Source organism: Bombina bombina, chromosome 4 (assembly GCF_027579735.1).
Source record: "Bombina bombina isolate aBomBom1 chromosome 4, aBomBom1.pri, whole genome shotgun sequence".
Taxonomy (NCBI): Eukaryota; Metazoa; Chordata; class Amphibia; order Anura; family Bombinatoridae; genus Bombina; species Bombina bombina.
The window spans coordinates 807,129,104-807,273,282 of record NC_069502.1 but is presented as its reverse complement, the minus strand read 5'-3'; the positions used below and the strand labels follow the sequence as shown (position 1 = coordinate 807,273,282).

Below are 144,179 nucleotides of genomic sequence, written 5' to 3'. Positions count from 1 at the left end.
TCAAGGAATATATGGGTGCTGTCAGAGTCAATAGAATATCATACCGCAAAAAGCGAGAGTTTAAATTCTGAGTTTCAACCGTCATCCCTTTGATATCATCAGCGTTTCTAATGGATGCCACCAGTGGTTCGATGCCTAAGGCAAATAGGAGTGGCGATAGGGGGCATCCCTGTCTAGTTCCGTTTTTTATGTCTAGGTCCTGGATAAATATCCCGCTGCGCTAACAGTGGCTTTTGGGGTCGAATATATCCCTTTAGTGCTTTTATGAATGGGCCACTGAATCCTATTGTAGAGAGTGGTCTGAAACATGTAGTTCCAATCTATACGGTCGAACGCCTTCTCCGCATCCAGAGAGAGGAGCAGAGAAGGCGTCCCATGTCTTTTCAGGTATTCTGTTAAGTCTATTGTTCTGCAGACATTATCCTGGGGCTTCCCTACCCCTGATGTAACCCACCTGATCAGATGGATCAGTCAGGGAAGTATTGTCTGGAGTCTGTTTGCCAATATTTTTGTTAGAATCTTGAGATCCTGGTTTATCAATGAGATAGGTCTATAACTCTGACACTGGCAAGATCCTTTCCTAGGCTTGGGATAACTATGATTTTGGCTCTAAGTATATCGGTGGGGGATATCAATTCGCTAGCATTATATCATTGCAGAATTTCTGCAGGTGAGGCACCAAGGGTATTTTAAATAATTTGTAATATTCGCTAGGTATAGCCGGTCGGGGCCTGCCGCTTTTGCCCTGATCTTAAATCTTTAATTACTGTGAGAATTTCTTGCACAGTGACCTCTGCATTCAGGATGTCATTTTCCTCAGTGGTAATTGTGGGAAGGTTAGCGTGTTGTATGAATGGGCACAAAAGTATCTGTGTTTGGTCGGTGTAGTGAACTTTTAGTCCCTCATATAACGTCTCATAATAGGCAGCAAAGGTGTTAGCTATTTCTTGGGATTTGACGTCTGGGTTCCCGATCTGCGTGAATAGTTTGGTTATTGAATATAATTTTGTTCTGTTTTGTAATTTGTTGGCAAGATATCTATCTGGCTGTGGTGGAGTATAGAAAATAACTAGCTTTTAGTTTTTAAAGAGCTCTCATCGCTGAATCATTTAGGATTTTCGACAGTAGTTTTCTCTTAGTTTGAAGGCTCTGAATGTTATATTGGAGTGTGGTACATTTGTGTTGAGCCTCCAGGGCCGTGATGTCTAAGTGGGTTGATTATGTTCTATTCGCTATTTTGATGATCCTAGCTTTTTCTTTTATCATTATCGCTCGAATAAAAGGTTTGTGCCGTCCAAGAGTTAAGTGGATTGATTGTGGTGTTTGTATTTGAGGACCAGTATTCCTTCATCAGTCTGCCTATCTCAATGTGGAATTGTGTATTATGAAGAAAAGAGGGGTCAAATGTCCAGGATTTTTGTTGTTGGAAGTTAATTTGTCCTGTCATAGTTAGTTGCACTATAGAGTGGTCTGACCAAACACATGGCTGGATATTGGAAGTGATGATATTGGGTATCAGAATCTGGCTAGTCCAGTTTTTGTATAAGTGTTATGGGCATGTGAATAAAATGTATGGTCTGTTGTGTTGCCATATAATGCTTCCCATGTATCCAGTAAATTATGATCAGACATTGATTCTCTTATGGATTTCACTATTGATAACTGCCTGAGGTGTTTGTTTGATAGTTTGGTATCCTTGGCACCGTGGGTGGTGACATTAATATTAAAGTCTCCTCCAAGTATTATTCTGGAGTGAGACCACTGTGTCAACATATGGGAGATGTGCTAAAAGAAAGAGTGTTGGCTGTCGTTCGTGGCAATAAACGTTACAAAGGGTAACTTTCATAACTTGTATACGCCCCTAACAATAAGGAACCTCCCCTCAGGGTCCTTTTATAATCTCATCTGTCTCAAATTGTAAGGAAGATTGTATGAGAATTGAGACTCCTCTTTTTTTCTGATCTATTGCGGAGTGAAAGTGAGTAGGAAATAGTCTATGCCAAAATTTAGGGATCAAGGTCTGCGTGAAATGTGTCTCCTGAAGGAACACAATTTTAGCTTTTAACTTTGTGTATTGGGTAAGTGCAATCTTTCGTTTAACATCAGTATTAAGACAGTATTAAGACCTCTCACATTATGTGAGAGTATGATTAAGTCACGGGACATGGGATCTTCAAGTGTTGTTACTTCTCATGTCGTCAGTTCTAGGGGAAAGCAATAGGGGCCACAGTATTTGGTAGCTGTACTCTGTCTGGATAGTATTTGGAGGCCACACAAACATCAGAACATAAACAGAAAGGAAAATTATAAACATTTCAATCTTAAAACAGTAAAAATATAGGCTTAAATCCCAAAAATTAGACGTGTCTAAGAAATAAAGAAAAAAAAGTGTACCATAACTAGTTGTGCAGTAAAACAGCATAAAGTAGTTAATATGGGAACAAAGGCGAACCAGCATAAACATCATAACATATATTAGAAACATTTCAAGTAACCAAGAACATTAGGGATTTATTTTTCTATCTTCAACCTTTGCGTCTCTCAATCCCCCTTGGCCGTGTCTCCCACCCAGATCTAAAGGAACAATTTATATCTAAGGGATCCAGGACCTTTAGAACGATAAAGGTAGTCTCTTTATAGTGAGAGTCAGTCATAAACACAGAAATGCAGGTTACAATAAATATACCAAATATCACAAAGAAAAAAAAAATGTGAAATACATGTGATAACAAAAATCATAAAAGGAAAACCAAATAAAGTTCTGAAAAAAGGATATGTCTGTGTCCTCTGGATGAGTTTTCAGCTTGTTAGCATTCCTCAGTGAGATCCCATAAAAAAAGGAAACAGAAAATTGCAACATAGTGTGAATCTGTAATGGCACTTTGAGGAAGTAGTTGTTTTGTAACAAATGACTACTCACATTTGTTGGAGCTTTCCACTAAGCTCAAGGATATGCGCACTCCCACTTTATACTGATGGGAAAACAGTACACTAGGCAAAACTTGGATACAAATTTATTTTAAAATATATAAAAGCGTCACATAAGCCTTGATAACACCACAATGTAAGGGTACAAAAGCAGATATGCTGTAATAAATGCTTCAAATCGCCAAACTTGCAAAGAGGTAATGGATCAGCAGGAGTGTGACCGCCGAAACCAAAAACCTCTTTAGTAGCAAGACAGTAGCGCTAAGCCCCCAGGTGTCCTGGCTAGTGTAGAGACGTGATAAAACTCAATATAGAACAGTTCAGTTCCGACGTACGTTTCGCAGAGTATGCTTTGTCAAGGAATGTCATTGACATTCCTTGACAAAGCATACCTGCGAAACGTACGTCGGAACTGAACTGTTCTATATTGAGTTTTATCACGTCTCTACACTAGCCAGGACACCTGGGGGCTTAGCGCTACTGTCTTGCTACTAAAGAGGTTTTGGTTTCGGCAGTCACACTCCTGCTGATCCATTTACCTCTTGCAAGTTTGGCGATTTGAAGCATTTATTACAGCATATCTGCTTTTGTACCCTTACATTGTGGTGTTATCAAGGCTTATGTGACGCTTTTATATATTTTAAAATAAATTTGTATCCAAGTTTTGCCTAGTGTACTGTTTTCCCATCAGTATAAAGTGGGAGGTGCGCATATCCTTGAGCTTAGTGGAAAGCTCCAACAAATGTGAGTAGTCATTTGTTACAAAACAACTACTTCCTCAAAGTGCCATTACAGATTCACACTATGTTGCAATTTTCTGTTTCCTCTTTTTATGGGATCTCACTGAGGAATGCTAACAAGCTGAAAAACTCATCCAGAGGACACAGACATATCCTTTATTCAGAACTTTATTTGGTTTCCTTTTATGATTTTTGTTATCACATTTATTTCACAGAAATGCAGTGTCTGATTGTATTAAGGGTATCCCCACACCTTTGGGGTAGCGTCCCATCCCTAGGGTCCTGGCAAATGTCTGAACTTGTCATCTTCTGTGACTGGTGTATCTCACTTGAAAAACATAACTTTAGGGGGAAAAGAAGGGGAGAGAAGAAGAGATTAAGTTCACACAGTTATACTCATCGATCAGCGGGTAATTTACAATTTGGATCATGTATCATCTGCATCCTCATAATATGAAGCCGTTGATTACTTTGGTCTCTTCCTCTGTACCATTTGGTTCTCTTGTAATTTTTTTTCTCTTTGTGAGTTGGTGTCTTCTTCTGCGTCCCGGTCAAGAGATGGTAGGTCTGGGGGGTTCTAAGATCAGGTAAGAACATATCTCAGGATATCTTGATGGTATCTGATTGACAGAGTTTTCCCTTCATGTTGTATAAGTAAGGCGAATGGGAAAACCCCATCTAAAAGATATTTGATTTTTCCGAAGTAGCAAAGTTAAAGGTCTCATGGAGTATCGCCTCTGGAGTGTTCACACACATAAGTCCTGATTGAATTGAATTATTGTGCCCTGGAACTTGAATGTTTGATTCTGCCATTGCCTCTTTGTCTGGGAAACGTAATAATTTAACTATAACGTCTCTCGGTGGGTAATCTCCCTTGGGTCTGGCTTTAAGGGCTCAATATGCTCTTTCAATTTGGAAGTGATCCTCCTCCTCGTGTCCTGTGATGGCCTTAAACAATTGTTTCAGGTAGTTCTGTAGATCAGTAGGCGCTATGGATTCCGGCACCCCCTTGAGTCTAATATTGCATCTTCTTATGCGGTTTTCTAAATTTTCCATTTTGTCTTAGAGGTTTTCTAGCTCTTGTTTGTGGTACTAGGACTTGCTGTGATATTTTATCAGTGGTTTCCTCTCTAAGGTTGTTATTATCTTCAGCGTAGCAACTCTCGTGCCCTAATTCTTGCATATCCTGTTTTAGTTCCGTCAGGCTATTAGTCACCGTTGTTTGTATGGAATCTAATTTTTGCACACATTTTTTCAAAAGTTCATATTGATATCTTGCTTGGATACCAGATCTTTCAGATCCGCCTTTGTAACTGTAACTGGTGTTAGGTCGGTTGCATTGGTTCCGTCATGAAACGATTGATCTGGAGTTCCTGCCATCTCTGATTCTGGAAGTTCTAAAGTCTTGTCTCCTTTAGATGGTTTAAAAAATAGGTTATTTGCTGCTTGTTTTCTTAACCTGTCTTGAAGACATCTTGAATGTTTGGGCCTGCGGCCTTATTCTGTCAGCTTCAAAAGTGTAGTGGGGGTTAAATTCCACCCTGCAGGAAGCGGTGTTTAATTCTTTGAATGTGGATATGCTAATGTAACATATTGGCTTCTACGATCAAATATATATTCAATAGCCAAGGTGTTGTTCACCTGATTTATGATAGTAACAAGCACTAAGTTTTATTGGGTTTCTGAGAACCTGTATATGGCGATATGTATCTTAGGTTATGCAAACCCCCAGGACAAATTTGCTCTAACTAAAATGTCTCTTTATCGTTACATCACCTATTAATATGAATAGGCTGGGTGCTGCTGTACTTTCTGATGGAGATAATCCCTCTCCTTCCTCAAGCCTTATTTTGTATAATTTATGTTGATAATAGAGCCGTATTGTAGCTCTTAATACATGTGCGCTATAATGTCAGCATTATTCCCTTCTATGTTGAGAGTAAAAGGATATCAGTGAAGCATGTTACAACTACTGTAAGCCTTATCTGTCGAGCCTTACTGCGGCTGGTTGTTAAGTATTCATTTTTTTATTGTTGCAGAGTCGCTTCATCTGATGGCATTTAGCCATAGGGCTGCAAAATAATAAGTAGCTCGGCAATGTAGCGGTCTTTGTCACTCGTGCCTTACCCCTTAATATGTACAGTATATGGCTCAAGCAAGTTTCCGAGTAGCTCAGCGTGAGGATCCATCGCCATGTGGGAGGTAAGATGGCGTCGGCACTGCTTCCGTAAAGAAAAACTCTCCATCAAAGTTTCTCAGTGTTCCGACCTCTTAGAGCATTTCCGCTGCAGTTTGAGGAACCACTTTTAACCTAAGAGTTTCCCTTAGTGGAATAGTGTTGTTTCTGAGGGTTTATAATATGCTGGCTAGCCTCCGCTCACTTATCTGCACGGAGCTCTGGAATTAAGCGTCCATCTCCGTCTCCTGCTAGGCTCCGCCTCATATTTATAATTTTAAAGGGACATTGTACTCTGCCAGCAAGCCACAGCACCAAAGACAGAACCAACTAATTATTATAAGTGATAAATACCCAGTTGAGAAGTGGCAGCAGCAATGACTATGAAAATGTGCAATAGTGTACGCATTTGAATTGCATATTCTAATGAGCTGTGAAGACGCACGTGCAAATGCAGGAATGCAGCCCGTGGGTGGCACCTTTATTTTATATCCATTTAGGGCCAGATAACGATTGACATGTTAACAGTCAAACGCGAGCCATAAGGGGTTTTATTGCAGCTATTTGCAGGCTCGTATTACAAGTTGAAAGTACGCTAGAATGATTACCACATCCTCAGAGCCCTGGTTAACTGTTTTGGGAAACAAAAAAGTGCCACAAAACAAATAAAAAAAGAATTACATATATATGTTTGTGTGTGTGTGTATATGTATGTATATGTATTTATATATATTATATATATATATATATATATATATATATATTATATATATATATATATATATATATATATATATATATATATATATATATATATATATATATATAATTTGTGCATTGGAGCCCTTTGCAGTTAATTTAATGAAAACATGTAAAAACATATGTCAGGAATACCAGGCGACCAGGATAACCCCTTCCCCTCTTTGGATTGTGATGTTTTCCACCAGTCCCCCTTTGTCTGTTACAGTGATTGAACTTTTACCTGAAAGAGTTGATCGCTACCCCCGATTTGCGCTTTCTGCCTTGCCGAGTCCCAGCCAGAATGTGGAACTATTTGCCGGCTGGGATTGCTAGAGATTCTCGCTGAACTTTAACCTAGGTCTCTCCAGAAGCCCTTTGCTCCAGAGCTCTTCTCTTCAAGGGACTTGTCATACCTTTGATTGGCATGGGTTGGGGTGATTACTAAGAGGGAGCTCAATCGGGATCCTGGGGTTTTGACACCCCCCACCTCGGGCTTTTCCTAAGTACCCTGTGCCAGGCTGCCACTCTGGTCCCCAGCGACGGATCATGTCGCTTTTTGGACTGGGACATTTAGGGGCCCCGTAGCTCTCCACAGGTACCCTGGAATAGCCGCTGCTCCCTCGGGATTACCCCAAAACTATGATCTAGCTATTGTGCTCGCACAAGCCTCCCAGCTCATCCTCCTGGAGCACTTTTATGACCACTACCCGCCGGAGGTACGAGAATTGGTCCGGGATCAGTAACCTGCCACTGCAGATCAAGCAGCAGTTCTGGCGGACCAGTTCCTAGATGCCCAACTTCCGGTTCATCCCTTACCTTGACCAGTGGTCCGTCCTCCTGCGGCACCTCATAGTCTTCCAGCCATCACCCGGTACCCTTCAGCCCCATGGTTAAACCCCGCTTTTCTGGCCCCATTCCACCATGGAAGACTGGAATCCGTTGCTACGGGTGTGGTCAGATAGGCTATGTACTATCCAATTGCCCACAGAATCCTTCCCCTATCAACTGGGCCAGAGCACCAGCTGGAGTTTCAAGAGCAGCAGCCCACTGTTTGGAGTCGGGGAGCCCCGCTAACCCCGCCACTTGGACTGAAGAGAAATTTGGGGTCTTGTATGAGGTAGACCCAATGCAAGCGGCAGCTGGCGACAATTGTTTGAATCATTGCCAACCCTCAGGCCCAAGGGTTACGAGACAGTGGAGCCACCATTACTTTTGTCCCGCCACACCTGGTCACAAATTCGGACCAAATTGGGAAATCCATTACAGTTTGTGTTGCTGGGGTAAGGTGCTCCAAATCCCCACAGCACAGGTCCACTTGGATTGGGGTGTCGGTTCCCTGTGCTGTAGAAGTGGGTGTCATGGGCCACTTGCCGGTGGAAGTTCTAATAGGGAATCACTTGGGTCATCTCGCATCCTCCTTCCTTATGGATGACCCTACGGATGCTTGTGCTGTTACCACCCGCCAACAAGCCAGGCTCCACGCTTAAGCACTCGAGGATGGGAGCCAGGTAAGCCAACCCTACCCGACTACTACCCTGACCAATTACCCCATCTCCTGGGCTTCCCCTTCCGACTTTATCTCAGACCAAGGGACTCGGTTTTCTGCTGAGCTCACCCAGCAGCTATGGAAGCTGTGCGGGATAAAACCCCTGCCGAGCTCCCCATACAACCCCCAAACTAATGGATTATGCAAGAGGTTCAATGGGACACTGAAGCAGCTGCTTTAGAGATTCTCTCCTTCTCACAAGGACTGGGAGATATGATAATAATATTATTATTATTATTATTATTCTTTATTTATAAAGCGCCGATAGATTCCGCAGCACTGATATACCTGCCGCACCTCTTGTTCGCTTACCGGGAGGTGCCACAAGAATCTACCTGATTTTCACCCTTTGAATTAGTATATGGCCAGAGGGTTAGGATACCGCTCGCAACCACACTCTGTAAGTAGGGCAGAAGGTTCTTGCCCTAAAACCTACAAAGACGTAAAAGCTGCAGGCCGCTTGGCAGGGACCCTATAGAGTAGTACAACAGCCTTGTGATACTATCTACCTGGTAGCCAAATGCTCAGATGAACGAGTCCTCCGGATCTTTCATGTGAACATACTTAAGGCGTACCAGGAGAGGCCAGAGGAGGTAGCCGCCATATGTGCTCTGGCCATGGAGGACTCGGAGAGTCTCCCGATGCCGGAGCTGCACGGGGCGGAGTAGGGCAGCTGGCGTACCAGAACCCCGGGTCAGTTAGGGAAGGCATGCACAGTGAAATTGGGGAGATGCTTGATATGGGAGTTATCGAGCCAAACAGTCCCTGGGCATCCCCGGTGGTGCTCGTGCCCAAGTGGGGTGGCACGACTCCTTTCAGCATAGACTACCGTAGACTTAACCGCCAGACCACGACTGATGCCTATCCTATGCCCCGCATCACCCAGGTTAACTTTCTGACAACGTTAGATCTATGCAAGGGTTATTGGCAGATTCCTCTGGACCTGGAATCTAATACGAAGTCGGCATTCATCACCCCATTCAGCCTGTACCAGTTGAAGCTCATGCCGTTTGGGATGAAGAATGCTCCGGCGATGTTTCATAGGATAGTAGATTGCCTCCTCAATGGCCTCCAGGATTATGCCTGTGCATACCTGGATGACCTTGTGTTCTACAGCAATACCTGGGAGGAACACTTGATACACCTATGTTTTCTAAAAAAATAGGGGGCGCCCTAAAACGTGATCAAATATCAAACCTAGTATAGTGTTGTGTATATATCACGAATCAATTAAGCAGATATTATAAATCAATTATTAAAGTATGTATCACACACAAAATATAGACAGTTGGTAGTATTCCAATAGTTTGAATTATACAATTAAAAGAGCCTCTAAGGAGTGACTTAATATAGGCAGCAATCTGTGAAGAACCCGGCCAGGATCCCATGGAGATGATCTACAAAACAAGAAAGAGACAGATGCGCCACATGGCCCAATATTGTTTGTTCAACACAATAAATATGATCTAGTCGTGCCAATGCAAACTCACAATTCAGGGAGCACTTCAATCAGTGCAATAGATGCAGCCTGGGATCAATCACAGTCACCCAGCAGACCGACCTCTAGGATAAAGTGGAGTAATCTGTAGTGGATATATAAAGAGACACAGAGGTGCCTATATGGCCTAGTGCAGTTTGGGCCCAGGATATATTGCTGTGTTTAGGTAATATACTCACATTAGGTAAAGCATCTACGGTGATGCTATTCAAGCAGGATGGGATCAATGTAGTCACCCAACAGACTTTAGACAGGGTTTCCACAGGAAGCAGTCAGCAGGTGTCCAAAAGTTGGGCCAAAAAATTGGTCCACAAAATGCACAAGAGCAAGTGTGTTTTAATAAAGTATTAGATTTACTAGTAAAAACAAGTAAAAACTATAATTAAATAAATTACCTAAATTACAATTAAATTAATTACAATTAAATAAAATAAAATAAAGTACAAAAAACCCCCACTAAATTACAGAAAATAATAAAATAATTACAAGTTTTTTAAACTAATTACACCTAATCTAATCCCCCTAATAAAATAAAAAAGCCCCCCAAAATAAAAAAAGCCCTACCCTATACTAAATTACAAATAGCCCTTAAAAGGGCTTTTTGTGGGGCACTGCCCCAAAGTAATCAGCTCTTTTACCTGTAAAAAAAAGTACAATACCCCCCAACATTAAAACCCACCACCCACACACCCAACCCTACTCTAAAACCCACCCAATACCCCCTTAATAAAACCTAACACTAACCCTTTGAAGATCACCCTACCTTGAGAAGTCTTCACCCAACCGGGCCGAAGTCCTCAACGAAGCCAGGCAAAGTGGTCCTCCAGACGGGCAGAAGTCTTCATCGAAGGTTCCTTTTAAATGACGTCATCCAAGATCGCGCCCCTTGAATTCCGATTGGCTGATAGAATTCAGCCAATCGGAATTCAAGGGACACCATCTTGAATGACGTCATTTAAAGGAACATTCATTCGTTGTTAGTCGTCGGCCAGGAAGGATGCTCCGCGTCGGATGGCTTTAAGATGGACCCGCGCCGGATGGATGAAGATAGAAGATGCCGTCTGGATGAAGACTTCTGCCCGTCTGGAGGACCTCATCTTCCCGGCTTCGATGAAGACTTCTGCCCGTCTGGAGGGTCACTTTCGCCTGGCTTCGTTGAGGACTTTGGCCCGGTTGGGTGAAGACTTCTCAAGGTAGGGTGATCTTCAAGGGGCTAGTGTTAGGTTTTATTAAGGGAGGATTGGGTGGGTTTTAGAGTAGGGTTGGGTGTGTGGGTGGTGGGTTTTTAATGTTGGGGGGTATTGTACTTACTTACAGGTAAAAGAGCTGATTACTTTGGGGCAATGCCCCGCAAAAAGCCCTTTTAAGGGCTATTTGTAACTTAGTATAGGGTAGGGTTTTTTCATTTTGGGGGGCTTTTATTTTATTAGGGGGATTAGATTAGGTGTAATTAGTTTAAAAAATTGTAATTATTTTATTATTTTCTGTAATTTAGTGTTTTGGTTTTTTTTGTACTTTTAGTTTATTTTACTTAATTGTAATTAATTTAATTTAGGTAATTAATTTAATTATAGTGTAGTGTTAGGTGTTAGTGTAACTTAGGTTAGGTTTTATTTTACAGGTAATTTTGTCTTTATTTTAACTAGGTAGCTATTAAATAGTTAATAACTATTTAATAACTATTGTACCTAGTTAAAATAAATACAAAGTTGGCTGTAAAATAAAAATAAATCCTGAGATAGCTACAATGTAACTATTCGTTATATTGTAACTATCTTAGGGTTTATTTTAAGGTAAGTATTTAGTTTTAAATAGGAATAATTTAGTTAATTATAGTAATTTTATTTATATTTATTTAAATTATATTTAAGTTAGAGGGTGTTAGGGTTAGGGTTAGACTTAGGTTTAGGGGTTAATAACTTTATTATAGTGGCAGATTAGGGGTTAATAATATAAGTAGGTGTCGGCGATGTCAGGGGCGGCAGATTAGGGGTTAATAAGTGTAAGATTAGGGTGTTTAGACTCTGGGTTCATGTTAGGGTGTTCGGTGTAGACATAAATGTATTTTCCCCATAGGAATCAATGGGGCTGTGTTAGGAGCTGAACGCTGCTTTTTTGCAGGTGTTAGGGTTTTTTTCAGCCAGCTCTCCCCCATTGATTCCTATGGGGAAATCGTGCACGAGCACGTTTAGCCAGCTCACCGCTACCGTAAGCAGCGCTGGTATTACAGTGAGATGTGGAGCTAAATTCTGCTCTCCGCTCACTTTTCTGCCGCCAACTCCGGGTTTGTAAAAACTCGTAATACCAGCGTTGTTTGTAGGTGAGCATTGAGCAGAAACTGATACTTAGCACAGCACAGCTTTACCGACAAAACTCGTAATCTAGCCGTAAGTGTTTAACTTTTTAACTATTGTAGGCTGAATTATCAAAAGGCTTTACTTTGCAAAGGGATGATGCCCTGCATTATAATTATGTGTCTTTAACAGATCACAAAGCCTATAATTCTCTGCAGTCAGATCCACTGCTATAAGCAGGATATAAATCACATAAAAACTGGCGCTTTTGCATGTTTTTTTTCCCATTTCTTTGTCTAGATTACTAATGTTATAGATTTATTTTGTTTAATCACATTGTATCATAACTTTAAATATTGATTAATTTAACAAAAACGTCTTACTGTTTATGCACGATATTGTTAGTTTTGTTTATTAGATCACCATGGTGACAGCAAGGTCACATCACATGGGAGAGTAATCCGGAAGGGGTTTGGGATTCAAACCGTTAGTTTTCTAACGCTCAGAGGGTATGTTTTAATTTTCAATTGTTTATTTGTTGAAATATTTGCATATTTGATTGTACATGTTATTTATAGCATGGCTTTGGTTTCACTTTGCACTGTCTGAGGAAGGGGCTTGGGGACCCCAAAACGTCACAGTAGTGTTGTTGTAAAAATTTAAAGTTGTTTGCTTTAATGCAAAATCCAGTGAGTGCCACTTCCCTATCACAACGTTTATGGGTTTCTTTGGATGTACTTTATTAAGCTGGACACCCTGGTTGCTGACTGATACGTGAGAGTGCCTGCCTGTTTTTAATTTTGTATGTGTATGTATATATAAATATATATATATATTATATTATATATTATTATATATATATATATATATATATCTGCACAATTAATTGCATATGCGATTTAAAGGCCACGATTAATTGCTGCAATTTAAAAACCATGAGAGTATGCGATTTTTAACAAAAAAAATCTCTGTTCATCATGAAAACAGAGGCAGAGAGGGAGGATGAGAGTCATTGACACATCCCCCATGTTTTCCTGGACAGTCACTCAGCTAAATGACTAACACATGAAGCAGTGTGCATTGTACTACCTTTACTGCACTTAAAAACACAAATCATGCTGCTGGACAGTCAGCACTTTTCAGGTTTCTCCATGCACTCTGCTTCATATGTTACTACTTCCACAGCTAGACTGACTGTCCAGGAAAACATGGACAATGTGGTAAGAACTGGCCAGCTAATTTCAATTCAATTTAGCTTTGTACGTGTTGAGATCACTTGTTTGTATTATGTTCTTAGTGTTCTGTTATATACTACAGAATAGCTGTGTGATGTAATATGACAGGCTGCAGGATGTCAAGATTGACCTTGTCAATGCCACATCCCTCATGTTTGCCTGGACAGTCACTCATCTAAATGAATAACAAATGCAGCAGTGTGTGCATTGTACTGCCTTTACTGCACTTATACACAAATCATACTGCTGTAAAGTCAGCACTTTTCAGGTTTCTCCATGCTTACACTGCTTCATATGTTAATCGTACCACAGCTAGACTGACTGCCCAATAAAACATGACAATGTTGTGTCAGAAGACCTAAGAACTGGCTAGTGTCTACTATGTAACCACAGCACAGGCAGCTAATTATATTTTAACTATTTTGTGGTTTGTATTTTTATGCTCCCAGAGTGTATTGGATATTGAGAAACATGTACATTAAGATTCTGTAGTGTTAAATAAAATTTGTATTGAAAAATTAAGGGGTTATAGTCCATTTATAAGAAAACCGTGATTAAAATCGCAATTGCAATTGTTTTGGGTCCAAAATTGCGATTTTTCATTTTTGCCCATATCGCCCAGCCCTAATAAATATACAGTATCTCACAAAAGTGAGTACACCCCTCATATGTTTGTAAATATTTTATTATATCTTTTCAGGTGACAACACTAAAAAATTAACACTTGGCTACAATGTAAAGTAGTGAGTGTACAGTATAACAGTGTACATTTGCTGTCCCCTCAAAATAACTCAACACACAGCCATTAATGTCTAAACCGTTGGTGACAAAAGTGAGTACACCCCTAAGTGGAAATGTCCAAATTGGGCCCAATTAGCCATTTTCGCTCCCTGGTGTCATGTGACTCATTAGTGTTACAAGGTCTCGGGTGTGAATGGGAAGCAGGTATGTTAAATTTGCTGTTATCGCTCTCACACTCTCTCATACTGGTCACTGGAAGTTCAACATGGCACATCATTCCAAAGAACTCTCTGAGGATCTGAAAAAAACATTGTTGATCTACATAAAGATGGCCTAGGCTATAAGAAGATTGCCAAGAAACTGAGCTGCAGCACGGTGGGCAAGACCATACAGCGGTTTCACAGGACAGGTTCCCCTCAGAACAGGCCTTACCATGGTCGACCAAAGAAGTTGAGTGCATGTGTTAAGCGTCATATTCAGAGGTTGTCTTTGGGAAATAGACGTATGAGTGCTGCCAGCATTGCTGCAGAGGTTGAAGGGGTGGGGGGGGTCAGCCTGTCAGTGCTCAGACCATACGCCGCACACTGCATCAAATTGGTCTGCATGGCTGTCGTCCTAGAAGGAAGCCTCTTCTAAAGATGATGCACAAGAAAGCCCGCAAACAGTTTGCTGAAGACAAGCAGACTAATTACTGGAACCATGTCTTGTGGTCTGATGAGACCAAGATAAACGTATTTAGTTCAGATGGTGTCAAGTGTGTTTGGCGGCAACCAGGTGAGGAGTACAAAGACAAGTGTGTCTTGCCTACAGTAAAGCATGGTGGTGGAAGTGTCATGGTCTGGACCTGCATGAGTGCTGCCGGCACTGGGGAGCTACAGTAAATTGAGGGAACCATGAATGCCAACATGTACTGTGACATACTGAAGCAGAGCATTATCCCCTCCTTTCGGAGACTGGTCCACAGGGCAGTATTCCAACATAACGACCCCAAACACACCTCCAATATGACCACTGCCTTGCTAAAGAAGCTGAGGGTAAAGGTGATGGACTGGCCAAGCATGTCTCCAGACCTAAACCCTATTGAGCATCTGTGGGGCATCCTCAAACGGAAGGTGGGGAAGCGCAAGATCTCTAACATCCACCAGCTCTGTGATGGAGGAGTGGAAGAGACCTTCAGTGGCAACCTGTGAAGCTCTGGTGAACTCCATGCCCAAGTTAAGGCAATGCTGGAAAGTAATGGTGGCCACTCAAAATATTGACACTTTGGGCCCTGTTTGGACATTTCCACTTAGGGGTGAAAAAAAAGGTAATCCAGAGCTAGTCCAGAAGAAGGGAAAAAGATACACGGCAGTTCCAAATGTAAAATGTAGAAAAAAGCCTTTATTTCGTAGACATAAGTTAAAACAGGTCACAAAATTATCTCAGCATAGAGAACTAGTACAAAAGGTCTGACCGGTTTCGGCACAGTGTGGCCGTAGTCATAGACTGATAACAGGTGTTCAACAAAGAGCACCTGATATACCTGTTAGCCACTCCCCTAATGGGAGTGGTAAGAGATAAAACCAAGTTAAAAACATACTAGTATCACTAAGCAATACAGAAATGGGATTTAACATATATATATAATACATGTATATGGGGATAGATAGAACAAATATATAAGAAATTGACTTAAACAAATAAGTAACAACAGCAGTGTGCTAAAATGTTACTAAAGATATCAGCAGAATTATGAAAAATAGTTAATTATATACAAATGTGAATGCACATACATAATTAGATAATGAAAATTCCAATAGTATAAAGTACAAAAGAAGTAAAAATAAAAATAGATATAAAAATACATATTTTAAGTATTTTGAATCACATAAGTACTATATGGAGTTATTGTATATTCATTAGTCAGGTAGAAAACAAAACCTGAAAAAATATAACCTGAAAAAATATTTCCACATAATATAAAGCTGTCCATAGCATCCACATTAACCAGATATGACTTAAATGATTTAAACAAATAAGTAACAACAGCAGTGTGCTAAAATGTTACTAAAGATATCAACAGTGTTATGGAAAACAGCTAATTATATGCAAATGTGAATGCACATACATGAAAATTCCATAAGTATTAAGTGCAAAAGTAGTAAAAATACATATTTTAAATCACATAAGTACTATATGGAGTTATTGTATATTCATTGGTCAGGTAGATAATAAAACCTGAAAGAATGTTTCCACATAATATAATGCTGTCCATAGCATCCAAATTAACCAGATCAGTGATGTGCAGTCACTAGAGGCAGGTGAGGCAGTGCTTCACCTCTCATATGGGCAAAAATATATATTTTTTTATGGGCTTTAAAAAAAATAAAATAAAAAAATTGCAATTTTTTTTCCCCAGCATTTTTTTTTTCACAGATACATGTTGTGCAATGGTGAGGCACAAGCAGGTCTGCCCACCATTACACAACATGCTTCGCCATCTACTGGATGAAAGTGGTTAAGCTCATTGCATGTCCCATAATTGCTTATTTGAGGCAGTCCTATTTGGGCTAAACCAATCTAGTGAGAGGCATTAGTAAGTGGAACTTAGGGTTGGGGCTGGATGTTAAATCATATAAAACAAAACAAAAATGGAAAAAACTACTTTCATTTATTTTGTTGCTGTGCTGTGAACCTGCTAGCTTTTGCTAAAGTGAAAAAGAGAGTTCTGTACTTCCCCTCTAAGTGCAGTGGAATGTGCCACTGTCACTTCCTTAATACAGACAGAGGCAGAGCAGGAAGAGAGATGCAGTCAATGAGCAGTGTGTTAGCCACATCTTAGTAAGTTCTGCAACCTTTTTCACTGAAAGGGATTCTGTTAGTGAAAATTATAATTTAATGAATGTGATTTAGTGTTTTTTGTGTTTTTACTCTTTAACAGCAGTTGAAGGATCGTTTTTGTATTTTGTTTCCTCAACCTTTACACCCACTAACTTAACAGCTTGCCTTCACTTTCTGAACTCTCTGTAGCTCTGCTGTTTTATTACTTAACAATGCAGTGGTCTCTCTCTCCCTCCCCCTTGTGTGTGTGTGTGTCTCTCTCTCTCTCTCTCTCTCTCTCTCTCTATCTATCTATCCATCTCTCTCCTTATGTGTTGTTCTCCCCCATGGTCTCTCTGTCTCGCTTCCTCCCCCTCTGACTCTCTCATCCCTTATGTGTCTCTCTAACCCTCTGTGTTTGATTGTGTCTCTCTCTCTTTCTCTCTCTCTCTAACCCTCTGTGTGTGTGTCTCTCTCTCTCTCTCTCTCTAACCCTCTGTGTGTGTCTCTCTCTTTCTCTCTCTAACCCTCTGTGTGTGTGTGTGTGTCTCTCTCTCTCTTTTTCTCTCTCTCTCTCTAACCCTCTGTGTGTGTGTGTCTCTCTCTCTCTCTTTCTCTCTCTCTCTAACCCTCTGTGTGTCTCTCTCTCTCTAACCCACTGTGTGTGTGTATCTCTCTCTCTTTCTCTCTCTCTCTAACCCTCTGTGTGTGTCTTTCTCTTTCTCTCTCTTTCCCTCTCTTTCTCTCTGTAACCCTCTGTATGTGTCTCTCTCTCTCTCTAACCCTCTGTATGTCTCTCTTTCTCTCTCTCTCCCTCTGTGTGTGTCTTTCTCTTTCTCTCTCTTTCTCTCTCTAACCCTCTGTGTATGTGTTTCTGTCTACCTTTTATTTATTTAATTAATGAATTGGTAGTGCCATCTGATGGTGTGGCTTTATTTAAAGGGGTGGGGTCAAGCGCCCCACCATCTTTAAATTTCACCAGCCGCCACTGGATCAAGACATTTTTATATTTACTGAATAATGAAAGAATCTATAAGCCTAATTTGCAGCATTAAAGTAAAAAGTATGTTTTAAACATATTTTAATGGGCATGGATTTCTAGATCTCATAATCAGAGCAAGCATTTTGTTATCTGGCAAGTGTTTCTGTTACATCCTTTAGACTAAAATCAGATGTTTACTAAGTTGACCAGTTTTCCAAGACACCATTTAAAGGGACATGAAACCCATATGTTTTCTTTCATGATTTAGAAAGAACATGCAATTTAAATAACTTTCCAATTTACATCTAATATCTAATTGTCTTCATTCTTTTGATATCCTTTGTTGAAAATCATATCTAAATATGCTCAGTAGCTGCTGATTGGTGGCTGCACATAGATACCTCATGTGATTGGCTCACCCATGTGCATTGCTATTTCTTCAACAAAGGATATCTAAAGAATGAAGGCATATCCAAGCCACTGCCTCACCAGCCTCTGACGTCACTGCACGTCACTGAACCAGATGTGTGCAACTCTATGCTAGTTGGATATTTACATAAGATAGTCATGCTAAAAATACAAAACCACTATCTATGCCAAAAATTGATGATGTCAAATTCGGAGTTGAAACCCCCAGGCAGCAGGCTACCAAGTCTATGTATCCAATAGATCTCCTGTCTGGAGAGAATATGGAATACATTGCCCCCTCTTGGTGGTCTGGACACTTGTTCTATAGCCTGCCACCTGAGGGTTGCAACATCTCCCGATTGGACTTCCAAAAAATGCTTAGATAAAGCAGAGACAGCCCTATCCTGTGAGACATAAGAGAGATGCTCCCTAATTTGCTTGCCCACAGGTCTAGTGGTTCTGCCCACGTATTGTTTGTTACACTGAGTGCACTCAATAAGATATATGACATATTTGCTGCCACACTTAATGCAACCTCTAGTGTCAAATACTTCTGACGTACGGGCTGAGGTAAATGTTTTGGAAACATACATGTGGTCACATGACTTACATGTTCTTTTACCACACTTGTAAGTTCCCTTTACCTTCAGCCAGGAGCTACCACTATCCTTTTGTGGCAGCATACTAGGGGACAAGATGTTACCCAGGGTTAAATTCCGTTTGTAAATAAAATTACAGCCATCATCCATAATTTTCCTTAGAACCGTGTCACCACGGAGAATAGGCAAATTCTTCTCAATTACCTTGCAAACTTTATTGAACTGATTAGAAAAGGCCGTAACCAGGGTAGGTTTAAACCTAGAAGAAGGATAATGCATCAATTTGTTTTCTTTTTGCCGTCCATGGAAACTTTTTCTGTCCATAGCCGATACCTCAGAGAAGGCCCTGTTTATCAAATTCTTGGGATACCCCCTGTCCTTCAATCTAGATTTTAGTTCCTCGCTCTCTTTAAGGAAATCCTCTTCCCGTGAGCAATTTCTTTTAATCCGCATGAATTGGCCCTTAGCAATGCCTTTAAAGACATGCCAGGGTGACTACTTCTGGCGTGCAACAGCGTGTTCCCAGAAATAGGTTTCCTATAAAGAGATGAGGACACCCCCCTAGTTAAAGCATCAAAGCTAAGGGTCACATCCAAGTAGTTGACACTAGTCTGATTCCACTCAAAGGTGAAACTCAGACCCACACTGTTAGTGTTGAACATGTCAACCTACCCTGGAACAGCAGCTGCCAGGTTGTTCTGATATACCTATCTACCTGTTAGTGATCTACGGTAGCGGTCTACTTGGGGATTTAACTGCATTCGAGCCCATAATTCACTGACCTCTTTGCTGCCGATTGCAGAAGTGGGAAGCAGGCAGTGTGTGAAAAAGTAACTGGCACAGTGATCTCTGTCTTGGAACTTGCAGTTATTACCTAATTTACACAATTACCACTGCTCTAACAGCTACCAGACAATGTTTCTTTGCCTATAAGCTCTAAGTCTGTGCACAATTTACAGAAAGTATCCCTTGCCTTGGTCTATCAGGGGACTGTTTTGGATGTGTCTATACATTGAGGATCCTATAACACTGCACGCCGTGAATGTGGCAGCCTCCCTTAGCACACTATACACACCTGAACTCAGCTTTTGTGAGCACAGTTTGTTTCTCATTCCTTTCTTTGTTACATTACACCCTGAACTAGAGTTCAGTTTACTTCCTCTATGAGTGCCAGAGGGTCTTAATCTATATAAGCTATTTTCGTGTGGGATTACACTCAGTTCCTTAAATATCTACATTATCAAAGCAAAAACCAGTTAAAGTAGCTGTTTGCACTTTTTTCTGAATTATGGACAACATGTCACAATCAGATTTATTTTTCTATCTAAATGAGACAGATGAAGAGAATTGGGATTCATTGGAATTAAAGGATGTGTTTGAAAGTGATACACCTAACACTGTTTTGGGAGATTTCTTTTTTGATCTAGAGAATCTAAAGAAAAAAGAACAAAAGCTCAAGTGGGACAAATGGATTCTATCTAAATATATTAGCATGAAAATGATTCCAAGAGGTCTAAGGATTAATACATTTCCTACCTACGATGTAAAGGACCCTGTATTCATAGAAAGATGGAACCAAGCTTTAACAGACTGCTCACTTAAACTTATATCCTTATTGATTGAATATAAGGATTCATTATTGGCAGAGGTTAAGAATAAGATAACTGCTTTGCAGGGTGATATGAATAAATATAAATTGTGTAATGTCTATCCTGAATATGTTGCTATACTAAAGAATGTTATGGAAGAATCCAAGAGATTAATTATCCACATTAAGCACTCTAAATACATACGTGACCAAAAAGATTATAGCAATGGTACGGTTTACATTTGGCGTAAAAGACAGAGGGGTAGAGCTTGGTCACAAACTACTAATAAGTCTATGGCTCAGAGTTTTGGACAGGCTACTCCATCCTTTAAACCTAATAAGATGAATAAGAAATCCAATAGAGTGATTGGATCCAAACAGGTTGTATTCTCTGACTCAGAGCCTGAGCATACCGACGAAGATAGATTTGCATCCAGTTTTGATGATGAGGCAGGCTCAGCCTCTGAGGGAGAGACTGAATTATTGGAGAATACTGTACAAAACTCTCTGCCTAAAAGTATTTTGAATGAACCTAAGGGGGCTGAAGTGGGAACCATCCCTAAGAGGCGTGGGAGAGGCAGACAGAGAAGGGGTCGGTCTCATTATTCCCAATCTAGTATCACCAGGGAGTACATGACTAGTGAGATGGGACCCAATACGCAGGTTTTTCAGTGGGCACAGAAACAACCCAGAGGGGGAGGGAGAGGCTATTCACAGAGGAAAGAGGAAACAGATGCCCAGTCTCAGAGGTATCCAGTGAGAGAGAACAGGAGTACCAGGGGGCACAGATATCAGTGAATGATTTTTCGGTAATTAATTTATCCTCCTACCAGATAACAGATGTTGAGAGAAAAGTCCTGGGGTATGGTCTTAACTTTGTCCCATCCAGGGACTTTGATCTATTCCAGACTATACTGGATGTAAATAAAATGGTAAGGGATCTTACCCTGAGGAAGTTTTTCTCAACATCTACTGACACTGTACCTGATGCTTCAAATACACATGATCAAGAGAGGAGTCAAGCTGATCTATCGTTCAATGATGTTTGTGCTTTAACAGACCTTGAAGATTTGGGTGGTACACAGGAAGCGAGATTAACTATCTCACAAACCAATTACCATCAATACAATTTGAAATCTAGGTCAAACTTTTATCCGTTGCAAACTAGGGGCAAAGGCCTGGAAGTTTTTCATAAAAGAGTAATTGAAGATCTCACCGCACTGGAGAAATCCAGTAAATTGGACCGTCCCTCTAATTTGTAGAGAATAGAAAGAGAAGCATTAGCGACCCTTCAGAACAATAAGGAGGTGGTTATACGTCAGTCAGACAAAGGTGGCAGTGTGGTTCTGCTGGATAAAGACATGTACATCAAGGAGGCCTTAAGACAACTTGAAGATCCTGAGGCCTATATGGAACTAGCAAGGGATCCCACAATGCAGTACAGGGCTACTCTTAGGGACCTTTTGGATGATGGGGTGGAGATGGGCATCTTTTATGAACAGACATATGATTGTCTAATGGTTGATAGTCCTGTGGTGCCCATCTTCCACCACCTTCCAAAGGTCCATAAGAGCCTTGAAGATGTACAAGGTAGGCCGATAGTGGCACGGATTGGCTCCTTACTGGAACCTTTGTCCAAATGGGTGGACCAATTCCTTCAACCCCTGGTTCAAAAGTTGCCAAGTTTTGTTAAAGACACGACTCATGTGCTCTCTAGACTTCAAGACGTGACCTGGGAGTCAGGATACAGCTGGATTACCATCGACGCTGTGTGCCTGTACTCCTCTATACCTCACGAGTGTGGCCTAAAAGCAGTATCATACTTTTTGAGAATGGAGACTGACCTCTCCCTTGAGCTGTGCTGAGAGTGGTTCATTTTCTACTCCAGCATAATTTTTTTATGTTCGAGGGAAAGTTTTACCTCCAGAGGCGTGGAACCGCTATGGGGGCCAAATTTGCCCCCTCCTATGCCAACCTATTTATGGGTTGGTGGGAGCGGTTCCATGACTTTGGAGGTAATAGAGACAATACCAGGCATATTGTTAAATATCTACGCTATATAGATGACTTGTTGGTCATTTGGTCAGGCAATCAAGATCAAGCAAAATCACTGGTTGACATGTTCAACACTAACAGTGTGGGTCTGAGTTTCACCTTTGAGTGGAATCAGACTAGTGTCAACTACTTGTATGTGACCCTTAGCTTTGATGCTTTAACTAGGGGGGTGTCCTCATCTCTTTATAGGAAACCTATTTCTGGGAACACGCTGTTGCACGCCAGAAGTAGTCACCCCCGGCATGTCTTTAAAGGCATTGCTAAGGGCCAATTCATGCGGATTAAAAGAAATAGTTCACGGGAAGAGGATTTCCTTAAAGAGAGTGAGGAACTAAAATCTAGATTGAAGGACAGGGGGTATCCCAAGAATTTGATAAACAGGGCCTTCTCTGAGGTATCGGCTATGGACAGAAAAAGTTTCCATGGACGGCAAAAAGAAAACAAATTGATGCATTATCCTTCTTCTAGGTTTAAACCTACCCTGGTTACGGCCTTTTCTAATCAGTTCAATAAAGTTTGCAAGGTAATTGAGAAGAATTTGCCTATTCTCCGTGGTGACACGGTTCTAAGGAAAATTATGGATGATGGCTGTAATTTTATTTACAAACGGAATTTAACCCTGGGTAACATCTTGTCCCCTAGTATGCTGCCACAAAAGGATAGTGGTAGCTCCTGGCTGAAGGTAAAGGGAACTTACAAGTGTGGTAAAAGAACATGTAAGTCATGTGACCACATGTATGTTTCCAAAACATTTACCTCAGCCCGTACGTCAGAAGTATTTGACACTAGAGGTTGCATTAAGTGTGGCAGCAAATATGTCATATATCTTATTGAGTGCACTCAGTGTAACAAACAATACGTGGGCAGAACCACTAGACCTGTGGGCAAGCAAATTAGGGAGCATCTCTCTTATGTCTCACAGAATAGGGCTGTCTCTGCTTTATCTAAGCATTTTTTGGAAGTCCATTCGGGAGATGTTGCAACCCTCAGGTGGCAGGCTATAGAACAAGTGTCCAGACCACCAAGAGGGGGCAATGTATTCCATATTCTCTCCAGACAGGAGATCTATTGGATACATAGACTTGGTAGCCTGCTGCCTGGGGGTTTCAACTCCGAATTTGACATCATCAATTTTTGGCATAGATAGTGGTTTTGTATTTTTAGCATGACTATCTTATGTAAATATCCAACTAGCATAGAGTTGCGCACATCTGGTTAATTTGGATGCTATGGACAGCATTATATTATGTGGAAACATTCTTTCAGGTTTTATTATCTACCTGACCAATGAATATACAATAACTCCATATAGTACTTATGTGATTTAAAATATGTATTTTTACTACTTTTGCACTTAATACTTATGGAATTTTCATGTATGTGCATTCACATTTGCATATAATTAGCTATTTTCCATAACACTGTTGATATCTTTAGTAACATTTTAGCACACTGCTGTTGTTACTTATTTGTTTAAGTCAATTTCTTATATATTTGTTCTATCTATCCCCATATACATGTATTATATTTATATATATATATATATATATATATATATATATATATATATATATATATATATATATATATATATATATATATGTGTGTTAAATACCATTTCTGTATTGCTTAGTGATACTAGTATGTTTTTAATTTGGTTTTATCTCTTACCACTCCCATTAGGGGAGTGGCTAACAGGTATATCAGGTGCTCTTTGTTGAACACCTGTTATCAGTCTATGACTACGGCCACACTGTGCCGAAACCGGTCAGACCTTTTGTACTAGTTCTCTATGCTGAGATAATTTTGTTACCTGTTTTAACTTATGTCTACGAAATAAAGGCTTTTTTCTACATTTTACATTTGGAACTGCCGTGTATTTTTTTCCCTTCTCCTGGACTAGCTCTGGATTACCTTTTTTTTTTCATTTGTCTCTGTGGAGTACTGGGACTCCACTTCCGTTTGGCTTGTCCGGGCCGATTTGGGCTCCAGCTGACCCTGCTGACTCTGACTGACTGGAGGAGGAGTGTGCTACTGTGAGTGGCTGAGCAGTGTTCTTCCGGCATCAAGCTGTATGTGATGTACCCGGCGTTGTGGATTACAACTCGAAACTACCTTGCCACAGATCCCCGGTATCGTGAGTACACATTTGCACCATTGGCATTGTTGTTTTTTGCCCTATGACTGTCTGATTTATAAGGCTTATTGGTGTTTGGAATCGTGCAGTCTCCTATCCGTTTACCGCTAATAGCATCACAGCACGCACAGCAGCTGCCAGGTTGTTCTGATATACCTATCTACCTGTTAGTGATCTACGGTAGCGGTCTACTTGGGGATTTAACTGCATTCGAGCCCATAATTCACTGACCTCTTTGCTGCCGATTGCAGAAGTGGGAAGCAGGCAGTGTGTGAAAAAGTAACTGGCACAGTGATCTCTGTCTTGGAACTTGCAGTTATTACCTAATTTACACAATTACCACTGCTCTAACAGCTACCAGACAATGTTTCTTTGCCTATAAGCTCTAAGTCTGTGCACAATTTACAGAAAGTATCCCTTGCCTTGGTCTATCAGGGGACTGTTTTGGATGTGTCTATACATTGAGGATCCTATAACACTGCACGTTGCGAATGTGGCAGCCTCCCTTAGCACACTATACACACCTGAACTCAGCTTTTGTGAGCACAGTTTGTTGCTCATTCCTTTCTTTGTTACATTACACCCTGAACTAGAGTTCAGTTTACTTCCTCTATGAGTGCCAGAGGGTCTTAATCTATATAAGCTATTTTCGTGTGGGATTACACTCAGTTCCTTAAATATCTACATTATCAAAGCAAAAACCAGTTAAAGTAGCTGTTTGCACTTTTTTCTGAATTATGGACAACATGTCACAATCAGATTTATTTTTCTATCTAAATAAGACAGATGAAGAGAATTGGGATTCATTGGAATTAAAGGATGTGTTTGAAAGTGATACACCTAACACTTAGGGGTGTACTCACTTTTGTTGCCAACGGTTTAGACATTAATGGCTGTGTGTTGAGTTATTTTGAGCGGACAGCAAATTTACACTGTTATACAGGCTGTACACTCACTACTTTACATTTTAGCAAAGTGTCATTTCTTTAGTGTTGTCACATGAAAAGATATAATAAAATATTTACAAAAATGTGAGGGGGTATACTCACTTTTGTGAGATACTGTATGTATATATTAATATACATATATATATATATTATTTACAATTTGCTGCCCATCGCTGCATGACTTATCCCCTTTGCTGCGCTAGATTCTCTGCCGTGGCTCATGGCATGAGAACGAGGCTCCCATTGGAGCCTAAGGAATCGCACTCTATTGAGAGCAAAGCTTCCATGCAATAGTTTGCATTGTGCTCCACTTCAAATACTAGCGCACAATTGCGTATATTATGTATTGATGAATAAATAGAATATGTTCTTCTATGTGAAGAACATAGGAATGTGAAATATCCACTTCATGTTTCTTCCAGTGACAATATAAGTACAGGTAGGTGTACTAGTGTGACATGTGTCTGAGAAACACAGGGCACAGGTGAGTGTTTGTGTCTAAGGGATGCAGGGCACTGGTGAGTGTTTGGGTCTAAGGGATGCAGGGCACTGGTGAGTGTTTGGGTCTAAGGGATGCAGGGCACAGGTGAGTGTACATGTGTGATGTGTCTAAGAGATACAGGCCACAGGTGAGTGTACATGTGTGATGTGTCTGAGAGATACAGGCCACAGGTGAGTGTACGTGTGTGATGTGTCTGAGAGATACAGGCCACAGGTGAGTGTACGTGTGTGATGTGTCTGAGAGATACAGGCCACAGGTGAGTGTACGTGTGTGATGTGTCTGAGGGATACAGGGCACAGGTGAGTGTACATGTGTGATGTGTCTGAGAGATACAGGCCACAGGTGAGTGTACGTGTGTGATGTGCCTGAAGGTTAAAGGTGAGTGTACGTGTGTGATGTGCCTGATGGATACAGGGCTCAGGTGAGTGTACGTGTGTGATGTGCCTGAGGGATACAGGGCACAGGTGAGTGTACGTGTGTGATGTGTTGGAGGATACAGGGCACAGGTGAGTGTACGTGTGATGTGTCTGAGGGATACAGGGCACAGGTAAGTGTACATGTATGATGTGTCTGAGAGATACAGGGCACAGGGGAGTGTACATGTATGATGTGTCTGAGAGATACAGGGCACAGGCGAGTGTACATGTATGATGTGTCTGAGAGATACAGGGCACAGGTGAGTGTACATGTGTGATGTGACTGGGGGATACAGGGCACAGGTGAGTGTACGTGTGTGATGTGTCTGAGGGATACAGGGTACAGGTGAGTGTACGTGTGTGATGTGCCTGAGAAATACAGGGCACAGGTGAGTGTACGTATGTGATGTGTCTGAGGGATACAGGGCACAGGCCGAGGTGAGTGTACGTGTGTGATGTGTCTGAGGGATACAGGGCACAGGTGAGTGTACGTGTGTGATGTGTCTGAGGGATACAGGGCACAGGTGGTGAGTGTACATGTGTGATGTGATGTGTCTGAGGGACACAGGGCACAGGTGAGTGTACGTGTGTGATGTGTGAGAGATGCAGGGCACAGGCGAATAGATTTTATTTCTCCAACATAGGTGTGTCCGGTCCACGGCGTCATCCTTACTTGTGGGATATTCTCTTCCCCAACAGGAAATGGCAAAGAGCCCAGCAAAGCTGGTCACATGATCCCTCCTAGGCTCCGCCTTCCCCAGTCATTCTCTTTGCCGTTGTACAGGCAACATCTCCACGGAGATGGCTTAGAGTTTTTTGGTGTTTAAATGTAGTTTTTATTCTTCAATCAAGAGTTTGTTATTTTAAAATAGTGCTGGTATGTACTATTTACTCTGAAACAGGAAAGAGATGAAGATTTCTGTTTGTAAGAGGAAAATGATTTTAGCAACCGTTACTAAAATCGATGGCTGTTTCCACACAGGACTGTTGAGAGGAATTAACTTCAGTTGGGGGAAACAGTGAGCAGACTTTTGCTGCTTGAGGTATGACACATTTCTAACAAGACTCGGTAATGCTGGAAGCTGTCATTTTCCCTATGGGAACCGGTAAGCCATTTTCTTAGTTTAAGTAAAAGAATAAAGGGCTTCATTAGGGCTTAAAAAACTGGTAGATATTTTTCTGGGCTAAAACGATTACTTTACTAAGTATATTTGGCAGATTATTACTTTTAATAGTTGTTAAATCTTGGGGATTGCTTTAATAAAAACGGCAGGCACTGTATTGGACACCTTTTTCACTGGGGGCCTTTTCTAGTCATAGACAGAGCCTCATTTTCGCGCCTCTAATGCGCAGTTGTTTTTGGAAAGCATGGCATGCAGATGCATGTGTGAAGGAGCTAAGAACCACTGAAAAAGCTTATAGAAGGCATCATTTGGTATCGTATTCCCCTCTGGGCTTGGTTGGGTCTCAGCAAAGCAGATACCTGGGACTGTATAGGGGTTAAATGTAAAAACGGCTCCGGTTCCGTTATTTTAAGGGTTAAAGCTTTCAAATTTGGTGTGCAATACTTTTAAGGCTTTAAGTTACTGTGGTGAAATTTTGGTGAAATTTGAACAATTCCTTCATACTTTTTCACATATTCAGTAATAAAGTGTGTTCAGTTTGAAATTTAAAGGGACAGTAACGGTTTTATTGTAAAACGTTTTTTGTGCTTTGTTGACAAGTTTAAGCCTGTTTAACATGTCTGAACCATCAGATAACGATGTTCTATATGTATGAAAGCCAATGTGTCTCTCCATTTAAATATATGTGATATATTTGTGTCATAATGTCCAAACAAAGTAGGGATAATAATGCCATAGATATGATATTGCCCAAGATGATTCCTCTAATGAGGGGAGTAAGCATGGTACTGCATCATCCCCTTCTGTGTCTACACCAGTTTTGCCCACACAAGAGGCCCCTAGTACATCTAGTGCGCCAATACTTATTACCATACAACAATTAATGGCTGTAATGGATAATTCTATTGCATGCATTTTTTCCAAAATGCCTACTTATCAGAGAAAGCGTGATTGCTCTGTTTTAAACACTGAAAAGCAAGAGGACGCTGATGATATCTGTTCTGACATACCCTCACACCTATCTGAAGGGGCCAGGAGGGAGGTTTTGTCTGAGGGAGAAATTTCAGATTTTTTCCTATACCCAAGCGGTGGCGGACATAGTAAATAAGGAGTGGGAAAGGCCCGGCATACCTTTTGTCCTCTCCCTATATTTAAGAAATTAGTTCCTATAGTCGACCCCAGAAAGGACTTATAGCATACAGTCCCCAAGGTCGAGGGGGCGGTTTCTACTCTAAACAAACGCACTTCTATTCCTATAGAAGATAGTTGTGCTTTCAAGATCCTATGGATTAAAGGTTAGAGGGTTTGCTTAAAAAGATGTTTGTTCAGCAAGGTTACCTTCTACAACCAATTTCATGCATTGTTCCTGTCACTACAGCTGCGTGTTTCTGGTTCGAAGAACTAGAAAAGTCGCTCAATAAAGAATCTTCGTACGAGGAGGTTTTGGACAGAGTTCAAGCTCTTAAATTGGCTAACTCTTTTTTATTTTAGACGCCGCTTTGCAATTAGCTAGATTAGCGGCGAATAATTCAGGGTTTGCTATCGTGGCGCGCAGAGCGCTTTTGCTTAACATCCCTTTCAAGGGTAAAACACTGTTTGGCCCTGACTTGAAAGAGATTATTTCAGACATCACTGGGGGAAAGGGCCACGCCCTTCCTCTGGATAGGTCTTTTAAGGCTAAAAAGAAGCCAAATTTTCGTCCCTTTCGCAGAAACGGACCAGCCTCAAATTCTACACCCTCTAAGCAAGAGGGTAATACTTCTCAAACCAAGCCAGCCTGGAGGCCGATGCAAGGCTGGAACAAGGGTAAGCAGGCCAAGTCACCTGCCACTGCTACCAAAACAGCATGAAGTGTTGGCCCCCGATCTGGGAAGGATCTGGTGGGGGGCAGACTTTCTCTCTTTGCTCAGGCTGGGGCAAGAGATGTTCAGGATCCTTGGGCGCTAGAAATAGTTTCTCAAGGTTATCTCCTGGAATTCAGGGAACTACCCCCAAGGGGAAGGTTCCACGGGTCTAAATTATCTTCGAACAGGCATTCTTACACTGTGTAGAAGACCTGTTAAGCATGGGAGTGATTCATCCTGTTCCATTAGGAGAACAAGGGATGGGTTTTTACTCCAACCTGTTCATAATTCCCAAAAAAGAGGGAACATTCAGACCTAGTTTAGATCTCAAGATTCTAAACAAGTTTCTAAGGGTTTCATCATTCAAAATGGAAACCATTCGAACGATCCTTCCTACCATCCAGGAAGGTCAATTCATGACCACGGTGGACTTAAAGGATGCGTACCTACGTATTCCTATCCACAAGGAACATTTTCGGTTCCTAAGGTTCGCCTTTCTGGACAAGCATTACCTGTGGCACTTCCATTCGGATTAGCCACTGCTCCAAGGATTTTCACAAGGGTACTAGGGTCCCTTCTAGCGGTGCTAAGACCAAGGGGCATTGCAGTAGTACCTTACTTGGACGACATCCTAATTCAAGTGTCGTCTCTGTCAAAAGCAAGGGCTCATACGGACATTGTCCTAGCCTTTCTCAGATCTCACAGATGGAAAGTGAACATAGAAAAAAGTTCTCTGTCCCCGTCAACAAGAGTTCCCTTCTTGGGAACAATAATAGTTTCCTTAGAAATGAAGGTTTTTCTGACAGAGGCCAGAAAATCAAAACTTCTAAGCTCTTGTCAGGTACTTCATTCTGTTCTTCTTCCTTCCATAGCGCAGTCCATGGAAGTAATAGGTTTGATGGTTGCGGCAATGGACATAGTTCCTTTTGCACGAATTCATCTAAGACCATTGCACCTGTGCATGCTCAGACAGTGGAATGGGGATTATACAGACTTGTCTCCGACGATACAAGTAGATCAAATAACCAGAGATTCACTCCGTTGGTGGCTGACCCTGGACAACCTGTCACATGGAATGAGCTTCCGCAGACCAGAATAGGTCATTGTCACGACCGACGCCAGTCTGGTGGGCTGGGGCGCGGTCTGGGAACCCCTGAAAACTCAGGGTCTATGGTTTCGGGAAGACTCTCTTCTCCCGATAAACATAATGGAACTGAGAGCGATATTCAATGCTCTCAAGGCTTGGCCTCGACTAGCAAAGGCCAAATTCATAAGGTTTCAATCAGACATCATGACGGCTGTTACATATATCAACCATCAGGGGGTAACAAGGAGTTCCCTGGCGATGGAGGAGCATCCGGGGGAGTGGGAACTCCATCTGGAAATCTTTGCCCAAATAACTCAATTATGGGGCATTCCAGACATGGTTCTGATGGCCTCTCGTCAGAACTTCATGGTCCCTTGTTACGGGTCCAAATCCAGGGATCCCAAGGCGACTCTATTGGATACAATAGTAGCACCTTGGGTCTTCAACCTAGCTTATGTATTCCCACCGTTTCCTCTCATTCCCAGGCTGGTAGCCAGGATCAATCTGGAGAGGGCTTCGGTGACCTTGATAGTTCCTGTGTGGCCACGCAGGACTTGGTATGCAGACCTGGTGAATGTGTCATCGGCTCCACCATGGAAGCTACCTTTGAGACAGGACCTTCTTATTCAGGGTCCATTCGAACATCCGAATCTGGTTTTCCTCCAACTGACTGCTTGGAGTTTGAACGCTTGATTTTATCAAAGCGTGGGTTTTCAGATTCTGTAATAGATACTCTTATTCAGGCTAGAAAGCCTGTAACTAGAAAAATTTACCATAATATATGGAAAAAATATATCTGTTGGTGTCAATCTAAAGGATTCCCATGGAACAAGATAAAAATTCCTAAGATTCTTTCCTTTCTACAAGAAGGTTTGTAGAAAGGATTTTCTGCGAGTTCTCTGAAGGGACAGATCTCTGCTTTATCTGTTTTACTTCACAAAAGGCTGGCAGCTGTGCCAGACGTTTAAGCGTTTGTTCAGGCTCTGGTTAGAATCAAGCCTGTTTACAGACCTTTGACTCTTCCCTGGAGTCTTAATCTAGTTCTTTCAGTTCTTCAAGGGGTTCCGTTTGAACCCTTACATTCCGTAGATATTAAGTTATTATCTTGGAAAGTTTTGTTTTAGGTTGCAATTTCTTCCGCTAGAAGAGTTTCTGAGTTATCTGCTCTGCAGTGTTCTCCGCCCTATCTGGTCCATGCAGATAAGGTGGTTTTACGTACTGAGCCTGGTTTTCTTCCGAAGGTTGTTTCCAACAAAAATATTAACCAGGAGATAGTTGTACCTTCTTTGTGTCCGAATCCAGTTTCATAGAAGGAACGTTTGTTACACAATTTGGACGTTGTCCGTGCTCTAAAATTCTATTTAGATGCTACAAAGGATTTCAGACAAACATCTTCCTTGTTTGTTGTTTATTCTGGTAAAAGGAGAGGTCAAAAAGCAACTTCTACCTCTCTATCTTTTTGGCTTAAAAGCATCATCAGATTGGCTTATGAGACTGCCGGACGGCAGCCTCCTGAAAGAATCACAGCTCATTCCACTAGGGCCGTGGCTTCCACATGGGCCTTTAAGAACGAGGCTTCTGTTGATCAGATATGTAAGGCAGCGACTTGGTCTTCACTGCACACTTTTACCAAATTTTACAAATTTGATACTTTTGCTTCTTCTGAGGCTATTTTTGGGAGAAAGGTTTTGCAAACCGTGGTGCCTTCCATCTAGGTGACCTGATTTGCTCCCTCCCATCATCCGTGTCCTAAAGCTTTGGTATTGGTTCCCACAAGTAAGGATGACGCCGTGGACCGGACACACCTATGTTGGAGAAAACAGAATTTATGTTTACCTGATAAATTACTTTCTCCAACGGTGTGTCCGGTCCATGGCCCGCCCTGGTTTTTTAATCAGGTCTGATGATTTATTTTCTTTAACTACAGTCACCACGGTATCATATGATTTCTCCTATGCAAATATTCCTCCTTTACGTCGGTCGAATGACTGGGGAAGGCGGAGCCTAGGAGGGATCATGTGACCAGCTTTGCTGGGCTCTTTGCCATTTCCTGTTGGGGAAGAGAATATCCCACAAGTAAGGATGACGCCGTGGACCGGACACACCGTTGGAGAAAGTAATTTATCAGGTAAACATAAATTCTGTTTTTCATAATTCTCACGAAACCCTGAAATACGTCTCATATGGGAATTCTGATTGGTTACAATGAGACTGTATTTATAGCAAGTAAAGTTACTGATTCCCAGCTAACTTTCTTTACTGTATGACACAGGTTGTTTTTACTGTTGCGCTAATGTTATTATATGTGTTGTTTCATCCAGATGTGAGAGCTAGTGATGTAGGCTCATTTGTATTTAACTTAAATTACACAATATATCACACTAAACTAATTTTTGAATAGAGACCATGTAAATAGTGATTTATTTATTCATTTTTTATTTTTTTTTAGGTGAAAAAGATGCTAAGATTTCATGTAACACGGAACAAACAGAGGATCAGTGGCTAAGAAATATAACAGAAGCTGCAGAGCAGGAAATATGTGATACTATAAATGCAGGTGAGTGCACGTGTGTGACTTGTCTGTGGGATGCAGAGCAAAGGTGAGTCTACATGTCTGATGTGTCTGAGGGACGCTGGGTACAGGTGAGTGCACGTGTCTGAGGGATACAGAGCAAAGGTGAGTGCACGTGATTGTCTGACCACGGAACTTCCAGTAAAGTAACCTACAAATTTCTCATAAAATTGTGCAAACATAAATAGCATTATAAACACATTTCTTTCATGTAATTAGCAAGAGTCCATGAGCTAGTGACGTATGGGATATACATTCCTACCAGGAGGGGCAAAGTTTCCCAAACCTTAAAATGCCTATAAATACACCCCTCACCACACCCACAATTCAGTTTTACAAACTTTGCCTCCGATGGAGGTGGTGAAGTAAGTTTGTGCTAGATTCTACGTTGATATGCGCTCCGCAGCAAGTTGGAGCCCGGTTTTCCTCTCAGCGTGCAGTGAATGTCAGAGGGATGTGAGGAGAGTATTGCCTATTTGAATGCAGTGATCTCCTTCTACGGGGTCTATTTCATAGGTTCTCTGTTATCGGTCGTAGAGATTCATCTCTTACCTCCCTTTTCAGATCGACGATATACTCTTATATATACCATTACCTCTGCTGATTCTCGTTTCAGTACTGGTTTGGCTTTCTACAAACATGTAGATGAGTGTCCTGGGGTAAGTAAATCTTATTTTCTGTGACACTCTAAGCTATGGTTGGGCACTTTGTTTATAAAGTTATAAAAATATATGTATTCAAACATTTATTTGCCTTGACTCAGAATGTTCAACATTCCTTATTTTTCAGACAGTCAGTTTCATATTTGGGATAAATGCATTTGTTTCAATCATTTTTTCTCACCTTAAAAAATTTGACTTTTTCCCTGTGGGCTGTTAGGCTCGCGGGGGCAGAAAATGCTTCATTTTATTGCGTCATTCTTGGCGCGGACTTTTTTGGCGCAAATTTTTTTTTTCTGTTTCCGGCGTCATACGTGTCGCCGGAAGTTGCGTCATTTTTTGACGTTTTTTTGCGTCAAAAATGTCGGCGTTCCGGATGTGGCGTCATTTTTGGCGCCAAAAGCATTTAGGCGACAAATAATGTGGGCGTCTTTTTTGGCGCTAAAAAATATGGGCGTCACTTTTGTCTCCACATTATTTAAGTCACATTATTTATTGCTTCTGGTTGCTAGAAGCTTGTTCACTGGCATTTTTTTCCCATTCCTGAAACTGTCATTTAAGGAATTTGATCAATTTTGCTTTATATGTTGTTTTTTTTTCTTTTACATATTGCAAGATGTTCCACGTTGCAACTGAGTCAGAAGATACTTCAGGAAAATCACTGCCCAGTGCTGGAGCTACCAAGCTAAGTGTATCTGCTATAAACTTTTGGTATCTGTTTCTCCAGCTGTTGTTTGTATTGCATGTCATGTCAAACTTATTAATGCAGATAAAATTTCCTTTAGTACTGTTACATTACCTGTTGCTGTTCCGTCAACATCTAATTTTCAGAGTGTTCCTGATAACATAAGAGATTTTATTTTTTAAATCCATTAAGAAGGCTATGTCTGTTATTTCTCCTTCTAGTATACATAAAAGTCTTTTAAAACTTCTCTTTTTTCAGATGAATTTTTAAATGAACATCATCATTCTGATACTGATAATGGTTATTCTGGTTCAGAGGTTTCTGTCTCAGAGGTTGATGCTGATAAATCTTTGAATTTGTTCAAGATGGAATTTATTCGTTCTTTACTTAAAGAAGTATTATTTGCATTAGAAATAGAGGATTCTGGTCCTCTTGATACTAAATGTAAACGTTTAAATAAGGTTTTTAAATCTCCTGTAGTTATTCCAGAAGTGTTTTATCTCCCTGATGCTATTTCTGAAGTAATTTCCAGGGAATGGAATAATTTGGGTAATTTATTTACTCCTTCTAGACGTTTAAGCAATTATATCCTGTGCCATCTGACAGATTAGAGTTTTTTGGGACAAAAATCCCTAAGGTTATGGGGCTGTCTCTACTCCTGCTAATGTACTACTATTCCTACGGCAGATAGTACTTCATTTAAGGATCCTTTAGATAGGAAAATTGAATCCTTTCTAAGAAAAGCTTACTTATGTTCAGGTAATCTTCTTAGACCTGCTATATTTTTAGCGGATGTTGCTGCAGCTTCAACTTTTTGGTTAGAAGCTTTAGCGCAACAAGTAACAGATCATAATTTTATAGCATTATTATTATTCTATAACATGCTAATAATTTTATTGGTGATACCATCTTTTGATATCATTAGAGTTGATGTCAGGTATATGTCTCTAGCTATTTTAGCTAGAAAAGCTTTATGGATTAAACTTGGAATGCTGATATGTCTTCTAAGTCAACTTTGCTTTCCCTTTCTTTCCAGGGTAAATAATCATTTTCGTTCCTTTCCTCACAACAAGGAACAAAAGCCTGATCCTTCATCCTCAGGAGCGGTATCAGTTTGGAAACTATTTCCAGTTTGGAATATATCCAAGCCTTATAGAAACCTATAGCCAGCTCCTAAGTACCTATGAAGGTGCGGCCCTTATTCCAGCTCAGCTGGTATGGGGCAGATTACGTTTTCTTCAAAGAAATTTGGATCAATTCCATTCTCAATCTCTGGTTTCAGAACATTGTTTCAGAAAGGTACAGAATTGGCTTCAAGTTAAGGCCTCCTGCTAAGAGTTTTTTTTCTTTCCCGTGTCCCAGTTAACACAGCAAAGGCTCAGCATTTCTGAAATGTGTTTCAGATCTAGAGTTGGCTGGAGTATTTATGCCAGTTCCAGTTCTGGAACAGGGGCTGGGGTTTTATTTTATCTCTTCATTGTACCAAAGAAGGTCAATTCCTTCAGACCAGTTCCGGATCTATCATTATTGAATCGTTATGTTAGGATACCAACATTCAAGATGGTTACTGTAGGACTATCCTGCCTTTTGTTTAGCAAGGGCATTATATGTCTACAATAGATTTACAGGATGTGTATCTGCATATTCCGATTCATCCAGATCACTTTTAGTGTCTGAGATTCTCTTTTTAGACAAGCATTACCAGTTTTTTGGCTCTACCGTTTGGCCTAGCCTCAGTTCCAAGAATTTTTTTCAAAGGTTCTCGGTGCCCTTCTTTCTGTAATCAGAGAACAGGGTTTTGGTATTTCCTTATTTGGACGATATCTTGGTACTTGCTCAGTCTTCTCATTTTCGAAGAATCTCATACGAATCGACTTGTGTTGTTTCTTCAAGTTCATGGTTGGAGGATCAATTTACCAATCAATTCATTGATTCCTCAGACAAGGGTAACCTTTTTAGGTTTCTAGATAGATTCAGTGTCTATGACTCTGTCCTTGTCAGACAAGAGAAGTTTAACATTGATATCAGCTTGTCAAAACCTTCAGTCACAATCATTCCCTTTGGTAGCCTTATGCATGGAAATGTTGGGTCTTAGGACTGCCGCATCAGATGCGATCTCCTTTGCTCGTTTTCACATGCGACCTCTTCAGCTCTGTATGCTGAACCAATGGTGCAGGGATTACTCAAAGATATCTCAATTAATATCTTTAAACCGATTTTACGACACTCTCTGACATGGTGGACAGATCACCATCGTTTAGTTCAGGGGGCTTCTTGTTCTTCCGACCTGGACTATAATCTCAACAGATGCAAGTCTTACAGGTTGGGAAGCTGTGTGGGGGTATCTGACGGCACAAGGGGTTTGGGAATCTCAGGAGGTGAGATTTCCGATCAATATTTTGGAACTCCGTGCAATTTTCAGAGCTCTTCAGTCTTGGCCTCTTCTGAAGAGAGAGTTGTTCATTTGTTTTCAGACAGACAATGTCACAACTGTGGCATACATCAATCATCAAGGAGGGACTCACAGTCCTCTGGCTATGAAAGAAGTATCTCGAATTTTGGTTTGGGCGGAATCCAGCTCCTGTCTAATCTCTGCGGTTCATATCCCAGGTATGGACAATTGGAAAGCGGATTATCTCAGTCGCCAAACGTTGCATCCGGGCGAATGGTCTCTTCACCCAGAGGTATTTCTTCAGATTATTCAAATGTGGGAACTTCCAGAAATAGATCTGATGGCTTCTCATCTAAACAAGAAACTTCCCAGGTATCTGTCCAGATCCCGGGATCCTCAGGCGGAGGCAGTGGATGCATTATCACTTCCTTGGAAGTATCATCCTGCTTATATCTTTCCGCCTCTAGTTCTTCTTCCAAGAGTAATCTCCAAGATTCTGAAGGAATGCTCGTTTGTTCTGCTGGTAGCTCCGGCATGGCCTCACAGGTTTTGGTATGCGGATCTTGTCCGGATGGCCTCTTGCCAACCGTGGACTCTTCCGTTAAGACCAGACCTTCTGTCTCAAGGTCCTTTTTTCCATCAGGATCTGAAATCCTTAAATTTAAAGGTATGGAGATTGAACGCTTGATTCTTGGTCAAAGAGGTTTCTCTGACTCTGTGATTAATACTATGTTTCAGGCTCGTAAATCTGTATCCAGAGAGATATATTATAGAGTCTGGAAGACTTATATTTCTTGGTGTCTTTCTCATCATTTTTCTTGGCATTCTTTTAGAATACCGAGAATATTACAGTTTCTTCAGGATGGTTTAGATAAGGGTTTGTCCGCAAGTTCCTTGAAAGGACAAATCTCTGCTCTTTCTGTTCTTTTTCACAGAAAGATTGCTATTCTTCCTGATATTCATTGTTTTGTACAAGCTTTGGTTCGTATAAAGCCTGTCATTAAGTCAATTTCTCCTCCTTGGAGTTTGAATTTGGTTCTGGGGGCTCTTCAAGCTCCTCCATTTGAACCTATGCATTCATTGGACATTAAATTACTTTCTTGGAAAGTTTTGTTCCTTTTGGCCATCTCTTCTGCCAGAAGAGTTTCTGAATTATCTGCTCTTTCTTGTGAGTCTCCTTTTCTGATTTTTCATCAGGATAAGGCGGTGTTGCGAACTTTTTTTGAATTTTTACCTAAGTTGTGAATTCCAACAACATTAGTAGAGACATTGTGGTTCCTTCATTATGTCCTAATCCTAAGAATTCTAAGGAGAAATCGTTGCATTCTTTGGATATTGTTAGAGCTTTGAAATATTATGTTGAAGCTACTAAGTCTTTCCGAAAGACTTCTAGTTTATTTGTTATCTTTTCCGGTTCTAGAAAGGCCAGAAAACTTCTGCCATTTCTTTGGCATCTTGGTTGAAATCTTTAATTCATCTTGCCTATGTTGAGTCGGGTAAAACTCCGCCTCAGAGGATTACAGCTCATTCTACTAGGTCAGTTTCTACTTCCTGGGCGTTTAGGAATGAAGCTTCGGTTGATCAGATTTGCAAAGCGGCAACTTGGTCCTCTTTGCATACTTTTACCAAATTCTACCATTTTGATGTATTTTCTTCTTCTGAAGCAGTTTTTGGTAGAAAAGTACTTCAGGCAGCGGTTTCAGTTTGAATCTTCTGCTTATGTTTTTCATTAAACTTTATTTTGGGTGTGGATTATTTTCAGCAGGAATTGGCTGTCTTTATTTTATCCCTCCCTCTCTAGTGACTCTTGTGTGGAAAGATCCACATCTTGGGTAGTCATTATCCCATACGTCACTAGCTCATGGACTCTTGCTAATTACATGAAAGAAAACATAATTTATGTAAGAACTTACCTGATAAATTCATTTCTTTCATATTAGCAAGAGTCCATGAGGCCCGCCCTTTTTTGTGGTGGTTATGATTTTTTTGTATAAAGCACAATTATTCAAATTCCTTATTTTATATGCTTTCGCACTTTTTTCTTATCACCCCACTTCTTGGCTATTCGTTAAACTGAATTGTGGGTGTGGTGAGGGGTGTATTTATAGGCATTTTAAGGTTTGGGAAACTTTGCCCCTCCTGGTAGGAATGTATATCCCATACGTCACTAGCTCATGGACTCTTGCTAATATGAAAGAAATGAATTTATCAGGTAAGTTCTTACATAAATTATGTTTTTTCAAAGAACTAACTTGTTATTTGACTGCTGCGCTAGCTTAGTCCTAAACATGTAAATAAGTCTCCTTTTTACTGGTTGCTAGGCGCCTCTATGGAAGAGTTTACACCGTGCACCAGCAGTGATTCTGTGACATTTGTTTGCCGTGTGCTATAGATCATTAGCAAGACCTAAGTTATCATATGGCACCGCACTGCAGAGGGTACGTGTGCCTTGGCAGTAAATTTCAAAATGCTTAGATTTCTAATATAGTATTGTTTTATCTTTTTTATATTTATATGCCATGTTCTCATTTTAATTTACCTGTTAAATAATACATGATTTCCTGAGACTGGTGTAGAGTCCTTTGGGAAATCAATGGATTTTTGGGCTGCTTTGTTGTTTTGTACAAATTTCTCAGCCTTACCATTCCCATATAGAAAAATGCAATCATAGATAGACCGATATTTAACATTTACATACATTTTATTTTAAAATTAGATTCTTAAAAAGATTATAAGTAATAACTGTCTGAAACCTTATACCTTGCTTCATTTCGTGCACACAAGCAATAGTTATAAAATCTAGTTTTCTGACTGAAGTAATTTTATTACGTTATAATACTTTTGATAACATTTGATAACTTTCACCTAGATTACAATTTTTGTGCTATAGAGGGTGCGAAATGAATGCAACAAAAGTTGCATTATTTCACCCTCCATAGCGCTGCCATTACAAGTTTTTGAAAAGCCGTCTTGTGCGTACGATATGGTGGCGATGAGCTCCATACCGCACAAAATCCAAGTGCTGCTTTGACGTGCTCGTGCACGCTTTCCCCATAGACATCATTGGGGAGAGAGTGTTAGAAAAAAAAATAACACCTGCGATCGTGAAAGGAAAAGCTCCATAACGCAACCCCGTTGATGTCTATGGGGAAAAAAAGTTAAGTTTAAACCTAACACCCTAACATAAACCCCAAGTCTAAACGCTCCTAATCTGCCACCCCCGACATCGCCACCACTAATAAAAGTTATTAACCCCTATTCCGCCACTCCCCGACATCGCCGCAACTATAATAAAGATATTAACCCCTATTCTGCCGCTCCCCGACATCGCCGCCACTAAATAAAGTTATTAACCCCTAAACCTCTGGCCTCCCACATCACTGCCACTAAATAAACCTATTAACCTCTAAACCGACAGCCTTCCACATTGCAAAAAAACTAATTAACCCCTAAACCTAACAACCCCCTAACTTTAAATTAAAATTACAAGATCCCTATTTTAAAATAAATACAAACTTACCTGGGAAATTAAAAAAAAACTAAGTTTAAACTAACATTACTATTATACTTAAATTAAAATAACTATCAATTAAAAATATTAAATTGCACATTACAAAAACCTAGCTACTAAAAAATTAAATCTACAATTACAAAAAATACAAAATTACAAAAAATAACAAATGAAATTATCCAAAATAAAAACAATTACACCTAATCTAATAGCCCTATACAAATAATAAAGCCACCCCCAAAATAAAAATAAAAAAACCTAGCCTACAATAAACTACTAATAGCCCTTAAAAGAGCCTTTTGTAGGGCATTGCCCTAAAGAAATCAGCTCTTTTACCTGAAAAAAAAATAAAAAGACCCCCCCAACAGAAAAAACCCACCACCCAACCAAACACCCAAAATAAAAAACCTAACTCTAACAAAAACCTAAGCTACCCATTGCCCTGAAAAGGGCATTGCCCTTAAAAGGGCATTACGCTCTATTTCTTGCCCTGAAAAAGGCATTCAGCTCTTTTACATAAAGCCCAAACCCTAATCTAAGAAAAAAACCCTGCCAAAAAAAGTTAAAAAACCCAACAGTAACCACCGACAATCCACTTACAGTTTCTGAAGTCCGGACATCCAGGCGGCGAAGTCCGGACATCCAGGTGGCAAGGTCTTAATCCAGGTGGCAAGGTATTCATCCATCCAGGAGGCGTCTTCTATCTTCATCCTGGTGGCGCGGAGCGGGTCCATCCTGAAGACATCCGGTGCGGAGCATCCTCTTCATACGGTTGCCGCCGTATACTGAATTTTCAATGCAAGGGAGCCTTTTCAAAATGGCGTCCATTGCATTCCTATTGGCTGATTTGATATTTGAAACTCAAATCAGCCAATGATTTGAATAGCCAATAGAGTTTCAGTAGCTCTCATCCTATTGGCTGATTTGAATTTCAAATATCAAATCAGCCAATAGGAATGCAATGGACGCCATTTTGAAAAGGCTCCCTTGCATTGAAAATTCAGTATACGGCGGCAACCGTATGAAGAGGATGCTCCGCACCGGATGTCTTCAGGATGATTCAGAATTTCAAAAATCAAATCAGCCAATAGGAATGCAACCATTTTGAAAAGCATCCCTTGCATTGAAGATTCAGTATACGGCAGTGACCGTATGAAGAGAATGCTCCGCGCTGAATGTCTTCAGGATGGACACGCTCCGCCGGGATGAAGACAGAAGACGCCGCCTGGATGGATGAAGACCTCGCCGCCGGATGAAGACTTCGCCCCCTGGATGTCCGGACTTCAGAATCTGTAAGTGGATCGTCGGGGGTTAGTGTTAGGTTTTTTAAAACTTTTTTTGGGGTGGGTTTTTTTTTTTAGATTAGGGTTTGGTCGTTCTTAAAGAGCTAAATGCCCTTTTCAGGCCAAGAAAAAAAGCTGAATGCCAATACAAATGCCCATTTCAAGGCAATGGGTAGCTTAGGTTTTTTTTAGAGTTAGGTTTTTTATTTTGGGGGGTTGATTGGGTGGTGGGTTTTACTGTTGGGGGGGTCTTTGTATTTTTTTTTCAAAGTAAAAGAGCTGAATTCTTTAGGGTAATGCCCTACAAAACGTCCTTTTAAGGGCTATTGGTAGTTTATTGTAGGCTGGGGGGGATTTGCGGGGGGGGTATTTTTATAGGGCTATTAGATTAGGTATAATTTTTTTTATTTTGGATAATTTCGTTTGTTATTTTTCGTAATTTAGTGTTTGTTATTTTTTGTAATTTTGTGTTTGTTTGTTTGTTTTTAATTTTAGTATTTTTTATTCTTTGTAATTGTAGATTTTTATTTTTTTTCCTTTTTATTGAATTTTTGCAAGTATAACAAAGTTGCAATAAATACAATACAACAACATACAGAAAAACAGTTGGTCTCTCAAAATTCAACCAGTCCTGAACAGTTTTTCTTCTTGTATTACTCCACCAGTATAAGTTATATAAATTCTTTACATCACAGCTTATTTCTTGACAATTTACTAGTTTAGCAAGGGTCAGTAATGGATTAAGAATGTTAACCATTGCCATCTTGTATCTGAAAAGGACTGGAGTATAGTATTCCAGAAATTGTCTCTTTCTTACAACTAGTTGAGCCTATATATTGTACTCTTGTGAACTTTAATAAACATCCTTTCATGAAGATATCCATACATATCTGTAGTCATAATTATACCAACTAACAATAGTCTATTTAAAAGAAAAAGAAGAAGAAAAGGAAAGGAACAGAAAAAGAAAGGAAAATAAACAAAAACTTCCTGTGTACTCGGTTTACCTCATCATTGTCTGGCTTCGCTGATGTATTCTAGCTTGAAAGTAAAATTCTTTTCTTGCATCATTTTACACAAATATCAGTAAGAGTATTCACAATTAGTTATTGCTATACACGTAGGACTCCCACAGGAATTGAATATCATGATAGGCTAGCTTACCCAGTTTAAGATAGTAGAATCTTTCTAGCAGTAAACTTTTATTAAGCTGCTCTCTCCATTCTGATACTGAGGGAATCTCTGGGGACTTCCAGTGTCTAGGTATTAATTGTTTGCTGAGTTGAGTACAATTTGGAACAGGTGTTTCCTCAACCTGCAACCTATCTGGAGGGGTTGATTTAATAAAATAGTTTCAGGGGGGGCGGAGCCGATAGTTGGAGCGGCTGGACGTGTTGTCTCTGAGCTCCTGCCTTTAAGCTTTAATAATAGGGGTTTTATAGTATATATCTGAATACTTTTTATTGTGAAACATTCACATCCTGAACTATAGTGCCCACAACTACTGAAGATCTGATCTATGCTCTGGGACCGGGCGACCAGCCTTTGTTTTTCAGCGGAGCAGCATGGAGAGCGACCACGCGGTACCTAAAATCACACAATTTGTTTACAGACCTGACTGATGCAGCAGTTATAGCTTGAGGTGGACCTACGCATCTTATATAAGAACCCTCTCTATGGAACCTAAACCCTGCAGGATTTTGAAGAGTGGTCCGCAATCTATGGTGATAAGGCTGCCGCACAATACCCCCCCCCCCCCGGGAAACCGGGTTACTAAGCAGAAAAGTGTGGCCATTAAGAGTTTCTATCCTAAACGCTACCTAAACTGAAACATGAACTTCTGTTGGAGAACTGTTATTTTACCCCTATTGGAGCACCCCGACTACCATCCGGCATCTCAGTTTGGTTTCCCAGCGGTTCATTTATAATGGCGGAGGTTGAACTTTTGCTACAAGAGGTTGGAGCGCTGCTGGAAGCCCACTTTTCAAAGCTGCATGCAGTGATAACGGAGGAATGGGACAGCTTTAAAGAAGTATGTAGACCCTTCGTTTGGAGGTCCAAGCCACTGACTGAGCCTCTAATTGCGCCATGCTTCGCTGATACGTGGGGCATTGAGGAAGAAGCTCCGTTTCATTTGTAAGCTAAGGTCCCCACAGATCTTATGTTAGACATACATCCTGAAAAGTTCACATTCATTGCGGAGTCTTGGGCGGAGTGCAACGCAATGTGTCTGCCCATGCTACCTAAACCCACTGCTACCTGGAATACAGTCACAACTTGCTCTATGTCGAGGAGCAGAACGGATCGATGTCCCGAAATACCACTAGCCATCTTGCCTCTGAGCCCTGTCGGAGGGCACCGCTATAATTTAACAGCCGGCAACAGGACACAGGGACATAGCACATATACAGCTGCTGTGCTACCTCCCCTAAAGGCTTCTACCGATAACTCCACAATGATCCAAGCACTCTGTGGCAAGGTCCCCAGACCCACATTGTTTTTGAAGGCGGCGGTCCCATTCTCATGGATGTCCTGCGACATAGGTGATCATGCAGGGGAGATCAACCATGGGACAGAGACACTCTCCCCACTTTACACCCCACAACAGCATGAGAACCCATTCCACAAGAGAGGAGTGGGGTAAACTGAATTGAGGAACTAACCTGATAGGAGGGTGCTACAAAAAGCAGACTTTTTTTCTTTTTTTTTTTTTTTTGTTAAGTGTCGGTGAAGCTAAATTTTTATTTTTGTGTAGAAATCGCAACTATTTAAAAACATTTCATATAGATTGCTGCCACCACACTGTTGGTGTTCAGCTCGCACCATATTGTACCATGCTCAAAGGTGGGAAACATACTGTCTTCATTTCTCCCAATTTTGAGCAAATAATGCTGTGGTGTTCCTTGACTGAGTAACTAGTGATGAACATGTGTGTAGGATGTTACCTATCATTATTGTCAGGGATAATATTATCAAACGTGTACACTACCTGATACACTAAAACACCCTATAATTATCAGAGAGGATAGCAAAACTAATATATATCTAAACTAGTTTATAAGAGTGTGCAATGGTTTCATGGGTGTTTAACCCTCTGTAGCCTGTTTATAAGAATGTGCAACAGTTTCATGGGTGTTTAACCCTCTGTAGCCTGTTTCCTATTACTATTAGGTCCCTCTGCATGAACTTTATTCCCTGTTTGAAGAGACCATTGTTTAAATTGTTAGTATATCTGTGCTGCTTTAATATCACTTTGCAGCTACTCTAACTGAGGGCGTAGATTTAATATCTATGGTTAGAGTCCATAGACAGGAAGAGTTCAAATTCTTATGTCCTTAAGCTATGGCCCTTGTCATGTATATTAATCTGCCCAACAATGCCTACAATGATAGCGATATAATTGTAAATTCTGGCTCTATATGGCAATTTTCTTTCATGTAATTAGCAAGAGTCCATGAGCTAGTGACGTATGGGATATACATTCCTACCAGGAGGGGCAAAGTTTCCCAAACCTCAAAATGCCTATAAATACACCCCTCACCACACCCACAATTCAGTTTTACAAACTTTGCCTCCGATGGAGGTGGTGAAGTAAGTTTGTGCTAGATTCTACGTTGATATGCGCTCCGCAGCAAGTTGGAGCCCGGTTTTCCTCTCAGCGTGCAGTGAATGTCAGAGGGATGTGAGGAGAGTATTGCCTATTTGAATGCAGTGATCTCCTTCTACGGGGTCTATTTCATAGGTTCTCTGTTATCGGTCGTAGAGATTCATCTCTTACCTCCCTTTTCAGATCGACGATATACTCTTATATATACCATTACCTCTGCTGATTCTCGTTTCAGTACTGGTTTGGCTTTCTACAAACATGTAGATGAGTGTCCTGGGGTAAGTAAATCTTATTTTCTGTGACACTCTAAGCTATGGTTGGGCACTTTGTTTATAAAGTTCTAAATATATGTATTCAAACATTTATTTGCCTTGACTCAGAATGTTCAACTTTCCTTATTTTTCAGACAGTCCGTTTCATATTTGGGATAATGCATTTGATTTAATCATTTTTTCTTACCTTCAAAAATTTGACTCTTTTTCCCTGTGGGCTGTTAGGCTCGCGGGGGCTGAAAATGCTTCATTTTATTGCGTCATTCTTGGCGCGGACTTTTTTGGCGCAAAAATTATTTTCCGTTTCCGGCGTCATACGTGTCGCCGGAAGTTGCGTCATTTTTTGACGTTATTTTGCGCCAAAAGTGTCGGCGTTCCGGATGTGGCGTCATTTTTGGCGCCAAAAGCATTTAGGCGCCAAATAATGTGGGCGTCTTATTTGGCGCTAAAAAATATGGGCGTCACTTTTGTCTCCACATTATTTTAGTCTCATTTTTCATTGCTTCTGGTTGCTAGAAGCTTGTTCTTTGGCATTTTTTCCCATTCCTGAAACTGTCATTTAAGGAATTTGATCAATTTTGCCTTATATGTTGTCTTTTCTCTTACATATTGCAAGATGTCTCACGTTGCATCTGAGTCAGAAGATACTACAGGAAAATCGCTGTCTAGTGCTGGATCTACCAAAGCTAAGTGTATCTGCTGTAAACTTTTGGTAGCTATTCCTCCAGCTGTTGTTTGTATTGATTGTCATGACAAACTTGTTAATGCAGATAATATTTCCTTTAGTAAAGTACCATTGCCTGTTGCAGTTCCTTCAACATCTAAGGTGCAGAATGTTCCTGATAACATAAGATATTTTGTTTCTGAATCCATAAAGAAGGCTATGTCTGTTATTTCTCCTTCTAGTAAACGTAAAAAATCTTTTAAAACTTCTCTCCCTACAGATGAATTTTTAAATGAACATCATCATTCTGATTCTGATGACTCTTCTGGTTCAGAGGATTCTGTCTCAGAGATTGATGCTGATAAATCTTCATATTTATTTAAAATGGAATTTATTCGTTCTTTACTTAAAGAAGTTCTAATTGCTTTAGAAATAGAGGATTCTGGTCCTCTTGATACTAATTCTAAACGTTTGGATAAGGTATTTAAATCTCCTGTGGTTATTCCAGAAGTTTTTCCTGTTCCTAATGCTATTTCTGCAGTAATTTCCAAAGAATGGGATAAATTGGGTAATTCATTTACTCCTTCTAAACGTTTTAAGCAATTATATCCTGTGCCGTCTGACAGATTAGAATTTTGGGGCAAAATCCCTAAAGTTGATGGGGCTATTTCTACCCTTGCTAAACGTACTACTATTCCTACGTCAGATGGTACTTCGTTTAAGGATCCTTTAGATAGGAAAATTGATTCCTTTCTAAGAAAAGCTTATCTGTGTTCAGGTAATCTTCTTAGACCTGCTATATCTTTGGCTGATGTTGCTGCAGCTTCAACTTTTTGGTTGGAAACTTTAGCGCAACAAGTAACACATCATGATTCTCATGATATTATTAGTCTTCTTCAGCATGCTAATAATTTTATCTGTGATGCCATCTTTGATATTATCAGAGTTGATGTCAGGTTTATGTCTCTAGCTATTTTAGCTAGAAGAGCTTTATGGCTTAAGACTTGGAATGCTGATATGGCTTCTAAATCAACTCTACTTTCCATTTCTTTCCAGGGTAACAAATTATTTGGTTCTCAGTTGGATTCTATTATTTCAACTGTTACTGGTGGGAAAGGAACTTTTTTACCACAGGATAAAAAATCTAAGGGTAAAAACAGAGCTAATAATCGTTTTCGTTCCTTTCGTTTCAACAAAGAACAAAAGTCTGATCCTTCATCCTCAGGAGCAGTTTCAGTTTGGAAACCATCTCCAATCTGGAATAAATCCAAGCCAGCCAGAAAGGCAAAGCCTGCTTCTAAGTCCACATGAAGGTGCGGCCCTCATTCCAGCTCAGCTGGTAGGGGGCAGGTTACGTTTTTTCAAAGAAATTTGGATCAATTCTGTTCACAATCTTTGGATTCAGAACATTGTTTCAGAAGGGTACAGAATTGGTTTCAAGATGAGACCTCCTGCAAAGAGATTTTTTCTTTCCCGTGTCCCAGTAAATCCAGTGAAAGCTCAAGCATTTCTGAATTGTGTTTCAGATCTAGAGTTGACTGGAGTAATTATGCCAGTTCCAGTTCAGGAACAGGGGATGGGGTTTTATTCAAATCTCTTCATTGTACCAAAGAAGGAGAATTCCTTCAGACCAGTTCTGGATCTAAAAATATTGAATCGTTATGTAAGGATACCAACGTTCAAGATGGTAACTGTAAGGACTATCTTGCCTTTTGTTCAGCAAGGGAATTATATGTCCACAATAGATTTACAGGATGCATATCTGCATATTCCGATTCATCCAGATCATTATCGGTTCCTGAGATTCTCTTTTCTGGACAAGCATTACCAGTTTGTGGCTCTGCCGTTTGGCCTAGCTACAGCTCCAAGAATTTTTACAAAGGTTCTCGGTGCCCTTCTGTCTGTAATCAGAGAACAGGGTATTGTGGTATTTCCTTATTTGGACGATATCTTGGTACTTGCTCAGTCTTTACATTTAGCAGAATTTCATACGAATCGACTTGTGTTGTTTCTTCAAGATCATGGTTGGAGGATCAATTTACCAAAAAGTTCATTGATTCCTCAGACAATGACTCTGTCTTTAACAGACAAGAGACGTCTAAAACTGATTGCAGCTTGTCGAAACCTTCAGTCACAATCATTCCCTTCGGTAGCCTTATGCATGGAAATTCTAGGTCTTATGACTGCTGCATCGGACGCGATCCCCTTTGCTCGTTTTCACATGCGACCTCTTCAGCTTTGTATGCTGAATCAATGGTGCAAGGATTACACAAAGATATCTCAATTAATATCTTTAAAACCGATTGTTCGACACTCTCTAACGTGGTGGACAGATCACCATCGTTTAATTCAGGGGGCTTCTTTTGTGCTTCCGACCTGGACTGTAATTTCAACAGATGCAAGTCTCACAGGTTGGGCAGCTGTGTGGGGATCTCTGACGGCACAAGGAGTTTGGGAATCTCAGGAGGTGAGATTACCGATCAATATTTTGGAACTCCGTGCAATTTTCAGAGCTCTTCAGTTTTGGCCTCTTCTGAAGAGAGAATCGTTCATTTGTTTTCAGACAGACAATGTCACAACTGTGGCATACATCAATCATCAAGGAGGAACTCACAGTCCTCTGGCTATGAAAGAAGTATCTCGAATTTTGGTTTGGGCGGAATCCAGCTCCTGTCTAATCTCTGCGGTTCATATCCCAGGTGTAGACAATTGGGAAGCGGATTATCTCAGTCGCCAAACGTTGCATCCGGGCGAATGGTCTCTTCACCCAGAGGTATTTCTTCAGATCGTTCAAATGTGGGAACTTCCAGAAATAGATTTGATGGCGTCCCATCTAAACAAGAAACTTCCCAGGTATCTGTCCAGATCCCGGGATCCTCAGGCGGAGGCAGTGGATGCATTATCACTTCCTTGGAAGTATCATCCTGCCTATATCTTTCTCCAACATAGGTGTGTCCGGTCCACGGCGTCATCCTTACTTGTGGGATATTCTCTTCCCCAACAGGAAATGGCAAAGAGCCCAGCAAAGCTGGTCACATGATCCCTCCTAGGCTCCGCCTTCCCCAGTCATTCTCTTTGCCGTTGTACAGGCAACATCTCCACGGAGATGGCTTAGAGTTTTTTGGTGTTTAAATGTAGTTTTATTCTTCAATCAAGAGTTTGTTATTTTAAAATAGTACTGGTATGTACTATTTACTCTGAAACAGAAAAGAGATGAAGATTTCTGTTTGTAAGAGGAAAATGATTTTAGCAACCGTTACTAAAATCGATGGCTGTTTCCACACAGGACTGTTGAGAGGAATTAACTTCAGTTGTGGGAAACAGTGAGCAGACTTTTGCTGCTTGAGGTATGACACATTTCTAACAAGACTAGGTAATGCTGGAAGCTGTCATTTTCCCTATGGGATCCGGTAAGCCATTTTTATTACATAAGAATAAAGGGCTTCACAAGGGCTTTTAAGACTGGTAGACATTTTCTGGGCTAAAACGATTGATATATAAGCATTTTTAATACTTCATAGCTTTGAGGAGTTATTTTATTCTTGGGAATTATGTAAAATAACCGGCAGGCACTGTATTGGACACCTTTTTCTCTAGGGGCTTTCCCTAATCATAGGCAGAGCCTCATTTTCGCGCCTCTATTGCGCAGTTGTTTTTGGGAAGCAAGACATGCAGATGCATGTGTGAGGAGCTCAGATACATAGAAAAAGCTTTCTGAAGGCGTCATTTGGTATCGTATTCCCCTTTGGGCTTGGTTGGGTCTCAGCAAAGCAGATACCAGGGACTGTATAGGGGTTAAATATAAAAACGGCTCCGGTTCCGTTATTTTAAGGGTTAAAGCTTTCAAATTTGGTGTGCAATACTTTTAAGGCTTTAAGACACTGTGGTGAAATTTTGGTGAAATTTGAACGTTTCCTTCATACTTTTTCACATTTGCAGTAATAAAGTGTGTTCAGTTTAAAATTTAAAGTGACAGTAACGGTTTTATTTTAAAACGTTTTTTGTACTTTGTTATCAAGTTTATGCCTGTTTAACATGTCTGAACTATCAGATAGACTGTGTTCCGTATGTGGGGAAGCCAAGGTTCCTTCTCATTTAAATAGATGTGATTTATGTGACACAAAATTTAGAGAAAATGATGCCCAAGATGATTCCTCAAGTGAGGGGAGTAAGCATGGTACTGCATCATCCCCTCCTTCGTCTACGCCAGTCTTGCCCACACAGGAGGCCCCTAGTACATCTAGTGCGCCAATACTCCTTACTATGCAACAATTAACGGCTGTAATGGATAATTCTATCAAAAACATTTTAGCCAAAATGCCCACTTATCAGCGAAAGCGCGACTGCTCTGTTTTAGAAAATACTGAAGAGCATGAGGACGCTGATGATATTGGTTCTGAAGTGCCCCTACACCAGTCTGAGGGGGCCAGGGAGGTTTTGTCTGAGGGAGAAATTTCAGATTCAGGGAAAATTTCTCAACAAGCTGAACCTGATGTGATTACATTCAAATTTAAATTGGAACATCTCCGCGCTCTGCTTAAGGAGGTGTTATCTACTCTGGATGATTGTGAGAATTTGGTCATTCCAGAGAAATTATGTAAGATGGACAAGTTCCTAGAGGTCCCGGGGCCCCCCGAAGCTTTTCCTATACCCAAGCGGGTGGCGAACATTGTAAACAAAGAATGGGAAAGGCCCGGCATACCTTTTGTCCCTCCCCCTATATTTAAGAAATTGTTTCCTATGGTCGACCCCAGAAAGGACTTATGGCAGACAGTCCCCAAGGTCGAGGGGGCGGTTTCTACTCTAAACAAACGCACCACTATCCCCATAGAAGATAGTTGTGCTTTCAAAGATCCTATGGATAAAAAATTAGAGGGTTTGCTTAAAAAGATGTTTGTTCAGCAAGGTTACCTTCTACAACCAATTTCATGCATTGTTCCTGTCACTACAGCAGCGTGTTTCTGGTTCGATGAACTAGAAAAGGCGCTCAATAAAGATTCTTCTTATGAGGAGATTTTGGACAGAATTCATGCTCTCAAATTGGCTAACTCTTTTACTTTAGACGCCACTTTGCAATTGGCTAGATTAGCGGCGAAAAATTCTGGGTTTGCTATTGTGGCGCGCAGAGCGCTTTGGCTAAAATCTTGGTCAGCGGATGCGTCTTCCAAGAACAAATTGCTTAACATTCCTTTCAAGGGGAAAACGCTGTTTGGCCCTGACTTGAAAGAGATTATTTCTGATATCACTGGGGGCAAGGGCCACGCCCTTCCTCAGGATAGGTCTTTCAAGGCTAAGAATAAACCAAATTTTCGTCCCTTTCGCAGAAACGGACCAGCCCCAAGTGCTACATCCTCTAAGCAAGAGGGTAATACTTCTCAAGCCAAGCCAGCCTGGAGGCCAATGCAAGGCTGGAACAAAGGTAAGCAGGCCAAGAAACCTGCCACTGCTACCAAGACAGCATGAGATGTTGGCCCCCGATCCAGGACCGGATCTGGTGGGGGGCAGACTCTCTCTCTTCGCTCAGGCTTGGGCAAGAGATGTTCTGGATCCTTGGGCGCTGGAAATAGTCTCCCAAGGTTATCTTCTGGAATTCAAGGGGCTTCCCCCAAGGGGGAGGTTCCACAGGTCTCAATTGCCTTCAGACCACATAAAAAGACAGGCATTCTTACATTGTGTAGAAGACCTGTTAAAAATGGGAGTGATTCATCCTGTTCCATTAGGAGAACAAGGGGTGGGGTTCTACTCCAATCTGTTCATAGTTCCCAAAAAAGAGGGAACATTCAGACCAATCTTAGATCTCAAGATCCTAAACAAGTTTCTCAAGGTTCCATCGTTCAAAATGGAAACCATTCGAACAATTCTTCCTTCCATCCAGGAAGGTCAATTCATGACCACGGTGGATTTAAAGGATGCGTATCTACATATTCCTATCCACAAGGAACATCATCGGTTCCTAAGGTTCGCCTTTCTGGACAAGCATTACCAGTTTGTGGCACTTCCATTCGGATTAGCCACTGCTCCAAGAATTTTCACAAAGGTACTGGGGTCCCTTCTAGCGGTGCTACGACCAAGGGGCATTGCAGTAGTACCTTACTTGGACGACATTCTGATTCAAGCGTCGTCCCTTCCACAAGCAAAGGCTCATACGGACATTGTCCTGGCCTTTCTCATATCTCACGGGTGGAAAGTGAACGTAGAAAAAAGTTCTCTATCTCCGTCAACAAGAGTTCCCTTCTTGGGAACAATAATAGACTCCTTAGAAATGAGGATTTTTCTGACAGAGGCCAGAAAATCAAAACTTCTAAACTCTTGTCAAGTACTTCATTCTGTTCCTCTCCCTTCCATAGCGCAGTGCATGGAAGTAATAGGTTTGATGGTCGCGGCAATGGACATAGTTCCTTTTGCGCGAATTCATCTGAGACCATTACAACTGTGCATGCTCAGTCAGTGGAATGGGGATTATACAGACTTGTCTCCGACGATACAAGTAGATCAGAGGACCAGAGATTCACTCCGTTGGTGGCTGTCCCTGGACAACCTGTCTCAGGGGATGAGCTTCCGCAGACCAGAGTGGGTCATTGTCACGACCGACGCCAGTCTGGTGGGCTGGGGCGCGGTCTGGGAACTCCTGAAAGCTCAGGGTCTTTGGTCTCGGGAAGAATCTCTTCTCCCGATAAATATTCTGGAACTGAGAGCGATATTCAATGCTCTCAAGGCTTGGCCTCAGCTAGCAAAGGCCAAGTTCATACGGTTTCAATCGGACAACATGACGACTGTTGCGTATATCAACCATCAAGGGGGAACAAGGAGTTCCCTGGCGATGGAAGAAGTGACCAAAATCATTCAATGGGCGGAGACTCACTCCTGCCACTTGTCTGCAATCCACATCCCAGGAGTGGAAAATTGGGAAGCGGATTTTCTGAGTCGTCAGACATTTCATCCGGGGGAGTGGGAACTCCATCCGGAAATCTTTGCCCAAATTACTCAGTTGTGGGGCATTCCAGACATGGATCTGATGGCCTCTCGTCAGAACTTCAAGGTTCCGTGCTACGGGTCCAGATCCAGGGATCTCAAGGCGACTCTAGTAGATGCACTAGTAGCACCTTGGACCTTCAACCTAGCTTATGTATTCCCACCGTTTCCTCTCATCCCCAGGCTGGTAGCCAGGATCAATCAGGAGGGGGCATCGGTGATCTTGATAGCTCCTGCGTGGCCACGCAGGACTTGGTATGCAGACCTGGTGAATATGTCATCGGCTCCACCATGGAAGCTACCTTTGAGACGAGACCTTCTTGTTCAAGGTCCGTTCGAACATCCGAATCTGGTCTCACTCCAACTGACTGCTTGGAGATTGAACGCTTGATTTTATCAAAGCGAGGGTTCTCAGATTCTGTCATTGATACTCTTGTTCAGGCCAGAAAGCCTGTAACTAGAAAAATCTACCATAAAATATGGAAAAAATATATCTGTTGGTGTGAATCTAAAGGATTCCCTTGGGACAAGATAAAAATTCCTAAGATTCTATCCTTTCTTCAAGAAGGTTTGGAGAAAGGATTATCTGCAAGTTCTTTGAAGGGACAGATTTCTGCTTTGTCTGTGTTACTTCACAAAAAGCTGGCGGCTGTGCCAGATGTTCAAGCTTTTGTTCAGGCTCTGGTTAGAATCAAGCCTGTTTACAAACCTTTGAGTCCTCCTTGGAGTCTCAATTTCGTTCTTTCAGTTCTTCAGGGGGTTCCGTTTGAACCCTTACATTCCGTTGATATTAAGTTATTATCTTGGAAAGTTTTGTTTTTGGTTGCAATTTCTTCTGCTAGAAGAGTTTCAGAGTTATCTGCTCTGCAGTGTTCTCCTCCTTATCTGGTGTTCCATGCAGATAAGGTGGTTTTGCGTACTAAACCTGGTTTTCTTCCGAAAGTTGTTTCTAACAAAAACATTAACCAGGAGATAGTCGTGCCTTCTTTGTGTCCGAATCCAGTTTCAAAGAAGGAACGTTTGTTGCACAATTTGGATGTAGTTCGTGCTCTAAAATTCTATTTAGATGCTACAAAGGATTTTAGACAAACATCTTCCTTGTTTGTTGTTTATTCTGGTAAAAGGAGAGGTCAAAAAGCAACTTCTACCTCTCTCTCTTTTTGGCTTAAAAGCATCATCAGATTGGCTTACGAGACTGCCGGACGGCAGCCTCCTGAAAGAATCACAGCTCATTCCACTAGGGCCGTGGCTTCCACATGGGCCTTCAAGAACGAGGCTTCTGTTGATCAGATATGTAAGGCAGCGACTTGGTCTTCACTGCACACTTTTACTAAATTTTACAAATTTGATACTTTTGCTTCTTCTGAGGCTATTTTTGGGAGAAAGGTTTTGCAAGCCGTGGTGCCTTCCATCTAGGTGACCTGATTTGCTCCCTCCCTTCATCCGTGTCCTAAAGCTTTGGTATTGGTTCCCACAAGTAAGGATGACGCCGTGGACCGGACACACCTATGTTGGAGAAAACAGAATTTATGTTTACCTGATAAATTACTTTCTCCAACGGTGTGTCCGGTCCACGGCCCGCCCTGGTTTTTTAATCAGGTCTGATAATTTATTTTCTTTAACTACAGTCACCACGGTATCATATGATTTCTCCTATGCAAATATTCCTCCTTTACGTCGGTCGAATGACTGGGGAAGGCGGAGCCTAGGAGGGATCATGTGACCAGCTTTGCTGGGCTCTTTGCCATTTCCTGTTGGGGAAGAGAATATCCCACAAGTAAGGATGACGCCGTGGACCGGACACACCGTTGGAGAAAGTAATTTATCAGGTAAACATAAATTCTGTTTTCCGCCTCTAGTTCTTCTTCCAAGAGTAATCTCCAAGATTCTGAAGGAATGCTTGTTTGTTCTGCTGGTAGCTCCGGCATGGCCTCACAGGTTTTGGTATGCGGATCTTGTCCGGATGGCCTCTTGCCAACCGTGGACTCTTCCGTTAAGACCAGACCTTCTGTCACAAGGTCCTTTTTTCCATCAGGATCTGAAATCCTTAAATTTAAAGGTATGGAGATTGAACGCTTGATTCTTCGTCAAAGAGGTTTCTCTGACTCTGTGATTAATACTATGTTACAGGCTCGTAAATCTGTATCTAGAGAGATATATTATAGAGTCTGGAAGACTTATATTTCTTGGTGTATTTCTCATCATTTTTCTTGGCATTCTTTTAGAATTCCGAGAATTTTACAGTTTCTTCAGGATGGTTTAGATAAAGGTTTGTCCGCAAGTTCCTTGAAAGGACAAATCTCTGCTCTTTCTGTTCTTTTTCACAGAAAGATTGCTATTCTTCCTGATATTCATTGTTTTGTACAAGCTTTGGTTCGTATAAAACCTGTCATTAAGTCAATTTCTCCTCCTTGGAGTTTGAATTTGGTTCTGGGGGCTCTTCAAGCTCCTCCGTTTGAACCTATGCATTCATTGGACATTAAATTACTTTCTTGGAAAGTTTTGTTCCTTTTGGCCATCTCTTCTGCCAGAAGAGTTTCTGAATTATCTGCTCTTTCTTGTGAGTCTCCTTTTCTGATTTTTCATCAGGATAAGGCGGTGTTGCGAACTTCTTTTGAATTTTTACCTAAAGTTGTGAATTCCAACAACATTAGTAGAGAAATTGTGGTTCCTTCATTATGTCCTAATCCTAAGAATTCTAAGGAGAAATCGTTGCATTCTTTGGATGTTGTTAGAGCTTTGAAATATTATGTTGAAGCTACTAAATCTTTCCGAAAGACTTCTAGTCTATTTGTTATCTTTTCCGGTTCTAGAAAAGGCCAGAAAGCTTCTGCCATTTCTTTGGCATCTTGGTTGAAATCTTTAATTCATCTTGCCTATGTTGAGTCGGGTAAAACTCTGCCTCAGAGAATTACAGCTCATTCTACTAGGTCAGTTTCTACTTCCTGGGCGTTTAGGAATGAAGCTTCGGTTGATCAGATTTGCAAAGCAGCATCTTGGTCCTCTTTGCATACTTTTACTAAATTCTACCATTTTGATGTATTTTCTTCTTCTGAAGCAGTTTTTGGTAGAAAAGTACTTCAGGCAGCGATTTCAGTTTGAATCTTCTGCTTATGTTTTTCGTTAAACTTTATTTTGGGTGTGGATTATTTTCAGCAGGAATTGGCTGTCTTTATTTTATCCCTCCCTCTCTAGTGACTCTTGTGTGGAAAGATCCACATCTTGGGTAATCATTATCCCATACGTCACTAGCTCATGGACTCTTGCTAATTACATGAAAGAAAACATAATTTATGTAAGAACTTACCTGATAAATTCATTTCTTTCATATTAGCAAGAGTCCATGAGGCCCGCCCTTTTTTTGTGGTGGTTATGATTTTGTATAAAGCACAATTATTCCAATTCCTTATTTTATATGCTTTCGCACTTTTTTATCACCCCACTTCTTGGCTATTCGTTAAACTGAATTGTGGGTGTGGTGAGGGGTGTATTTATAGGCATTTTGAGGTTTGGGAAACTTTGCCCCTGCTGGTAGGAATGTATATCCCATACGTCACTAGCTCATGGACTCTTGCTAATATGAAAGAAATGAATTTATCAGGTAAGTTCTTACATAAATTATGTTATCTTGACTATGAGCTATAATACCTCAGATTGAGATAAGTTAGTACATAATCTTCTAGCTATGGAGCGGCCCCTTATGGATGAGTATTGACAACTGAGCTCTCTAGAGACCAGGCTCCACAGGGGGAGCTGACCTTTCACTGTGATGTTGGGGTGGTTCTGCTACCTACGGCCGGGGTGGCGGGGCTGGCCCGACTAGCATAAGATGACATGAGAGTAAGGGTTTAAGGCTAGCAAAGTGCCATATGCATATTCTCCTCATTTAAGGTAATACCCTGATAGTTCCTAGCTTAGCTAAACTTTAAAATTGGTTCTGTTCTAGTTACCATGAATGTCTACTACACGTATTCCAATATCAAGATGGAGAAATGGACCACTCCAGTCCCACCTATAATGTTGATTAGCAATGTATGAACAGGTATTGAAATACTATTTTCACCAGACAATATAGAGGTTGAAGAGTTTTATTACACGTATCATAGAAATTCCCAAAGTTTATATTTGTGCTATAATGGTATTCTTGTTTGTTTTAATTTTGGGGACAGTTTTTCTCTTCACCCCTTATATACTTATATACTAAAGAATTGTAGGTTAGCTATTTCAGTTTCACTTTCTGCGTTAAATAATTGAAAAATATGAGATTCTCCATTGGAGGTCCAAGAGTGGCCTCCTTTTGTCCATTGATACCCTCTGTAACATCATAATGCTGTCCTGGGGGCCCAAGAGTGGCCTCATAAAACATTTAGAGGGCATATAGCCCATATGGCATAGTGATTATCTAAGTATATGTATATACAGTCTCACTGAAGCTTGTTTTGTTTACTTTGCGTAATACTTTTCTCTGTTCCAATTTGAGTATGTATTTATGGAAAGTATCTTGCTGCACAGATTTCATTATCATAACTTGTTTATGTGCCTAAAATTGAATCTCAATAAAAAAATATAAAAAAAAAATAAAATAGTTTCAGGGGTAGGTGTCAGCTGTGTTTGTAAGATAAGGTTGATGTTCTGGAACACCTGCATCCAGTATGTCCGAATAGGTGCACAGCCCCACCATATGTGTTCCGTGTGGCCCTCTTGAACACACCCTCTTTAGCATTTACCAGATGACTTTTTATAAATATGTTTTATTTTGGCTGGGGTCATGTACCACCTCATCATTATCTTGATATTTGTCTCTTTGGCATGTGCCGAGTGGGCTGATTGTGATACATTTTTGAATCTCTAAGTGACCATTCTTTATGAGGTGTGTGCTTATTCAATTCCCTATATGTAGGCAAATGTTGAAAAGTGTTTTCCAGTACTAGTTTATATAAGGTGGAAATCAGTTTTTTTTGGAATATCTGTAGACATGCAAATCTGCTCAAAAAAAGTCAAAGGACGCAAAAAAATCCTTTTTTGATTTGTGCGAGAGGATATAATGCCTCATTTGGTGGAACTGCAACCAGGATGCCAAGAAGGGCAGGCCTAATTTATCTAGTTGGTGCTTGCTCCTGACTGTGATATTATCTGTTAATATTTTAATAGGTATGAAATCCATCAGTTTTGGAAAGGAGGCCTGTACCAATTTTTTTCCCGGCGGGAATTCGTCGTTATGTAGTTGGGTAGTGAGTGGTGAATATCTAGTAGATATTTTGCTAAATGACTTGAGAATGAACCTCCAGTCATTCCAGGTTTCATTGGAGACGTAAGATGGAGAGATTATTGGGGTGTGCAAAGCTGAAGGGTTCCAGCATATTGTACCCAGGTGCGCAGTCTTTGCTAGTGAGACTTCCGTCTATATCCAACCCTTACAATTAGAATCATTATACCTACACCATTCAGAAACCCTTTGCAGAGATATTGCTAGTTTGTACGAACGGAGGTGTGGGACTCCAAGACCTCCATTTATGGGAAGCTTATACATTGTAGTTTTACTTATTCGTAAACGGCGCCATATATACTTGTTTATTATTCTCTGTAGTGTGTCTAACTCTTTTAATGTCTTTGGGATGGTGACAGTCTGTAATATATATATATAGAACTTTGAGTAGTAGTATCATTTTATCTGCTTGAATCCTTCCTGACCAGGATATATTTTCTGCGAGCCAAGAGGCTGTAAGAGACTGAAATTCTGTAATCAACTGGCTATAGTTAAGTTTACGTAATTCTGTCCTGACTGAGGTAATGTGTATTCCTAGATATTTTAAAAACTTCGTCTGGAGTTTAAGGTACTCTGACTTGTTCATATTAACCGAGAAATTTGAGACTTTCCCAAATTGGGAGAGTTCCTGAAGGACCTGCCATAGAAAAGTGGAGGGATTTGTCAATGTCATTAAAATATCATCAGCATAAATAGCTAATCTGTGTTGTCTGTCTCCCAGTTCTATCCCCCTAATTAGCTTGTTTGCCCTTATTTTAATTGCCAGAGGTTCCAATGTAAGAATAAAAAGCAAGGGAGAAAGGGGGCACCCCTGACTTGAACCATTTTTTATTTCAAATGACTCGGAAAGTGTACGATTCACCTTTACTTGAACCATCGGATTGGTGTACACAGCAAGTATTTTCTGGACAAAACAGAGTGGGAAATTGAAATGTATCAGTGTTGAGTATAGGTAAGTCCAGTCAAGTCGGTCAAAAGCTTTTTATGCGTCAGTCGATAGAAAGATAGCTGGGGTCTCATTATAGGGACAGTGGATTTTGTCCCAGGCATAGAAAATAAAGTATTTAAGAGGTGGAAAGAGAATGGACTAATACACATTGCACAACTGAAACAAACAGGGACGAGAATAATATATACGTTTCAAGAATTGTCACAAATATTTAAGCTTCCAGCAAAAGATTTATTCGCGTATTTACAACTTCGACATTACCTTCTTCAAATAATATCTTCATACGGTGATGATTGGAAGAAACCCGAAATAGACTCAGGGATTAAGTTATATAAAGTATGTATCCGAGCCATATCATACTGGTATAACTCTTTATTAATACGAGTGGGAGTAAAACATATTAATAAATTACAAGATAACCTAATTAAATATTTTCCAACCATTCAAGTTAAAGATTTACAAGGTAGCATAGTGGCAGCAGAAAATACGACCCCATCAATTAGTTGGAGAGATACTCAAGTCAAAGTAATTAATAATTTTTATTTAACGCCATACAGAATGAGCAAGTGGGCAAAAGGGAAACAACCCGGTTATTGTTCTAAATGTAACAAAGAAGGAGCCGATCTATACCATTGCCTATGGTCATGTCCTAAGATCAGGCAATACTGGTTTAAGATAAATTTTTGGGTTAATAAATTTCTTCAAGACAATTTCCAGATGTCTGCACAACATAGCTTTTTCTTATTAAATGATAGATTAGACAAAGGAGAACAATGCCTAATAAATACGGTGATTTTGGCAGCACGTGTTTTAATATTTAAAAGATGGAAATCACCCGAGGCCCTTAAGGTCACGGAATTCTCCAACATAATTAAACAACAAATGTTTACTGAAATCCATGATTTAAAACCAGATTCAGAAAAACAATTTAGGTCTTTCTTCTCTAAATGGAAAGCGGTAATCTTATCTTGGCCCGTTCAACACAACTACTTTTTATCGCCCCTCTAATAAGTACACTACCCTTCATTACGTTGATAGTAGAAGAGTTTCTTCCACGATATTGGTTAGACATGTAGATATGAGAAAGGAAAATAAAGTTCAAGAAAGGAAAGTGGGTAAGTGAGAGAATAAGTGGAAAGGAGGTAGAAAGTAGAGAAGAAAAAAGATAGATCATTGCTGCAGAGAACACGAAATTACATAATTATTAAGTTTGGACTGAGAGAGAAGGGGGAACATGGGTCTTTTCAAAGCATACTAGGTAGAGAGAGGGGAACGGATCCCCCAGATAGGCCAGTCTTTCTTATATATTAGAACAAAAGGCAGTATGATACAAAATACTGATATATTGGTCTCAATTGTTTTTTTGTTTTTTGTTTGTTTTTTTCTCTTTGTTTTTTTTTCTTTGTGATCTGGCCAATTTTTGCTTTCTAATATATTTAATTTGAGTTAAGAGGAGGAGAAAAAAGGGAAGGGAAAGATGAAAGGAAAGGTAAAGTAGAAAGGAGAAGGAAGGACAGAGAAGAAAAAAAAAATATCAAGTGGTAAACATATGTCAGAAGGAAGCAAATGATAAATGCTTAAGATAATAGTGAAACATGTACGGTAATCCTAAAGGTAAATCTGTAAACACTGTTATGAAATGAAAGCTGTTTATGTTTATTGATTCTCACTTTTGTCATTGTTGAATACTCAAATAAAAAGAATACTTAAAAAAAAAAAAAAAAAAAAGAAAGATAGCTGGGGTCTGAAGTTTGCTGGGGTGTGAGTGTATTTGCCTGGTTTAGCTAGAACAGAGATATTTGCTTGAAGCATAGAATCTGGGAAAGGGAAAGTCTCCGAGACCGTATTAAACAGGGAGTTTAGATATAGGTATAGGTATTTTTGGAAGGTTTTATAGTATAGTCCTGAAAATCCGTCTGGTCCAGGGGCTTTAAGTTTTAGACTTTTAATTGCTTCTAACACTTCCTCAGCGCTAATGGGTCGGTCAAGTTCTTCTTGTTGTTCTGACTGAATCTGGGGAACCTTGATGTCTTGTAAATATTGCTGGCAATTCTGAAGATGCGATTTATCAAGTCTACCTGGAAATAAGTTATATAGCTTATTATGATAAGAGTTTAAATTCCTCTGCGATTTTACGGGATTCTTCAAGCTGTTTAACCTGAGCAGTTTTTTATGGAGTGAACAAGTTTTCTGTTGTTTCTTTAGTGCCCTGGATAACAACTTCCCTGATTTGTTACCTTCCCTATAGAAAGTCTGTTGAAGGTGTAGCATCTGTTTTTGTGATTTTATCTGTAAGATTTTATTCATTTGTTCTCTTTTTTTGTTTTTTAGATTCTCAAGGAGATCTGTATCGTTTGGTGATATTTTGTGCAATCGATCTAAGTTAGACAGCTCCTTGGCTAGTGTAATATATTCTTCCCTCTTGTTTTTTGTGTGTTGGGCTTTGGCCTTGATAAATTCTCCTGTAATAGTACTTTTGTGGGCTTCCCATAGGGTAGTTGCACTGATGTCTGGAGTATCGTTGGACGCAAAATAGCATTTAATGTGTTTAGCAAAATCTTTAACCCGATTTTTATCTAGGAGCATGGACTCGTCTAATCTCCATTGAAATGCAATAAGTGGGGCAGATGGCCAGGTGATCTTGCACAGGACCAATGAATGATCAGACCATGAAGTGTGTTTTATTCCTGATTGTTTAAATGTGACAGAACTATGTGGTCTACTAGAATATAGTCTAATCTTGAGTAACTTCGATTTGGGTGGGAGAAGAAGGTGAAATCTTTTTTTCTGTGGGTTATTAAATCTCCATGCAAACCTAATAAATTGAGATTGTCCCAAATTCTCTGAAGATTGGGGGTCTGAAGCCTTGTGTTTGGGTTAGTACAATCTATAGTGGGGTCTTTTGTTAGGGGTGTATATATTTACCAGAGTAACCGGTTTTCCAAAAAGGAGGCCCGTTACACATAAGTACCTGCCTTCCCTATCAGAATCCACTGGTATATTATTAAATTAGATGGATTTGTGTATCAAAATGCTTACCCCATTAACTTTCTTGGATGGGTTTGTGCCATGAAAGTGGAGGGGATATTGCGAAGAGAAAAATTTGGGAGTGTGATTAGTTTTGAAGTGAGTCTCTTGCAGCATAAGGTTGTGCCTCCCCCTCTTTTGTAGGTCTGTGATTGCTAACCTTCGCTTGTTTTGACAATTCAACCCCTTTGAGTTTTGTGTGAGAATGACTATTTCTTGTTGGTTATTATTACTCATAGATTACCTGCATGTGTGCACTTACATCTGAAAGCGTCTACCAGCCAGTATACCTTATTTCTACAGTGTACCGAGTACTTGAAAAAGAAGAAAATTTAAAAAATAAACATTACATACAAAACATATTTACCAAAACCTAAATGGAAAAAGGTTAACATTTCACAATAAAGGAGAAATATTCTCCCAACTGGCTTAGAACAATTACTAACACAAAATTATTGTAGAGGATTTAGTGATATAAACCTGTGAAAACATTGTTCCCACTGTTTGGGCCTAATCTTATTTCATAGAACCCAAAATCATCCGTTGTCGGGTATCTGGGCTTGCACGGCTGGCAGCTGTTTGCGCATTCTCCTCTGCTGCACCTGCTGCCACTCTCTTTGTTGTGGAAGCGGCAGCTGGTTGCTTTCCTTTGATTCGTGATGCAGGCTTGTTGTTCTTTAGTCTCTGGAGTGGAAATGTTGAGCTCCCTGCAGATATCAAGCATTTCTCTGGGAGAAGTGCACGTCAAACGCCACCCTTTCCAGACAATGATTAGATGAAAAAGGAAGCCCCATCTGTAGGGTATATTTTTTTTCTTTCGTAGAAGTGTGGTAAGAGGCTTACGTTTGGCAAGTGTTCTTTGTAACAGGTCCGCAAATATCTGTAGATCTGTGCCTTCATACTTAATGGGCTGTTGTTCTCTAGCCAGTCTCATGATCTGTTCCTTAGCTTGGTAATTTGTGATCCGGACTATAACATCTCTGGGTGGCTGGTTGTCTTGTGGCTTAGGGCGTAAAGCTCTGAGCTCTGTCTATGTCCACCTTTGATGGGGTCTCTTCCTTCTTAAGTGCACCAAAGAGATCCTGTAGATACTGTCCCAGATCTGCTGGGGGGATAATCTCAGGAATACCCCGCACCCTGACATTATGATGCCTGCTCCTATTCTCCACGTCATCTATTTTATCTTCAAGCTCTTGTATTGTACTGTTTGCTTATGAATAACAGTATGTAGCTCTGAGATGGCTGCAGTCTGTGTCTCTTGTGTGCCCTCGATCACCTCCACCCTGTGTCCCATTTCTGAAATTTCCTTTTTCAGGTCGCTGATTTCCTCCTTGATGCACTGTTTGACCTGTGCTATCAGTGTGCTAAAGTCCTTCTTCGAAAGGAATGTTTCAAACAAGGCTTTTGGGACTGTGATGGTGTCTGTATTAGATTCTGCTTCTGAATCAGATGAGGAGTAAGCAAGTGTGTGTTCTGCATCCTCTGTGGCAGTATTCAGCAAGGCCTTAGTTTCTAGGGACTTAAAATGGTTATTCACTGAAGGCGTGAGAGGTTGTTTCTGCTTGGCGCCTTTTGCCTGCTTGTTTTGCCTTTTAGGAGACATTTTGACCAGATCCTCTAGGGCCTTGACAAATGTAAGTTTGTACGTTTCTATGTGGGATTGGTCTTTTTATATTATTATTCAGACCCAGGTTTATTGCCAAAAGATGTTCAGCTTCTGAAAGGGGTTGTTTATGTCATTTCCTATTTACTGTTAAAGCATTGTGCGCTTTTTTTCAAACGTGATATAAGTATTGGCCTTCCTATATCTCACTTTGTAGTAGAAAGTAAAGCTGTCTGATTTATGTGGCCAGGCATCCGTGAGGATTTATTTTCCCCCTATATATCGTATTGTACACTAAGATTACATCGTCCCCTGTTTGATAAATTTTGACAATGTGCTGCTGCGTATTTACTTTAGTACAATTAATGTCCACTGCACTGATCCGCAAGACCTCTCATCTAGGTCTGTTATGTGCCCGGACTTGCTCCCAAGTTGTGTGGGTGATCTCAGGTCTCTATAATGCCTGCTTATAGTCACTTATTCCCCACGCTGCACATCTTAACGGCTTCTCACCTGCCGTTCCGAATTTATTTATTTTAAGATAGGGATCTTATAAGTTTAATTTAAAGTGAAGGTAAATTTTGACAAATTTCGCGGGTCCAAAATGACGAATCCGGCTTCATCCAATCACGGCTTTCCCTCAGGCCATGATCCCCCCCCTGGGGGAAAGCCGTGATTGGAGGAAGCCGGATTCGTCATTTCTGACGTAAGAATAGGCTTCCGACGGCCAGGGGAATTGATGGAGCAGCTTTCAGAAGTAAAAGGTACGTTTTTGAAGAAAATGCTTGGAATGTCAATTTTGATGAATCAAAGTGCCCTTGTTTTTAATAGGATTATTAAAAACCAGGCACTAATTTGTCAAAATTGACCTTCACTTTAAAGTTAGGGGGTTGTTAGGTTTAGGGATTAATAGTTTTAGTTTTTTTGCGATGTGGGGGGCTGTCGGTTTAGGGGTTAATAATTTTATTTAGTGGCGGCGATGTCGGGGAGTGACAAAATAGGGTTTAATATCTTTATTATAGTGTGGGCGATTTTGGGGTGCGGGGGAATAGGGGTTAATAACTTTATTATAGTGGCGGCGATATCAAGGAGCGGTGGAATAGGGGTTAATAAATTTTATTAGTGGCAGATTAGTGTGGTGCGCAGCGGCATTTAGCGGCCTTCTAATTACGAAAAAAGCAATGCCAAAGCCATATATGTCTGCTATTTCTGAACAAAGGGGATCCCAGAGAAGCATTTACAACCATTTGTGCCATAATTGCACAAGCTGTTTTGTAAATAATTTCAGTGAGAACCTAAAGTTTGTGAAAAAGTGAACAATTGTTTTTTTTATTTGATCGCATTTGGCGGTGAAATGGTGGCATGAAATATACCAAAATGGGCCTAGATCAATACTTTAAGTTGTCTACTAAAAAAAATATATACATGTGAAGGGTTATTCAGGGATTCCTGACAGATATCAGTGTTACAATGCAACTATCACTAATTTTTAAATAAAAATGGTTTGGAAATAGCAAAGTGCTATTTGTACTTATTGCCCTATAACTTGCAAGAGAAACAAAGAACATGTGAACATTGGGTATTTCTAAACTGAGGACAACATTTAGAAAGTGTTTTTTGGTGGTTGTAAATGTGTAACAGATTTTGGGGTCAAAGTTAGAAAAAGTGTCTTTTTTCAAAAAATTTCATCATATTTTATAATTTTTTTAACAGTAAATTATGATATGATGAAAATAATGGTATCTTTAGAAAGTCCATTTAATGGAGAGAAAAACTGTATATAATATGGGTACAGTGTGTACAGTAAATGAATAAGAGGAAAATTCCAGCTAAACATAAACAATTAAAATGTATGAATAAACATAACCATTGTAATATGAAAATAATTTTTTTTAACTTGTTTCATTCTTTGCGAGCCATCAAGCTTGATGATCCTGAAATGCCCTGATAAAAGCACCGGGCAGTGCTATATTAGCCGGCCCCATGACCAATGCGCAATGTTATAGTATGCAATATATAGTAATTTTGCAGTGCTAACTTGTCTAGTTATTTTAGAGGCTGCTACAAGGTCACTGCATGTGTCCATAAACAACAAATTTCAACTGTGTGGCAAATCTCCCCCTTTATTAGGTTGTACATTAAGGTTGTACATTAAAGTGCCCTTATAAGGATCTGGTCTGTGTATAACACTGTGAATGAGTAAAGTATATGGAAGCACCTTCAGTATTTGTTGCGTTGAGCTAAACGCTCCTGTTTCTTCATATCTCCTGCACTGTTGATGTTCACCCAGTGTCTGGTTCCACATCACATGACCATAACTTACTATTCCATAAACGCAGTCAAGCAAGCTGTGAGAACTTAAAATGCAGTGATTTCTCTCCTAGTCTAGCGATATTATTACACAGCCTGTCCCAGTCTCATGAATGTGTGCAGTCAATGTTCTTATGTTTATTACGCATAGGAATTTTTCAAGGTTGTAAAGGTGATTTATGATCACTGTTACACAGCATACTTTGCAGGATATACAATGCAGCCACCATTTTCAGCAGGTTCAACAGCAGTACAAAGTTGTCATCCATTCCCCTGCTATTGCCCCCCCCCCCCCCTTCTCAGAGCATTGCAGATTGATAAATATAACGTGCGCACAGGTCATCAGGCACAGCTCATCGAATCAACACTGCTCCAAACTTTGATTACCATAAATCATGCTTCATCTGTCAGCACTAATGTAAGTAAGCTTGTTACAATAGCTCTGACATAAGAGGGAATAACAAGCTTGAGGGCGGCGCATGCGCAATGCGCTAAAGGGAGTAATAACAGACTGGCCGCATGTCCAGAAAATATTCTAAGGGGCTTAGGTAGTGTACTCTATAAACAGACATTTAAAAAAAATGGTAAATTCAGACAATGATTTTACACAGAATATTCAGCACTACCATACTTAAAGGGACAGTATACACTCATTTTCATATAACTGCATGTAATAGACACTACTATAAAGAATAAGATGCACAGATACTGATATAAAAATCCAGTATAAAACAGTTTAAAAACTTACTTAGAAGCTGTCAGTTTGGGTCTGTTGAAAAGGTAGCTGAAAAGCCCACTGCAAGTGGCAAATAAGACACTCCCCCCCTCCCCCCCTTCTTTTGCATATGAAAAGACCCTTTACACAAACAGGAGCCAGTTGGAGAAGGTAGCTGACAGTATTCACATACAACTTTAGGGCTTGGTTAGGAGTCTGAAAATCAGAGCAATGTTATTTAAAAATAAGCAAAACTATACATTTATTTAAAAAAAAAAAACTTTATGGGCTATATAAATAGATCATCTACAAAACATTTATGCAAAGAAAAAATGAGTGTATAATGTCCCTTTAACCTCCTGCTATTCTGTTTAAAAATTGATTACTTTTCTCCTACATTGGTGTATCCGGTCCACGGCTTCATCCTTACTTGTGGGATATTCTCAATCCCTACAGGAAGTGGCAAAGAGAGCACACAGCAGAGCTGTCCATATAGCTCCCCTCAGGCTCCGCCCCCCCAGTCATTCTCTTTGCCGCTCTAACAAGTAGCATCTCCACGGGGGTGGTAAAGAGTATGTGGTGTTATATTTGTAGTTTTATTTCTTCAATCAAGAGTTTGTTATTTTAAAATAGTGCCGGTTTGTACTATTTACTCTGAGGCAGAACAGTGATGAAGATTTTTGCTGAGAGGAATATGATTTTAGCACCCATAACTAAAATCCATTGCTGTTCACACGCAGGACTGTTGAATACCAGAGAACTTCAGTTGGGGGGAACAGTTTGCAGGCTTAACTGCTTCAGGTATGATCAGTCATTTTTCTAACAAGACCAAGTAATGCTAGAAGACTGTCAGAAATCCCCTTAGGGATAGGTAAGCCATTTTTCTCAAACTCAGTATAAAATAATGGCTTAAATTAAGGGCTCACTGCTGGTTGACACTATTGTGGGCTTAATCGATTATTTACTAGCATGTTTCAGTATGCATAAGGTGTTTTTTGGAGACTTTATAACACTTATGGGGTTTAATATTGTGCCTGGCACTTATTTAGCCACCTAATCTAGTCTAGAAGGCCCCTCCACTCTGGAAGAAAGAGAGAGGAGGCCTCATTTTCGCGCCTCAATTGCGCAGTTGTTTTGACTAGACAGTTCATGCAGCTTCACGTGGGGAGTCCAGATACATCAGAAAGGACTTCAGAGAGGCTTATTTCTTACTCAAATAATCCCTAAGGAAGGTAAAAGCCACCGTAGAGGCTGTGGCATTGTGCTGTAGTGTTTTTTTTTTTTGTTTGTTTTTTTTTAATTTTCAAAAGAGCTTTATTAAAAGAATTGATATTTTACAGCACGTATAAGATTAACATATCATATAACACATAGACAAGTAAAAGTTTGTTGCATATTTACTGATTGTATAATAAAACCACATGCTTTTGCTGTGAGTCCATTTATCCAACAGGTCATGACTTTTATCAATCTATAAGATACGCTTAAGAAAAGATAGATGAGGACCTAATGAGATGTTGGTTGAACAGGACAAGTGGACTAAGCTTAAGGATCGCTCTATCTATACCCCAGCTGTGGGGACCTCTCTTGGATCCCATAACTAAAAAGAACTTCAGATATGCTGGTGTTGGGGTTAACCTAATTAACATTAAACCTTATTTACTAAATAAACCATTAAACATTGTAAGGGATTTGCTTGTATACCTGGCTGGGAAGGCATATGTGTTGTTGTGTGGTAGTAGTTTGCCTATAAAGTGAGGGGGCAATTAGTGGCTATAGGGTATTTATCCTAGATTCATAGTTGATTTTGTTTGAGTGTGATGTATGTTACTAAGCTTTGGCGGTATCTTGATGGTGGTACAGTGACAGCTTCTTTGTAAGGATAAATAAAGGGTAAATAAAACACAATGTGTTTACTATGTGCCTGTTATGGATTCGTGATGTCATCTATATTGGGTGTCCTGAGCTGCATCCAAGTTATAAAAGATTAAACTTGTGGTTTGTCTCCTTGTCCGCAGCTCCGGCCGAAAGCCGCGTCAGTGTTTAATTTTGTTTGCAGCCCTAGATGCTCTACGCATGGTATCTTTTCTGTGTGTAACTAATATTTTCAAAAGGCAACACATGTTGTAATAACCTTTGAAAAAGGAGCTCCTCCCAGATGTTATCTGTAGCCTATGCAAAACATACTCAAAAAACACAAGATTCATCACATACTGTGCTGCCATTATACAGTTTTGCCCCCAGTCTTATCTATGTGGTACAAAGCAATATAATACTGAACATTATCAGAAAAACATTACATCTAAATCTACTCAAAACAGTCCTGTTGATAATTGCCTACAACAAAACATTTAGATTGCAGGGCAGTTTGTTCACTGTCTAATGAGGGTGTCTATAGGTTATCCTTTGTCTCTGTGGGGAAAGGGTATTATCTCATGAGAACAGAGCCTGAACCCTTTGGGAGTTATGTAAAAAGACTGCCAGGGGGTCTTAGTTGCAAATGTAAGTTTAATGCAGGAGGAACGTTCAGCATAGTCATATTTTCTATCCAATGGTAACCGCAATGGTCGTCTCTCCGCACTTTGCATAGGCAGACCTAATATATCCCCCTCCAGTGCCGACCATGTTGTATTTTGTGCTTTGCTCCATGCCGTGCCACATGGACTAAATCTCACCGGAGGAGGCCTATGAGGGGCAATGAGATATGCAAAAGTACCTTGAGGGGCAGCAGAGCATGCCGCTGGTTGAAGCTGCAATGTCTCCGTTTTCCATACAACTGCCGGTGGTACAGCCCTTCCGCGGCCCCTACTGGGGCAATTTATATGGGAGCCCCTACCTTTCTCCTCTAGCTGCTCGACATATCTCCGGTATGGAACTGCTTGCTGAGTCCTGGTTTGCGGTCCCGCCGGTGCCGGTATGTGAAGATCAGTTGGTGCCAGGTATCGGTCTCCAGCGTCAGGGCTCCCGGTTACTGTTCCTTTCGCTTTGGTAAATGTGATGTCAGAGGTGGATACAAAAACCGGCAATTTCTCTGAATCTCCATAATCGCATGCCTCTGCTCTTGATGCCGGGTGTGTCATAGGTTTAACGCCTTCTTGGCTGGCAGGTTCAGGAAGACTGTCTCAAGGGATGCTCGGTATATTCTTTGGGCATATCCTGCTTAATAAAAAATCGTAAGGAGCCTTTTGGATTAGTTTGTCAAAGAGTCTCTCTATTTTCTCAGAGTATGAAGCAAAGTAGCAGTGGAACTCTGATTCCTTGATGCAGGTCATTTTTAGGGATATTACAAATAGCGCTGTACACAACCTTTCTGTTTGTAGGTTTCCCGATGTGTAGAGAATGATCTCCCTTGTTATCCAGTTAGAAAAAGATAGTGAAGAGATTCAGTAAGTCGAGTTTTCGACCGCACTGATGACCCGGCTCTTCCCGGGGGGGAGGTGTATACCTAAAAGTAGGCCGCCGCCTTAGGCTTTGCTCCGATCTGAGTCCCCAATATCATGAAAACAGCCAGAATAAACGATTTAGGATCCCAGCTGCCAGAACTGTGGAATATTCTGTAAAAGTGATCTTATCTTTGCTGTTCAATATTAATAATCAGCGGATTATTAAGAATCCGTTGGAGCCCACAGAAAATGCGTCCTATTCAGAACGCTGCACGGACACGCCCCCTGTGCTGTAGTGTTTTTAACCGGTTCACTGCTGTTCTTAGCTCCGGTTTGGGCATTAAGGGGTTAATTGGTCTGAAAAATTGTATGCAATCTTTTCAAAGCATTAAGACAATGTGGTGAAAATTTCATTAAAATCGGATGATATTTTGATGTTTTTTTGATGTTTTAGTAATAAAGTGTGCACTTTTATTATTTAAAGACACAGTAACGTTTTTGTCAAATTTATTTTTTATTGCATTGAAGTCCTGTCTAACTCTGTCAAACATGTCTGAACCTTCAGATAGCAATTGTTCTGTATGTTTAAAGGCCAGGGCGGTGCCCCCATTAAACTTATGTGTGAAGTGTGCTATAGCGTCCAAACAGCATAAGGACCGCACAGTCACGCTTATAGATGTAGCCCAAAATGATGAAGGTAGTGAGGATAATTCACTATCCTCTCCTTCTGTGTCAACACCAGCTATGCCCACGCCAGAGATGCCCAGTACATCTAGCGCACCGATTCCTATTACTTTGCAACAGTTAGCGGCAGTAATGGATAATTCTCTAGCAGCATTTTTATCCAAACTGCCAGCTTTTCCAAGGAAGCGTGATAGCTCAGTTTTAAATACAGAAGATGAGCAAGCAGACGCAGCGGATAATTTATCTGTAGTGCCCTCACATCAATCTGATTTGGCGGTGAGGGAGGGCCTGTCTGAGGGAGAAATTTCTGACACAGGAAAAGTTTCTCAGCAGGCAGAGCCAGATACCATAGCTTTTAAATTTAAGTTAGAACACCTCCGCGCCCTGCTTAAGGAGGTCCTAGCTACACTTGATGATTGTGACCCTTTGGTGGTCCCAGAAAAATTGTGTAAAATGGACAAATTCTTAGAGGTCCCAGTACACACTGATGCATTTCCGATTCCTAAGAGGGTGGCGGATATAGTGACTAGGGAGTGGGAGAAACCAGGTGTACCTTTTGTTCCCCCCCTATATTTAAGAAAATGTTCCCCATTGTTGACCCCAGAAAGGACGCGTGGCAGACGGTCCCTAAGGTAGAGGGGGCAGTTTCAACACTAGCTAAACGCACGACTATACCAATAGAAGATAGTTGCGCTTTCAAAGATCCTATGGATAAAAAAATTAGAAGGTTTGCTTAAGAAAATTTTTGTTCAACAAGGTTTTCTTCTTCAACCAATTTCTTGCATTATTCCTATAACCACTGCAGCGTCTTTTTGGTTTGAGGAATTAGAAAACTCGCTCCAGAAGGAGACTTCTTATGATGAAGTCATGGACAGAGTTCATGCCTTGAAGTTGGCTAATGCTTTCATTACAGATGGCGCTTTTCAGTTAGCGAAATTAGCGGCGAAAAATTCAAGTTTTGCAATCGTGGCGCGCAGAGCGCTTTGGCTAAAATCTTGGTCGGCGGATGTGTCGTCCAAAACGAAATTGTTTAATATTCCTTTCAAGGGTAAGACCCTATTCGGGCCAGAGTTGAAAGAGAAATTATTTCGGATATCACTGGGGGAAAGGGCCATGCCCTCCCACAAGATAGACCTTTCAAAGCTAAAAATAAGTCTAATTTTCGTTCCTTTCGCAATTTCAGGAACGGACCTGCTTCTACCTCTACCTCTACAGCCGCTAGGCAAGAGGGTAACGTATCCCAGCCCAAACCAGCATGGAAACCATTGCAAGGCTGGAACAAGGGTAAACAGGCCAAGAAGCCTGCTGCTGCTACCAAGACAGCATGAAAGAGTAGCCCCCGATCCGGGACCGGATCTAGTAGGGGGCAGACTTTCTCTCTTTGTTCAGGCTTGGGCAAGAGATGTTCCAGACCCCTGGGCACTAGAAATAGTCTCTCAGGGGTATCTTCTGGAATTCAAGGACCTTCCTCCAAAGGGAAGGTTCCACATGTATCACTTATCTTTAGACCAGATAAAGAGACGGGCATTCTTACGTTGCGTAGAAGACCTTCTAAAGATGGGAGTGATACACCCAGTTCCAACAGCAGAACAAGGACTGGGTTTTTACTCAAACCTGTTTGTAGTTCCCAAAAAGGAAGGAAATTTCAGGCCTATCCTGGATTTAAAAATCCTAAACAAATTCCTCAGAGTTCCATCATTCAAAATGGAAACCATTCGGACAATTTTACCAATGATCCAGGAGGGTCAATATATGACTACCCTGGACTTAAAGGATGCGTACCTGCATATTCCTATCCACAAAGATCACCATCAGTTCCTGAGGTTCGCTTTTTTGGACAAGCATTACCAATTCGTGGCCCTTCCCTTTGGATTGGCCACTGCTCCCAGAATTTTCACAAAGGTGCTAGGGTCCCTTCTAGAGGTGCTAAGACCAAGGGGCATTGCAGTAGCACCTTACCTAGACGACATCTTAATACAGGCGTCGTCCTTTCACAAAACAAAGGCTCATACGGACATTGTTCTAGCCTTTCTAAGGTCTCACGGGTGGAAGGTGATCATAGAAAAGAGTTCTCTGTCCCCGTTCACAAGGGTTCCCTTCCTGGGAAAAATAATAGACTCAATAGAAATGAAGATCTTTCTGACGGAGGTCAGGAAGTTAAAGATTTTGAACACTTGTCGAGTTCTTCATGCCATTCCTCAACCCTCCGTAGCTCAGTGCATGGAGGTAATAGGACTCATGGTTGCAACAATGGACGTGGTTCCTTTTGCTCGAATTCATTTAAGACCACTGCAACTATGCATGCTAAGACAGTGGAATAGGGATTATGCAGATTTGTCGCCCCAGATACAAGTGGACCAGAAAACCAGAGACTCACTCCTCTGGTGGTTATCTCAGGATCACCTGTCTCAGGGAATGAGTTTCCGCAGACCGGAGTGGATCATTGTCACGACCGACGCCAGCCTCTTGGGCTGGGGTGCGGTCTGAGAGTCCCTGAAAGCTCAGGGTCTATGGTCTCGGGAAGAATCTCTTCTCCCGATAAACATTTTGGAATTAAGAGCCATATTCAATGCGCTCCAGGCATGGCCTCAACTAGCGGAGGCCAAATTCATCAGATTTCAGTCGGACAACATGACGACTGTAGCGTACATCAATCATCAGGAAGGAACAAAGAGTTCCCTGGCGATGAGGGAGGTATCCAAGATCATCAAATGGGCAGAGGATCACTCCTGCCATCTATCAGCAATTCACATCCCAGGAGTGGACAACTGGGAAGTGGATTATCTGAGTCGTCAGACTTTCCATCCGGGGGAGTGGGAACTTCACCCGGAGGTTTTTGCCCAGTTAACTCAACTATGGGGCCTTCCAGATCTGGATCTGATGGCGTCACGTCAGAACTCCAAATTTATACGTTACGGGTCCAGGTCCAGGGATCCCAAGGCGACATTGGTAGATGCCTTAGTGGCGCCTTGGTCGTTCAATCTAGCTTATGTCTTTCCACCGTTTCCTCTTCTCCCCTGGCTGGTAGCCAGGATCAAACAGGAGAAGGCTTCGGTAATTCTGATAGCTCCTGCGTGGCCACGCAGGACTTGGTATGCAGACCTGGTGAATATGTCATTGGTTCCACCATGGAAGCTACCTTTGAGGCAGGACCTTCTAATACAAGGTCCATTCACACATCCAAACCTAGTTTCTCTGCAACTGACTGCTTGGAGATTGAACGCTTGATTCTCGCTAAGCGTCGGTTTTCGGAATCAGTTATAGATACTCTGATCCAGGCTAGGAAGCCTGTCACCAGGAAAATTTACCATAAGATATGGCGGAAATATCTTTGCTGGTGCGAATCCAAGGGTTACTCATGGAGTAAGATTAGGATTCCAAGGTTACTATCTTTTCTCCAAGAAGGATTGGAGAAAGGTCTGTCAGCTAGTTCCTTAAAAGGACAGATATCTGCTCTGTCGGTTTTGTTACACAAGCGTCTGGCAGCTGTGCCAGATGTTCAGGCGTTTGTACAGGCTTTAGTCAGAATCAAGCCTATCTACACACCTGTGGCTCCTCCATGGAGTCTAAATTTAGTTCATTCAGTTCTTCAAGGGGTTCCGTTTGAACCTCTACTTTCCATAGATATTTAGTTACTGTCTTGGAAAGTTTTGTTTTTGGTAGCTATTTCTTCTGCTAGAAGAGTTTCTGAATTGTCTGCTTTGCAGTGTAATTCACCCTATCTGGTGTTTCATACAGATAAGGTCGTTTTACGTACCAAACCTGGTTTTCTTCCAAAAGTGGTTTCCAATAAGAATATTAACCAGGAAATAGTTGTTCCTTCTCTGTGTCCTAATCCAGTTTCTAACAAGGAACGTCTGTTACACAATCTTGATGTGGTTCGTGCCTTGAAGTTTTATTTAAAAGCAACTAAAGACTTCAGACAAACATCGTCCTTGTTTGTCGTCTATTCTGGAAATAGGAGAGGTCAAAAAGCGACTGCAACCTCTCTGTCTTTCTGGCTGAAAAGTATAATCCGATTGACTTATGAGACTGCTGGAAGGCAGCCTCCTGAACGAATTACAGCTCACTCTACTAGAGCTGTGGCTTCCACATGGGCTTTCAAGAATGAGGCTTCTGTTGAACAGATCTGTAAGGCAGCGACTTGGTCTTCACTGCATACATTTACCAAATTTTACAAATTCAATACTTTTTTTTTGCAAGCAGTGGTGCCTTCCGTTTAGGTTACCTGACTTGTTCCCTCCCTTCATCCGTGTCCTAAAGCTTTGGTATTGGTTCCCACAAGTAAGGATGAAGCCGTGGACCGGATACACCAATGTAGGAGAAAACAGAATTTATGTTTACCTGATAAATTTCTTTCTCCTACGGTGTATCCGGTCCACGGCCCACCCTGGCATTTTGGTCAGGTTTAAAATTATTTTTGTAATCTACAGTCACCACTGCACCCTATGGTTCTCCTTTTTCTCCTAACCGTCGGTCGAATGACTGGGGGGGCGGAGCCTGAGGTGAGCTATATGGACAGCTCTGCTGTGTGCTCTCTTTGCCACTTCCTGTAGGGATTGAGAATATCCCACAAGTAAGGATGAAGCCGTGGACCGGATACACCGTAGGAGAAAGAAATTTATCAGGTAAACATAAATTCTGTTTTTGGGTGAACTGTCTCTTTAAATTAACTGTGGGATTTTGATGTTATTTTGGAAATTTGGCAAGAGTTAATATCCTTTTTGGTTTTACCAGTATTGGGGCCTCTTTGAAGAAACAATGTACTGTAAAATTGGTTTCACATTAAAGTGATGGTAAACTCAATCATTTAACTAAGTGCCATCTAAAAGTAACTGCATAAAAATCACTATTGCCATTTTCTTTCATGTAATTGGCAAGAGTCCATGAGCCTAGTGACATATGGGATATACAATCCTACCAGGAGGGGCAAAGTTTCCCAAACCTCAAAATGCCTATAAATACACCCCTCACCACACCCACAATTCAGTTTTACAAACTTTGCCTCCTATGGAGGTGGTGAAGTAAGTTTGTGCTAAGATTTCTACGTTGATATGCGCTTCTCAGCATTGTTGAAGCCCGATTCCTCTCAGAGTACAGCGAATGTCAGAGGGACGTCAAGGGAGTATCACTTTTTGAATTCGATGATTTCCCTAACGGGGGTCTATTTCATAGGTTCTCTGTTATCGGTCGTAGAGATTCATCTCCTACCTCCCTTTTCAGATCGACGATATACTCTCAATTTACCATTACCTCTACTAATAACTGTTTTAGTACTGGTTTGGCTATCTGCTATATGTGGATGGGTGTTTTTTGGTAAGTATGTTTTCATTACTTAAGACACTCTCAGCTATGGTTTGGCACTTTATGCATTTATATAAAGTTCTAAATATATGTATTGTACTTATATTTGCCATGAGTCAGGTTCATGTATTTCCTTCTGCAGACTGTCAGTTTCATATTTGGGGAATGTAAACATTTTTAAGAAATGTATTTCTTACCTGGGGTTTAGTCTTTTTTCAATTGACTACTTCTTACAATTGCGGGTATTAGGCCCGCGGGTGCATCAAATGCTAAACTTTATTGCGTCATTCTTGGCGCGAGAAATTTTTGGCGCGAAAAAATACGTTTATGACGCAACTTCGTCATTTCCGGTGTCATACTTGAGACCGAGACCTTTTACACGGCGGCGTCATTAGTGACGCAAGTGTGTCATTTCCGGTTATTTTTGGCACCAAAAAAGAGTTTACGTTACTTTGTGCGTCATACTTGGCGCCAAATTTTTTCATTATTTCAATACCCCTTGTATGTTTGCCTCTTGCTTTTTGCTATCAGAGGCCTATGCTATTGCATTTTTTCCCATTCCTGAAACTGTCATATAAGGAAATAGATAATTTTGCTTTATATGTTGTTTTTTCTCTTACATTGTGCAAGATGTCCCAATCTGATCCTGCCTCAGAAGTTTCTGCTGGAACATTGCTGCCCGACATCGGTACCAAAGTTAAGTGCATTTGTTGTAAAATTGTAGAAATTATTTCACCGAATGTCATTTGTAATAGTTAGATAGTGTTTCCATCAGTAATAGTACATTGCCAGTTGCAGTTCCTTCAACTTCTAATGTGCATGATATACCTGTAAATTTTAAGGAATTTGTTTCTGATTCTATTATGAAGGCTTTGTCTGCATTTCCACCTTCTAATAAACGTAAAAGGTCTTTTAAAACTTCTCATTTAGCTGATGAAATTTCAAATGACCAACAACATAATAATTCATCCTTTTCTGATGAGGATCTATCTGAAACAGAAGATCCTTCCTCAGATATTGACACTGACAAATCTACTTATTTATTTAAAATAGAGTATATGCGTTCTTTATTAAAAGAAGTGTTAATTACTTTGTACATTGAGGTAACCAGTCCTATTGACGTTCAGTCTAATAAACGTTTAAATGCTGTTTTTAAACCTCCTGTGGTTTCTCCAGGGGTTTTTCCCATTCCTGAGGCTATTTCTGATATGATTTCTAGGGAATGGAATAAGCCAGGTACTTCCTTTATTCCTTCTTCAAGGTTTAAAAAATTGTATCCTTTACCAGCAAAACCTCTAGAGTTTTGGGAAAAAATCCCCAAAGTTGATGGGGCTATTTCTACCATTGCAAAACGTACCACTATTCCTATGGAAGATGGCGCTTCCTTTAAGGATCCTTTAGATAGGAAGCTTGAATCTTATCTAAGGAAGGCCTATTTATATTCGGGTCATCTTCTTAGACCTGCTATTTCTTTGGCTGATGTTGCGGCTGCATCAACTTTCTGGTTGGAAAATTTAGCACAACATTAATTGGATTCTGACATATCTAGTGTTGTTCGCTTACTGCAACATGCTAATCGTTTTATTTGTGATGCCATTTTTGATATTATCAAAATTGATGTTAGATGCATGTCTTTAGCTGTATTAGCTAGAAGAGCTTTGTGGCTTAAGTCTTGGAATGCTGATATGACATCTAAATCTAGATTACTATCTCTTTCTTTCCAAGGTAATAATTTATTTGGTTCTCAGTTGGATTCTATTATTTCAACTATAACTGGGGGAAAAGGAGATTTCTCCAACATAGGTGTGTCCGGTCCACGGCGTCATCCTTACTTGTGGGATATTCTCTTCCCCAGCAGGAAATGGCAAAGAGCCCAGCAAAGCTGGTCACATGATCCCTCCTAGGCTCCGCCTTCCCCAGTCATTCTCTTTGCCGTTGTACAGGCAACATCTCCACGGAGATGGTTTAGAGTTTTTTGGTGTTTAACTGTAGTTTTTATTATTCAATCAAGAGTTTGTTATGTTAAAATAGTGCTGGTATGTACTATTTACTCTGAAACAGAAAAGAGATGAAGATTTCTGTTTGTAAGAGGAAAATGATTTTAGCAACCGTTACTAAAATCGATGGCTGTTTCCACACAGGACTGTTGAGAGGAATTAACTTCAGTTGGGGGAAACAGTGAGCAGACTTTTGCTGCTTGAGGTATGACACATTTCTAACAAGACGATGTAATGCTGGAAGCTGTCATTTTCCCTATGGGATCCGGTAAGCCATTTTTATTACATAAGAAAAAAAGGGCTTCACAAGGGCTTTTAAGACTGTAGACATTTTCTGGGCTAAAACGATTGATATATAAGCATATTTTATACTTCATAGCTTTGAGGAATTATTTTATTCTTGGGAATTATGTAAAATAACCGGCAGGCACTGTATTGGACACCTTACTCTCTAGGGGCTTTCCCTAATCATAGGCAGAGCCTCATTTTCGCGCCTCTATTGCGCACTTGTTTTTGGGAAGCATGACATGCAGATGCATGTGTGAGGAGCTCTGATACATAGAAAAGACTTTCTGAAGGCGTCATTTGGTATCGTATTCCCCTTGGGGCTTGGTTGGGTCTCAGCAAAGCAGATACCAGGGACTGTAAAGGGGTTAATTATAAAAACGGCTCCGGTTCCGTTATTTTAAGAGTTAAAGCTTTCAAATTTGGTGTGCAATACTTTTAAGGCTTTAAGACACTGTGGTGAAATTTTGGTGAATTTTGAACAATTCCTTCATACTTTTTCACATTTGCAGTAATAAAGTGTGTTCAGTTTAAAATTTAAAGTGACAGTAACGGTTTTATTTTAAAACGTTTTTTGTACTTTGTTATCAAGTTTATGCCTGTTTAACATGTCTGAACTACCAGATAGACTGTGTTCTGTATGTGGGGAAGCCAAGGTTCCTTCTCATTTAAATAGATGTGATTTATGTGACACAAAATTTAGAGAAAATGATGCCCAAGATGATTCCTCAAGTGAGGGGAGTAAGCATGGTACTGCATCATCCCCTCCTTCGTCTACACCAGTCTTGCCCACACAGGAGGCCCCTAGTACATCTAGTGCGCCAATACTCCTTACTATGCAACAATTAACGGCTGTAATGGATAATTCTATCAAAAACATTTTAGCCAAAATGCCCACTTATCAGCGAAAGCGCGACTGCTCTGTTTTAGAAAATACTGAAGAGCATGAGGACGCTGATGATACTGGTTCTGAAGTGCCCCTACACCAGTCTGAGGGGGCCAGGGAGGTTTTGTCTGAGGGAGAAATTTCAGATTCAGGGAAAATTTCTCAACAAGCTGAACCTGATGTGATTACATTTAAATTTAAATTGGAACATCTCCGCGCCCTGCTTAAGGAGGTGTTATCTACTCTGGATGATTGTGAGAATTTGGTCATTCCAGAGAAATTATGTAAAATGGACAAGTTCCTAGAGGTCCCGGGGCCCCCCGAAGCTTTTCCTATACCCAAGCGGGTGGCGGACATTGTAAATAAAGAATGGGAAAGGCCCGGCATACCTTTCGTCCCTCCCCCTATATTTAAGAAATTGTTTCCTATGGTCGACCCCAGAAAGGACTTATGGCAGACAGTCCCCAAGGTCGAGGGGGCGGTTTCTACTCTAAACAAACGCACCACTATACCCATAGAAGATAGTTGTGCTTTCAAAGATCCTATGGATAAAAAATTAGAGGGTTTGCTTAAAAAGATGTTTGTTCAGCAAGGTTACCTTCTACAACCAATTTCATGCATTGTTCCTGTCACTACAGCAGCGTGTTTCTGGTTCGATGAACTAGAAAAGGCGCTCAATAAAGATTCTTCTTATGAGGAGATTTTGGACAGAATTCATGCTCTCAAATTGGCTAACTCTTTCACCCTAGACGCCACTTTGCAATTGGCTAGATTAGCGGCGAAAAATTCTGGGTTTGCTATTGTGGCGCGCAGAGCGCTTTGGCTAAAATCTTGGTCAGCGGATGCGTCTTCCAAGAACAAATTGCTTAACATTCCTTTCAAGGGGAAAACGCTGTTTGGCCCTGACTTGAAAGAGATTATTTCTGATATCACTGGGGGCAAGGGCCACGCCCTTCCTCAGGATAGGTCTTTCAAGGCCAAAAATAAACCTAATTTTCGTCCCTTTCGCAGAAACGGACCAGCCCCAAGTGCTACGTCCTCTAAGCAAGAGGGTAATACTTCTCAAGCCAAGCCAGCCTGGAGGCCAATGCAAGGCTGGAACAAAGGTAAGCAGGCCAAGAAACCTGCCACTGCTACCAAGACAGCATGAGATGTTGGCCCCCGATCCGGGACCGGATCTGGTGGGGGGCAGACTCTCTCTCTTTGCTCAGGCTTGGGCAAGAGATGTTCTGGATCCTTGGGCGCTAGAAATAGTCTCCCAAGGTTATCTTCTGGAATTCAAGGGGCTTCCCCCAAGGGGGAGGTTCCACAGGTCTCAATTGTCTTCAGACCACATAAAAAACAGGCATTCTTACATTGTGTAGAAGACCTGTTAAAAATGGGAGTGATTCATCCTGTTCCATTAGGAGAACAAGGGATGGGGTTCTACTCCAATCTGTTCGTAGTTCCCAAAAAAGAGGGAACATTCAGACCAATCTTAGATCTCAAGATCCTAAACAAGTTTCTCAAGGTTCCATCGTTCAAAATGGAAACCATTCGAACAATTCTTCCTTCCATCCAGGAAGGTCAATTCATGACCACGGTGGATTTAAAGGATGCGTATCTACATATTCCTATCCACAAGGAACATCATCGGTTCCTAAGGTTCGCATTTCTGGACAAGCATTACCAGTTTGTGGCACTTCCGTTCAGAATTAGCCACTGCTCCAAGAATTTTCACAAAGGTACTAGGGTCCCTTCTAGCGGTGCTAAGACCAAGGGGCATTGCAGTAGTACCTTACTTGGACGACATACTGATTCAAGCGTCGTCCCTTCCACAAGCAAAGGCTCACACGGACATTGTCCTGGCCTTTCTCAGGTCTCACGGGTGGAAAGTGAACGTAGAAAAAAGTTCTCTATCTCCGTCAACAAGGGTTCCCTTCTTGGGAACAATAATAGACTCCTTAGAAATGAGGATTTTTCTGACAGAGGCCAGAAAATCAAAACTTCTAAACTCTTGTCAAATACTTCATTCTGTTCCTCTTCCTTCCATAGCGCAGTGCATGGAAGTAATAGGTTTGATGGTAGCGGCAATGGACATAGTTCCTTTTGCGCGAATTCATCTAAGACCATTACAACTGTGCATGCTCAGTCAGTGGAATGGGGATTATACAGACTTGTCTCCGACGATACAAGTAGATCAGAGGACCAGAGATTCACTCCGTTGGTGGCTGTCCCTGGACAACCTGTCACAGGGGATGAGCTTCCGCAGACCAGAGTGGGTCATTGTCACGACCGACGCCAGTCTGGTGGGCTGGGGCGCGGTCTGGGGACCCCTGAAAGCTCAGGGTCTTTGGTCTCGGGAAGAATCTCTTCTCCCGATAAATATTCTGGAACTGAGAGCGATATTCAATGCTCTCAAGGCTTGGCCTCAGCTAGCAAAGGCCAAATTCATACGGTTTCAATCAGACAACATGACGACTGTTGCGTACATCAACCATCAGGGGGGAACAAGGAGTTCCCTGGCGATGGAAGAAGTGACCAAAATCATTCAATGGGCGGAGACTCACTCCTGCCACTTGTCTGCAATCCACATCCCAGGAGTGGAAAATTGGGAAGCGGATTTTCTGAGTCATCAGACATTTCATCCGGGGGAGTGGGAACTCCATCCGGAAATCTTTGCCCAAATTACTCAATTGTGGGGCATTCCGGACATGGATCTGATGGCCTCTCGTCAGAACTTCAAGGTTCCTTGCTACGGGTCCAGATCCAGGGATCCCAAGGCGACTCTAGTAGATGCACTAGTAGCACCTTGGACCTTCAAACTAGCTTATGTATTCCCGCCGTTTCCTCTCATCCCCAGGCTGGTAGCCAGGATCAATCAGGAGAGGGCATCGGTGATCTTGATAGCTCCTGCGTGGCCACGCAGGACTTGGTATGCAGACCTGGTGAATATGTCATCGGCTCCACCATGGAAGCTACCTTTGAGACGAGACCTTCTTGTTCAAGGTCCGTTCGAACACCCGAATCTGGTCTCACTCCAACTGACTGCTTGGAGATTGAACGCTTGATCTTATCAAAGCGAGGGTTCTCAGATTCTGTCATTGATACTCTTGTTCAGGCCAGAAAGCCTGTAACTAGAAAAATCTACCACAAAATATGGAAAAAATATATCTGTTGGTGTGAATCTAAAGGATTCCCTTGGGACAAGATAAAAATTCCTAAGATTCTATCCTTTCTTCAAGAAGGTTTGGAGAAAGGATTATCTGCAAGTTCTTTGAAGGGACAGATTTCTGCCTTGTCTGTGTTACTTCACAAAAAGCTGGCAGCTTTGCCAGATGTTCAAGCCTTTGTTCAGGCTCTGGTTAGAATCAAGCCTGTTTACAAACCTTTGACTCCTCCTTGGAGTCTCAATTTAGTTCTTTCAGTTCTTCAGGGGGTTCCGTTTGAACCCTTACATTCCGTTGATATTAAGTTATTATCTTGGAAAGTTTTGTTTTTGGTTGCAATTTCTTCTGCTAGAAGAGTTTCAGAGTTATCTGCTCTGCAGTGTTCTCCTCCTTATCTGGTGTTCCATGCAGATAAGGTGGTTTTGCGTACTAAACCTGGGTTTCTTCCGAAAGTTGTTTCTAACAAAAACATTAACCAGGAGATAGTCGTGCCTTCTTTGTGTCCGAATCCAGTTTCAAAGAAGGAACGTTTGTTGCACAATTTGGATGTAGTTCGTGCTCTAAAATTCTATTTAGATGCTACAAAGGATTTTAGACAAACATCTTCCTTGTTTGTTGTTTATTCTGGTAAAAGGAGAGGTCAAAAAGCAACTTCTACCTCTCTCTCTTTTTGTAAAAGCATCATCAGATTGGCTTACGAGACTGCCGGACGGCAGCCTCCTGAAAGAATCACAGCTCATTCCACTAGGGCTGTGGCTTCCACATGGGCCTTCAAGAACGAGGCTTCTGTTGATCAGATATGTAAGGCAGCGACTTGGTCTTCACTGCACACTTTTACTAAATTTTACAAATTTGATACTTTTGCTTCTTCTGAGGCTATTTTTGGGAGAAAGGTTTTGCAAGCCGTGGTGCCTTCCATCTAGGTGACCTGATTTGCTCCCTCCCTTCATCCGTGTCCTAAAGCTTTGGTATTGGTTCCCACAAGTAAGGATGACGCCGTGGACCGGACACACCTATGTTGGAGAAAACAGAATTTATGTTTACCTGATAAATTACTTTCTCCAACGGTGTGTCCGGTCCACGGCCCGCCCTGGTTTTTTAATCAGGTCTGATAATTTATTTTCTTTAACTACAGTCACCACGGTATCATATGATTTCTCCTATGCAAATATTCCTCCTTTACGTCGGTCGAATGACTGGGGAAGGCGGAGCCTAGGAGGGATCATGTGACCAGCTTTGCTGGGCTCTTTGCCATTTCCTGTTGGGGAAGAGAATATCCCACAAGTAAGGATGACGCCGTGGACCGGACACACCGTTGGAGAAAGTAATTTATCAGGTAAACATAAATTCTGTTTTTTTGCCTCAGGATACGAAACCTAGGGGTAAATCTAAGGCTTCTAACCGTTTTCATTCCTTTCGTCAGAATAAGGAACAAAAACTCAATCCTCCCCCCAAGGAATCTGCTTCCAATTGGAAGCCTTCCTCAAATTGGAATAAATCCAAGCCATTTAGGAAACCAAAGTCAGCCCCTAAGTCCACATAAAGGTGCGGCCCTCATTCCAGCTCAGCTGGTAGGGGGCAGATTAAGGTTTTTCAAGGATTTTTGGATAAAATCTGTCCAAAATCATTGGATTCAGAGCATTGTCTCTCAAGGGTATCGAATAGGATTCAGAGTAAGACCTCCTGTGAGAAGATTTTTTCTCTCACGCATCCCTGTAAATCCAGTAAAAGCTCAGGCTTTTCTGAAGTGTGTTTCAGACCTGGAGTCTTCAGGGGTAATCATGCCAGTTCCTCCTCAGGAACAAGGTTTGGGGTTTTATTCAAACCTATTCATTGTACCAAAGAAAGAAAATTTATTTAGACCAGTTCTGGATCTAAAAATTTTGAATCGTTATGTAAGAGTACCAACATTCAAGATGGTGACTATAAGGACTATTCTGCCTTTTGTTCAGCGAGGACATTATATGTCCACAATAAACTTGCAGGATGCATACCTTCATATTCCAATTCATCCAGAACACTATCAGTTTCTGTTATTCTCTTTTCTAGACAAGCATTACCAATTTGTTGCTCTTCCATTTGGCCTAGCAACAGCTCCAAGAATCTTTTCAAAGGTTCTGGATGCCCTACTATCTGTAATCAGAGAACAGGGTATTGCAGTGTTTCCTTATTTAGACGATATCTTGGTACTTGCTCAGTCTTTACGTACTGCAGAATCTCACACGAATCAACTAGTGTTGTTTCTTCGGAAACATAGTTGGAGGATCAATTTACCAAAAAGTTTCTTGACTCCTCAGACAAGGGTCACCATTTTAGGCTTCCAGATAGATTCAGTGTCCATGACTCTGTCTCTAACAGACAAGAGACGTTTAAAATTGGTCGCAGCATGCCGGCACCTTCAGTCTCAGTCATTCCCTTTAGTGGCTATGTGCATGGAAGTTTTAGGTCTCATGACTGCAGCATCGGACGCGATCCCCTTTGCTCGTTTTCACATGAGACCTCTACAGCTTTGTATGCTGAATCAATGGTGCAGGGATTTTACAAACATATCACAATTAATATCCTTGAATCCCAATGTACGACACTCTCTGACATGGTGGATAGATCACCATTGTTTGGTTCAAGGGGCTTTTTTTGTTCAGCCAACCTGGACTGTGATCTCAACAGATGCGAGTCTTTCAGGTTGGGGAGCTGTTTGCGGATCTCTGACAGCACAAGGGGTTTGGAAATCTCAAGAGGCGAGATTACCAATAAATATTTTAGAACTGTGCAATTCTCAGGGCTCTTCAGTTCTGGCCTCTGCTAAAGAGAGAACCGTTCATTTGTTTTCAGACAGACAATATCACAACTGTGGCTTATGTCAATCATCAGGGTGGGACTCACAGTCCCCAAGCTATGAAAGAAGTATCTCGGATACTTGCTTGTTCGGAATCCAGCTCCTGTCTAATCTCTGCGGTGCATATCCCAGGTGTAGACAATTGGGAGGCGGATTATCTCAGCCGCCAGACTTTACATCCAGGGGAGTGGTCTCTCCATACAGATGTGTTTTCTCAGATTGTTCAGATGTGGGGTCTTCCAGAGATAGATCTCATGGCCTCTCATCTAAACAAGAAACTTCCCAGATACCTGTCCAGGTCCAGGGATGTTCAGGTGGAAGCAGTGGATGCACTGACACTTTCTTCGTGTTATCATCCTGCTTACATCTTCCCGCCTCTAGTTCTCCTTCCAAGAGTGATCTCCAAGATCATCATGGAACAGTCTTTTGTGTTGCTGGTGGCTCCAGCATGGCCACACAGGTTTTGGTATGCGGATCTGGTTCGGATGTCCAGTTGCCCGCCTTGGCCACTTCCGTTACGGCCGGATCTACTATCTCAAGGTCCGTTTTTCCATCAGGATCTCAAATCATTAAATTTTGAAGGTATGGAAATTGAACGCTTAGTTCTAAGTCATAGAGGTTTCTCTGACTCGGTTATTAATTCTATGTTACAAGCTCGTAAATCTGTCTCTAGGAAGATTTATTATAGAGTTTGGAAAACTTACATTTCATGGTGTTCTTCTCATAAATTCTCCTGGCATTCTTTTATAATTCCTAGAATTTTACAGTTTCTTCAGGATGGTTTGGATAAGGGTTTGTCTGCAAGTTCCTTGAAAGCACAAATCTCCGCTCTTTGTTTTATTTCACAGAAAGATTGCTATACTTCCGGATATACACTGCTTTGTACAGGCTTTAATTCGTATTAAGCCTGTCATTAAGTCAATTTCTCCTCCTTGGAGTCTTAATTTGGTTCTGAAGGCTTTACAGGATCCTCCATTTGAACCTATGCATTCTTTAGACATTAAACTACTTTCTTGGAAAGTGTTGTTTCTTTTGGCCATCTCTTCTGCTAGAAGAGTTTCTGAGTTATCTGCTCTTTCTTGTGAGTCTCCTTTTCTGATTTTTCTTCAGGATAAGGCAGTTTTGCGGACTTCTTTTCAATTTTTACCTAAGGTTGTGAATTCTAATAACATTAGTAGAGAAATTGTTGTCCCTTCCTTATGTCCTAATCCTAAGAATTCTTTGGAGAGATCCTTACATTCTTTGGATGTGGTAAGAGCTTTGAAATATTATGTGGAAGCTACTAAAGATTTCAGGAAGACTTCCAGCCTATTTGTTTTATTTTCTGGTCCTAGGAAAGGTCAGAAGGCTTCTGCTGTTTCCTTGGCTTTTTGGTTGAAACTTTTGATTCATCAAGCTTATTTGGAGTCGGGTCAGGCCCCTTCTCAGAGAATTACAGCTCATTCTACTAGATCGGTCTCCACTTCGTGCGCTTTTAAGAATGAAGCTTCAGTTGATCAGATTTACAAAGCGGCAACTTGGTCCTCTGCATACATTTACTAAATTCTACCGTTTTGGTGTATTTGCTTCTTCGGAAGCAGTTTTTGGTAGAAAAGTTCTTCAGGCAGCTGTTTCAGTTTGATTCTTCTGCTTTTGATTTGTTTTTATCTTTCAAATATGAAAATAAACTTATTTTTTTGGGTTGTGGATTAATTTTTTCAGCGGAATATGGCTGTTTTTATTCCCTCCCTCTCTAGTGACTCTTGAGTGGAAGATCCACATCTTGGGTATTGATATCCCATATGTCACTAGCTCATGGACTCTTGCCAATTACATGAAAGAAAACATAATTTATGTAAGAACTTACCTGATAAATTCATTTCTTTCATATCGGCAAGAGTCTATGAGGCCCACCCTTTTTATGGTGGTTATGATTTTTTGTATAAATCACAATTATTTCCAAATTTCCTTTGTTGATGCTTTCTACTCCTTTCTTATCACCCCACTGCTTGGCTATTCGTTAAACAGAAATGTTTGTGTGGTGAGGGGTGTATTTATAGGCATTTTGAGGTTTGGGAAACTTTGCCCCTCCTGGTAGGATTGTATATCCCATATGTCACTAGCTCATGGACTCTTGCCAATATGAAAGAAATGAATTTATCAGGTAAGTTCTTACATAAATTATGTTTTTTTTAAATACCTTCAATTTCTAACTATAAGTCTCCAAATATAGTATTCCCTGCCGTTTAAACGTTGTCCCCGCTCCATACTAATTTTTTTTCCCTCTGACCGCATCGCTATTACTTTTTCTAATAGCCTTCGTTTTCAGCATCAATGCGCATGCACAAAAGTCTGTGTCGCACCATCGTTCTAAAATACCTGTCATCTCAAGATCCCCACAGACGTGCATTACTTCCAAGGGCAGTTTCAGGATTGCTACATTGTAAACACTGAATCATAGTTTTGTGAATATTCAGTGTTTACTTGGATTGCTGCCAGCAACTTCTTCTCATTGCGCTACTCTGCGGATCAGAGGGTAAGAATCTGAAAGTATTGAAAACCTTGCATTTTGAACTGGGGACAGATTTTTGTGACAATTAGCCAATTTTAATAATCATATTAAACCAACTTGGTTCTATCTAAGTGGATATACAAATTTGAATTTACATTATAGTAATATGATGATCTTTTAATCATGGATATTACTATAAAACTATTATACATTTTTACACAACTAAATGCTTGTTACATTCGTAGGGGAACTTTACAAGATGATGTAAACAGTGAATCTCGTGATTCACTGTTTACATACATCTGTGTGAAATATTGAGCATGCGCACAGTAAGGTGATATGAGAGCGTGCATCGATAGCAGGCGGAAGTCTAATTCTTTGGGATAACATCCGCCATTACTGTGACGATAGATAGGTACAACCCTCAGTGAACATCATTTACTCTAGGCTTGGGGAAACGGTGAGGGCGGTCTAGAGACATACGACTGAGAGGTACAACATTTATGAATATTACAATAATAAAACGCAACATTAAAAAAATAATATGCAATTATGCTATTTAGGATACGTACAATCTAAAAAGTGAATGCTGTATACACTACATTTGCCATCACTTTAATGTGTTCTCAATTACATATTATAGTGGCAGCTGAGTGTTAAGTGTATGGAAACATGTTCATTTAGGTTTTTTATATATGAAATAGCCATTTTTGCTGATTAAAACCTCAAACTATTTTTCTTAAGAGCAAACCTATATAAATGCACTGAGCCTGCAGAAATAGCAGACCCTTATAATCTTATCTTTCTCTCTATACAATAATGCTTCCTTATCTATCTGTCTTTACACAATGGCCAAGAGAGACAGCAATTTAAAAGGCCATTATTGTTGCATATCTCTTTCATACCCTACTGGGAACTTTATTGCTGCTTGCTGACTCTTGTTTACATAGATAATACTAAAGTATTCATATTTTTAGTATAGGTGGTGATTTCAACAGACAAAATCAACTCATTTAAATGACAAAATAAAGCTAAAGTAGTTGTTTATTCACAATTTGATACACTCCAGTGTCTAATGCAGATCATAGGGAGCATATTCAAATGGAGCACAATTACTGCACAATGTCCATTTAAGCCTACAGAAGAGACTACAGAAATTGTAAAGACTGATTATTTATGCTTTTTTTTTTTCCTAGAGGAAAACTATGCTAAGATTTCATGTAACATGGAACAAACAGAGGATCAGTGGCTAAGAAATGTCGAACCATCAGAGCAGGAAATTTGTGGCAATATAAGTACAGGTGAGTGAGTGAGTGTGAGATGTCTAAGGGACGCAGGGTGTAGGTGAGTGTACGTGTGTGACATATCTGTGGGATGCAGGGTACAGGTGAGTATGTGTGTGCTATGTCTGGGAAGTAGGGCAAAGGTGAGTGTATGTGTGACATGTCTGAGGAAAGCAAAGCACGTGAGAGTGTATGTGTGTGGCATGTCTGTGGGAAACAAGGCACATGTGAGTGTATGTGTGTCACGTCTGTGGGAAGTATGGCACATGTGCGTGTGTGTGACATGTCTGTGGGATGCAGGGCTCATGTGAGTGTATGTGTGTCACGTCTGTGGGAAGTATGGCACATGTGTGTCATGTCTGTGGGAAGCAGGGCACATGTGAGTGTATGTGTGTCACGTCTGTGGGAAGTATGGCACATGTGTGCGTGTGTGGCATGTCTGTGAGAAGCAGGGCACGTGATTGTACGTGTGTGATATGTCTAAGGGATGCAGGGCATAAGTGAGTGTATATTGGTGACACGTGAGAGGAACGCAGGGAACAGTTTAGTGTAAGTGTGTGACATGTCTGTGGAAAACAGGGCACAGGTGAGTGTGCATGTGTCATGCCTTTGTAAAGTAGGGCACAGGTGAGTGTGTGTGTATGACATATAGGTGAGCGTACGTATACGACATACCTAAGGAAAGCAGTTTAAATGTGTGACACTTGAGAGGGATGTAGGACAAAGTGAGTGTTTGTGTGTCATGTCTGTGGGGAAACAGGGTACAGATAGTGTATGTGTGCCACATGGGAGGGTTTCAGGGCAGAGGTTAGTGTACGTGTGAGATGTGTGTGCTGGAAATAGGGCACAGGTGAGTGTACATGTCTGATGTGTATGTTCACTAATAAATTTGATTTTACATATTATATATTACTTTTTATATAAAATGATATTTTGGTCTTCATTACAAGTACAGAATATATGGCATAAATGCAACATTATAAAAAAATAAAACAGATTTTTTTTGTGCACATAGGCAATAATCATTTAAAGGGACACTAAAGTCAAAATAATCTTTTATGATTCAGAAAGAGCAGTTTTAAGACACTTTCCAATTTACTTCTAACTGTATCAAATTTTGCATTATTTTTATATACACACTTTCTGGGGAACAAGCTCTTACTGAGCATGTGCACAACCTCACAGGGTATAAATATACTAGTTTGTGATTAGTATAAATATACTAGTCTGTCACATGATACAGGGAGCAGAAAAATAGAAAAAATAAATTTGACAGGAAAAAATGTACTGCTTATTTGAAATTCAGAGTAAGTGTTATTGCATTGTCTTTTTATTTTGCATTTGTTAAATATGTAATTGTACTGTATTAAGTGGTCCTTTTATTTGCATATTAACCCTTTTTTACTGTGATGTAAACGCTCTTAGCCTTTTTTTAAAGTAAACGCATTAACTGTGGTGGCTTGATGTTATTTTGGAAACTTGTCACAAGTTGATATTCTTTTGGTTTAGCTGTATTGTTGTTTTTAAGCCTTTTCAGTTAAATAATCCTCCTCTATATGGTATAACAGAATTGCCCGAGTAATACAGTTGGCTGCTGAGCTGCTAACTATCCCAGAAGGTGTAGTTGTCACATGAGTGAAATTCTTCTCTCTGTTGAAAATGTTATATATTACTACACCACCTGTGGTCAATTTCATAGTTTTTGTTGTTCTAGAGTCATCCTTGTTTTAACTACAAGTACACAAGCAGTAGTTATAAAGATTTATTTATGGGCTGAAACAATTGTATTGCTAAAAGATTCTGTGAACACAATTTTTAAAGTACTAGATGCGTTGGGTAGTAAAACAACATTAATTTAAATTTAGTTCGTATTTGACTAAGTGTGAATTCTTAGAAATAGTCCCTAATGTCCAGTAAACTGCCCTTAAGCCTTAGCACGAAAGCTGTGAAAAGGTCTAGTTGTCACAGTGTCTACTACAAGTGAAGGGGACTGACTAAATCAGAACAGTTGATATGTTCTCATTATAAAATAATTATGTAATTAATAACATTACTCCCATTGTGTTTCTTATTGACAGGTGAATTCACAAACTGCACTAATCCTAGCCATGATCAGAGTGCAGATGTTTCTTTACATTTTCTTCAACATCAAAGAAGCCAATGTTCTGAATGTGGGAAATGTTTTCTTAAAAAATCACATCTTTATAAACATCTAAAAATTCATACAGGACAAAAGCCATTTTCCTGTCCTATATGTGGGAAATGTTTTAACCGTAAAAAAAATCTTGTTGCTCATCGGAAAATTCATACAGGAGAAAAAGGATTTTCATGTTTTGACTGTGGAAAAAGTTTTAATCAGAAATCTCATCTTATTAGGCATCATAAAATTCATACAGGGGAGAAAGCATTTTCATGTTCTGACTGTGGGAAATGTTTTAATCAGAAATCGAATCTTATTACACATCAGAAAATTCATACAGGGGAGAAAGCATTTTCATGTTCTGACTGCGGGAAATGTTTTAATCAGAAATCAACTCTTTATACACATCAGAAAATTCATACAGGGGAGAAAGGATTTTCATGTTCTGACTGTGGAAAATGTTTTACTCTGAAATCATCTCTTATTAATCATCAGAAAACTCATATAGAAGAGAAAGAATTTTCATGTTCTGACTGTGGGAAATGTTTTACTCAGAAATCAAATCTTATTACACATCAGAAACGTCATACAGGGGAGAAAGCATTTTCATGTTCTGACTGTGGGAAACGTTTTACTCTGAAATCAAATCTTATTAGGCATCAGAAAACTCATATTAAAATAAATCAAGTTTAACCTAAGTGCAGAGAGTAATAAGTAGTTGTCACCCACACAATACCAAGTTTGTTGTTGATGACTGCATGTGACCTGGGGCACACAGTTTTAGAGCTGTTTTAGACCCCTTCTACACCTCAAGCATTTATGAAGTGACCCCCAGGGTGGATGTGATTTAAATCAAATAGATTTAACTCATGATTTAAATCACTAGTCAGTAAGACTGATTTAAATTATGGTTTTCATTTTTAGAATGTTTTCAGATTATGTTTTCCAGTTATACCAGACCATTAGTAAATTGTTTATATATAATTAGATATGCATAGATAGATCATTGAAATTAACAAAATTATTTGGAGATGAACTATCTCTAGTTTAATTGGTTAATCCTTCATATTTGATCAACTTTTCACCTGTACTTTATTGGAAGGATAAAAATGATTAAGTTAATAATAACAATAGAAATAGTTTTATTTTACTAAAACAATAACATTATTTTTTTTTGTAATGGTTGCCCCTCCCTCCTCACACTTAGGTCCTTGTACAGATCTATTCCACTCCAAACAATCTTCTATTCAGTGAGCTTCTTGAAACTTAGTATGGGTTGATTCTGTGTACATAGATTTGCAGGGGAGCAATGGCATTAAAGGAAAGTAAAAATTAAACTTTCACTCCCTCCCTTAATATGAAACCACCTTTTCCAATCCCATTTCCCCTACTCCCCTTTTTTTTTTCTTTTTTTTTTTCCCCTCTTTATAACTCAGCACAACCTGGAAAAGACTAATCTAACGATCTATATTTACATACACAATGGGTACATTATGTTGTTGGTAATGACAGCTCTCCCATGGCCTCATGCCAAATGTGTATACTGCTGTTTCATCCAAATAAATAGATAGCAAATTATTCTTTTATATAAGTTGGATCTGCTACGATCCCTTCTAGTTGGTCCGAGGGGGCCTTGTACACTCATGGACACTGGATTATACTAATTTGCATATCCCCTCCTCTGAATGTACCTATTATGTAAAATGTAATATATTGAAATTGTTATACTATTTACCGATGTTATCTACAAATTTGCTCTTGTTGTTATTATTGACACTTCTCTGAATAAAAAACTATTTAAAAAAAAAAAATTAAACTTTCACGATTCAGAAAGAACATGATTTTTTTTTTAACAATTTTCCAATTAACTTCTCTTATCTAATTTGCGTTGTTCTCTTGGTTTCCATTGTTGAAAAGCCTACATAGGTAGACTCATTCAGACACAATGCACTACTGTGAGCTAGCTGCTTGTCACTGTCTCATCCATTGTATTCAGATAGGCCCAAGTAGAGCATTTCTCTACTTCAACAAAGAGAATGAAGCAAATCTGATAATGTAAGTAAATCTGAAAATTGTATGCTCTATCTGAAACCCAAAAGTTATCTTTCATGATTATATCCCCGTTATCAAATCTGTGTGTTAATTTTATAACTTTTTGCAGTGAAGAAGGGGCATGTTATTTATGCAGACACAAATTCACAGTTTTGAGAACTACAAAACCAATAATATGTGATAATATCTTCAAGATTAAAAAATTGTCTAAAATAATTTGACAGAAACCTCTGGGAGAGCATGATAATTATGAATGGATTAATGGAATTAATGTACCCAAAAAAAAAAATTACAGCCATGAATATACAGCATCTTGCTATGTAATTAAAACATTATCTATACTTCAGGATTAATCACCATTGTATTATAATGTATCCTAAATAGAAACTATCTTTCTTTCATGTAATTAGCAAGAGTCCATGAGCTAGTGACGTATGGGATTACATTCCTACCAGGAGGGGCAAAGTTTCCCAAACCTCAAAATGCCTATAAATACGCCCGCCACCACACCCACAATTCAGTTTTACAAACTTTGCCTCCCATGGAGATGGTGAAGTAAGTTTGTGCTAGATTTCTACGTGGATATGCGCTTCGCAGCAGGCTGAAGCCCGGTTTTCCTCTCAGTGTGCAGTGAATGTCAGAGGGATGTGAAGGGAGTATTTCCTATTGAATACCATAGTCTTCCTCTAGGGGATCTATTTCATAGGTTCTCTGTTATCGGTCGTAGAGATTTCTTCTCCTACCTCCCTTTTCAGATCGACGATATACTCTTATATACCATTACCTCTACTGATTCTCATTTCAGTACTGGTTTGGCTATCTACTTTATGTAGATGAGTGTCTTTGGGTAAGTAAGTCTTATCTTTTATTTATGACACTCTCAGCTATGGTTTGGCACTTTATATGTAAAGTTCTAAATATGTTTTATACTTATATTTGCCATGATTCAGGTCAATCGGTTTATTTTCCTTATTTCAGGCTGTCAGTTTCATTTTTTGGGAAAATGCATATGAATTAAATATTTTTCTTACCTAAAATTTTCAATTGACTTTTTTCCTCTAAATTGCGGGTTGTTAGGCTCACGGGTGCAAAAAATGCTAGAATTTATTGCGTAATTTTTGGCGCGAGACTTTTTTGGCGCGAGATTGACGTTGATAACGTCATTTCCGGCGTCGTAGTTGACGCCGGAAGTTTTCACATAGTTGCGTCATTTTTGACGCTTGTGTTTGTTGCAGACGTTTTTGGCGCCAAAAAATATGTGGGCGTCATTCTTGGCGCCAGATTTTTAACTTTATTTAAGTCTCATTTTTTAGTTGCTTCTGGTTTCTAGAGGCCTGTTCTGTTTGCATTTTTTCCCATTCCTGAAACTGTCATTTAAGGAATTTGAAAATTTTGCTTTATATGTTGTTTTTTCTATTACATATTGCAAGATATCCCAAAAACTGTTCCTGTATCAGAAAATACTATTGGATTCCTGATGACTGATATCAGTCCTACCTAAGCTAAGTTAATTTATTTTAATGTTATGAATTTTATCTTTAGCTATGGTTTGTAATAAGTTATCATGATAAACTTTTACATGCAGAGTCCATTAGTATTTATGCATTATCTATTGCTATTCTTTTTACATATAATGTACAAGATATACTTAGGAATTTATAAGAATATTTTTCTGATTTTTTTTTTTTTTTTTTTTTTTAATTTTTTATTTATAGCCAGCAGTAGATACAAAAAGAAAACAAACCGCAATTCTTGCGCCACGCGGGGCCAAATATGATTATGATAATTAACATATACATAAAAAGCAAGAAAAAAGAAAAAAAAAACCTATAAAGGTTTTATCCAAAATAATGACAATCTCTTTAAGGTATACCTATGCGGAGCCTCTAAATTCTAATATCAACCTGCTGGAATTTTTTTTCGCCCTTTTTCTGTTCCTTCCCCTTTCCTTTTCCTTGCCCCCCTTTCTTCTTCGCTATTACCTTTTCTTAAGCAACAAACTTCAACATGGTCATACCTGGTAATCTACAAAACTGATAACTTGTGTATAATAACGAAAAAGAGAGCAAAAACAAAAAGAAAAGAAAAAAAACTTCAGCCAAACACGTAACAACACAAGACAACACAAACCAAACAAAATAAATTATACCTGAGCAAAATTAAAAAAAAAAAAAACCCATAAACACCCCTCCCTACCCCTCGACCTCTACCCCAGACTCTCCTCCCGGCTGCTCGATCCAGGTATACGGGAAGACACTTAATAGAGTCAATTCCGCAAAGCTCACTGAAGCTAGAAACGGTGAGAGAATTACCCTCTGGAGCGCAACTGGAAAAGACAAGATAACCGGGGACCATTTCCATAGAAACTTTTTGATTCTATTCTCTGAGGCATCATACAGATGATGTGACTCAAAGAGAATTTGATTTTGCAAAATTTTAAAAACCATAGAAAGTCCGGGAACATAGCTAGCTTTCCAGTTTTTAAGTATACAAAATCTTACTGCAAGAATAATTGTGTTAAGGCTATTTATAGTATTACTATTAAAAACATCCTTTAACTGGAATAGAAAAATAATGTCCTCTGCTGAAAGGGCAATTGTGACTTTATATAATTTGTTGAACCAATAAATAATTTTCAGCCACAGTTGTCTGACTTTAGGGCATAACCAGAACATATGAAGTATATCTGCTCTAGAGTGAGCGCAGCGCGGACAAATACTAACCGAAGATGGGTAAATCTTCATTAGTTTCCATGGAGAAAGATAGAACTTATTAATCAATTTCATATGAGATTCAATCCAAGCCACTGGGACTTTACATTTACGTATTATTTCAAAGCTCGGCTTAACTGTTTCAAAATTTACCGAGGGAATTAACGATGCCCAGGATTTACAAATATTATCCTTAACTACCAGACTCTGCTTATTCAGCATGATGTCATACATCAGAGAGATCGAGGAATCACCGTTGGTGAACTTTTGTATGCAAAGCTTAATATCTGACCAGGCCACCAAAGATGGAGCATACCACCTCTGCTCAGAGATAAAATGGCGGATCTGGAAGTACGCAAATAGATTTGTTCTGGGTAATCCAAATTTGCTGAAGACAACCTCCGCGTTTAATATTTGATAGTTATCATCAAGTAATTGTATTACATAACAAAGCCCTTTATCCGACCAAACCTTAAATACTTTTTGATATAGACTCGGGAGAAAGCTTGGATTACTTAAAATAGGTAGAAATTCTGATACAGAGTGATCTACATCTAAGATTCTACAGAATTTCTGCCAAGCCAAGACTATATTCTTAAAGGAGATAAGGCAACTTACATTCTGCGGTAATTTCTGCACTTTTAAATGTAAAATAGCTTTCAAGGAAAACGGTGCAATTAGAAAAGATTCTAGTTCTGCGGATGATACCAGGCTAGACCCCGCGAGCCAATCGATCGCTATTTTGGCCATAGCCACCAGATTATACAGTTTAAGATTAGGAAGCGCAAGGCCCGCTAACTCTTGCTGTCAGAGATAGTGGAAAAGCCATCCATAGCCGTAAGTCTGTACCAATCTTTTCAAGTAAAGGCCCAAAATTATCTTTATACCAAAAGAATGGATTTTTATGCAGAACTAGGCTAAGATATTTAATGGCCTCAACTCGTTTAAATGGATCCTTACAGAGTATTGTTTTTGGATTATTGAAGCACATCAGTTCACTTTTCTCAAAATTTATCTTATAACCAGAGAAAGAGCTAAACATTGTCAAGATTTGCAAAACGGCCGGAATAGCTTGTTGCATGTTAACTAAAAATAGTAGGACATCATCAGCGTATAATAAAGTTTTGAGGTACTGAGTACCAAAAGGGACTCCTACTAAAACCTCTCTAAATCGTATAGCGAGAGGTTCCAAGGCAATATTAAAGAGTGCTGGGGACAAGGGACATCCTTGTCTGGTACCTCTCTGTAATACAATTTTAGACGAGACCGAGCCATTAATAAGTATGTAGGATATTGGATTATAATATAATCTATGAATAAACTGTATACATTCACCATTGAGTCCAAACTGTTCTAACACTTTAAATAGATATTCCCAAACGATCGAATCAAACGCTTTAACAGCGTCCAGGGAGAGAATAGCTACATCTTGCCATAAAGATTCCCTCTTACCCTTATCTACATTCCAAGCATAATCTAAGAAATTGATTAGTTTGCGAATATTTTTTGTTGGATTTCTAGCCGTCATGAATCCAGTTTGGTCTGGATGAATAATTTTATGCAAATGGAAAGACAGTCTCGACTCTATAATTGTCGTCAGTATTTTATAGTCTATATTTAAGACTGAGATTGGCCTATAAGAGGTCGGGTCTTCAGCATTTTTACCTTTCTTTAAAATAAGCGAGATATTTGCCGACGAGAAATAACTTGAGATAGGATTCTTTGTACAATAGTAGAAATTAAATAATTTTTCTAGTATTAAAAGTATATCTTCACCAATACATCTATAATATTCCGCAGGGAAACCATCTGGACCTGTGGCTTTGTTTAACTTTAAATTATTTATAAAATTTCTTATTTCTTCTATTGAAATCGGTGCATTGATTGCAGTTATATCCTCAGGAGAAAGTTTAGGTACCATTACCGTATTCCAAAAAATATCTTGGTTTACCTTATTAGTTTCTATCGCGGAATAGAGCTGTTGATAATAGTTCGAAAAAATTTCTACAATTTCTTTAGTTTCCGTTGATCTACCTTTATCTGTTGAAATAGCAAGGATGAAATTTTTCTTTTTTCTAGCTTTAGTGAGTCTGGCCAGATATTTCGCAGAGCAACCGTGTATATCTCTAAAATGAAGATTTATTTTTGCTTCTTCCTCTTATTGATTTTTGTTTAAGAAAAAGATCCCTTTCTTTTCTGTTGGCTCTATAAGTTCCCCAATTCCCTTTTGTACGATTTAAACAAAATTTCCTATAGGAATTTCTAACTTGATTTGTAATTTGAATTTCTCATGCTCTCCTCTACTTCCCAACTATGCTAACATATGATTGAATCTCACCCCGTAGTACTGCTTTATAAGCTTCCCAAAAAATTTCCGGTTTATGGAAATAATTTATATTCTCCGTATAAAAACGCAGCCAAGATACTTTTAAATAGCTAGTAAATTTAGAATTGGTATATAAGTAGCGTGGAAAAACAAAACCAGGTATTTTCATCCTTTCCTTATTACCGGTGGGAAAAAAATAATGCGATAATCGCGTGATCCGAGATTATAATATCTCCTACCTCTAATTCACGTATGGATAGTGTTTCACTAATTAAAAAAAAGTCTATTCTGGAGAAGGTGCCATGGGCCATAGACTCGCAAGAAAATAATATTTTATCTGGATTTTTTAGTCGCCAGATATCTGTTACCTTTAATTGGGTACACAGTAATTTTAAAAATTTAGCATTTCTCTCCTGAGCCGATCTATTCTTATCAGAAAATCTATCTAGTACAGGGCAGAGGGTTGCGTTAAAGTCTCCTCCTAATATCATGTTCTCAGAGATAAAAGGAAATAGTTTCATTTTTTCCCAAAACTCCCTGGAAAATTTATTCGGGGCATAGATGTTACATATCACTAGTTTTATATTTTTTAATTGAATTTGCAACAGAATAAATCTGGCATCCGGATCTAATTCTATATCAACTATCTTATAATCTAAATCTTTATGAAGTAATATCGCTACCCCACATTTTCTGCCGCGCCCTGAGGTAGAAATTACTTTACCCACCCATTTAATCCTCAATGTTGCTGCTTCCTGTTCATTAAGATGGGTCTCCTGCAGGAGGGCTATATCAGGTTTGTGTGTCGCTAAAGTTTTAATTATTATTTTACGCTTAATGGGGGAGGTTATCCACCCCACATTCCATGATAGCATTTTGATTCCCTCACCCATTCAACCTCAGGAAAAAAAGTGGGTCAGATAAATGCAGCCTAGGGGAATATATAGTATACCATGCGGAGGAGAGGAAACTCTGCATTTAATACCATCTGTCGGGAAGGGAAGGGAGGGGAGGAGGGGGTGAGAAGAAAAAAAAAAAAAACACAACATATAAAACCCATATCCAATCGCACTATATACATAAAACAATTTCGCTGTACTATCTATTATGGACATATTGTCCTGATGCATAACAACTCAGCAAGGGTAAACCTGCTTCTTATCTTAACCATAAGGATAAACTACCATCAATTCTCCATAGTTTCTATATATTTTTTTACCTCTGAGACCTCCCCAAAGGAATGTTTTGCACCTTGATTATCAATTATAATTCGTGCCGGATAAACCATACGCGCTTTTTTTTTTTTATATTTAAAGTTTTTTATTGAGGTTGTTCAAAGATACAGCTCCAATTAGATGTTCAATAGCAAAAACAACATATATATTGAGTTGCACGATTATGACTTGCAAATACAAACAAAGGATTACTATAATAAATAGAAAGCAACCTAACATCATCACACAGAAAGCTACTGAACGCTAGTAATGGACCTCATTTTATGGTTTTAACAAATATACTGTATGTGCGCCCCAAAACCTCAAAAGGCCACTTATGGGCCCATGTAAATATGAGTAACTCAATAATGGGGACCCTAATGATAGATACGGTCACTTTTGGACCTTAGAACTTAGTGATTAAAGTTTGATATGTGGAGTGGTCGCATATGGACCAAAACGTTAGTAAGTCTTTACACTTAAGTGTTACAAAAAGTGAAAATAGGTCAGGCACCTAGTGTTATGGGCATGGGCAAAATCCATTTTAGAAAGCAACAGGAACACTCCTAAGCCACCATTTTGAGCACAACTCTAGTGTCCAAGTAGCACAAAGGCGTAGAAGGGGTAAGAATGGCATGTGGGCTATAGGGGGCCAAAGGTAATTTATGTAGAAATATATACCGGTGTCCACTTATATATTGTGGAATCATCTAGTTGATATAAATAAATACCATGGTACAGGGGCATCTTCAAGTTAAACAGTAACAGCAAGATATATAAAGGCAAAACCTAGCAGGGTATGAGCATCAAGACCTTGGGCTACTCATACATATATAATACATATAAACATAACATGCACAAATATCTACACAGGTGATCTCCAATAGTAAAATATACAAAGGCTAGGCCTAGCATGATTTAAGTAACTGAACTCTGGGCTATTCATGCAGATATGGTCCTGTAAACATGGTATATAGAAATAAGGATACAAACAATCTCTTATAATAAACTATATAAAAGCAAGACCTAGCACAGCTGGAAGTTCTAAATGATAATTCAACATGCATACTTATAAACTATGAAACAGTTGAACAGACCTATAAATGAACAAGCCTATATAACAAGGAAGGGAGAATAGGTTTCCCCCAAGAATCAGGCAAAAACGCCATCATTAATAGAGAGTAACTCTCTGGGGACAGAGTTATGTGAAGTCAAAGTGAAATAGGTCCCAATGTGGATTCAAATAAAGTTTTCTTATAAAGTCACTGTAAGGGCTAGTACCTGCCATGTAGCCATCAGAGCAAGATATGTGTAACCCAGGCTCGACTATTATCTGGTTTTCCATGAAAAGAGCAGCCTACCCAATACCTTGTCGCCAATCTCTGAGGGCTCTCGTAGGAAGAATGTATCGGTCAGTTAAATGACCTTTCTTTATAATCGGCAAACAGTGGTTCTCTTGATGCCTTGGGATAGAAGAGGGAAGTTCCTCCGATTGAGGTGCATTATTTGTTTTTCTGGGCAGTGTTGTAGTTAGGCCCTTCCCTGTTCCTGCGGCCATGCCGGGCTGGAGTTGCTTATCGAGCCGCCCTACGCCAATTACCGGTACTTCTGCAGGCATTTGGCTAGTCTCAACTAACAGATCAGCCATCTTCACATAAAGAGGCCGTCTCGTCACTCCGACCCCTGGAGGTGCGGCAGAGCGTTCTGCTTGTTCCGACACTGCCGTTATCCGCCTAGTCTCCTGCGGGTTCTCGGGTGCTGTGTATACTTCAGTAGTCAGAGCCTTTTCCAGCACGTTCTCTGCAGTACTCTCTACGGTGTCGAAGGTTACCACTCCGCTGTCCGTGGGAGATGTGTCTGACCTCTGGCATGTAGGAGTGTTGTTCCAGGCATTTTTTATACTTTTAGATAGGCTCAAAAAATGGTCTTGTAGTATGCGTTGCATGTCCTGTGCAGTAATGGCATCTCTAGGCGCCTTCGTATTACTGTGTAATTGTAGATGCAATTTGCAGTAGTAGCAGTAATTAGTACTGCTCGTAACCCCAGTCACCTAGGGGGGGGAATATGCGGTAGCCCCGGCTCCACAAACTGCCAGACACCAGATGAATGCAGCAGCCGCGTGGCCTAACTGCAGAGCATAGGCAGAGATGTGAATCCAAAGAATTTCCCCCAGGATTATCAATTTCTTGAATCCTATAGCAGTCTGCTAGTCTCTAGTCACAGAATGATATACTTTCTTTATAGAAAACAATAAAATATTGCATAAAACCCTATGATAGAACCAGGAGCTCCCAGAAGACACGTCCTGCCGCTACAGCTGTAGGCTCCGCCCCCCCTCACCATACGCGCTTTTAACCCTTTGTTTATTAATTGCGTACAGTATGGGGCCATTGTTCTTCTCTTGGCAGAGGTCTCAGAGGAAAAATCCTGAAATAGTAATACCCCGCTGTTTGAGAATAATGGAGGCTCAGATGTTTTAAATAGCCTTAAAAGTTCCACTTTATCTTGGTAGTTTAAAAGTTTAAACAGACAAACTATTCTTCAACACGCCATCTGGCGAGGCTTTTCTTGGACCTAATCTATGTGCCCGCTCTATCATAAGTGGTAGCGAGTTAGGAGACATCCCTAATGCTAGGGGTAGTGTGGTAGAGGTGAATTTTAATAAATCTTCATACTCTGAAAGTTCTGGGAGGCCAATTAATCTAATGTTGTTGCGCCTGGAGCGATCTTCAAGATCCTCCAGACGCAACTGCATATTTTTAATTTTGGATTCATGTTTCTGTGTAATCTCAACAAGTGTGTGCGTCTGGTCTTCTACATCCGAGATTCTTGTCTCTGCTTCTATTAATCGAGCTGAGAATTGTCTCACTTCAGCTGACAGAGAGCCTATCTCAGAAGATATAGACCCTAATTCTTTTTTGATAACTTCAAATTGAGCGGAGAAAATATCTGAAATTTTAGATATAAGTTCTTGCAAATCAAAAGAGATTTTATTAGGCTCCATTGAGCTATCAAGACTGGTATCGTTTACTTTATTGTTTTTTTTATCTTTCACTTTCGCAGGCATTATGGGTGAACTAGATTTCACCTGCATGATCTATTTTTCCATAAAATTAAGGTGAAAATTCCTAATAAACTGTGCAGGAAAATACAATCCTAGCTAGAAAACATGTGTATATATACAAACTGAATGTGACTGGGTATACCTGTATCTATAAACTTTTCTTTCCCTTTTTTCCTTCCTTTCTTTTCCTTATCTTTTTCCCCTTTTCTTTCTTTCCCTTTATTCTATCTCTTTATTTTTACCTAGAAGTGTGTGCAGAAACCCAAGAAAAACAAAAACCAAAAACAAAATAATGTGAACACAAAAAAACAGTGAAAAAAGAAAAAAGCCTGCGAGAGACTCCACAAACCTAACCAGTTAGATAGCTGTACGGCACCTTTTCCCTTCCTCGTCTCCTCCCTACTCAGACCATATACCAGAAATAATTATCTGTTTTTTTATCTGGACAATCCACACACCTATTTCTTTCATGTAATTAGCAAGAGTCCATGAGCTAGTGACGTATGGGATATACATTCCTACCAGGAGGGGCAAAGTTTCCCAAACCTCAAAATGCCTATAAATACACCCCTCACCACACCCACAATTCAGTTTTACAAACTTTGCCTCCTATGGAGGTGGTGAAGTAAGTTTGTGCTAGATTCTACGTTGATATGCGCTCCGCAGCAAGTTGGAGCCCGGTTTTCCTCTCAGCGTGCAGTGAATGTCAGAGGGATGTGAGGAGAGTATTGCCTATTTGAATGCAGTGATCTCCTTCTACGGGGTCTATTTCATAGGTTCTCTGTTATCGGTCGTAGAGATTCATCTCTTACCTCCCTTTTCAGATCGACGATATACTCTTATATATACCATTACCTCTGCTGATTCTCGTTTCAGTACTGGTTTGGCTTTCTACAAACATGTAGATGAGTGTCCTGGGGTAAGTAAATCTTATTTTCTGTGACACTCTAAGCTATGGTTGGGCACTTTATTTATAAAGTTCTAAATATATGTATTCAAACATTTATTTGCCTTGACTCAGAATGTTCAACTTTCCTTATTTTCAGACAGTCAGTTTCATATTTGGGATAATGCATTTGATTTAATCATTTTTTCTTACCTTCAAAAATTTGACTCTTTTTCCCTGTGGGCTGTTAGGCTCGCGGGGGCTGAAAATGCTTCATTTTATTGCGTCATTCTTGGCGCGGACTTTTTTGGCGCAAAAAATTTGTTTCCGTTTCCGGCGTCATACGTGTCGCCGGAAGTTGCGTCATTTTATGACGTTATTTTGCGCCAAAAATGTCGGCGTTCCGGATGTGGCGTCATTTTGGCGCCAAAAAGCATTTAGGCGCCAAATAATGTGGGCGTCTTATTGGCGCAAAAAATATGGGCGTCGCTTTTGTCTCCACATTATTTAAGTCTCATTTTTCATTGCTTCTGGTTGCTAGAAGCTTGTTCTTTGGCATTTTTTCCCATTCCTGAAACTGTCATTTAAGGAATTTGATCAATTTTGCTTTATATATATGTTGTTTTTTCTCTTACATATTGCAAGATGTCTCACGTTGCATCTGAGTCAGAAGATACTACAGGAAAATCGCTGTCTAGTGCTGGATCTACCAAAGCTAAGTGTATCTGCTGTAAACTTTTGGTAGCTATTCCTCCAGCTGTTGTTTGTATTGATTGTCATGACAAACTTGTTAAAGCAGATAATATTTCCTTTAGTAAAGTACCATTGCCTGTTGCAGTTCCTTCAACATCTAAGGTGCAGAATGTTCCTGATAATATAAGAGATTTTGTTTCTGAATCCATAAAGAAGGCTATGTCTGTTATTTCTCCTTCTAGTAAACGTAAAAAATCTTTTAAAACTTCTCTCCCTACAGATGAATTTTTAAATGAACATCATCATTCTGATTCTGATGACTCTTCTGGTTCAGAGGATTCTGTCTCAGAGGTTGATGCTGATAAATCTTCATATTTATTTAAAATGGAATTTATTCGTTCTTTACTTAAAGAAGTACTAATTGCTTTAGAAATAGAGGAGTCTGGTCCTCTTGATACTAATTCTAAACGTTTGGATAAGGTATTTAAAGCTCCTGTGGTTATTCCAGAAGTTTTTCCTGTTTCTAATGCTATTTCTGCAGTAATTTCCAAAGAATGGGATAAATTGGGTAATTCATTTACTCCTTCTAAACGTTTTAAGCGATTATATCCTGTGCCGTCTGACAGATTAGAATTTTGGGACAAAATCCCTAAAGTTGATGGGGCTATTTCTACCCTTGCTAAACGTACTACTATTCCTACGTCAGATGGTACTTCGTTTAAGGATCCTTTAGATAGGAAAATTGAATCCTTTCTAAGAAAAGCCTATCTGTGTTCAGGTAATCTTCTTAGACCTGCTATATCTTTGGCTGATGTTGCTGCAGCTTCAACTTTCTGGTTGAAAACTTTAGCGCAACAAGTAACACATCATGATTCTCATGATATTATTATTCTTCTACAGCATGCTAATAATTTTATCTGTGATGCCATTTTTGATATTATCAGAGTTGATGTCAGGTTTATGTCTCTAGCTATTTTTAGCTAGAAGAGCTTTATGGCTTAAAACTTGGAATGCTGATATGGCTTCTAAATCAACTTTACTTTCCATTTCTTTCCAGGGTAACAAATTATTTGGTTCTCAGTTGGATTCCATTATTTCAACTGTTACTGGTGGGAAAGGAACTTTTTTACCACAGGATAAAAAATCTAAAGGTAAAAGCAGGGCTAATAATCGTTTTCGTTCCTTTCGTTTCAACAAAGAACAAAAGCCTGATCCTTCATCCTCAGGAGCAGTTTCAGTTTGGAAACCATCTCCAGTCTGGAATAAATCCAAGCCAGCTAGAAAGGCAAAGCCTGCTTCTAAGTCCACATGAAGGTGCGGCCCTCATTCCAGCTCAGCTGGTAGGGGGCAGGTTACTTTTTTCAAGGAAATTTGGATCAATTCTGTTCACAATCTTTGGATTCAGAGCATTGTTTCAGAAGGGTACAGAATTGGTTTCAGGATGAGACCTCCTGCAAAGAGATTTTTTCTTTCCCGTGTCCCAGTAAATCCAGTAAAAGCTCAAGCATTTCTGAAATGTGTTTCAGATCTAGAATTGACTGGAGTAATTATGCCAGTTCCAGTTCCGGAACAGGGGATGGGGTTTTATTCAAATCTCTTCATTGTACCAAAGAAGGAGAATTCCTTCAGACCAGTTCTGGATCTAAAAATATTGAATCGTTATGTAAGAATACCAACGTTCAAGATGGTAACTGTAAGGACTATATGGCCTTTTGTTCAGCAAGGGAATTATATGTCCACAATAGATTTACAGGATGCATATCTGCATATTCCGATTCATCCAGATCATTATCAGTTCCTGAGATTCTCTTTTCTGGACAAGCATTACCAGTTTGTGGCTCTGCCGTTTGGCCTAGCTACAGCTCCAAGAATTTTTACAAAGGTTCTCTGTGCCCTTCTGTCTGTAATCAGAGAACAGGGTATTGTGGTATTTCCTTATTTGGACGATATCTTGGTACTTGCTCAGTCTTTACATTTAGCAGAATCTCATACAAATCGACTTGTGTTGTTTCTTCAAGATCATGGTTGGAGGATCAATTTATCAAAAAGTTCTTTGATTCCTCAGACAAGGGTAACCTTTCTGGGTTTCCAGATGGATTCAGTGTCCATGACTCTGTCTTTAACAGACAAGAGACGTCTAAAATTGATTGCAGCTTGTCGAAACCTTCAGTCACAATCATTCCCTTCGGTAGCCTTATGCATGGAAATTCTAGGTCTTATGACTGCTGCATCGGACGCGATCCCCTTTGCTCGTTTTCACATGCGACCTCTTCAGCTCTGTATGCTGAAGCAATGTTGCAAGGATTACACGAAGATATCTCAATTAATATCTTTAAAACCGATTGTTCGACACTCTCTAACATGGTGGACAGATCACCATCGTTTAATTCAGGGGGCTTCTTTTGTGCTTCCGACCTGGACTGTAATTTCAACAGATGCAAGTCTCACAGGTTGGGGAGCTGTGTGGGGATCTCTGACGGCACAAGGAGTTTGGGAATCTCAGGAGGTGAGATTACCGATCAATATTTTGGAACTCCGTGCAATTTTCAGAGCTCTTCAGTTTTGGCCTCTTCTGAAGAGAGAATCGTTCATTTGTTTTTCGTTAAACTTTATTTTTGGGTGTGGATTATTTTCAGCAGGAATTGGCTGTCTTTATTTTATCCCTCCCTCTCTAGTTACTCTTGTGTGGAAAGATCCACATCTTGGGTAGTCATTATCCCATACGTCACTAGCTCATGGACTCTTGCTAATTACATGAAAGAAAACATAATTTATGTAAGAACTTACCTGATAAATTCATTTCTTTCATATTAGCAAGAGTCCATGAGGCCCGCCCTTTTTTTGTGGTGGTTATGATTTTTGTATAAAGCACAATTATTCCAATTCCTTATTTTATATGCTTTCGCACTTTTTTATCACCCCACTTCTTGGCTATTCGTTAAACTGAATTGTGGGTGTGGTGAGGGGTGTATTTATAGGCATTTTGAGGTTTGGGAAACTTTGCCCCTCCTGGTAGGAATGTATATCCCATACGTCACTAGCTCATGGACTCTTGCTAATATGAAAGAAATGAATTTATCAGGTAAGTTCTTACATAAATTATGTTTTTCAGATTGCGCGTATCAAAGTAATATTGCCAAACTTATAGCTATATTAAATTATGCATACAGTTATAATTGTCTTCCTCTATATAGAACCTCTATAAAAAATGAGGAGAGAGAAAAATAATAAAGGAAAACAAGAAACAGAAACAGGCACCCAGTATATGGAATAGGCCAAACTACTTATTGCTTAGCCCTAGATATAACAGGCAAGGTTTCACAGGAAAATAATAATTTTGGTTTCTCTTTACCATCTATATATAGCAAATGACACAGTGAGAAGAGAGACACAGGGTCTTATAGATAGCATAGATATTCCTGCACTAAGCTTTGTTGTAACCAAGTTAATCCTGTGAAAAAAACAACCTCATATTGTATCCTCTACAATGCAGGTGTAATGTCATTACCAGCTCTTAAGCATAATATTTCAGATATACAGGGCAGGCAGAGAAGACCCAAGAAATGGGGTAAAAAACAGTACCACACTTGTTTGCCACCCTGTTCTTTGAGGGCTCTAGTATACGTTGAAAATGCAGTGGCCCCTCTCAAACTATGTTCAATTAGGCCGAGTTCAGGGTCAGACTCCACTGCTGTAACATAGAGCATATACGTATGTTTTTGCTTGACTGTGTAAAACTTCAAAGAGTTTATATCAAACAGTACCTTCAGACGCCAGTTCACACTGAGAGTTAACACAGCCTCTTACTCTGTTCGACGGCTTGTATACAGGATAACCTCTTACGCGTCTGCTGTCTCCTGATAACGCCGGTAACGCCTTTCCACACACCTCTACCTCCCACTGGCTGGATCCGGAGGCTTGTCTTGACAAAGCTCCCTGATTGGGCAAAAATTCCTGACTGGATCTGTCGATCACGGTCACCTCTCAGTGTCTAAGAAGTTACCCTAATCAGGATAATGGAGCGATACGTTCTGGCAGCCGGGCCCTAGGAGATATAACAACCCCACAGCGGGCCCGACATACTTGAGGTCACAAAATACTGGAAACGGGTTTTTATTCTTTTGTTTTTAGCCTACCGGCTTGTATAAAAGCACACTGTACTGTCCGCCAAACAGTTGTCCCTCTTTTACAGAGCAAAATCCAACTCGCCTTCTTTTTTTTTTTTTTTAGCAAGCAAGCAGGGGAATCATCCAATGTGCTTTAGCGTTTACCCTTGCTGGGGTACTGGAGAATCACATTTAAGAACAGCGAAAAAGCTCTGTCCAATGAGCCGGTATTGAAGCACTGGAGGGTAATTCTGCAACGGGCCCAGATGACACGGCCCTTCTCCCTAGGGTGAGTCCTCACCGGCAACGAGAGAAGACTGCAGGTGGGAATGGCTGAAGCGGCTGTCTGTGCTCCACACTACACGCTGCAAACAAACCTCAGCGTGTGTCCTGCACTGAACAGCTCCTCCCACTTGGAAAACCCTCCTCCCCTCTGATTCTATTCTAAAGGCTTTGTCTGCCATCCCACCTTCTAATAAAATGTAAAGGTCTTTTTTAAACTTCTCATTTAGTTGATGAATTTTCAAATGACCAACAACATACTGAATTATCCTTCTCTGATGATGTTTTATCTCATTCAGAATATTCATCAGATATTGACACTAACAAATCTACTTTTTTATTTTTAAAAGGTGTTGATTATTTTAGATATTGAGGTGACTAGTTCTTTTGATTTTAAGACTAGCTAACATTTAAATTCTGCTTATTAAAGGGACACTATACCCAAACATTTTCTTTCATAATTAAGGTAGAAAATATAATTTTAAACAACATTCCAATTTACTTCTATTACCTAATTTGCTTCATTCTTTAGATATACTTTAAATGAAGAAATAGCGACGCACGCAGTGAACCAATCAGAGGAGGCATCTATTTGCAGCTACCAATCAGCAGCTACTAAGCATATCTAGATATGCTTTCCAGCAAAGAATATCAAGAGAATGAAGCAAAATAGATAATAGAACTAAATTAGAAAGTTGTTTATAATTGTATGCTCTGTCTAAATCATGAAATAAAAAATGTGGGTTTCATGTCCCTTTAACCTTCTGTGGTTTCTTCAGAGGTTTTTTCCAGTTCCTGATACTAGGGAATGGAATAGGCCGGGAACTTCTTTTATTCCTTCTTTAAGGTTTTTAAATTGTATCCTTTGCCGGCAGTTAGTTTAAAGTTTTGAGGAAAGATCCCCAAAGTTAATGGGGCTATCTCTACTCTTGCTAAACATACTACTATTCCTATAGAAAATAGTATTTATTTTATTCCTTCAGATGGGAAACTTGTATCTTATTTAAGGAAAATTATTTATTTATTTCATGTAATTAGCAAGAGTCCATGAGCTAGTGACGTATGGGATATACATTCCTACCAGGAGGGGCAAAGTTTCCCAAACCTTAAAATGCCTATAAATACACCCCTCACCACACCCACAATTCAGTTTTACAAACTTTGCCTCCCATGGAGGTGGTGAAGTAAGTTTGTGCTAGATTTCTACGTTGATATGTGCTTCGCAGCAGACTGAAGCCCGGTTTTCCTCTCAGAGTGCAGTGAATGTCAGAGGGATGTGAAGAGAGTATTGCCTATTTGAATTCAATGATCTCCTTCTACGGGATCTATTTCATAGGTTCTCTGTTATCGGTCGTAGAGATTTCTTCTCCTACCTCCCTTTTCAGATCGACGATATACTCTTATATACCATTACCTCTACTGATTCTCGTTTCAGTACTGGTTTGGCTATCTACTATATGTAGATGAGTGTCCTGGGGTAAGTAAGTCTTATTTTTTGTGACCCTCTAAGCTATGGTTTGGCACTTTATATGTAAAGTTCTAAATATATGTCTTTAAACTTATATTTGCCATGATTCAGGATAATCAGTATTCCTTCATTCAGACTGTCAGTTTCATTATTTGGGATAATGCATATGAATAAATATTTTTTTCTTACCTTGAAAATTTTTCAATTGACTTTTTTCCCTGCGGGCTGTTAGGCTCGCGGGGGCAGAAAATGCTTCAATTTATTGTGTCATTCTTGGCGCGAACTTTTTTGGCGCAAAATTTTGTCATTTCTGGCACCGTAGTTGATGCCGGAAGTTTGTTCGTTGTTACGTCATTTTTTGACGCATGTGTGTTCAGACGTTTTTTGGCGCCAAAAAATGTGGGCGTTGTTTTCGGCATCAGAGGATGTTTGGCGCCAATAATGTGGGTGTCATACTTGGCGCCAAAAATGTGGGCGTCATACTTGTTCCACTTTTTCTCACATTATTTAAGTCTCACTTTTTTGTTGCTTCTGGTTGCTAGAGGCTTGTTTGTTTTGCATTTTTTCCCATTCCTGAAACTGTCATTTAAGGAATTTGATAATTTCTTTCATGTAATTAGCAAGAGTCCATGAGCTAGTGACGTATGGGATATACATTCCTACCAGGAGGGGCAAAGTTTCCCAAACCTCAAAATGCCTATAAATACACCCCTCACCACACCCACAATTCAGTTTTACAAACTTTGCCTCCTATGGAGGTGGTGAAGTAAGTTTGTGCTAGATTCTACGTTGATATGCGCTCCGCAGCAAGTTGGAGCCCGGTTTTCCTCTCAGCGTGCAGTGAATGTCAGAGGGATGTGAGGAGAGTATTGCCTATTTGAATGCAGTGATCTCCTTCTACGGGGTCTATTTCATAGGTTCTCTGTTATCGGTCGTAGAGATTCATCTCTTACCTCCCTTTTCAGATCGACGATATACTCTTATTTATATACCATTACCTCTGCTGATTTTCGTTTCAGTACTGGTTTGGCTTTCTACAAACATGTAGATGAGTGTCCTGGGGTAAGTAAATCTTATTTTCTGTGACACTCTAAGCTATGGTTGGGCACTTTATTTATAAAGTTCTAAATATATGTATTCAAACATTTATTTGCCTTGACTCAGAATGTTCAACATTCCTTATTTTCAGACAGTCAGTTTCATATTTGGGATAATGCATTTGAATCAATCATTTTTTCTTACCTTAAAAATTTGACTTTTTTTCCCTTTGGGCTGTTAGGCTCGCGGGGGCTGAAAATGCTTCATTTTATTGCGTCATTCTTGGCGCGGACTTTTTTGGCGCAAAAAATCTTTTCTGTTTCTGGCGTCATACGTGTCGCCGGAAGTTGCGTCATTTTTTGACGTCCTTTTGCGCCAAAAATGTCGGCGTTCCGGATGTGGCGTCGCTTTTGTCTCCACATTATTTCAGTCTCATTTTTTCTTTGCTTCTGGTTACTAGAAGCTTGTTTATTGGCATTTTTTCCCATTCCTGAAACTGTCATTTAAGGAATTTGATCAATTTTGCTTTATATGTTGTTTTTTCTCTTACATATTGCAAGATGTCTCACGTTGCATCTGAGTCAGAAGATACTTCAGGAAAATCGCTGTCTAGTGCTGGAACTACCAAAGCTAAGTGTATCTGCTGTAAACTTTTGGTAGCTATTCCTCCGGCTGTTGTTTGTATTAATTGTCATGACAAACTTGTTAAAGCAGATAATATTTCCTTTAGTAATGTACCATTGCCTGTTGCAGTTCCCTCAACATCTAAGGTGCAGAATGTTCCTGATAACATAAGAGATTTTGTTTCTGAATCCATCAAGAAGGCTATGTCTGTTATTTCTCCTTCTAGTAAACATAAAAAATCTTTTAAAACTTCTCTCTCTACAGATGAATTTTTAAATGAACATCATCATTCTGATTCTGATGACTCTTCTGGTTCAGAGGATTCTGTCTCAGAGATTGATGCTGATAAATCTTCATATTTATTTAAAATGGAATTTATTCGTTCTTTACTTAAAGAAGTACTAATTGCTTTAGAAATAGAGGATTCTGGTCCTCTTGATACTAATTCTAAACGTTTAGATAAGGTATTTAAATCTCCTGTGGTTATTCCAGAAGTTTTTCCTGTTCCTAATGCTATTTCTGAAGTAATTTCCAGAGAATGGGATAAATTGGGTAATTCATTTACTCCTTCTAAACGTTTTAAGCAATTATATCCTGTGCCGTCTGACAGATTAGAATTTTGGGACAAAATCCCTAAAGTCGATGGGGCTATTTCTACCCTTGCTAAACGTACTACTATTCCTACGTCAGATGGTACTTCGTTTAAAGATCCTTTAGATAGGAAAATTGAATCCTTTCTAAGAAAAGCTTATCTGTGTTCAGGTAATCTTCTTAGAGCTGCTATATCTTTGGCTGATGTTGCTGCAGCTTCAACTTTTTGGTTGGAGACTTTAGCACAACAAGTAACAGATCATGATTCTCATAATATTATTCTTCTTCTTCAGCATGCTAATAATTTTATCTGTGATGCCATTTTTGATATTATCAGAGTTGATGTCAGGTTTATGTCTCTAGCTATTTTAGCTAGAAGAGCTTTATGGCTTAAAACTTGGAATGCTGATATGGCTTCTAAATCAACTCTACTTTCCATTTCTTTCCAGGGTAACAAATTATTTGGTTCTCAGTTGGATTCCATTATCTCAACTGTTACTGGTGGGAAAGGAACTTTTTTATCACAGGATAAAAAATCTAAGGGTAAAAACAGGGCTAATAATCGTTTTCGTTCCTTTCGTTTCAACAAAGAACAAAAGCCTGATCCTTCATCCTCAGGAGCAGTTTCAGTTTGGAAACCATCTCCAGTCTGGAATAAATCCAAGCCTTCTAGAAAGGCAAAGCCTGCTTCTAAGTCCACATGAAGGTGCGGCCCTCATTCCAGCTCAGCTGGTAGGGGGCAGGTTACGTTTTTTCAAAGAAATTTGGATCAATTCTGTTCACAATCTTTGGATTCAGAACATTGTTTCAGAAGGGTACACAATTGGTTTCAAGATGAGACCTCCTGCAAAGAGATTTTTTCTTTCCTGTGTCCCAGTAAATCCAGTGAAAGCTCAAGCATTTCTGAATTGTGTTTCAGATCTAGAGTTGGCTGGAGTAATTATGCCAATTCCAGTTCTGGAACAGGGGATGGGGTTTTATTCAAATCTCTTCATTGTACCAAAGAAGGAGAATTCCTTCAGACCAGTTCTGGATCTAAAAATATTGAATCGTTATGTAAGGATACCAACGTTCAAAATGGTAACTGTAAGGACTATCTTGCCTTTTGTTCAGCAAGGGCATTTTATGTCCACAATAGATTTACAGGATGCATATCTGCATATTCCGATTCATCCAGATCATTATCAGTTCCTGAGATTCTCTTTTCTGGACAAGCATTACCAGTTTGTGGCTCTGCCGTTTGGCCTAGCTACAGCTCCAAGAATTTTTACAAAGGTTCTCGGTGCTCTTCTGTCTGTAATCAGAGAACAGGGTATTGTGGTATTTCCTTATTTGGACGATATCTTGGTACTTGCTCAGTCTTTACATTTAGCAGAATCTCATACGAATCGACTTGTGTTGTTTCTTCAAGATCATGGTTGGAGGATCAATTCACCAAAAAGTTCATTGATTCCTCAGACAAGGGTAACCTTTCTGGGTTTCCAGATAGATTCAGTGTCCATGACTCTGTCTTTAACAGACAAGAGACGTCATTCCCTTCGGTAGCCTTATGCATGGAAATTCTAGGTCTTATGACTGCTGCATCGGACGCGATCCCCTTTGCTCGTTTTCACATGCGACCTCTTCAGCTCTGTATGCTGAATCAATGGTGCAAGGATTACACAAAGATATCTCAATTAATATCTTTAAAACCGATTGTACGACACTCCCTAACGTGGTGGACAGATCACCATCGTTTAATTCAGGGGGCTTCTTTTGTGCTTCCGACCTGGACTGTAATTTCAACAGATGCAAGTCTCACAGGTTGGGGAGCTGTGTGGGGATCTCTGACGGCACAAGGAGTTTGGGAATCTCAGGAGGTGAGATTACCGATCAATATTTTGGAACTCCGTGCAATTTTCAGAGCTCTTCAGTCTTGGCCTCTTCTGAAGAGAGAATCGTTCATTTGTTTTCAGACAGACAATGTCACTACTGTGGCATACATCAATCATCAAGGAGGGACTCACAGTCCTCTGGCTATGAAAGAAGTATCTCGAATTCTGGTTTGGGCGGAATCCAGCTCCTGTCTAATCTCTGCGGTTCATATCCCAGGTATAGACAATTGGGAAGCGGATTATCTCAGTCGCCAAACGTTGCATCCGGGCGAATGGTCTCTTCGCCCAGAGGTATTTCTTCAGATTGTTCAAATGTGGGAGCTTCCAGAAATAGATCTGATGGCGTCTCATCTAAACAAGAAACTTCCCAGGTATCTGTCCAGATCCCGGGATCCTCAGGCGGAAGCAGTGGATGCATTATCACTTCCTTGGAAGTATCATCCTGCTTATATCTTTCCGCCTCTAGTTCTTCTTCCAAGAGTAATCTCCAAGATTCTGAAGGAATGCTCATTTGTTCTGCTGGTAGCTCCGGCATGGCCTCACAGGTTTTGGTATGCGGATCTTGTCCGGATGGCCTCTTGCCATCCGTGGACTCTTCCGCTACGACCAGACCTTCTGTCGCAAGGTCCTTTTTTCCATCAGGATCTCAAATCCTTAAATTTAAAGGTATGGAGATTGAACGCTTGATTCTTGGTCAAAGAGGTTTCTCTGACTCTGTGATTAATACTATGTTACAGGCTCGTAAATCTGTATCCAGAGAGATATATTATAGAGTCTGGAAGACTTATATTTCTTGGTGTCTTTCTCATCATTTTTCTTGGCATTCTTTTAGAATTCCGAGAATTTTACAGTTTCTTCAGGATGGTTTAGATAAAGGTTTATCCGCAAGTTCTTTGAAAGGACAAATCTCTGCTCTTTCTGTTCTTTTTCACAGAAAGATTGCTAATCTTCCTGATATTCATTGTTTTGTACAAGCTTTGGTTCGTATAAAACCTGTCATTAAGTCAATTTCTCCTCCTTGGAGTTTGAATTTGGTTCTGGGGGCTCTTCAAGCTCCTCCGTTTGAACCTATGCATTCATTGGACATTAAATTACTTTCTTGGAAAGTTTTGTTCCTTTTGGCAATCTCTTCTGCCAGAAGAGTTTCTGAATTATCTGATCTTTCTTGTGAGTCTCCTTTTCTGATTTTTCATCAGGATAAGGCAGTGTTGCGAACTTCTTTTGAATTTTTATCTAAAGTTGTGAATTCTAACAACATTAGTAGGGAAATTGTGGTTCCTTCATTATGTCCTAATCCTAAGAATTCTAAGGAGAAATCATTGCATTCTTTGGATGTTGTTAGAGCTTTGAAATATTATGTTGAAGCTACTAAGTCTTTCCGAAAGACTTCTAGTTTATTTGTTATCTTTTCTGGTTCTAGAAAAGGCCAGCAAGCTTCTGCCATTTCTTTGGCATCTTGGTTGAAATCTTTAATTCATCTTGCCTATGTTGAGTCGGGTAAATCTCCGCCTCAAAGGATTACAGCTCATTCTACTAGGTCAGTTTCTACTTCCTGGGCGTTTAGGAATGAAGCTTCGATTGATCAGATTTGCAAAGCAGCAACTTGGTCCTCTTTGCATACTTTTACTAAATTCTACCATTTTGATGTATTTTCTTCTTCTGAAGCAGTTTTTGGTAGAAAAGTACTTCAGGCAGCGGTTTCAGTTTGAATCTTCTGCTTATGTTTTTCATTAAACTTTATTTTGGGTGTGGATTATTTTCAGCAGGAATTGGCTGTCTTTATTTTATCCCTCCCTCTCTAGTGACTCTTGCGTGGAAAGATCCACATCTTGGGTAATCATTATCCCATACGTCACTAGCTCATGGACTCTTGCTAATTACATGAAAGAAAACATAATTTATGTAAGAACTTACCTGATAAATTCATTTCTTTCATATTAGCAAGAGTCCATGAGGCCCGCCCTTTTTTGGGGTGGTTATGATTTTTGTATAAAGCACAATTATTCCAATTCCTTATTTTATATGCTTTCGCACTTTTTTCTTATCACCCCACTTCTTGGCTATTCGTTAAACTGAAATGTGGGTGTGGTGAGGGGTGTATTTATAGGCATTTTGAGGTTTGGGAAACTTTGCCCCTCCTGGTAGGAATGTATATCCCATACGTCACTAGCTCATGGACTCTTGCTAATATGAAAGAAATGAATTTATCAGGTAAGTTCTTACATAAATTATGTTTTTGCTTTATATGTTTTTTTTTTTTTCTATTACATATTGCAAGATTTTCCATACACTGTTCCTGGATCAGAACATGCTGAGGGATTCCTGTTGACTGAGATCAGTCCTACCAAAGCTAAGTTAATTTATTTTAAATGTTATGAATGTTTATCTTTAGCTATGGTTTGTAATAAGTTATCATGATAAACTTTTAAATGCAGAATCCATTAGTATTTATGCTTTATATATTGCTATTCTTTTTACATCTTATGTACAAGATATACTTAGAAATTTATAATAATTTTTTTCTGATTCTATTTTAAGGCTTTGTCTGACATCCAGCCTTCTAATACATTTTTAGGTCTTTTTCAAACTTCTTTTTTAGTTGATGAAGTTTCAAATGACCAACAACATAATGCATTATCCTTCTCTGATGGTGTTTTTTTCTCATTCAGAATTTTTCTTCATCAGATATTGACACTAACAAATCTACTTTTTTATTTTTTAATAGAGTACATTTGTTCTTTGTTCAAAAGGTGTTGATTATTTTGGATATTGAAGTAACTAGTTCTTTGGATTTTAAAGACTAGCTAACATTTAAATTCTGCTTATTTATCTTCTGTGATTTCTTCAGAGGTTTTTTCCAGTTCCTGATACTAGGGAATGGAATAGGCTGAGAATTTTCTTTAGTCCTTCTTTAAGGTTTTTAAATTGTATTCTTTGCCGGCAGTTAGTTTTGAGGAAAGATTCCTCAAGTTAATGGGGCTATCTCTACTGCTAAATATACTATTATTCTTATAGCAAATAGTATTTATTTTTTTCCCTTCAGATGGTTGTATCTTATTTAAGGAAAAAAAATTTCAGGTACTTTTATTAGTCCTGTAATTTATTTTGCTGATGTTGCAATTGCTTCATCTTTCTGGTTGGATACTTTAAGATCAAGTATCGGATTATGATTTGTTTAGCATTGTTAAAAGGACAAAATCTACTACTCATTTGAAGTTCAGAATAAGTGCTATTGCATTGTCTTGCTATCTTGCATTTGTTGTTTGTGCAAGTCCAGTGTGTTGACTGGTCCTTTAACTTGATTAACATGCTAATAATTTCATTTGTGTTGTCATTTTATTAAATATTTTTGCAAATGAGGTTTAATCTATGTCTTTAGCTATTTTAGCTAGAAGAACTGATTTTAATCTTGGAATGCTAATTTGATTTCTAAAATCCATATTTCTTTTTTCCAAGATAATCAATTATTTGGTTCATAATTGGATTCAATTCTTTAACTGTTACTCTAGGCTTCAAGATTGAGTTCTAAGAACTTTAGAAAAAAAACTTTAAGCTTATATTAGTTTTCTGTTCTTACTAAGGAACGGAATCCTGAATTCTTCCCCAAGTAACATGTTTATAATTGGAAGTTTTTTTCTTCATTCATGTAAGCCTTTTTTAAAAGTTCAAAGTCAGCTCCCCAAATTTACATGTAGGTGCGGTTCTTATTCCAGCTTGGCTGGTAAGGGGCAGGTTAAGACTTTTTTGAAATTTTTTGGTTCTATTCGGTCCAAACTTCTTAGACTTTGGGTACAGAATAGGATTCAGAGTAAAACCGTCTGTGAGAAGTCTTTTTTCTCTATCATATTCCAGCTATTCCAGTAAGACTAACACTTTCCTGAAGTGTGTTTCAGACCTATATGTTTTGGGTACTGGTGAAGTGTGGCTGGTCACCCATTGGGGTTCAAGCACTGCTCAGACCTGGAGTTTAATTTTAGGAACTGGGTTTTGGGGTTTTATTCAAGACTATTCATTGTTCCAAAGATAAAAATCTTTTTGAATTGTCATATAAGTGTACCATTTTTTAGAATGGTGTTTATATGGTCTATTCTGCATTTTTGGTCAGTGATGGCATTATTGGTTTACAATAGATACAATAGATGCATATCTTCATTTTCTGTTTTCATTCAGATTATTTTTATTTTCTGAGATTCTCTTTTTTTGCAAACATTACCAATTGTTGCTTTTCCTTCTGGTCTAGCGACAGCTCTAAGAATCTTTTCAAGGTTCTCAGTGTTCCTTATTTGGACGGTATCATGGTACTGGCTCAGTCTTTTCGTTCTGCGGAATCTCATATGATTCAACTTTGTTGTTTCTTCAAGACATGGTTAGAGGATCTTTTTATCAAAAGCTCATTGATTCCTCACACAAGGGTCACCTTTTTTAGGTTTCCAGATAGATTGTGTCAATGTTTTTGTCTCTAACAGACAAGTGACAAGTTTATTAGGTTCCGTTTGTCGGAACCTTCAGTCTCTATTATTTCCTTCAAGTTGCTATATATGCATGGAAGTTTTAGGTTTCATGGCTGCAGCATTGGATTCGATTCCCTTTGCTCATTTCATAGGAAACCTTTCCAGTTTTTTATGCTGAATAATGGTGCAGGGATTCTAGGATATCACTTTTTATATCTTTGAATCCTAATGTTTATCTATCTTTGATTCGGTGGTTAAGATCACCATCATTTAGTTCTACAGGTCTCTTCGGTTCTTTCAACCTGGACCATGATCTCTACAGATGCGAGTCTTTTAGGTTGGGAGGCTGTCTGAGGATCTCTGTCAGCACAAGGGGTTTGGAAATCTCAGGAGGCGAGATTACCATTTGATATTTTGGAACTCCGTGCATTTTCAGAGTTCTTCTGTTGGTTTCCTTTTGAAGAAGAGACGTTTATTGTTTTTTTCAGACAGACAATGTCTCAACTGTCGCGTATGTCAATCATCAGGGTGGGACTATCAGTCCTTAGGCTGTGACAGAAGTATCTCGGATATTTGCTTGGGCTAAATCCAGCTCCTATCTAATTTCTGTGGTCTTTTTCCCAGGTGTAGACAATTGGGAAGCGGATTGTCTCTGTTAATCAAGCTTTACATTCGGGAGAATGGTCTCTTTACCCAGATATGTTTTTCAATTTTTCAGATGTGAGGGCTTCCAGAAATAGATCTGATGGCATCTCATCTAAACAAGGAACTTCCCAGGGGCCTATTCAGGTCCGGGATCCTTAGGCGGAAGTAGTGTATGCATTGACACTTCTTTGGAATTATCAATCTGCCTATATTTTTTCAGCTCTGGTTCTTCTTTTAAGAGTGATTTTCAAAATCATCAGAGAGCAATCTTTGGTGTGACTGGTGGCTCCAGCATGGCCACACAGGTTTTGGTATATGGTTCTTGTTCGGATGTCCAGTTGCCAATCTTGGTTACTTCCATTAAGGCCAGACCTCATATCTTAACATTCGTTTTTTTCATCAGGAATTCAAATTATTAATTTGATGGTATGAAAATTTATCGCTTAGTACTTAGTCATAGAAGTTTCTCTGACTCAGTAAGTAATACTATGTTGCAGGCTTGTAAATCTGTGTTTAGTAGGATTTATTATCGAGTTTGGAAGATTTACATCTCATGATGCTCTTCTTATGAATTCTCTTGGTTTTCTTTTAGAATTCCTAGGATTTTTTTTGTTTCTTTATAAGGTTTTTTGTCTGCAAATTCCTTGAAAGGACAAATATCTGCTTTTCCTGTGCTGTTTCACAGTAAGAATTGCTAAATCTTTCTGATATTCATTGTTTTGTTCAGGCTTTGGTTCGTATCAAGCCTGTCATTAAGCCAATTTCTCCTCTTTGGAGACTTAATTTGATTATAAAGGCTTTACAGGCTCTTCTGTTTGAGCATATGCTTTCTTTTGACATTAATTACTTTCATGGAAAGTATTGTTCTTTTTAGACATCTCTTCAGCTAGATCAGTTTTTGAATTATCTGTTCTTTCTTGTGAATCTCCTTGTTCTGATTTTTCATCAGGATAAGGTGGTTTTTGCTGTCCTCATTTCAATTTTCACCTAAAGTTGTGAATTCTAACAACATTAGTGGAGGAATTATTGTCTTTTCATTGTGTCCTAATCCTAAGAATTCTTTGGTAAGATTCTTACATTCTTTGGATGTGTTAAGAGTTTTAGACTTCTAGTCTATTTGTTATCTTTTCTGGTTTTAGGAAGGTCAGAAGGCTTCTGCCATTTCTTTGGCATCTTGGTTAAGCTTTTGATTCATCATGCTTATTTGGAGTCGGGTTAATCCCCGTCTCAGAGGATTACGGCTCATTCTTCTAGGTCAGTTTCTACTTCCTGGGCTTTTTAAGAATTAAGCTTCTGTTGATCAGATTTGCAAAGCAATGACTATGTCTTCTTTGCATACTTTTACTAAATTCTACCATTTTGATGTTTTCTCTTCTTTAGAAGCAGTTTTTGGTAGAATAGTACTTCAGGCAGCTGTTTCAGTTTGATTCTTCTGCTTATAATTTCAGTTTTTTTCATTATAGAAATTGAAACTTTTGATTTGGGTAGTGGATTAATTTTTCAGCGGAATTGGCTGTCTTTATTTTATCCCTCCCTCTCTAGAGACTCTTGCGTGGAAGCTCCACATTTTGGGTATCTGCTATCCCATACGTCACTAGCTCATGGACTCTTGCTAATTACATGAAAGAAAACATAATTTATGTAAGAACTTACCTGATAAATTAATTTCTTTCATATTAGCAAGAGTCCATGAGGCCCACCCTTTTTTGTGGTGGTTATGATTTTTTTGTATAAAGCACAATTCTTCCAATTCCTTATTTTTTGATGCTTTCGCTCCTTTCTTATCACCCCACTTCTTGGCTATTCGTTAAACTGAATTGTGGGTGTGGTGAGGGGTGTATTTATAGGCATTTTAAGGTTTGGGAAACTTTGCCCCTCCTGGTAGGAATGTATATCCCATACGTCACTAGCTCATGGACTCTTGCTAATTTGAAGGAAATTAATTTATCAGGTAAGTTCTTACATAAATTATGTTTTTTGGCGCCAAAAAATATGTGGGCTTCATTCTTGGCGCCAGATTTTTAACATTATTTAAGTCTCATTTTTTAGTTGCTTCTGGTTTCTAGAGGCCTGTTCTGTTTGCATTTTTTTCCCATTCCTGAAACTGTCATTTAAGGAATTTGATAATTTTGCTTTATATGTTGTTTTTTCTATTACATATTGCAAGATATTCCAAAAACTGTTCCTGTATCAGAAAATACTGAGGGATTCCTGATGACTGATATCAGTCCTACCAAAGCTAAGTTAATTTATTTTAATGTTATGAATGTTTATCTTTAGCTATGGTTTGTAATAAGTTATTATGATAAACTTTTACATGCAGAGTCCATTAGTATTTATGCATTATCTATTGCTATTCTTTTTACATCTAATGTACAAGATATACTTAGGAATTTATAAGAATATTTTTCTGATTCTATTCTAAAGGCTTTGTCTGCCATCCCGCCTTCTAATAAAATGTAAAGGTCTTTTTTAAACTTCTCATTTAGTTGATGAAGTTTCAAATGACCAACAACATACTGAATTATCCTTCTCTGATGGTGTTTTTTTCTCATTCAGAATATTCTTCATCAGATATTGACACTAACAAATCTACTTTTTTATTTTTAAATAGAGTACATTCGTTCTTTTGATTTTAAGACTAGCTAACATTTAAATTCTGCTTATTAACCTTCTGTGGTTTCTTCAGAGGTTTTTTTTTCCAGTTTCTGATACTAGGGAATGGAATAGGCCGGGAATTTCTTTTATTCCTTCTTTAAGGTTTTTAAATTGTATCCTTTGCCGGCAGTTAGTTTTAAGTTTTGAAGAAAGATTCCCCAAGTTAATGGGGCTATCTCTACTCTTGCTAAACATACTACTATTCCTATAGCAAATAGTATTTATTTTTCTCTTGTTAAGTGTATCCAGTCCACGGATCATCCATTACTTATGGAATATATTCTCCTTCCCAACAGGATGTTGCAAGAGTCCACCCACAGCAAAGCTGCTATATAGCTCCTCCCCTAACTGCCATATTCAGTCATTCTCTTGCAAGCCTCAACATAGATAGGAGGTCGTGAGAGTCTGTGGTGATTTATACTTAGTTTATTCTTCAATCAAGTTTGTTATTTTTAAATGGCACCGGAGTGTGCTGTTTATCTCAGGCAGTATTTGGAAGAAGAATCTGCCTGCGTTTTTCTATGATCTTAGCAGACGTAACTGAGTTCCATTTGCAAGTGGGTGCAATGCTCTGTTACCTTATTACATGTACTGTAAAAATTTTGTTTGTTTTACTGCCTTTTTTCACTGTTTTTCAAATTTTGACAAAATTTGTTTCTCTTAAAGGCACAGTAACGTTTTATATATTTGCTTGTTAACTTGATTTAAAGTGTTTTCCAAGCTTATTAGTCTCATTATTAGTCTGTTCTAACATGTCTGACATAGAGGAAGCTCTGTGTTCATTATGTTTTAAGGCCATGGTGGAACCCCATCTTAGAATGTGTACCAGATGTACTGATTTCATGTTAAACAATAAAGATCATTTTTTTGACTTTAAAAACATTATCACCAGAGGATTCTGTCGTGGGGGTAGTTATGCCGACTAACTCTCCCCACGTGTCAGACCTTTTGACTCCCGCTTTAGGGACTCACGCTCAAATGGCGCCAAGTACATCAAGGGCACCCATAGCGTTTATTTTACCAGGGGATTCTGTCAAGGGGAAAGTTATGCCGATTAACTCTCCCCACGTGTCAGACCCTTCGACTCCCGCTTCAGGGACTCACGCTCAAATGGCGCCAAGTACATCAAGGGCGTCCATAGCGTTTATTTTACAAGACATGGCAAAGGTGTTGAATAATACTCTGGCAGCAGTATTAGTCAGACTACCTGAAATTAAAGGAAAGCAGATAGCTCTGGGGGTAGATACATAGCATACAGACGCTTTAAGAACCATGTATGATACTACCTCACAATATGCTTAGTCTGTGGGTTTTTTTTTTTTTTTTTTTTTTTTTTTTTTTTGACTCAGGGAAGATGATTTAACCTGATTCTGATATTTCTACATTTAAAATTTATGCTTGAGAACCTCCACTTGTTGCTCAGGGAGGCTTTAGCTGCTCTGAATGAATGTGTACAATCGCAGGGCCAGAGAAATTGTGTAGACTGGATAAATAATATGCAGTGCCGGTGTGTACTGATGTTTTTCCAATACCTAAAGAGGTTTACTAAAAAAAAATTTTTTAAGGAATGGGATAGACCAGGTGTGCCGTTCTCTTCCCCTCCTATTTTTTAGAAGAATGTTTTCTAATAGTTACCACCACGGGACTTCTGGCAGACAGTTCCTAAGGTGGAGAGAAGAGTTTCTACTCTAGCTAAGCGTACCTCTACCTCTGGCGAGGACAGTTGTGCTTTTTAGATCCAATGGATAAAAAATGTTTATTCAACAGGGTTTTATCCTGCAGCCCCTTGCATACATTGCTTCTGTCACTGCTGCTGCGGCGTTCTGGGTTGAGTCTCTTGATGAGGCTTTACAGTTAGCGACTCCATTGGATGAATATATTTGACAAGCTTATGCTAGCCAATTCCTTTGTTTTCTGATGCCTTTGTTCATTTGACTAGACTAACGGCTAAGAATTCTGTTTTTTACTATGCTGGCGCGCAGAGCGCTATGGCTTATATCATGGTCATCTGTCGTGACTTTAATAAATAAGCTACTTAACTTCCCTTCAAGGGGCAGACCCTATTCGGGCCTGGTTTGAAGGAGATTATTGCTTATATCACTGGAGGAAAAGGTCATGCCCTTCCTCAGGATAGGAATCAAGGGCCAAAAAAGGTCTAATTTTCGTGCCTTTTAAAACTTCAGGGCAGGTGTGGCATCCACTTCCTCTAAGGCAAAACAAGAGGGAATTTTTGCTCAGTCCAAGGCGGTCTGGAGACAATTGGACCTGGAACAAAGATAAGCAGGCCAAGGAGCCCGCTGCTGCCTCTAAGGCAGCATGAAGGAACGGACCCCTATCCGGTAACGGATCCTATAGGGGGCAGACTTTCATTCTTCGCCCGGGCGTGGACAAGAGATGCCCAGGATCCCTAGGCATTGGAATTTATATCCCAGAGATATCTTCTGGATTTCAAAGATTCCCCCCCCAAAAAAGGGGAGATTTCGCCTTTCACAATTATCTGCAAACCAGATAAAGAAGGAGGCATTCTTACATTGTGTACGAGATCCATCCAGTTCCAAGAGAGGAACAGGGACAGAGTTTTTACTCAAATCTGTTTGTGGTTCCCAAGGTGAGGGAACCTTCAGACCTATTTTGGATCTAAAGATCTTAAACAAATTCCTCAGAATTCCGTCATTTAAGATGGAAACTATTCGTACCATCTTAACTATGATCCAGGAGAGTCAATAGAGGACTACAATGGATTTGAAGGATGCTTATCCTCACATTGTGATGCATAAAGATCACCTTCGTTTTTCAGGTTTGCCTTTCTAGACAGGCATTACCAGTTTGTAGCTCTTTCCTTTGGGATATCTACAGCCCCAAGAATCTTTATGGAGGTTCTGGGGTCGCTTTGGCGGTCCTTAGGCCGCGGGGCATAGAAGTGGCCCCTTAGTTAGACGACATCCTGATACAGGCGTCAAACATCCAAATTGCCAAGTCTCATACGGACGTAGTACTGGCATTTCTGAGATCACATGGGTGGAAAGTGAACAAGGAAAGAGTTCTCTATCCCCAATCTCAAGGGTTTCCCTCCTAGGGACTCTGATAGATTCTGTAGAAATGAAAATTTACCTGACGGAGTCCAGGTTGTCAAAGTTTCTAAATTTCTGCCGTGTTTTTCATCCCATCCGCGCCCTTCGGTGGCTCAGTACATGAATGAAATCGGCTTAATAGGTAGCGGCAAGGGACATAGTACCGTTTGCACGTCTACATTTCAGACCGCTGCAACTATGCATGCTCAGTCAGAGGAACGGGGATTACACAGATTTGTCCCCCTGTTGATTCTGAACCAAGAGACCAGAGATTCTCTTCTCTGGTGACTATGTCGGGTCCATCTGTCCAAGGGTATGACCTTCCGCAGGTCAGATGGGACAATTGTTACAATGGATGCCAGCCTTTTAGGTTGGGATGCAGTCTGGAACTCCCTGAAGGCTCAGGGATAGTGGACTTAGGAGGAGACCCTCCTTCTAATAACTATTCTGGGAGTGATATTCCATGCTCTTCAGACTTGGCCTCAGTTAGCAACTCTGAGGTACATCATACTCAGTCGGACAATATACACGACTGTGGCTTACATCAGCCATCAAGGGGGAACAGAAGTTCCCTAGTGATGTTAGAAGTCTTACAATAATTCACTGGACAGAGACTCACTCTTGTCTATCAGCTATCCATATCCCAGGTGTTGAGAACTGGGAGGTGGATTTTCTAAGTCGTCAGACTTTTCTTCCGGGGGAGTGGGATTTCCTCCGGAGGTCAAGACCAAGCAGGAGAGGGCTTTGGTGTTTTTGACAGCGCCTGCGTAGCCACGCAGGACCTGGTATGCAGATCTGGTGGACATGTCATCCTTTCCATCACGGTCTCTGCTCCTGAGACAGGTCCCTCTACCTCAGGGTCCTTTCAACCATCTAAATAGAATCATTTTAAACACACAAAGATGAACAGTGGCACTACTTAGACTTTTCCTCTTGTAATAAATCAAAATCAGAGGTAAGAGTAAGATTAATTTTACTATATGTTAGAGGAAATGGTGCTTGTGCACAAATATAAATATATACACAAAAGAAGAATGGTATAAAGGATACCAGACTACCTAAAGTATGCACTTACAGCACTCTAGGTCTGAACTAAAGATTGGGATTCCGTAACAGGATATTAAAATATAACTTTTATTGGTATTAAAGTTAAAAAACCAAAATTTGTTTGGTTGATACACACACGATTAAAATTTGCTCCAGTGCTTGAATCAGTATAATAAGTTTCACATTAGATCACTATTCATGATAATTCGGCCTGAATAAATTCACTAGTTATAGTGATCTAAATAGTTCAATGAATTAACTTGCTAATGGTTACCAACAGAGTGTTCATCTGAATAGTAGAGCTTATATATAAATTCTGGTCAAGGTTATGTACTTTCAGCTATATAGGCTCCTGCTATCCTCATTCAAATGAATGATAGCAGAGTAAAAATTATTAATAATGATTATCCACAAATAGGGGTACTGGTGAATTAAATAATCACACAAACAAGGGTTTGATCAATTCTAACCTGGGTAATAATTTTAACCTGTTTATAGGTATAAATAGTAATGTGTGCGTGCTTGGTGTTACTGTAGTTTTCGAAATTTCATTAGGTATATATTCCTAAAAATTGGAGTACAATTATAATCACAATAAGCCTAGTTCTGTGTAGCCCAGACCTTCGATCTGGCCACTATGGTTCACTAAAGTTATTAAATAGTTATACCCTGATTCGTCCATATAGCAATGGCTGTAAAGGTTATTATGGATTTGGTTGATCCACCTATATAAATTTTAGGCGTATGTTGCATGAAAAACTAAATCTACTATCCCAGCGACTCCCAGATTTGTATCAGTTGACAAGTGTCCCAAAGTTTATTAGCAGTGCCACAAATTATTATTATTCTGATCCAATGTATGGAAATTCAGATTAATTGCCTTTGGCGCAGCCACTGTTATGGTCACAAGTCTTATAATTATCAATCTTCAGTTTGTGACATACTTCTCATAGGGCATTTATATACTGGGTTTTATAACTACAGTTAAGTTTGGCATACCCACTTTCAATAAAAGTTTCTTATGATTTAGTTTCAATTAAATCACCGTGTTGTGATATCAATTAATTTCGAAAGCTCTGAAAATTGTGTTCAAAGTTAAAGCTCGGTCTGGCACAGCTCAGATTTTAAATATAGAGTTAACAGTCCATTTGTTTAATTCGCAACTAAGTTGCAGTTTGATATATATGTTTCGGTTTAGGCGCTGTGTGATACAGCTAATACTGTCACTATCAGGTAGTTTCAACCGCACTCATACATTTATAAGGTGTTACAATACACGCACATTCACACACTAATTAGTTAGTTTAAGTTAAAACTGGCACAACCCAGTTATTATGGTAATATCCACAATGTGGCAAGTAATTTTTAAAGAAACTTAGTTAGCTATTAATGGAATAAAGTCTGGCACAACCCAGGCTGTATGGTGTTAACTCGTTATTGTATATATAGTATGAAAGATTTTTCTATAAGCACCATGTACCGGTCCCTATTAGGTACCCTGACCAGATAGGTCAAATATCAAAGTTTATAAGGTCCTACAATACACGCACATTCACACACTAGTTAGTTAGTTTAAGTTAAAACTGGCACAACCCAGTTATTATGGTAATATCCACAATGTGGCAAGTAATTTTTAAAGAAACTTAATTAGCTATTAATGGAATAAAGTCTGGCACAACCCAGGCTGTGTGGTGTTAACTCGTTATTGTATATATAGTATGAAAGATTTTTCTATAAGCACCATGTACCGGTCCCTATTAGGTACCCTGACCAGATAGGTCAAATATCAAAGTTAAAGCTCTATAATGGCGGTAACCCTTTGCTCCACATGATTTTAGCGATACTGGGCTAGTTTAAAAGACATAAAGAATAGAGCGTGAACGAGTTCAACACTCTCCCCTGACGCGTTTCGCCCGATTGGGCTTTATCAAAGGCAGCGAGCCGCCGTGTTTTTGGGGATATATACCCTGTGGGACCGGAAGTCCCGCCCCCCGCTCCACTTTAATAGGATTTCTAATTGGTTCTGAGTGAATTGATAGACAGCTATTTGCTCCAATCGCAAAGTCATGTATACGGACCTGCATGAGTCATACTCAAGGCTACTGCGATTGGTTCTGACTGAATTGATGGACAATAGGTTACTCCAATAGCACGTTAATGTTTATAGTACTACATGGTCCGTATTTGTAGAGAATGACATTTATGTTGTATATATTATCGTAAGAAGATTTGACAATAGTAAACTGACTCTCAAGTATCTAAATCTAACCATTATTGATATAGATCGGATATTCGTTATAGGATATTGATCATCGGAATTCCTAGGATTCAATACGCTACAAATAATAATGATAATAACTCTCAGGTACCATACATTCTCAAATTCAGTGGATATCATACATCTGTAAATATGTTAACAAATATTCCTGTAATTATAGTCCATATCCTTAAGTGTACGATAATTGAATCTACATTTACTGTTCTCCCACCATAGTCTTGGTTCAATGTTTTAACCTATTTACTATTCATTATTTATGCGATTACGTTCAAAGGCTCACTAGAGCGTTGCTTCAAAAGCATTATGGATTAGTATACCAGAATTAGTTTCTGCAGCTATTTTTATATATAAGCAACTGCTGGTTCAGTTTTCAAAATTAATTTATTCAAAGGGGGAATAAAATGAAAGTGTTGTGTATAGAACATCTATTCAATTGTAATCTGTGTACTGTCTTCCGTACATCTAAATTAAAGTGACATGTGTATTTCTTCTAATAAATTATTATTTGACTGGAATATGCTCTGTTTTTGTGCGTACAAACAAACATGTGAATGTTATGGGGCAGTGAAGAGATGGGAAAGGAAGTGACACTGGAAAAAGTGTGAAAGGAGTGAAAGAAGGTGTTTATAGGAGTTGATTATATTTAAAAGTGTTGCTAGAGATGCTAGAAAAAAGAAATATAAAACTGAAAAATTATTAGATTTCAAAACCAGAATCACTTATATATGTGAGTATGTCATGAGAGTGGATGTCATTTATTTCCTTGTAATGATTTATTAAATATCGTTCGATGCTTAACTTATTTGTATTATAAGTTATAATATAGGTTTATTGTAATAACCATCAACCACACTATGTTTTGGGGGAAATGGCAATGTCAGCTATTAAATCATATGCTGTTATATGAATGTACAGAATGAGAGTTAGGTACTAGATCAATATTTCATAAATATTTTAGCGGATATCCTAATATTGCCCTGTCTGGTGTTTACATTAGGGACTATCAACAGTTGATCATTTGATTCTGGGTATGTTTAAATGATACTAATAGAGATAATACTCTCCATATTATAATGAAACTTTTCTAGAGTTGAATATCATTCTATGATTTTATCTTGTTTTACCATCCTGAATTTTTTGTAAAGACAGAGAAAATCCTGTTTATTATAGGTAAGTTTGTACGTTTGGCCTTGTTCTTTCTTATCCTTTATTGGAAGAGTTTATTGTTCTCTTCGTGATTATCCTTAGACATAAAGATTATTTTATCTTATTCTTTCTTGTGTCAGATTAAAAGGTTATTCTACTGATAATTACAGATAAACATACAGGTTGTTCTGTTCGTTAAGACCCCAAGGTTGGACCGAATTTAATAAATAGATCCATCGGCTTTCAGATTTCAATAATGCCGTTTCAAGGTCCCCTCCTCTGAATCCTAGGCTGACTTTCTCAATACCCCAGCATTGTAAATCTCTTTGGTTTGAGTTGTGATGTCTTAGGAAGTGTGCAGCTACACTAGTTAAGGTCTTTAATTCTTCTTTGTCTTTGGCTGCATTTTTGATGTTCCTTAAATGTTCCTGAAGTCTTACTCTTAGTCTCCTAGTTGTCATTCCGACATAATATAGGTTGCAAGTGCATTGGAGTACATAGATTACACTTTCAGTATTGCAACTTATGTATCGTTTGATTTTATGATTTTTTCCAAATCTGTCTTTAATCTCCGTAGTATTTTTCATAAATTTGCATGTGCTGCAATTCCCACATTTGTGAGCTCCCGGGTTAAATGCTGAGGTGGTCTTTTTCCTTTGGAAATGACTACTTGTCACAATATCTTTGATGTTTTTAGTCCTCCTAAATCCAAATGAGGGGCTTGGACCCAAAGTAGTTTTCAATAAAGGGTCAGTCATTAGAATATTCCAATGTTTCTTAATTATGTTCACAATTTGTGGAGTTTGAGTATTGTGAGTCAGAATTAGTCTGGGGATTTGAGAGTTAGTTTTTTTCTTTTGTCTTTTATGAAGTAGATTTTGGCGTGGTGTTAGACGGGCTCTCTGTTTGGCCTTTTTGATCGATCTTTTGCTGTAGCCTCTTTTCAATAATCTTTCTTCCAGATCTAGTGCTCTCAATTCAAAAGTTTGAGCTTCTGAGCAATTTCTGCGAAGTCTCAGGAATTCCCCTGTTGGAAGGCCTCTCATTGTGCCTGGGGCATGTGCACTAGTGCTATGTAGTAAGCTGTTGGTCGCAGTAGGTTTTCTAAACAGATCAGTGCTAATGACCCCATCTCTGTTCTTACGTATGGTAATGTCCAGAAAGTTAATTTGTGTCAGACTTTCCTCATGAGTTAATTTAATGTTCAGTCGATTGTTATTCAGATGACCAAGAAATTCTTGTAACTCCGAATGAGTGCCTTCCCATATAAAGAAGATATCATCTATGAATCTAATCCATAAAGGTATTAGATCCGTAAATTTCTGATTCTGTTCCGTAAATACATATTCAGTTTCCCACCACCCGAGGAATAAGTTGGCATATGTAGGTGCACACGTAGTGCCCATAGCTGTTCCCCGGGTCTGTAGGTAGAATTGACTGTCAAATGTAAAAAAGTTGTAACTCAGTACCATCCTAAGTAGTTTAAGGACGAAGTAATCATGTTCCTCCCCTTCTTCCGAGTTTTTGTCCAAGAAGTATTTTACAGCTTGTAAGCCTTGTTCATGGTTTATGGATGTGTAGAGGGATTCCACATCCGTGGTTACCAGCCATGTTGTATCATTCAGTGTCAAATGTTCAAGTCTTTGTAGGACTTGCATTGTATCCTGTACATATGAAGGTAGTTCCTCTACGTAGTGTCTTAGTCGATGATCTATGTACTCACTCGCCTTTTCTGTTAAACATCCAATCCCAGAAACTATTGGGCGTCCTGGTGGTACTTCGGCATTTTTATGGATTTTTGGTAACATATAAAAGGTGGCGATTTTAGGATTACTGACCGTAAGGAACTTCTTTTCTTTGATAGTAATGATCCCTTCATTGTAGGCTCTATTTATTAGATTGGTATAGATTTTCATGTATCCATCCATTGGGTTAAAGAGCAGTTTGGTATAACAGGATTTGTCCTTTAATTGCTTTGCAGCTTCTCTCAGATACATATCCAATGGCCAAATTACTATATTGCCACCCTTGTCAGAACCTCTTATCACAACTTGATCCCATTTCTTCATTTCCTGGATAGCCATATGTTCTTTGTAAGTTAAGTTATATTGTGAAGGTATTGTTTGTAGTGATGTTACATCTCGACACACTAGATCTCTGAATATTTCAATCTGTGGAGAATTCACAAATTTTGGTACAAAGGTTGATTTGTTATTGAGTTTATCCCTCCATTTTGCTGGAGTTTGTGGTTCTGATTCAGTTAATAAATGTTCTAGATCTCTGAGGCTACTAAGCTCTTCTTCAGACCAACCATCTGGGTTATAGTTATGAGAAAAATGTTTTTTCAGAAGTAGTTTCCTTATATATAACTGAACATCTTTGACAGTCTCAAATTTATCAACATTGTTGGAGGGGCAGAATGACAGGCCTTTTGAGAGTACCGACATATGTTCCGGTTCAAGTTGTATATTTGATAAGTTTATTACTCTCAATGATTCCCTTCTCTGTGATCTCCAGGGTCCCTGGTTGTCTTTGTATGGTCTCGTTCGTCCCCTCGATGGTTTTTTGTTTGCGCCCCCTGCCTCTGCGTGTCCTCCTCCCTGTTCTCCTACATCTAAAAAATCCTTTCTTTTGTTCCTACTAGAGGATCTTGGTGTAATTGTGGATGTAGGCTTAGGGGGTTCTTCATTATTAGATTGGTGGTTTGTAGAACTTCCTTCCTCGCCGTCAGTGTCAGAGATGTCACTTTCGATTATGTTCACTTTGGAGTTCCTGTTGTTGATATTGTTTCTATAGAAGCCATTCTTTCGCCATTTGTAGACTCTATTATTATTGAAGTCACTAATATCTCTATTTAACTTTCCCTGTTTTGTAGTTTTAAGTTCGAGTTCATATTTATCAAGTTCCTGCTGATAGGATTTATACAATTGGTTGAAGTCTTTGAGGTGTTCAAATTTCTTTAAAACCTCATTTTGTTCTTTGATTTTTGTTTCTAATAGTTCATACTCTGATTTGTCATGTTTAACAAGTATGCCCATTAGTTTCGCTGAACACTCAGATAAGGCTTCTTCCCATTCAGTGGTAAGAGCTGGATTTTTGAACTCAAAAGCCGGGAAAAGCTGAATTCTGAGCCCTCTAGGTATCAATTTTCTTTCAATGTACTTTTCAAAAAAGTGGCGGTTCCACCATACTTTATCTTGGCGATACATAGTTCTATGAACATCTTTAAGCGCCCCATCTAGTGTCGTTGCTGTAGTAGTGCTCCCTGTAGTGTTATCTCCTTCAAAAATCTCATTTAGGTCGGCCGTTCTTTTTAGTTGTCTAGCCTGTCTGTCTAAATCAAATGTAGAATCCATGTTGTAGTGGAGTAGTTAGTGTGCTCTACTGTTCTGAATTCTGGGTCACCCAGATATACACACTTTAAACACACAAAGATGAACAGTGGCACTACTTAGACTTTTCCTCTTGTAATAAATCAAAATCAGAGGTAAGAGTAAGATTAATTTTACTATATGTTAGAGGAAATGGTGCTTGTGCACAAATATAAATATATACACAAAAGAAGAATGGTATAAAGGATACCAGACTACCTAAAGTATGCACTTACAGCACTCTAGGTCTGAACTAAAGATTGGGATTCCGTAACAGGATATTAAAATATAACTTTTATTGGTATTAAAGTTAAAAAAACAAAATTTGTTTGGTTGATACACACACGATTAAAATTTGCTCCAGTGCTTGAATCAGTATAATAAGTTTCACATTAGATCACTATTCATGATAATTCGGCCTGAATAAATTCACTAGTTATAGTGATCTAAATAGTTCAATGAATTAACTTGCTAATGGTTACCAACAGAGTGTTCATCTGAATAGTAGAGCTTATATATAAATTCTGGTCAAGGTTATGTACTTTCAGCTATATAGGCTCCTGCTATCCTCATTCAAATGAATGATAGCAGAGTAAAAATTATTAATAATGATTATCCACAAATAGGGGTACTGGTGAATTAAATAATCACACAAACAAGGGTTTGATCAATTCTAACCTGGGTAATAATTTTAACCTGTTTATAGGTATAAATAGTAATGTGTGCGTGCTTGGTGTTACTGTAGTTTTCGAAATTTCATTAGGTATATATTCCTAAAAATTGGAGTACAATTATAATCACAATAAGCCTAGTTCTGTGTAGCCCAGACCTTCGATCTGGCCACTATGGTTCACTAAAGTTATTAAATAGTTATACCCTGATTCGTCCATATAGCAATGGCTGTAAAGGTTATTATGGATTTGGTTGATCCACCTATATAAATTTTAGGCGTATGTTGCATGAAAAACTAAATCTACTATCCCAGCGACTCCCAGATTTGTATCAGTTGACAAGTGTCCCAAAGTTTATTAGCAGTGCCACAAATTATTATTATTCTGATCCAATGTATGGAAATTCAGATTAATTGCCTTTGGCGCAGCCACTGTTATGGTCACAAGTCTTATAATTATCAATCTTCAGTTTGTGACATACTTCTCATAGGGCATTTATATACTGGGTTTTATAACTACAGTTAAGTTTGGCATACCCACTTTCAATAAAAGTTTCTTATGATTTAGTTTCAATTAAATCACCGTGTTGTGATATCAATTAATTTCGAAAGCTCTGAAAATTAGTGTGTGAATGTGCGTGTATTGTAACACCTTATAAATGTATGAGTGCGGTTGAAACTACCTGATAGTGACAGTATTAGCTGTATCACACAGCGCCTAAACCGAAACATATATATCAAACTGCAACTTAGTTGCGAATTAAACAAATGGACTGTTAACTCTATATTTAAAATCTGAGCTGTGCCAGACCGAGCTTTAACTTTGAACACAATTTTCAGAGCTTTCGAAATTAATTGATATCACAACACGGTGATTTAATTGAAACTAAATCATAAGAAACTTTTATTGAAAGTGGGTATGCCAAACTTAACTGTAGTTATAAAACCCAATATATAAATGCCCTATGAGAAGTATGTCACAAACTGAAGATTGATAATTATAAGACTTGTGACCATAACAGTGGCTGCGCCAAAGGCAATTAATCTGAATTTCCATACATTGGATCAGAATAATAATAATTTGTGGCACTGCTAATAAACTTTGGGACACTTGTCAACTGATACAAATCTGGGAGTCGCTGGGATAGTAGATTTAGTTTTTCATGCAACATACGCCTAAAATTTATATAGGTGGATCAACCAAATCCATAATAACCTTTACAGCCATTGCTATATGGACGAATCAGGGTATAACTATTTAATAACTTTAGTGAACCATAGTGGCCAGATCGAAGGTCTGGGCTACACAGAACTAGGCTTATTGTGATTATAATTGTACTCCAATTTTTAGGAATATATACCTAATGAAATTTCGAAAACTACAGTAACACCAAGCACGCACACATTACTATTTATACCTATAAACAGGTTAAAATTATTACCCAGGTTAGAATTGATCAAACCCTTGTTTGTGTGATTATTTAATTCACCAGTACCCCTATTTGTGGATAATCAGTATTAATAATTTTTACTCTGCTATCATTCATTTGAATGAGGATAGCAGGAGCCTATATAGCTGAAAGTACATAACCTTGACCAGAATTTATATATAAGCTCTACTATTCAGATGAACACTCTGTTGGTAACCATTAGCAAGTTAATTCATTGAACTATTTAGATCACTATAACTAGTGAATTTATTCAGGCCGAATTATCATGAATAGTGATCTAATGTGAAACTTATTATACTGATTCAAGCACTGGAGCAAATTTTAATCGTGTGTGTATCAACCAAACAAATTTTGTTTTTTTAACTTTAATACCAATAAAAGTTATATTTTAATATCCTGTTACGGAATCCCAATCTTTAGTTCAGACCTAGAGTGCTGTAAGTGCATACTTTAGGTAGTCTGGTATCCTTTATACCATTCTTCTTTTGTGTATATATTTATATTTGTGCACAAGCACCATTTCCTCTAACATATAGTAAAATTAATCTTACTCTTACCTCTGATTTTGATTTATTACAAGAGGAAAAGTCTAAGTAGTGCCACTGTTCATCTTTGTGTGTTTAAAGTGTGTATATCTGGGTGACCCAGAATTCAGAACAGTAGAGCACACTAACTACTCCACTACAACATGGATTCTACATTTGATTTAGACAGACAGGCTAGACAACTAAAAAGAACGGCCGACCTAAATGAGATTTTTGAAGGAGATAACACTACAGGGAGCACTACTACAGCAACGACACTAGATGGGGCGCTTAAAGATGTTCATAGAACTATGTATCGCCAAGATAAAGTATGGTGGAACCGCCACTTTTTTGAAAAGTACATTGAAAGAAAATTGATACCTAGAGGGCTCAGAATTCAGCTTTTCCCGGCTTTTGAGTTCAAAAATCCAGCTCTTACCACTGAATGGGAAGAAGCCTTATCTGAGTGTTCAGCGAAACTAATGGGCATACTTGTTAAACATGACAAATCAGAGTATGAACTATTAGAAACAAAAATCAAAGAACAAAATGAGGTTTTAAAGAAATTTGAACACCTCAAAGACTTCAACCAATTGTATAAATCCTATCAGCAGGAACTTGATAAATATGAACTCGAACTTAAAACTACAAAACAGGGAAAGTTAAATAGAGATATTAGTGACTTCAATAATAATAGAGTCTACAAATGGCGAAAGAATGGCTTCTATAGAAACAATATCAACAACAGGAACTCCAAAGTGAACATAATCGAAAGTGACATCTCTGACACTGACGGCGAGGAAGGAAGTTCTACAAACCACCAATCTAATAATGAAGAACCCCCTAAGCCTACATCCACAATTACACCAAGATCCTCTAGTAGGAACAAAAGAAAGGATTTTTTAGATGTAGGAGAACAGGGAGGAGGACACGCAGAGGCAGGGGGCGCAAACAAAAAACCATCGAGGGGACGAACGAGACCATACAAAGACAACCAGGGACCCTGGAGATCACAGAGAAGGGATCAGAGCCCATTCTCCCAGATTCGTCTGAATCATTGAGAGTAATAAACTTATCAAATATACAACTTGAACCGGAACATATGTCGGTACTCTCAAAAGGCCTGTCATTCTGCCCCTCCAACAATGTTGATAAATTTGAGACTGTCAAAGATGTTCAGTTATATATAAGGAAACTACTTCTGAAAAAACATTTTTCTCATAACTCTAACCCAGATGGTTGGTCTGAAGAAGAGCTTAGTAGCCTCAGAGATCTAGAAAATGTATTAACTGAATCAGAACCACAAACTCCAGCAAAATGGAGGGATAAACTCAATAACAAATCAACCTTTGTACCAAAATTTGTGAATTCTCCACAGATTGAAATATTCAGAGATCTAGTGTGTCGAGATGTAACATCACTACAAACAATACCTTCACAATATAACTTAACTTACAAAGAACATATGGCTATCCAGGAAATGAAGAAATGGGATCAAGTTGTGATAAGAGGTTCTGACAAGGGTGGCAATATAGTAATTTGGCCATTGGATATGTATCTGAGAGAAGCTGCAAAGCAATTAAAGGACAAATCCTGTTATACCAAACTGCTCTTTAACCCAATGGATGGATACATGAAAATCTATACCAATCTAATAAATAGAGCCTACAATGAAGGGATCATTACTATCAAAGAAAAGAAGTTCCTTACGGTCAGTAATCCTAAAATCGCCACCTTTTATATGTTACCAAAAATCCATAAAAATGCCGAAGTACCACCAGGACGCCCAATAGTTTCTGGGATTGGATGTTTAACAGAAAAGGCGAGTGAGTACATAGATCATCGACTAAGACACTACGTAGAGGAACTACCTTCATATGTACAGGATACAATGCAAGTCCTACAAAGACTTGAACATTTGACACTGAATGATACAACATGGCTGGTAACCACGGATGTGGAATCCCTCTACACATCCATAAACCATGAACAAGGCTTACAAGCTGTAAAATACTTCTTGGACAAAAACTCGGAAGAAGGGGAGGAACATGATTACTTCGTCCTTAAACTACTTAGGATGGTACTGAGTTACAACTTTTTTACATTTGACAGTCAATTCTACCTACAGACCCGGGGAACAGCTATGGGCACTACGTGTGCACCTACATATGCCAACTTATTCCTCGGGTGGTGGGAAACTGAATATGTATTTACGGAACAGAATCAGAAATTTACGGATCTAATACCTTTATGGATTAGATTCATAGATGATATCTTCTTTATATGGGAAGGCACTCATTCGGAGTTACAAGAATTTCTTGGTCATCTGAATAACAATCGACTGAACATTAAATTAACTCATGAGGAAAGTCTGACACAAATTAACTTTCTGGACATTACCATCCGTAAGAACAGAGATGGGGTCATTAGCACTGATCTGTTTAGAAAACCTACTGCGACCAACAGCTTACTACATAGCACTAGTGCACATGCCCCAGGCACAATGAGAAGCCTTCCAACAGGGGAATTCCTGAGACTTCGCAGAAATTGCTCAGAAGCTCAAACTTTTGAATTGAGAGCACTAGATCTGGAAGAAAGATTATTGAAAAGAGGCTACAGCAAAAGATCGATCAAAAAGGCCAAACAGAGAGCCCGTCTAACACCACGCCAAAATCTACTTCATAAAAGACAAAAGAAAAAAACTAACTCTCAAATCCCCAGACTAATTCTGACTCACAATACTCAAACTCCACAAATTGTGAACATAATTAAGAAACATTGGAATATTCTAATGACTGACCCTTTATTGAAAACTACTTTGGGTCCAAGCCCCTCATTTGGATTTAGGAGGACTAAAAACATCAAAGATATTGTGACAAGTAGTCATTTCCAAAGGAAAAAGACCACCTCAGCATTTAACCCGGGAGCTCACAAATGTGGGAATTGCAGCACATGCAAATTTATGAAAAATACTACGGAGATTAAAGACAGATTTGGAAAAAATCATAAAATCAAACGATACATAAATTGCAATACTGAAAGTGTAATCTATGTACTCCAATGCACTTGCAACCTATATTATGTCGGAATGACAACTAGGAGACTAAGAGTAAGACTTCAGGAACATTTAAGGAACATCAAAAATGCAGCCAAAGACAAAGAAGAATTAAAGACCTTAACTAGTGTAGCTGCACACTTCCTAAGACATCACAACTCAAACCAAAGAGATTTACAATGCTGGGGTATTGAGAAAGTCAGCCTAGGATTCAGAGGAGGGGACCTTGAAACGGCATTATTGAAATCTGAAAGCCGATGGATCTATTTATTAAATTCGGTCCAACCTTGGGGTCTTAACGAACAGAACAACCTGTATGTTTATCTGTAATTATCAGTAGAATAACCTTTTAATCTGACACAAGAAAGAATAAGATAAAATAATCTTTATGTCTAAGGATAATCACGAAGAGAACAATAAACTCTTCCAATAAAGGATAAGAAAGAACAAGGCCAAACGTACAAACTTACCTATAATAAACAGGATTTTCTCTGTCTTTACAAAAAATTCAGGATGGTAAAACAAGATAAAATCATAGAATGATATTCAACTCTAGAAAAGTTTCATTATAATATGGAGAGTATTATCTCTATTAGTATCATTTAAACATACCCAGAATCAAATGATCAACTGTTGATAGTCCCTAATGTAAACACCAGACAGGGCAATATTAGGATATCCGCTAAAATATTTATGAAATATTGATCTAGTACCTAACTCTCATTCTGTACATTCATATAACAGCATATGATTTAATAGCTGACATTGCCATTTCCCCCAAAACATAGTGTGGTTGATGGTTATTACAATAAACCTATATTATAACTTATAATACAAATAAGTTAAGCATCGAACGATATTTAATAAATCATTACAAGGAAATAAATGACATCCACTCTCATGACATACTCACATATATAAGTGATTCTGGTTTTGAAATCTAATAATTTTTCAGTTTTATATTTCTTTTTTCTAGCATCTCTAGCAACACTTTTAAATATAATCAACTCCTATAAACACCTTCTTTCACTCCTTTCACACTTTTTCCAGTGTCACTTCCTTTCCCATCTCTTCACTGCCCCATAACATTCACATGTTTGTTTGTACGCACAAAAACAGAGCATATTCCAGTCAAATAATAATTTATTAGAAGAAATACACATGTCACTTTAATTTAGATGTACGGAAGACAGTACACAGATTACAATTGAATAGATGTTCTATACACAACACTTTCATTTTATTCCCCCTTTGAATAAATTAATTTTGAAAACTGAACCAGCAGTTGCTTATATATAAAAATAGCTGCAGAAACTAATTCTGGTATACTAATCCATAATGCTTTTGAAGCAACGCTCTAGTGAGCCTTTGAACGTAATCGCATAAATAATGAATAGTAAATAGGTTAAAACATTGAACCAAGACTATGGTGGGAGAACAGTAAATGTAGATTCAATTATCGTACACTTAAGGATATGGACTATAATTACAGGAATATTTGTTAACATATTTACAGATGTATGATATCCACTGAATTTGAGAATGTATGGTACCTGAGAGTTATTATCATTATTATTTGTAGCGTATTGAATCCTAGGAATTCCGATGATCAATATCCTATAACGAATATCCGATCTATATCAATAATGGTTAGATTTAGATACTTGAGAGTCAGTTTACTATTGTCAAATCTTCTTACGATAATATATACAACATAAATGTCATTCTCTACAAATACGGACCATGTAGTACTATAAACATTAACGTGCTATTGGAGTAACCTATTGTCCATCAATTCAGTCAGAACCAATCGCAGTAGCCTTGAGTATGACTCATGCAGGTCCGTATACATGACTTTGCGATTGGAGCAAATAGCTGTCTATCAATTCACTCAGAACCAATTAGAAATCCTATTAAAGTGGAGCGGGGGCGGGACTTCCGGTCCCACAGGGTATATATCCCCAAAAACACGGCGGCTCGCTGCCTTTGATAAAGCCCAATCGGGCGAAACGCGTCAGGGGAGAGTGTTGAACTCGTTCACGCTCTATTCTTTATGTCTTTTAAACTAGCCCAGTATCGCTAAAATCATGTGGAGCAAAGGGTTACCGCCATTATAGAGCTTTAACTTTGATATTTGACCTATCTGGTCAGGGTACCTAATAGGGACCGGTACATGGTGCTTATAGAAAAATCTTTCATACTATATATACAATAACGAGTTAACACCACACAGCCTGGGTTGTGCCAGACTTTATTCCATTAATAGCTAATTAAGTTTCTTTAAAAATTACTTGCCACATTGTGGATATTACCATAATAACTGGGTTGTGCCAGTTTTAACTTAAACTAACTAACTAGTGTGTGAATGTGCGTGTATTGTAAGACCTTATAAACTTTGATATTTGACCTATCTGGTCAGGGTACCTAATAGGGACCGGTACATGGTGCTTATAGAAAAATCTTTCATACTATATATACAATAACGAGTTAACACCATACAGCCTGGGTTGTGCCAGACTTTATTCCATTAATAGCTAACTAAGTTTCTTTAAAAATTACTTGCCACATTGTGGATATTACCATAATAACTGGGTTGTGCCAGTTTTAACTTAAACTAACTAATTAGTGTGTGAATGTGCGTGTATTGTAACACCTTATAAATGTATGAGTGCGGTTGAAACTACCTGATAGTGACAGTATTAGCTGTATCACACAGCGCCTAAACCGAAACATATATATCAAACTGCAACTTAGTTGCGAATTAAACAAATGGACTGTTAACTCTATATTTAAAATCTGAGCTGTGCCAGACCGAGCTTTAACTTTGAACACAATTTTCAGAGCTTTCGAAATTAATTGATATCACAACACGGTGATTTAATTGAAACTAAATCATAAGAAACTTTTATTGAAAGTGGGTATGCCAAACTTAACTGTAGTTATAAAACCCAGTATATAAATGCCCTATGAGAAGTATGTCACAAACTGAAGATTGATAATTATAAGACTTGTGACCATAACAGTGGCTGCGCCAAAGGCAATTAATCTGAATTTCCATACATTGGATCAGAATAATAATAATTTGTGGCACTGCTAATAAACTTTGGGACACTTGTCAACTGATACAAATCTGGGAGTCGCTGGGATAGTAGATTTAGTTTTTCATGCAACATACGCCTAAAATTTATATAGGTGGATCAACCAAATCCATAATAACCTTTACAGCCATTGCTATATGGACGAATCAGGGTATAACTATTTAATAACTTTAGTGAACCATAGTGGCCAGATCGAAGGTCTGGGCTACACAGAACTAGGCTTATTGTAATTATAATTGTACTCCAATTTTTAGGAATATATACCTAATGAAATTTCGAAAACTACAGTAACACCAAGCACGCACACATTACTATTTATACCTATAAACAGGTTAAAATTATTACCCAGGTTAGAATTGATCAAACCCTTGTTTGTGTGATTATTTAATTCACCAGTACCCCTATTTGTGGATAATCATTATTAATAATTTTTACTCTGCTATCATTCATTTGAATGAGGATAGCAGGAGCCTATATAGCTGAAAGTACATAACCTTGACCAGAATTTATATATAAGCTCTACTATTCAGATGAACACTCTGTTGGTAACCATTAGCAAGTTAATTCATTGAACTATTTAGATCACTATAACTAGTGAATTTATTCAGGCCGAATTATCATGAATAGTGATCTAATGTGAAACTTATTATACTGATTCAAGCACTGGAGCAAATTTTAATCGTGTGTGTATCAACCAAACAAATTTTGGTTTTTTAACTTTAATACCAATAAAAGTTATATTTTAATATCCTGTTACGGAATCCCAATCTTTAGTTCAGACCTAGAGTGCTGTAAGTGCATACTTTAGGTAGTCTGGTATCCTTTATACCATTCTTCTTTTGTGTATATATCTAAATAGAATCAATCTGAGATGGACTGCCTGGAGACTGAACGCTTGATGTTATCAAAGCATGGCTTCTCCGAGTCAGTCCTTGATACCTTAAATACAGACATGAAAGCCTGTCTCTAGGAAAATTGAACATAGATATGGTGTAAATATCTGATTGTTATGAATCCAAGGGTTACTCATGGAGTAAAGCCTGGATTCCCAGGATATTATTTTTTCTCCAAGATGTTTTTGAGAAAAGGGTTGTCAGCTAATTCCTTAAAAGGGACAGATTTTTACTCTGTCTATTTTTTTGCACCAGCGTCTGGCAGGTATTCTAGACGTTCAGGCATTTGGTCAGGCTTTGGTTAGATCCAAGCCTGTGTTTAAAACTGTTGCTCCACCATGGAGCTTAAACCTGGTTCTTAAGGCTCTTCAAGAAGTTCCGTTTGAACCTTTTTTGTTCCATAGATATCAATCTTTATCTTGGAAAGTTCCTTTTGGGTAGCTATTTCCTCGACTCGTAGAGTCTCCAAGTTATCTGTGTTACAATGTGATTCTCCTTATCTGGTCCTTCGTACAGATAAGGTAGTCCTGCGTACCAATCTGGGTTTTTTTTCCTAAGGTGGTATCTAACAAGAACATCACTCAAGAGATAGTTGTTCCATGCTTGTATCCTAATCCTTCCTCAAAGAAGGAACGTCTATTACACAATATTGGACGTGGTTTGTGCTTTAAAGTTTTACTTACAAGTTACTACAGTTTTCATCAAACGTTCACCTTGTTTGTTGTCTATTCTGGACAGAGGAGAGGTCAAAAGACTTCAGCAGCCTCTCTGTCTTTTTGGTTAAAAAGCATAATTCATTTAGCTTATGAGACTGCTGGACAGCAGCCTCCTGAAGGGATTGCAGCTCATTCTACTAGAGCTGTGTTTTTCACTTGGGCCTTTTTTAAATGTGGCTTCTGTTGAACAGATTTACAAGACGGAGTCTTGGTCTGCGCTTCATACTTTTTCAAATTTAACAAATTTGATACCTTGCTTCTTCGGAGGCTAATTTTGGGAGAAAGGGTTTTTTTACAGGCAGTGATAACTTCCGTTTAAGTACCTGCCTTGTCCCTCCCATCATCCGTGTACTTTAGCTTTGGTATTGGTATTCCATAAGTAATGGATGATCCGTGGACTGGATACACTTAACAAGAGAAAACATAATTTATGCTTACCTGATAAATTTATTTCTCTTGTAGTGTATCCAGTCCACGGCCCGCCCTGTCACTTTAACGCAGGTAATTTTTTTCATTTGAACTACAGTCACCATTGCACCCTATGGTTTTTCCTTTCTCTGCATGTTTTCGGTCGAATGACTGAATATGGCAGTTAGGGGAGGAGCTATATAGCAGCTTTGCTGTGGGTGGACTCTTGCAACTTCCTGTTGGGAAGGAGAATATATTCCATAAGTAATGGATGATCCGTGGACTGGATACACTACAAGAGAAATAAATTTATCAGGTAAGCATAAATTATGTTTTTTCCTTCAGATGGGAAACTTGTATCTTATTTAAGGAAAATTATTTATTTTCAGGTACTTTTCTTAGACCTGTAATTTATTTGGCTGATGTTGCAACTGCTTCAACTTTCTGGTTGGATAC

General features: G+C 39.3%; 2 protein-coding genes across 2 annotated transcripts in view; one reads left to right on the top strand and one right to left on the bottom strand.

Annotated features, from left to right (window-relative positions):
• LOC128657889 (zinc finger protein OZF-like) overlaps positions 1-7,133 on the bottom strand; it is a 60,764-nt gene extending 53,631 nt beyond the window's left edge. Inside the window, exons 1-2 of the mRNA XM_053712316.1 lie at positions 6,999-7,133; positions 768-974 (exon numbers count right to left, since the gene is read on the bottom strand). Coding sequence (XP_053568291.1) covers positions 768-974; positions 6,999-7,133 — 342 coding nt within the window. The remainder of the gene's footprint in view (positions 1-767; positions 975-6,998) is intronic.
• A 17,259-nt stretch (positions 7,134-24,392) lies between these two features.
• Positions 24,393-93,128, top strand: LOC128657062 (gastrula zinc finger protein XlCGF8.2DB-like). Its single transcript, XM_053711291.1, has 4 exons — positions 24,393-24,467; positions 32,837-32,944; positions 89,086-89,190; positions 91,251-93,128. The coding sequence occupies exons 1-4, from the start codon at positions 24,410-24,412 to the stop codon at positions 92,003-92,005; spliced, it is 1,026 nt and encodes a 341-aa protein (XP_053567266.1). The 5' UTR covers positions 24,393-24,409; the 3' UTR covers positions 92,006-93,128.
• The last annotated feature ends 51,051 nt before the right edge of the window (positions 93,129-144,179 follow it).

What these genes read in the sequence shown, in the direction of transcription:
- LOC128657062 (XM_053711291.1), top strand. Translation starts at nt 24,410, where the DNA reads ATGTACCCGGCGTTGTGGATTACAACTCGAAACTACCTTGCCACAGAT. An exon ending in ATGTGATACTATAAATGCAG is followed by an intron (nt 32,945 to 89,085) that starts GTGAGTGCACGT and finishes TTTTTTTCCTAG; the next exon opens with AGGAAAACTATGCTAAGATT. An exon ending in TTGTGGCAATATAAGTACAG is followed by an intron (nt 89,191 to 91,250) that starts GTGAGTGAGTGA and finishes TCTTATTGACAG; the next exon opens with GTGAATTCACAAACTGCACT.